The 144,179-nt window shown below is 27.7% G+C and overlaps 6 protein-coding genes across 6 annotated transcripts; 2 read left to right on the top strand and 4 right to left on the bottom strand.

The window, feature by feature from the left end:
• Positions 1-57,674: 57,674 nt before the first annotated feature.
• LOC135924248 (uncharacterized) lies at positions 57,675-60,068 on the bottom strand. Its single transcript, XM_065459300.1, has one exon. The coding sequence runs from the start codon at positions 60,066-60,068 to the stop codon at positions 57,675-57,677; it is 2,394 nt and encodes a 797-aa protein (XP_065315372.1).
• Positions 60,069-75,201: 15,133 nt separating this feature from the next.
• Positions 75,202-76,863, top strand: LOC135924247 (uncharacterized). The gene is made up of 4 exons (XM_065459299.1): positions 75,202-75,277; positions 75,373-75,560; positions 75,594-76,680; positions 76,727-76,863. The coding sequence occupies exons 1-4, from the start codon at positions 75,202-75,204 to the stop codon at positions 76,861-76,863; spliced, it is 1,488 nt and encodes a 495-aa protein (XP_065315371.1).
• A 985-nt stretch (positions 76,864-77,848) lies between these two features.
• LOC135924246 (uncharacterized) lies at positions 77,849-80,642 on the bottom strand. The gene is made up of 4 exons (XM_065459298.1): positions 79,591-80,642; positions 79,152-79,435; positions 78,032-79,078; positions 77,849-77,985 (listed from the first exon to the last, which is right to left on the bottom strand). Exons 1-4 carry the CDS (start codon positions 80,640-80,642, stop codon positions 77,849-77,851), a joined length of 2,520 nt encoding a protein of 839 aa, XP_065315370.1.
• Positions 80,643-80,767: 125 nt separating this feature from the next.
• Positions 80,768-81,313, bottom strand: LOC135924245 (uncharacterized). Its single transcript, XM_065459297.1, has one exon. It carries the CDS (start codon positions 81,311-81,313, stop codon positions 80,768-80,770), a length of 546 nt encoding a protein of 181 aa, XP_065315369.1.
• Positions 81,314-100,080: 18,767 nt separating this feature from the next.
• LOC135923121 (mid1-interacting protein 1-like) lies at positions 100,081-100,860 on the top strand. The gene has a single exon (XM_065457699.1). It carries the CDS (start codon positions 100,197-100,199, stop codon positions 100,833-100,835), a length of 639 nt encoding a protein of 212 aa, XP_065313771.1. The 5' UTR covers positions 100,081-100,196; the 3' UTR covers positions 100,836-100,860.
• On the bottom strand, positions 100,812-143,954 carry LOC135923120 (peptide methionine sulfoxide reductase-like). Its single transcript, XM_065457698.1, has 6 exons — positions 143,781-143,954; positions 121,563-121,735; positions 115,031-115,158; positions 102,459-102,585; positions 101,140-101,255; positions 100,812-101,099 (listed from the first exon to the last, which is right to left on the bottom strand). Exons 1-6 carry the CDS (start codon positions 143,829-143,831, stop codon positions 101,014-101,016), a joined length of 681 nt encoding a protein of 226 aa, XP_065313770.1. The 5' UTR covers positions 143,832-143,954; the 3' UTR covers positions 100,812-101,013.
• Between the last annotated feature and the right edge of the window lie 225 nt (positions 143,955-144,179).

Here is a 144,179-nt window from a genome sequence, read left to right as displayed (position 1 = left end):
ACAGTTGATCATTGTTGCTCATCTTAATTATGCAATCATATGCTCTCAGCAGCTGTAGTAATAATCTTAAATTACATAGCCACACAAATAATAGATGCTGGTTAATTTGCAGTCATAGCCATGACATACACAATGTTAACTCATATCAAAATTTAGTATGTTAGATATATTGATAAAGCAAAAACACCTAAAATCTTGGAAGAAATTATGTTTGGAAGAAATTATGCAAATATATTGAAGCCTTGAGTTATTTACAATTTAAGTGTGCCAAATTAGAAATAAATAATTTGGGAGCTAGAAAATAAGTACCATAGTGATATGATGAAAGCAATTAAGATCTTATATATTATTGTATTGTCAATGTATTCAAATATTTTTAATTAAATTTTTCAGAAAATACTTTCTTCATTATTCAATGAATCTAAATAAGATTAATTTTAAAATGTATTTCTTTTCAGTGTATTTATTTTTGTAAATATAATATATAAAAAGTAATATTCCATATTATAGTGTCCATTTTTCAAAAATATATATAAATAAGCAAACTATTCTAAATTTATTTAGCATTTTTATTAAAATATAGTTTATTATTAAGTTAGGATAAACAAATAAATATATAATTATCAAATTATGAAAGAATGATTGAGTAAACAATTTAGCCAATATTATCTTTATTAATGTAAAAAGAATAATAGTGTATGATTTTTTATACTATGTTTTATTTAGCTAATATTTTGACATCACCTTATGTGATTATAATAGAAAAATTTTAAAAAAATTTTCCATTTCTAGTGTCCTGCTCCTGAAGGGTGAAAATATATTGTAAAGCAATTTTTGCTTAACTTGAAAACTAAAGAAATTAATATTGTTTAATACTCTGGTGAAAAATGACTTAAATAGAAATTCTATAGAAATTAGCAAATTTGGGAGGAAATAGGAAAAACATATAACTTCAATTATGATCAAGTGAAAAAGAAACCTTCCTTTATAATAGATAATTAACTAATAAATTTTTATTTTTTAGAACTTAAATGTCCAAAGTGTTTTGTTATTAATTTGTGAAAATTTTAAGGATTTTTTCAAAACATTTTGGACACAGACTTATATATAAATTTATTTACCTATTTTCTTTCTTTTAACATTTTTGTTTTCAATATTTATATCTTTTAAAACTACAATTAATCGTCTTTCAACTAAATCAAAGTTTGAATTTTAAAAACTGTATAAAATATACTTTGTTCAACACCAGCTTTATTATTGAATCCTCTTCTTTGGTCCTCAAGATTATTGCTACTTTTATCTTTAGTTTTTTTCATAAAGTCTTTAATGCTTAAATTTTTAAATTGCAAAGTCATTTTATTTAAATAGTGATTTTAAACTCGGCTTACAATATTAAATTTGTTTATTTTCAATTAATAAATATTTATATTTATTTAATTAGGGTTATATAATAATTTAATTAATAAAAATCAATTAAACTTCAACTGGTAATGCTAAATTGATATTTAAACATTATGCATGGTATTGATATTTTATTTTTAACAAAGAATTTGATTGCAAGCTGACATAGTGAAAATATAATTTATATGTATTAATCTAATCTAATAAAATTTAGATAGTCTTATTAATTTTTAAATAATAAAATTAAATCTATATATTACTTAATAGATTTATAATAAACAGGGGACAATCAAAAAAAGTTCTTTTTAGTTTAAGGGGATATTAAGGAACCATTTAAAAAAAAATTTTTTTGCTTCAGGGGGCTATTCAAATTTTTCAGGGGGCTTGAGCCCCTGCGCCCCCCCTAGTGACGCCACTGGATAAAATTAGATATACTGTAAATCTACGATATATAATATTCCACTGTTTGTATTGTCCTTTAATTTTTAATTTAATTTATGATTTAATTTTATCAATAGTTTTATAATTATATTTTACTTTTATTAAGATAAATAAATTAAAATTACTCACATATTTATTATATTATTTAGTAATTTTATGGATCTATTATTAATAATTATAATACATTTCACTTTTGTCTTAAGACTTATCTTATATTCCATTAAGGCGCGTAACCAATGGGGGGGAAAGGGGGAAATACCCCCCTTCCATCGCAAATTTGACTATTTTCATAAATATTATTTTAAGCTAATAAAAATTTTACCACCACCCCCCTCCCCCCTCAATCAAAATTTTACAAATATTTGAATATCAATTTTCCAACATATTATTCAAAAATATTAATAAAATGGAAAAATATTTAGTCAAAGAGATTGAAATCAAACGATTTATTTTATTATTATATATATTTATTTTATTAAATTCAAAATTAGTAGTGAGTTAGAATTAATAAGTAATTTTAATAATATTTTAATTATTAATATATATATATAATTTTTTAAATATTTTTTATTTTTACTTCCATTTAGAACAGAAGAAATATAAATACAAAAGTTGAATAAGGCTAAGCATGAAAAAAAGTAGTGTATCGTCAGAAGCTATATCATTATTAAATTTGAATTGATCAATCAGAGTTTATCATTGCTGCTAGTTGCATCAATAAATTATTTTTAGTTCACTACTTTGTAGAAATTTACAAAAACCAAATTTAGATTTGGTTCAGGTTATTGATTTGGCGGAAAATATACATGAACAGGTACAATAAGAATGAATGTAGATAAATATTTTCATAATACGTTGAATCGAAGGCTAAATTTTATGATATAACACTAATTAAACCTCGTCTAGCACCTAGGCCATTATTGAGATGAAAATAAATATTGGCTGAACTGAAGAATATTATAAAATATCCATTTTCATCCCATTCTTTTTTTATGGCAAATAAAAGTATGGTTTTTAGATAAAAAACAAGTCTTTAGCAATCTTCAAGTTTTATTACCCAAAGATCCTTCTTCGTTTTCTAATGCCACTATTGGTAAAATTAAATATTTAGCAAAATTTTATTCCTATGAGATTGATACTGAAATAAATTTAATCAATGAATTCGAATTGTGGTATAAATATTTACTACGTTTAGCTATTTTACCTGAGCATGCTATAGATGCGCTCAATCAGTGTTAAGAAACCTTGGCTCAATTTCGTAATATTTTGAAGTTGTTATATATTCTTGCATGTTTGCCTATTACAACATGCAGCATCTACATGACAGGTTATTCACTGGATGCAAACCCCCCTGAAAAATATATATCTAAAAAATTCTACCACCTTCGGCGGCGATGTTGTTTTATAATTAAATATACTAGTTTTATTAAACGATTGCCACATGTTTATTATAATATACTTGAATCAACATTTATAGAAATAGTAATATTTCGAAAACACGGAATTATAAAGGATAATTATTGGTATAAAATAGATCGAAATTTAAAAAATATATATTATAATTGTTACATAATATTTTTAATATTGTAGATATTTATATGTCATTATAAATAAATGTGCAGCAAAAGGCTACTTATAAATGACTAATAAGGGACTAGTATATCAAAATTTATTAATAGTCTTAATTTTATAAATTTATTCAAATATAAAAAAAAGTAAATTATAATAACTAATAAGGGACTAATAAACAAAATATATTAATAGTCTTAATTTTATAAATTTATTAAAATATAAAAAAAAGTAAATTATAATGACAAATTCCTAAATTTATTTGTTTAATAAAAAAAAATATGGATTAGGCGATTAAAAGATTAGATAGTCTTTTTGAGGTTAGTGCAAAATCTGTTATAAAATCTTCCATTTTAAATGTATCAAGTATATCAATTTCACATGATATTAATAATAAATTTTCTAAAAAAGCATCAGAAATTTTATTTCTTATACGCGTTTTAACAATTTTAACTTTACTCATAGCTCTTTCAGCAGAGCATGAGGTAGTTATAAGATGTTTATATAATGTTTTTAAAGAAGGAAAGGAACTCAATTTTATTAGTAATCGATATGGTAGAATAAATGAATATTTAAGCCATCTTTTTGTAATGGTAGTTTTAGTATCTTTTACGTTTTTATCTATAAATATATTAAAATTAAATTATAATATAATTATTTACTTTCATCATATAAGGCATCATTTTTTCGAATATTCATTAGATCATTACTATAAATAATTGATGAGGAATTTAAGTAAAGTGGTCTGAAATTAGAAAATTCATCAACAATCTTCTCTGCATCAAAACCATATAAAGAAACTATTTCAGATATTTGGGAAATTTCTATAATTTCATTCTCTACTAATCCAGCAGGAGTGAAAATAGAAATCTGATTGAAAAAATTTAATGATTGATAATCAAATCTTTCATTTAAGTGTTTAATGATCATATTAATTACTGGGTAAAAATTTTCATTTTTATATCTAAAAAATTAAATATTATTTTTAAAATATACTTTTTTTAACTTCTCTTTTTGTTGTTCCATAAAATTATCAAACTCTGTTTGATCCAACTTAAATAATGATTTTATATTATAAATATCTGTTATAATAATATTATTGTCCATAAAGGATTTAACATCTTTCTGTAATTTAGAGAAAATATTATCACCATTTGCTTAATTAAAAAATATAATTAAACATATAGATAATAATTTACCCCTTAATCTTTGGAATTTATTTTTGGTATGTTGAATTAATTTATTCACCATGGCTAAATCATTTCCAATAACCTGCATTTCAATACAGGTTTCATCTGTACATTTTAGGTGTCTTTTTTTGTAATGTAAATTAATCTTGTCTTTTCTAATTTTCTTGGAAGTACAACAGCCTGTATGCAAGCATTTTTCTTTATATGATATTTCATTGCTTGGCATCTAACAATGTATATCGAATATAAAAATTGATTTAATTAAAATATAATGTTATAAAAAATGTTGTAAAAAATTTTACGGGAAATTCAAAAATAATGGAGTACAATATATTCGTATCGTGCCGCATGATATACTTTTTTTTGTGTTTTGATGTTTTGTCGCGTGACTTTTGCTAAATTTTGCTTAAGCTTAAAATTTGTATGTTCAATTTAACAAGCTGATTGCTCAATAATATTTTCTCCAGCTCATTTGAGACCATAACCAACCCAGGTAAATTATAGAATATATTACTATTATGCTATCTTGTTAACCTGGAAATTTTCTTCTTAGAATATATTACTAATATCCCATCTTGTTAACCTGGAAATTTTAATCTTAGCATCACTTGATATAATCCATTCAGGAACTCCAACCAACCAAAGAAAATTTAAAATATGCTATCTTGTTAACCTGGAAATTTTAATCTTAGCATCATTTATAATCCATTCAGGAACTCCAACCAATCAAGGTAAATTTAAAATATGTTACTAGTTTTATCTGGAAATTATCTTTTATAGCCATTGAAGATTATTCAATAAATCAATTAATTTTTTTAAAGCAAAATGCCCAATATAAATTTATAAAATCTAAATTTAATAAAAATCTACTATTTTCTAATAATTATTTATATTCTCAAAATAGAGAAAACTATTATATGCATACATAGATATTTATTAATTATTAGGTTTTTACCTAAAAATTCACATCACTCTTTATCAATATTATGATCATGCTGTCAAAATTTTCATTTTTTAATGCTTTTTATACCAAATTTACACCATTTTATATAATATTGATATGCAAAGAGTAATTACCATAATTTAATATATTACTATTGAAATACAAATTGCAATCATTATTTTATATACCACCTATTGATATACAAATTGTAATCATCATTTTATATACAATTAATATTCAATTGCAATATGTAAAAATTTTTATACACCACCATCAATATACAGTCTTAATAAATATAATTTTATAATTGATATGCAAATTGTAATTTTATTTTATATACCTTCATCAATATTTAGTCTCAATAAATATAAATTTATATACTATTGATATATAAATTGCAATCATTATTTATATAGCATTATTATACAATTGCAATCATTATTTATATAGCATTATTATACAATTGCAATCATTATTTATATAGCATTATTATACAATTGCAATCATTTTTATATTTATCAATCACAATAATAATATTTATATATACTATTGATATAATTGCAAAAGTAATAATAAAATTGTTAGGCTTATATTTCATTATTCTTACAACATGCATGCTTATTCATTATATTATATTTTTTATAAGTAATGTTGTTAAACGGCTATCCGAAAAAATATTAGGCAAGCCAGCAGACCTTGCTCAGAGGCAGCGTCTACATGACAGGATTTTCACTGGATGCAAACCCCCTTCAAAAACCTTTGCCTACCCCCCAATTATCGAAAGGATTTATTTTTTAGATAATAAATTCAATTAAATCCTCCATTATTTACAAATAATTTATTATTATAATTTTATGAGCTTGCTGAAATATCTAAACATTTTAAATGTAATTTAAAAGGATAGCAGAAAGTTTTATTTGGAAAACAATATGTATAATTGTTTGCAATATATAGATTTAATCGATGAATTGTATTATAATAGTTCTATAATAAAAGTATTAATTTTTACAGCAATAAATTTTGTGCTATTTCATCTCAAAATTCAATAGATAATCCCCCCAAAAATTTATCCTACCCGCCATTAAAGCCGCCTAACCCTACCCCCCCCTTTAAAAAATAGGATGCAAACTGTTCCTACCCCTCCCGCTCATGTAGACACTGCTCAGAGGTGGCATAAAGGTTTAGCATCTATTAGCTAAATCGAGGCTTAGTCAATATTTTGCTAGCGAAAATTTGAGTTAGCCGTTTTTAAAAACTCGACTCAAATCGAGCCTTTTAACAATATTTTTAAGTAATATCTAAGTAATCAGATATTTATATGAATAAATACGTATGATAAATAGCTCTAACAAAATAAATCTCATATTTATAGGAATAACAAGTATAAATCCCTATGTTAAAAATTTTATTAATGGAGTAGGAAAAGAGATTAACATATTCCCATTAATCATTAGAAATCTAAAAAAAAATTAAAATATGAATAAATCAGATATTTATAGGAATAATAAGTATAAATCTATACGATAAAATTTTATTAATGGAGTTCCTAGTAGAAAAAGAGATTAATATATTCCCATTAATCATTAGAAATCTAAAAGTTAAAATATAAGTAAAAGTGATATTTACAGGAATAATAAGTATAAATCTCTACGATAAAAATTTTATTAATGGAGTTCCTAGTAGGAAAAGAGATTAACATATTCCCATTAATCAATAGAAATCTAAAAAATAATTAAAATATGAGTAAATCTGATATTTATAGGAATAATAAGTATAAATCTCTACGATAAAAATTTTATTAATGGAGTTCCTAGTAGGAAAAGAGATTAACATATTCCCATTAATCAATAGAAATCTAAAAAATAATTAAAATATGAGTAAATCTGATATTTATAGGAATAATAAGTATAAATCTCTACGATAAAAATTTTATTAATGGAGTTCCTAGTAGGAAAAGAGATTAACATATTCCCATTATCAATAGAAATCTAAAAAATAGTTAAAATATGAGTAAATCTGATATTTATAGGAATAATAAGTATAAATCTCTACGATAAAAATTTTATTAATGGAGTTCCTATTAGAAAAAGAGATTAACATATTCCCATTAATCATTAGAAATCTAAAAAAAAATTAAAATATGAGTTAATCTGATATTTATAGGAATAATAAGTATAAATCTCTACTATAAAAATTTTATTAATGGAGTTCCTAGTAATATTAACCATATTGTATTATATATAATATTGAATTATAAATCAATTTTATTAAATAGATAGATAATATTATAAATATATAAAATATGTAAATAATTTTATAAATATATAATATAAATTATACTATTTTAATTATATATTAATTATGTTAATAATATTAATTATTATATTATAATTAAATCATATTAAATATTATAATTATATATTACTAAAATTTATATTAATACAATTTATATATTTTTATTTATATTAAATTAATTTAATTACTTTAAATATTATATTAATAATATATTATGTTAAATGTTACAATTATATACTTATTAAAATTTATATTAATACAATTTATATATTTTTCTTTATATCAAATTAATTTAATTACTTTAAATATTATATAAATAATATATTATGTTAAATATTACAATTATATATTTATTAAAATTTATATTAAATGATTTTAATATTAATTATATAATTATATTAAATATTGATTAAGGTATTTACTAAAATTTATAATGATATTAATTTATATTAAAACTTAAATAGAAAAAACTATCTAATCTGTAAAAGTCAAATTTTTGATATTTTTTAAATCTCTCGCTTCAAACTTATAGGGGCCATTTTGACAGCCATTTTAGCTTATTTGTCTTTTTGATATTTTTAAGAGTATATAAAGCGGACCCGAACCCCAATATATTAAGATTGTATTGGTTGATATTTAGCAGTCTATTAATATTATTATATGTCTATAATTGTATTACAAATTATTATAGCAAATTTTATCCATATATAAATTAAAAATGTAATAGATAATATTCTAGATAATTTTATCCTATTCCCCAACTTATACTTACCCCATACCCCCCTTTTAGATATTAAGATGCAAACTGTTCCTACCCCCCCCCCCCTTCCCCTGCTCATTAAGCTGACAACATGTACGAATGAAAGGACTTTTTCCAACTTAAGAAGGTTGAAAACATATTTACGAAGTACTGAATCTCGGCTAAATGGAGTAGCTCTGTTAAATATCCACATTTTCAATAAAAAAATTATATTCTACATATATTGTATGAGAATTTAAGCTAAGGCAAGCAAATTTTATAAAAAAAAATGACATTACACTTTATTTCAACTTTACATTTAAAAAAACCTTTACATTTAAAAAAACTTTATTAAATATAATATACCTAACTTGAAATAATAAAAAATAGGCTTGTAATATCTATAAGTACGAATTAGTAAATAATAGTTAAAAATAGAAATATAATTATTATTAAATTATGAATAATTTAATAGAATAGCTAAACATAAGACCCGGTAAAAGGGGTTTGGGGGCGAAGCCCCCCAAATTCCCTCCCCCCCCTTTATAAGAAAAAACTGGATACGCCACTGATTCCATTTCTTAAAAAGCATTTTTGGTTCACTTTTTTTTATATATAAATGCTTTTTTCCAAAAATGTATAAATTATGATGAATATTTTTATAAAAAAATATTAACCTTTACATTCTTTCTTTCAAATTATTGTTTAAGTTATATGCATACATTTTTGGGAGTCAGGAAGTAAGGAGAGGACTAAGGGGGGTATTTTTTTATTAGCTTAAAATGATATTCACAAAAGGTGATAAATTTCTGAAGGGGGGATTTCCCCTTTCCCCCCCTCCCTGGCTACGCCTATGTGTTTGGGGAGATTGTAATGCTCTCTATTTTTGATTTACAATGTAAAAAATATATTTATTTTACGCGAATATATAAATAAGATTTTATAAAATATAAAAAAAATATGGAAAATTAAATAGTTATAATGTTAATTATATTTTATTTGAAATTTAAATAATGGAACATAACATTTACCGTCGTTATTGAGATATTTATATCCTGGCATGACATTATAAATTTGTTTAACCATTAGCTCGGCCTCTAATGTTGTTAAAGCAATCCGATTTCTCTCCTTTTTCCAGGCAGTCCTCATCAGGCTAAAAATGCGCTCGGATGAGGCAATAGAATGACGTAAGGAGAAGACATAGTCGCATTTTTTCCCAAGCATGGGGATTTATTGTTATTACGAAAAAATTCTACCCATTTCTCCTCAGCTTTTAGAGCATCTTACTTTAAGTATTCTGGCGAATCATAAAAAATAGAGAGAATTACAATCTCCTCAAACAAGACATCAATGTCTTTCGGTATTTTCAATATATTTATTTAATTACAAAAACCTCGATTGATGGTTTCTGTTCCAAGGTCCTATTTATACATTTGTAAATAGAGTTATTAAAATAAAATTTTGATTGTAAATATTCCAAAATTGTCTTGATAAAAATATTTGCTTCATTTAATAATGTATTAATTAGAGTATTATTTGAACATTTTAATATAATATTTTTAATAATAGCGCCATAAAATTTATTATCAATTTTTATCTGTAGAGATGAACAGAGCTTTAGCATGATTTTGCGAACCTTTATTAATAAAGAATATTCTGATTGCAATAGAATATTAACTGCATGAAGTAGATTTCCTACATGTGAAACTAATCCCAAATATGCTTCTGCCATTTCTTATTCGTTAAAATTTTTCAAAATTTTTGGACAGTTTAAAAATCTTTATTTAAGAATATTTTTTTAAGATTTTGTAAAATTTTAAAATTATATCGATGGCAGATATTAATGATAACCACCTGATAGGTATCGCAACAACTCACACCATTCCAAGTCCGACCACTCCACTAACTCTTTTAGTTGATGAACTAAATAAGTTAAAACATTTCATTACAATTATTTCGACATCCACAGATAGTACATTTATTGCCTTCTTGCAAGAATTATGTAGTATATGGCATATACAGTTTATTGGTATTAATTCATTATTGTGCTACCTCAATTCGGTAACTTTAGTTTTTGCCAAAATTTACAGAGGCATTATCAGCTCAGAAAGCTGACATGCAAATCATTGATAAACCTAAATCAGCTATATTTACCATTATGTGGCTAGCTACATCGTTAGATTTTTCACTATCCGAGGAAAAATTTTTAACAGTTTTATGGAAATGTTCTTATTCTTGTTGAAATAGAGAAGGATCAAGGGAAATGTTTTAATATTTCCCTTATTAGATGCATCTGCTAGAATTGCATATGGATGCCCATCTTTCAAATCATCTAGAATTGAATTCTAGGATTCAGGTATTAAAACACTTGTGATAGCCTTGCTTATTTTTGTTCTACCACAAGTAAGATTTGCACTTATATTGGAGTCTTTAAATATCATGGGCAAGATTCTACCCACATTGTGATGATATAGTTCTGTGAATGTTGAACTACATGATAGTTGTATACGATTTCCGCAACTGTAGTTGCATCTGTATTATTTATTATTTTTGGAGAATATTTTTGTATTGCAATCGATGTTGATATACTCCACTGTACTGACTTTATGAATAAATTGATGTTGATTTATTATTGGATAAAAATAATACAGGATAGAAAATAATTTATAAACTGGACATGTTTTTCAAATAAATATTCAAAATTTATTTTAAAAATATAAAAATAAACAATTACTGTCTCTCAAAATTATTATTTATATTTTAAAAACGTTAAAATACTAAAAAAAAATTGCGGGAGAAATTAAAAAATTGCGGTAGATTTTTGCCGGAGATTTCCAATTGAGATAGTTTTGCGGGAGAGAGATGTCTGCGTGTAAACTAAAAAATTGCGAGAGTCTCCCGCTGATGAGGGGAGACATGGCAAACCTGGTCTTGAGTAGAACCATGAAAATCTTGGACGCCGTTGAAATAAGTGCAATAGCCCTGTAATCCCGGAAATTAGTAGGATTCGAAATCTTTGGAAGTTACAAAGACTGGATAAATTTCAGTCCTTAGGAGTCGAAAATCTTGGACACCGTTGAAGTAAGTGCAATAGCTCTGTAATCCCGGAAATTAAGGATTCGAGATCTTTGGGAAGTTAGAAAGAGTGGATAAATTCCAATCCTTAGGAGTCGTCCCTGAAGACCATATTTTGTTGATGATAATAAGTAGAAAATGTGGTATGGCATCCGATGTTGCTTTTGGTTGTTCTCCGGTGATATTATTCGGACCAGGGGCTTTGTAATTCTTTAGTTTCTTTAAGCAGCGGATATTTCGGTCAAAGTAAATTGGGAGGTAGTATGTTATTTATATGATATTCTCATAGGTTTTCTGGATTCAAGATATTCATATAATAATCTATCCAAAGTGCCATTTGGTCTTCCTGGTCAAAAATAACTATGTTGTTTTCTACGAATGGAAAGTGGCTTCCTGAAAATTTCCTATTTGCAGAAATACTTGAGTTTACTATAAGCATCAAAAAGTCTATTGCTTCTTATGTCTACATTCATAAGCTTTCCTGGCCGTGAAGGTTCTTCTGTCACTTCTTAAAGATCTTTGGATGATTTTCCAGAGTTCCTCATCAAAGTAGTTCCTTGAGTGAAGCTCCTCAATTTTAAGTAAAGTAATCATAGATATCCATTCATTCCTTCCCAGAGAATTATTATTTATCAGAACCTTGCTCGCTTCATGGATGTCTCCCTTAAACAGCATCCAGCATTCTTCAACTGTTTTGGATTGGGATATATATATAAACCTTGCGACCTTTTTAACGTAGTTTATGGTCAAACAAGTCTCTAATTTCAGGTATTAGTAGGTTTCTGATATTTTGTGTTCTGGACATATTTGTTGGTTGATTGGGGGTGTAATTAGAACTAACAGGGGTTTCCCATAGATTTCCTATCAAAATTTTGGCTTTAATTATTCTGTGGTCGGATAGGTTTATATTCATCATAGCCATCACATATTTGAACCAACCATGAACATTCTGATATGATAAAATCTATCTGCGATCTGTAACTTCCTTTTTTAATGAAAGTATTCGCCTCTCTATGAGTGAAAAAGGTATTTTTGATTTTGAGTGCTATCATCTCCATTTAGTTGAGCGAAAGTTGCATTACCAAATATGTATCTACTTTTATAAATTTCCTATAAACCAATCCTGTTGTTTAGGTCGCCCATCAAAATTATATTATATCTCCTGAGTAAAGCATTAATTATATTTTCCAGGTCATCTAAAAAGGGTAATTCTGCTCTCTCCTATTTGGGGTGCGTATATATTTACTAAAATAGTTGGTCTAAAATTTGTGTTAACATAAACCGCATCTTTCAGAATTTGTTACAAATTTAAATATATAGCTGTATATACTTTTGTTAATCAGAAAGCCAACACTAGACCACCTATTTACAGTAGTACCAGAGCAGTATAAGATGAAGTGGTTGAAGGTAGCAATAGTGTTTCCCTGACTATGGGTTTCCTGTAAAGCAATAATGTTCATTTTATCAACTGTTATAAGTTTCAGTAGAATAGCGAGTTTACCCCGTAGACCGTTTATATTCAAGGTAGTTATAAGTAATTGTCCTTTGAGTTTATACATGGCCCTGCTGAATTGTATTGACTTGAGTTCAAGGAGATTCTATATAAAGAGATTTATTTAATTATATTTAGGGATTTAAAAGGTTCTTTGCGTGATTAATAATTTAAGAGGGAGGAAATCATTGAGCCTTGAAGTGTTTTATTAAATAAGTAAAATAGGTAAAGTAAGTAAAAATATATTTAATACACAATATCACGTATATATATATAATGAATTCAATCCTTCAGGTTATGTAATTTACAAACGAAAAGTTAATATTATATTCAATTTAAATTCAATTTACAATTACATTTATTAACAGTTCTCCCCACTATAAATTGAATTCATCGTGATAACGTAATGGGGGTTTCGAAACTCTTTTTTCAAGAGTTGTATTCTCATGTTCTGCCTTTTCCACTTCTTCGGACAACGTAACGGGTATTTCCTTCTCTTGTGTATGTGCATCCCTCAATTGATCTGCATGCTTGTTTTTAACGATCCCCTCTGATTCCACATCGTACAATATTGCGCTTTTTCGTTGTAACACTTTTCCTTCATGCCACCCTGCTGTCCTTTCGTTTGCTATCCAAACTTTTTGCTGCTCTACAAACTCCCGAGGTTCAACACTTCTATCTTTGTAGTACTTTTGTTTCCATAGAGCGTTTTCCGTCCTTTCTCTCGTTGATAATTTCCACTGATCCAATGTCGTCCTAAGCGACCTTTCAAACATTATCTCGGCGGGAGATTTACCAGTAGTTGCATTGGGAGTATTACGGTGAGTAATTAAAACATTTGCTAAATTTAACTGGTCCGGAGTCCCACATCTCCTTCCAGCATAGAAACGCGTCTTTATCGTCCGTATATATCGTTCAGCCAAACCATTCGATTTGGGGCTATAAGGGGCCGATCTAAAATGTTTTATATTGTTTTTAAAAAGAAACGTTTTGAATTCAGATCCAGTAAACTGAGTACCGTTATCTGAGACAATGTAGCGAGGTAACCCAAATCTAGCGAAATAATTACGCAGATTATTTATTACACTCGCCGAATTAATATGTGTTAAAATTGCAACTTCAACCCATTTAGTAAAAGCGTCTACGCAAATTAACCAATATTTTCCAGATACGGGGCCTGTCAAATCAATGTGTAATCGTTCCCAAGGTCGGGTAGGAATGTTCCAATTGTATAATGGCACTTCTTTAGAACCCGGCCTTCCTTCTTGACAACTCTTACAACATTTAACAAAGTCTTCAACATCAGTATCAAGATTTGTCCAAAACACGTAATATCTACACAATGATTTCATCCCCACTATCCCAGGATGTCCTCGATGAATCACATATAAAACCTCCTTTTTTAAAATATCTGGAATAATAATTCTATCATTATAAAATAATAATCCTTCTTCGAACGAAATATTATCTTTAATCGAAATATATTTTTTTACAATCTCCGAATAATTATTTATATTATCAATATACCAATGATTTTTTATTAATTTAATAATCTCTTTTAGGTTTATATCATTGCTCGTTTCACTTACGACTTTACTGCGTGTGAAAGATAAATCCTCTATTAAATTAATTTTTAATCCTCTGATTTCTTCTTCGAATTTTTTTTGTAACTTCATTGGTTTTTGCTTTCTCTACCCCCAAACGGGACAGAGCATCGGCACATTTATTTTGATTACCTGGTCTATATATTATCTCATAATCATAATTTAATAGTTTCGTCGCCCACCGTATTAAACGGTTATTTGTTATTTTGTTAAGATCTCTTTTATCACCTAAAATATATTGTAATGGTTTATGATCAGTAACCAAGATAAAATATCTTCTAAAAATATATTGATGAAACTTCTCAATAGCGAACATGATCGCCGAAGCCTCCTGATTAATTGTGGCATAATTCTTTTCAGCCTCCGAAAGTGTCCTCGATGCGTAAGCAATCGGTTTCTCCTGGCCAGTAAGAAATCGGTGTGCAATAACAGCTCCTAGACCATCTTCGGAAGCGTGACAAGAAATCACGACAGGGATATCGGCTGAATAAGGAATTATTGTATCTTCTTTTGACAATATATTTTTAACTTTAGTAAATATTTCATTTTCTTTAGCTGACCAAAACCAACCAACATTTTTACTCGTTAGTCGGTATAAAGGCGCACAAACAGAATGCAAATTTTTAATAAATGCCTCATGATAATTCACTATTCCAAGAAATGAACTTAGTTCTTTAACATTGGAAGGTGTTTTAAAATTTTTTATAGCGCTAATCTTATCTTCTGTAGGGAGAATTCCGAAACTGTCAATAACATGAACTAAATAAGTGACTGACTTTTCTCCGATTTTAATTTTATCGGTCGTCGTGGTCAGTCCAGCCTTCTCAAATCTTCTTAATACTTCTTCCAAATCAACTATGTGATCGGAATTATTCTCACCTGCAATAATTATGTCGTCTAAAAATACACTAACCATAGGAATTCCCTTTAATAAGTTTTTCATAAAGCGTTGAAATATTATCGGAGCGCTAGTCAAACCAAATGGAATTCTTTGGTATCGGTAATAACCGACATGTGTCGAAATTACTAAAAGGTCCCAACATTCTGGACTAACTCCGAATTGTAAAAATGCATCTCTTAAATCTATTGTTGAAAATATTTTACCACCCGCGATTTTATTTGTTAGGTCGACGAAAGTTGGTAGTAAATCGTTATCGATCGCTAGATATTTGTTGATTGTTAAACGAAAATCTCCGCATATCCGTACGGTACCGGATTTCTTTAAGATATTAACCGTTGGCATAGCCCAAGTGATTGGAGTTATTGTTGGATCCACCTTCTCGATAACGCCTTCGTCTAAAAGTCTGTCCAACTCAGCTTCAATGATTCGACGCAACGGAAAAGGAACTCTTCTTGCTGGTAATGCAATCGGTAACGTGTTCGGTTCTATTCGGATGACTGCCTTTTGCAGTTTGATTTCACCTAATTTTTTTTAAAAACTTGAGGGAATTTTGAAACAATCGTATTTAAAGAGGGAATATTCATATTCATATTTATTTTATTAATACGAACTTCTTCCGGTAGTTTTATATCAAATTCTCCAATGAAAGGCATCCCAAAAATAAGATAATTCTCCCCTTTAACTACCCAAATAAGTAAAAATTTCGAAATATTTTTTACTTTGACTTCTACGGTACATTTACCTAGCACTTCGATTTGGATATGATTATATCCCACTAATTTATAAGCCGGTAATAGTTGTGGTCTGCCAATACCATTCCAGGTGACCTCATCAATCACACTACACGCGGCGCCGGTATCAAACTCCATAGCTAGCTGCAACCCATTTATCTTCGCATCGATGGTTGCTTTATTTGAAAATGACAGGCGAGGTGTCTGTGGCAGAATCATTTGTATGGCATGGGTTCTACAATCCTTCACTATGTGATTTGCCTTACCGTAACGAAAGCATATCACTTTCTTTTGAATAGAGTTAGGTTTGATACTAGGTCTATAATTATTATTAGGAATATAATTGTTACTAAAGTGTTTATTATTATTAAATCTATTGACGTTAGTATAATTATTATTTCTAAAATAATTATTTTTCGAACCCTGTGTTGGCTTATTTTTAATTATTTTATTAACTTCAGTCTGGGTTTCATTTTCCAACGAAGACAGCGCGATCGCTAAACGCACGGTCTCTTCAAAAGTAATATTGCCTTCGGTATACTTTGACCGAGGTTCTTTGTCCAACTCAGGAAAGCCTAATCCTAGGATAAATATATCTCTTAAAAGTTCATCAAAAGGCGGTTTAAAATTACAAAGAGAACAGACAGTTTTAACCCTAATTGAAAAGTCAATAATCGTCTCATTGCATCTTTTTAGCGTAAAAAAATTTTTCCTATTTACGAAAATGCTCGAACTATCCTTGAACACCAAATTTAAGTTTTTTATTAAAGTATCATAATTTATCATCTATAAATTTATTGGAAAGTGAAAGTTCTTAATTTTGATAAGATTGTCTGTTCCGATATAGGCTAAAAGCAGGTCTTTTTTTGTATTTAAATCTATAATATTTCTTACTTTATAAATTAACTCCAAGTTAAATAAGTAGTCCTGAATAATTACTTTTTCTTTGACGAATTCTGGAATATGGAATTTAATAGGAACTACTTCCATTGAGTCTTTATAGGGACTACTTCCATTGAATCTTCAACTTTAATAGGAGCTACTTCCATTGAGTCTTTTACTTTAAATTTAATAAATCAAATAAATCTTCTCTAAAAATCGTCGCCAATGAAGTGTTTTATTAAATAAGTAAAATAGGTAAAGTAAGTAAAAATATATTTAATACACAATATCACGTATATATATATAATGAATTCAATCCTTCAGGTTATGTAATTTACAAACGAAAAGTTAATATTATATTCAATTTACAATTACATTTATATTACAAGCCTGTTCCGGCTAGCCAAGAGGGAGAAAATTTTATTTACCAGTTTCGCCAATTCTCTATTCCAATGTATTCGCTAGGATCCTAGTATATTAGGTAGGCAACGATAGAAAATAATTATTACAATAAAATTTAAGAATTAAAATTTTAGCGGAAAATATGAGAAAAGTATTAAATCGGCTCGTTTATTAAATATGTCAAATATTTTTGTACGTAATTTAAAACACCACAAGAAATATTATATTTCCCAGTGGTAGAGAGAGGGGGGGGAGTTGGGGTTGAAACCCCCCCATAACTTCCGAAAAAAGTTTTTTTTCTTATTGTAAATAATTTTATTTAAAAAATGGTTTCAATTTATAAATAAAATTATATACGATATGAAAATGAAATATATTTAAAAAAACAAATAAGAATTTTTAATTTTAAATGATAACATGGTTTAAAAAATATATATTAAAAATTATATGTAAAATATTAAATAACAATAAAAATATAGTAAATTTTTTCTCGCATAGTAATTAGAGTTTTATAAATTTAATAAAATTTAAATTGTTAAACTATAAAAATTTTAATTAATTTTTTATAATTTTTAAATAAATTCATGGCTCTCCATCAATTGTAAATGGATTTCAAACACAGACATATACTCTCAACTGCATTCAATAATAGGTGAACATAATTATGCTTACAGATATGCACTATCATCCATATATGGTTTTTTTTAGTTATTATGATAATGATTTATAAATCCTAATGTTTATGATACTCTTAAAACAATAAAACCCTAATTACTCTATTATTTCACAGATTCCTATAGCAACTTTTAATATGATTTACCCTGCCCACATCTTACTTATTCTATATATATATATATGTCTACCTTTGCCTTTCCTACAATACACATCCTGCATAGGTTATTCTAAATTTTAAATATATGTCACATTTTATCTATCATTTTGATTACCCTGAATTCTATGTATTAATTAGAGTGTTGGCAAATAAAAATTTAAATGCATGAAATATGCCCCTTATGCAATAAATCTATAAATATAACCAAAGCTAGAAAGTTTCAAATCCATGGTCCCCTATCCTCCAGATGTCGAGGTTCAGGGCTACCAAGTATAACCCACAGATCCTCCTCCATTCAGTCTATTAAATCTAGCCAGCCCTCCCTCTATTGGTACTGATTTGTCTCCCAGTCAACCAATTCCCATACAATCATGGGCCAATGATTTTTTATCTAAACCCAATTTTCCCACCATATCCCGCATACCACGGGGTGCTCGTAATTCTTTTCCCTTCAACAAGTTAATCCTTTTAACAGTAAACAATCCAGGAAACCTTTCCAATTTGAAAAACCTACTAAGTTTTACCAATTGCACCCTTAAAATCCCTGATAATAAAAATATATGATTAACAAAACATATAAAATCATCAATATCCCTATTCAACCCGGATTCCATACAAACCCCTCCACCCCAACCCATCAATCCAATCCATTCCACATTGCCCGTATGGCTAAAATAGTTTCAAACAAAATCAGCCTTAATATAAACTCAGTCCTCCAGGCTATGACCTCTGAAGACTCCTTAGCTCCTAACAATGAGTCCACCTTAGAAACTTTGTTTCTAAAACACCCCATATGTGTTTCAGAATCTGCCTTCCCAAGCCAAATCGATCATATAGCTCTGATCAGCACTGATGAGACAATCAAAGCTGTTAGATCTTCCAAAAGAGACTCTTCTGGAGGTCTTGATGGCATTTGTGCTATCTTCATACAAGACTTAAAACCCAACATTTCGTGTAGAGCCCTTTTACAGAATCTTACCAGGTTACTAAATATAATTCTTACTGGACCCCTTCCGTCACCTATCATTCATATTCTCTTTAATGCCCACCTTATAGCCCTCAAAAAAGGATAGAGGTATTCGCCCAATTGCTGTCGGGTCGTTCTTCCGAAGGACTGTCTCTAAGATCATTGCTTCACGAATAAAGGAATTCCTTTCTTCATTCTTGTCGCCACTTCAACTTGGGTTTGGTGTTCCTGGAGGCTCTGAAATTTTCGCTCACCTTGCTCGTTTAACTATAGCTAACTGTATACCTGATGACGTGGTCCTAAAACTGGATTTCAACAATCCATTTAATACAATAAAACGCCAACACTTCGTTCCTTTATTTACAACCAATATCCCGAATACTCTACTTACATCCTCCACAGCTATTCGGGCCATACTTTTTAAAAATTCAATTCGTATCTCAAGAGGGAATTCAGCAAGGTGATCCCTTCAGCCCTCTTTTGCATCGAGATCCACAAGATAATCCATGAAATTCAATCTAAATCTAATCTTACCTTAAATTCCTGGTATCTTGATGATGGCATCGTCTCGGGCAACATCTCCTCAATCATGTCCATTCCCCTCATCATTGAGAATCTCTCTCATATAACAGAACTATCTCTCAACCTCCCTAAATGTGAGATTTGTTTCCTAAATCCCACTTCTATCCCTTCAGACATGGCATATCACATCATCAACAGAGACAAGATGACACCCCTCGGATCACCAATAGGAGGTGAAAAGGCCATCGAGACATTTTTAAACAAATCCCTTAACAATTTATCCAAATTGAATACATTATTTAATTACCTCCCTGCCCATCAATCTTTTTTTTAAATAAAAAAATTATTTCATCATACCTAAAATCCTTTACGCCCTGAGCAGGGTTGCCAGGTCAAAATTTTCAAATTGCGGGAGAAACTTGGTATTATGCGGGAGAAATATAAAATTGCTAAAAAAAATTTTTTGCGAGTCGGTAACTATTTTTCAAAATAAAATAACATCTTGATTTATAATATATTAATTTATAAATAAAACCAATGATCTTTTTTAATTATAAAAGAATGTAAACAAGATAAAATTTTATAAAAAGAAAACGATTTTAATTTTACAATTAAAAATATATATTATGCGAATGTCCCGTAAAACGACCGCAATTGGAAATCTACCGTGTGTGTGTATAACATTATAGGGATAGGCGCTTAATTATCACGTATCACTTTAAATACATAATACTCCAAAAATAAGAAATAATACAGATGAAACTACAGTTGCGGCAATTGTAATCACTTATCTTGTAGTACATTCACAGAGATACTTATCATCACAATGTTGTTAGAATCTTTTTCTCATAATATTTAACGACTCTAATATAAATGAAAACTATACTTGTAGAATAAAAATGAGCAAGGCTATCATCAATGTTGATCTAATAAATATTAAAATATTTCCCTTGATCCTCCGCTATTTCATCAAAATTAAGGTCGTTTCAAAAAAACTATTAAATTTTTTCCCCTCAAGTGAAAAATCCAAAGACATAGCTAACCATATAATGGTAAATATAGTAGATTCGAGATTAACAATAAATTGCATGTCAGCTTTCTGATCTGATAATGCCTCAGTGAATCTGGTAAAAACAGAGTGTATTTACAGAATTGAGTCAGCACAATGTTGGTTGCGATATGTTTCTAATACCCGCCATCGGAATTTTAAAATTTTATAAACCTTTAAAAAAATATTTCTTAAATAAAGATTATAAAAGCTGTCCTAATATTTAAATAAAATTTCAATAATGAATGGCAGAGGTATATTTAGGAATGATTTCACATGTAGGAAATCTACTACATGCTGTTAATGTGTAGTTGCAATCAGAAGAATCTTAATAAAGATTCACAAAATTATGCTGCAGATGTGTTCATCTTTACAGTTAAAAATTGACAATAAATTTTATGGCGCCATTGCTAAAACTAAATTATATTTTATTTGAGATTTAAATAATAGAACTAAATGTTTACTGTCGTTATTGAGATATTTATAAAATTCCTGGCATGACATATTATATATTTGTTTAACCAGTAGCTCGGCCCTAATGTTGTTAAAGCAATCCGATTTCTCTCCTTTTTCCAGGCAATCCTCATCAGGCTAAAAATGCGCTCGGATGAGGCATTAGAATGAGAGAAGACATACTCGCATATTTTTTCCAAGCATGGGGATTTATCGTTATTACGAAAAATTCTACCCATTTCTCCTCTGCTTTTAGATCATCTAACTTAAAGTATTTTGGCCAATCATAAAAAATAGAGAGAATTACAATCTCCTCAAACAAGAAATCAATGTCTTTCGGTATTTTTAATATATTTATTAATTATAAAAACCATCAATTGATGGTTTCTGTTCTAAGGTCATAATATTTATACATTTGTAAATAGAGTTATTAAAATCAAATTTTGATTGTAAATATTCTAAAATTGTCTTAATAAAAATATTTGCTTAATTTAAAAATGTATTAATTAGAGTATTATTTGTACATTTTAATATAATATTTTTAGCAATAGCGCCATAAAATTTATTATCAATTTTTAACTGTAGAGATGAACAGAGCTGTAGCATGATTTTGTGAATCTTTTTTATAAAGAATATTCTGATTGCAACTGACTATTAACTGCATGAAGTAGATTTCCTACATGTGAAACGAATCCCAAATATGCTTCTGCCATTTCATACTCGAAAAAATATTTTAAAATTTTAGGACAGCTTTTAAAATCTTTATTTAAGAAAAGTATTTTTTTAAGGGTTTGTAAAATTTTAAAATTCTATCGATGGCAGGTATTAATGACAATCACCTGATAGGTATATATCGCAACAACTCATACTATTCAAAATCAAACCACTTCACCAACTCTTTTAATTCATTAACACTTTTAGTTGATGACTAAATTCGTTAAAACATTTTATCACAATTATTTAGACATCCACAGATAGTACATTTATTGCCTTCTTGCAAGAATTATGTAGTATATGGCATATACAGCTTATTGGTATTAATTCATTATTGTGCTACCTCAATTCGGTAACTTTAGTTTTTGCCAAAATTTTCAGAGGCATTATCAGTTCAGAAAGCTGACATGCAAATCATTGATAAACCTAAATCAGCTATATTTACCATTATGTGGCTAGCTACATCATTGGATTTCTCACTATCCGAGGGAAAAATTTTAACAGTTTTATGGAAATGTTCTTATTTTTGTTGAAATAGCGAAGGATCAAGGGAAATGTTTTAATATTTCACTTATTAGATGCATCTGTTAGAATTGAATATGGATGCCCATCTCAAATCGTCTAGAATTGACCTCTAGGATTCAGGTACTAAAACACTTGTGATAGCCTTGCTTATTTTTGTTCTGCCACAAGTAAGGTTTGCACTTATATTGGAGTCGTTAAATATCATGAGAAAAAGATATGATCCACATTGTGATGATATAGCTCTGTGAATGTTGAACTATATGATAGATGTATACTATTTCCGCAAATGTAGTTGCATCTGTATTATTTATTATTTGAGAATATTTTTGTATTGCAATCGATGTTGGTATACTACCCTGTACTCACTTATATGAATGAAATGATGTTGATTTATTATTGGATAAAAATAAAACAAGATAGAAAGAAATTTACAAACTAGACATGATTTTCGAATAAATATTTAAAATTATTTTAAAAATATAAAAATCATCAATTAATGTCTCTCAAAATTAGTATTTATATATTAAAGTTAAAATACTAAAAAAAATAATTGCGGGAGAAATTAAAAAATTGCGGTAGGTTTTTGCGGGAGATTTCCAATTGCGGTAGTTTTGAGGAAGAGAGATGTCTGCGTGTAAACTAAAAAATTGCAGGAGTCTCCCGCTGATGGGGGAGACATGGCAACCCTGGCCCTGAGATCCTCTCCGATCTTTAAATGCCACGACTTGCTTGTTTCTCATGAGACCCAAATTAAGGGTCTTCTTAAACATATTAAACCTTAAATTTTCCAATTCATCTTGGCTTCAGGTCACCCTTTCCAACAAGTCTGGTGGTATTGGTATCCGATCCCCGATACAACTCTCCCTCTCAGCCTTTATCTCATCTCGTCTTGCTGCACAATCTAACATCGACAATGGATCCACTCCTTCAGATACTGACCTCTTGCAGGCCTTCATCTTTTGGGACAGCAACTACTCACCCACCCTCTGTCGTCGGTTTCCAGCACTCAGAAAGATTGGGATGCTCCTCTGATCCCCCGTTCCGTTGAATACCTTATTTCGAACAGGCCCTTTGAGACAATCCCAATAATTTAGTATTATGCAAGCTCATGTTACGAATGGCTGGAAGCCATCCCCAGTTCTAATCTTGGCCTCCTTTTGACTGGCGAACAGCTACGCATTTCCAAAGAGCTCCACCTTGGCTGTAATGCCGTGGTTCCCTCAATTTGCATCGTGGCCATCCCATCAAATCGAAAGCTTATCATCCCTTGTGCAAGTTCTCCCATGGACGACAACCGCGTCATAAATCTATTAACAACATCCTCCTAGCTGCTCTTAAAAAGTTAATATTACATCGACCCTCGAACCAGTGGGCCTCTCAAACGAAAACGCCATACGCCCTGATGGCATATCTCCCATTCCCTGGATCAATAGTCTTCCACTAGCTTGGGACTATACCTGTGTCGATTTTGCCGCCAAGTCCAACCTCTCATTTCCTGCCATCGAAACCGAAACCCTAAAAAAACAAATATGCTTGCCTCACCAACACCGTGTTTATCCCAATCGTTACCAATACCCTAGGCATGTTCGGAAGTTATGCTCTCAATTTCATCAAAACTATAGGAAAAAAAATGAGGCAGATCTCAGGGAACCCCAATGAAAGATTTTACCTTAGCAGATTTCCCTGGAAATCTGCCGGTCCAATTTTTTAAGCATTCACTCTTCTCTAGAGTGATTTGTACCCTTTTTTTAATTTTATTTTTTTTATCTCATTTCTCTTTTATACATATATATTTTTTAATTCATTTTTAATATATTATTTGTTTTTTAATATAAGTTTTTAATCATAATTTGTAAATGAAAAATTTGTGAAAATTGTTTTTTTAAATAAAGTATTGTTGTTAAAAAAAAATTTGTAAATATAATGAGAAAGTAAAGGAAATAGCTAATATGTTTAGGATTAAATATTTTAAACCTAGATAGTCCAATCGTTTAAATATTGATGCATCTACGATTGAGGATTTTTATAAAATAAATATTTTTACTCCCCTTATTGATACATTTTTATTTCAATTAAAGGAAAGATTTATTAGTCACAATATTATTTTAAACAGCTTTTATTTTCTTTTGCCGGTTGAGTCTAAATACACTTGAAACGCGAGAGGATATTTAAAAAATCTCAGAGTTTAATTCTGATAAATTATCAGAATCGTATGATAAGTTACTTTGTGATGTCGAATTTTGGTATAAAAATTTTGACAGAATAGAGAGAACAAAATATGCTTAGCAGGCCCTTTCCATGTATAATTATTGCACTTTAGATTCCCCTGTCTAATATAAAAACATTGTTTTTTGCTACCTTATCGATTAGCACCTACACTAATAAAAGATCTTTTTCAACTTTGAAAAGGTTAAAAACCTATATAAGAAATAGAACAGGTGAAAGCCATTTAAATGGATTCGCAATATTAAATATTAATAAGGAGAATATTTTAGATAAAAATTTGATTCTAGATGAATTAGTCAAATCTCAGAGTAAAGTAGACCTCTCTTTATAAATTCAAATCATAAAATTTCTATATTATTATAATATGTTCATAATCATAAAATTTTTATATTCAAAACGTAATTATAAGGAATTCTTAGTCATAATATTTATATATTATACTATTTTTAATAAAAATATTTCATTTGCAATAAGATTTAGTGATCTGCATCGGGCTTAATTTTTAATTTTAAAAAAATTTTGCCGGCCCGAACCCGATATTTTTTGTAAAAAGTTTTGTTGGCCTGGCCCGAATTTATTTAAATATAGAAATTCATTTTTATAATTACTCAAAAAAAAAGTTATTTGTTATATGGCGTCTAGTTTTATAAATAAAATCAAATATTTTTATTTTACATAAAAAATTTAACATAAAATTGATATATATTTTAAAAAACTTACAAGGCCTTATCCAACCCGGCCCGAATTTTTTTAAATATCAGGCCCGACCCAGCCCGATCCCGATTTTCCTACTTTTGCGCATCTCTAATAAGAATTACTTATGTTTTATTAATATATTCATTTGTATTAATTATATTATAATTGTTAAATTAGATTTTTTAAATACCACACATGAATTATTCATATTTTATTGTAATTCTATTTTTTTTTAAATATAGTTATTTAGAATAAATTTTTAATATAATCTGTATAAAATTTATACATTTTGAAAGTTGTTTTATTGTATAAATAATAAATAAAATCTTTAATAAAATTCTCTGCAAAATTTTGTTATATGCAAAAATTAAATTAAATTAATTATTTTTAACATAGAATAAGATATATTGAGTAATCATAAAAAATGGGAGGTTTGGGGGGCGATTTTATTTTTCTATTTACACCGAATGGATTGAATTAATTTACAATTGACTAAACATTTAAAAAATTTTCAGAATAATGCTTTCAGTCGCGTATTAATCATAAATTTGGCCAAAATTTTGTTACTAATATTTTTTCCATTTATGCTTGCTACAGAGTTAAAAAATTTTAAAAATGTATAATTTATTAATATAAAACCCGACTGAAGGTCGGGCAAAAGCGGGCCGAATGCCCGCAAATTGAGGGGTAAGGGGGGCGAAGGCCCCCATAATTTTTTTTTTAGTTGAGCCCCCTGAGATTGTAAAGGCTAGCGACGCCCCTGCTATAGACGTAGGCGCAATCGCTCTATAGTCATCAAAAGTGGATGGATCCGCAATCTTTGGGAAGTTGCAAATAAAAGATAGATTCCATTCCTTTGGAGTAACACCAGAAACCCAAATCTTATTAAAAATCATTAGTAAAAACACAGAAATATAATCTGGAGCGATTTTTTAATGTTCAGCTCTGATGCAATCAAGTCCAGCCGCCTTGTTGTTTTTTTAACTTTAGTATAGCTTTCTTAATCTCAAAAGTAGTAAAATTTGAGTACTCTCCTAGTTAGTATCACATGTTTGAAGTTAAACATTTTAGATAATGGTGGAACCATAATTTCATTTGTTCTTCAGGGTCACGAATATTGTTATCACTAATTTTTAGTCTTGGATACCAATGACATATAATTATGTCTGGGAAGACATTTGAAATTTGAAGATTTCGCGAACATTTTCAATTTTTTGTATGAGTCATATAATCTATTACATCTCGTTTGCCCTGTTGACCACATATTTCTTTCTATCTGACCTTAGAAGTCTCTGTATATTTTTCCTCAGATCCTTATCTTTATGGCTCTTTGTCTTTAATTCCGTTATTTTAGATTTTGTAGCCGGGGAGATCCATTCCTTTGGAGGAGGGCCCCTAACTTTAGTAAATCTTTACAGATGAGTAATAAAATGTGTTTGAAATCACTCCAGCAATTTTTCAGAGTTGAATTCCGACTGGTCTGTAAGAAACTATTTATAACTAGAGAGAGCTTAGTCGAAACTACATCTTTGAACATCGGGCATTTTAAATTATTATAATTTTCTTGAAAGCTTAGTTGGTTAGGAACTCCCCATCTAGATGCACATAGAGTATTTTTATTCCTCCATAATTCACTATTAATCATTAAATGTCCCTTAACCATTTTGTGGTAAGAAATATTGACTGTGGTAATCGCCTTCACATCAAAAACCAGTTGTGAATATTTGACAAAATGAAGTAAATTTGAGATGAATATTTATCTCTATAAAAAAGTGAAAATGTGTTGATGTTGAAAAAGAAGTATTTTCTACTTTAAGGCTCTTACTTTTGCATAGTTCTAATAAGGAAAGGCTGTCAGAACCATTTGGGCATGATAATGTAGCATTACCGATAGTATTGTTTGTTAAATACGATTCTATTCTGCCGATTTTAGTATTGAAATCCCTATGATAATAAGATTGTATCTCTTGGGTAAAAGATAGTATTTTCTAACTCATCAAAAAAAGAATTCTCTCCCTTAGGGATGGGGGCGCATATATGTTTAGGAGAATAGTAGGTTTGAAGGCTGTATTAATGTATAGGGCGGCCATTCTTTCTGACATATGGACAAATTTCCTGATATATTGGTAAATATTATTTTTAATTAGAAATGCAACGCCGGACCATTTATTTATAGTAGTTCCAGAGCTCAGCAATGTAAAATCTTTGAAGACAGCTTTTAAATCGTTGCACATATGAGTTTTTTATGCGATTATGTCCATATTCTGATTAGAGAGTAATTTAGTAAGGATAAAAATTTTATTATAGAGACCATTTATGTTATAAGTAGATATATATAGAGGTCCCTTAATTTCGAACATGAGAGAAATATTATAGCATTTTAGGAAAATCGGCTGGTAATAAAGATCAAGTTATAGAAAATGTTAAACATCAAGATAAGTAATTGTTACAAAAGAAATTAATTAAATAATTATTACCAATATATTTTGATAAAATTTAAATATGGAAGAAAAGTTAAGATATTAATTTAAAGTAATTATTATGACCGGTTATACGAAGAGAACGATGATAGTATATGGTAAAAAAGAATGTGTGATTATGAAAAACAGATTATTTAGAGTTTCATTCAAAAGCATAAGACAAACCAATAAAATTAAAACTACTTGACAATATTGAATAAACAATATCTAATTTTATTTCACTTATTTACTTTTATGCTATACATAAAAATAACTTTTTTTACTTTTTTAACATTAAATTTCCAAAAAAATTATTTTGGAAAGGATGAACTACATCCAAGATGAGCTTTTTCATGAGGTGCTTTTTAGCTCCTAATTATTTTTAAAATGATATATATATTATTGTAGCCACTTTATTGATAAGTGGAAAATAATTATAAAAAATTAGTGTAATCTATTGACAAGTTAAACAAATAAAGAATGGAATAAAATTACAATAGGATCCATACAAAAAAGGCATTTACGTGCGACAAAGACCTATAAACATTTTAGATGCATTTATTAGATAATTGTATTCTTTCACTTTCTTGAATATTTGTCTTGATGTTGACAATTTGTTTCATTAATCTTGATTTATCATCTCATCATTTATTAAATATTTTTTCTTTCTAATTGATTTCATACCATATTCAAATTTCATTAAGCAATAATAAATTTAAATAATAACACTCATAACAACATATGACCTTCTGAAAAGGAACTTAAGACCCTTAATATCTTTAAAATTTATTTTTTTAATAGATTATACATATTTTATGTTCAAATAAAGAATAATTTTATTTAGAATAGGTTTTCATCTTTTATATAAGTTAGTCATTAGATAATTAAAATCTTTAATATTTTTTATTTTTGATAAATGCAGCATTTAAAAGAGTTACTTTTGAGGGTTAAATCATATATTGTAAAATTTTATGTGAACCGATACTAAAATATTATAGTCGCATATGCATAATGTAGTTTTACATATTTGGTAAAAAAAATTAACTATTAAAGTTTATTATTCTAGAAGAAAACCTCAATGCTCACAAGAACCTCGGGCTTATCAGATCCCTGCTCCCCTTACACTTTTTTATTATAATATTATATTAATTTGCAAGAGAGAACCGATAAAAATGATTTTTTGAATTGAAAGAATCCTATATCTCGATTCATCATTTGAAATAGATATACAACCTAAATATCCAATAATGCAAATAAAAATATATTCATTACAATACATATTTACCAATCTTTGCAAATTTGAAAGACTAAACAGGAGACAAAAATGATTTTATTTGAAAAATTAGTCCTTTGTCGAATGCATGCTTCAAATTGATAATCTTTGTTTTATTTATCAAACTAGGCAATAAAATATTAATAAATTAGTTTTTGTTTCTTCACTATACTGCGTTTTATTCTAGATTTTACAGAAAAATGTATAAATAAAATTTTTTATAGCTATTTTTTATTTTCATTTATTCTAATCTATATTATAATTTTCCGATGTCCTCACTACGTCATCGTGACGTCATGTCATCGGCATATATTTATTTTTATTTTTTTATTTGTTGATTTTATTTATTTATTTTATACAAACAGATGATCCTACCAATTTTTAGAGATTATTACTTTTAGCGATTTAGAACTATAAAGAATACTGCTTGGACGATGGTTCAACAAGTTAATCATTTTCCTTGAATTCCTGAAATCGGAGTGCCAGTTATTTAAAAAAATTCTCTAAATAAGGGCACTCTAAAACAGACTTAATCAAAGTTTCCTTTTCACTGATCTCATAAGTTAAATATTAGAAGTAAGATTATTAAATTAAGCTGAATTCTTTTTTAAAAAAAGAAAAGATATATACTCTTTTAACACTTACACTTTTAACTCCATACTCTTCATTATAATATCACAAGACCTTTCAGGCAACTAATCCTTTGCCTTATTCACTTATATCTGTTTGTTTTCTGAAGTTTAAATATTTAAATAAGAATATTAAATTAAGTTAATTATACTAATTATTTTATCTACTTTATAAATTAAGAATAAAAATCTTTAATTAGGTTAAAGCGTTGTGTAAATTTAATCAAGAAAGTGTTAATTAAAAAATATAAAATTTGAATGCAGATTGATCTTATGTGGTTCAAAAACATTATAACCAATGTAAACTGGGTTACTCTTTAACACTTACTTTCACTGTATCACTAAATATCACAAAATTTTAAGAAACTACTTCATATAAATTGCCTTATTCAATCACATTTCCCTGTTTTGAAAATTTTAAATATTATAAGTCTATTAAATTGTGTTAAATTAAACTGAATTTCTCTCCACATATAAGGGCAGATGTTATTTTATCATGATTCTCTAATAAGTGCTTTGTACAAATTATTATTATTTTATATAGAAATTCATAACTGAGTTAATTCAATAAATTTAATATCTCTAGGCTTGGGAAAATTTTTTCAAAATTATTATGGGTTGGATTGGGCTTAAAAAATATTTCACATAATTAAACCTATATTGGGATTTTTTAATGTTAAATGTTAGTCTTATGTTATTATTTTTATAAAGTAATATATTTAACCCGTAGACTAATTGGTAAATCAGAGATTTCCCCTTCAAAATTTAATATCTCTGGGCTTGGTTTCAAAATTATTAGGGATTGAGGTGGGCTTGAGAAAATCTTTTTAAATATTAAGATCTTGGATATTTTTTCCAGATATTGTAGGCTTGAACCTATATTGGGATTTTTTAATGTTAAATGTTAGTCTTATGTTAATATTTTTATAAAGATATATATTTTAACTCAAAGAATAGTTTTCAGTAACATACAAAATGTATACTGATTATGTGATGACGACAACATATGTATCCCTACTAAAGATATCACTAACATTCATTATTTTAACAACAGTCTCAAATAATATAGGAAAAATTAAAATTTAAAAAATACTAAAATTCTCTTTTCCTTGCTTTCCCTTTTAATTTCTTTTATTATCTTCCCCTTTCTCATCATTTCCCTTTCCTATCTTCACTTTTTAATTTTCTTTTTCTTTATCTTTACCTTACTTTCCCTATTTTCTTTCCATTTTCTTTCCATTTAATTTTCTCTTATTTCCCTACCTCAGGCTACACACTCCAGCTGAAAGCTGGGCTTATCAAAAAATAAATATCATTCAATTCCTAATTCAACTCATATTCAAGCAAAAAAATTATAATGGGTCATATGACGTGAAGCCCAATAAAATCTACCAAAAAATAAACTATATATACTAAAATTGCTTATACTTTTCATTTTAGAATACATCTATTTTAGCTTCTGATGGATGATATTCCCACTATTTCTAGAGAGGTTAACCTAATATTGCCTCTTCAGGTTTAATACATTAATATGTTTTTTATTTATTCTTTTCTTTTTATTTTAGATAACAAGCCATGTCCTAACCTCACTTAATGATTGTACAGGTGGTATATTGACTCCTCATCAGGTTCAATGCATTTATTTTTTTTATTTATTCTTTTGTTTTTATTTTAGATAACAAGCCATGTCCTAACCTCACTTAATGATTGTACAGGTGGTATATTGACTCCTCATCAGGTTCAATGCATTTATTTTTTTTATTTATTTCTTTTGTTTTTATTTTAGATAACAAGCCATGTCCTAATCTCAGTTAATGATTGTACAGGTGGTGATTTATCCGTCATTAATAAAAGAAAAAGATGGCAGGTCAATCAAAAAAAGAAACGCACTAGGGATAGCGAGGCCCTACAAAATCTACTAACAACGCAAAATAAAGTTAGCCTTATATATATTTTTTTATACTCTTTTATATTATAGAATACATCTATTTTAGCTTCTGATAATGTTCCCACTATTTCCAGGGAGTTGAACCTAATATTGACTCCTCTTTAGGTTCATTGCATTTATATTTTTTATATTATTCTTTGTTTTTATTTTAGATAACAAGCCTTGTCTTACCCACATTTAATGATTGTAGAGGTGGTATATTGACTCCTCATCAGGTTCAATGCATTTATTTTTTAAAATTATTCTTTTGTTTTTATTTTAGATAACAAGCCCTGTCTTAACCTCACTAAATGATTATACAGGTGGTGATTTATCCGTCATTAATAAAAGAAAAAGATGGAGGTCAATCAAAAAAAGAAACACTATAGGGATCGTGAGACTCTAATTTATATTTTTTATATTATTCTTTGTTTTTATTTAGATAACTCACTTAATGATTGTACAGGTGGTATATTGACTCCTCATCAGGTTCAATGCATTTATATTTTTTAAATTATTATTTGTTTTTATTTTAGATAACAAACCCTGTCTTAACCTCATTTAATGATTGTACAGATGGTGATTTATCCGTCATTAATGAAAGAAAAAGATGGCAGGTCAATCAACAAAAGAATAGCTATAGGGATTGTGAATCCCAGCAAAATATACTAATGATGACACATAATAAAGTTAGTGTATATATATATATACTAAAAAGGCATAAATGTTCTTATATTTTTTTATTTTTTAGAATACATCCATTTTAGCTTCTGATGATATTCCCTCTATTTCTAGGGAGTTGATCCTAATCTTGACTCCTCTGCAAGTTTAACGCATTCATTTTTAAAAAATTTTTTATTTGTTTTTATTTTAGAAAACAAACCCTGCTTTATTTCCTCCTTATAATTGTTTAAATATTGATATATCTACCATTAATAATCAACAAATACAAAATAAATGTTCAGAAAAACATGAGTCTTGATAAGTCTACAACTAGACAAATTTTATTTTTTGATGATAGCCTCCCAACTACTAGAGATATGCATATATTGACCCCTTTACAGGTTCAGTACAGTATTTTAATGTTCGTTTTATTTCAATAATAATGTTTTATATTTTTGCCTGATTTCCTTATTTTTTTAGGTTAACCCAAACTTGATCCCTCACATAGCTACAAAACATGATATTTCTATTAAAGATAAGCAAAGAAAGTTCTAGAGTTACTGGTAGCCAAAATAATAAAAAACTACGATTGAAATTAACTCCTCTGGAGGTTTATTTATTTATTTTTATCTTATATTTTATATATATATAATTTGCATATAAGTTTCATTAGTGTTTAATGGCCCTTTTATTTAAATAGATAGCATTTTTTTTAATTTAAAATAAACAAATAATTTGAGAAATGCAAGACATACATTAAATTTATCCGAAAAGCTACAATAACCCTATATAATAAACAAAATTTATTTTTTATATATAATTATAATTGATCATATTACCAAAAAGTATAAGAATCGGTTATTTTTATTTTATTTGTCATGATTCTCTAATAAGTGGTTTGTCCAGGCCTTCCCAGTTTCACTTAATACGGAATTCACATGATGGAAATTATTATGAATTTTTTATGCATATTAAAGAAATAAAAGTATATAAAAAAACCATAAAGTATCACATTTTTTAGTTTGAGGGAGAATTAGTATTATTGACGTTTCTTTGCGATTTTTTAATTTCAGTAAGTTATTTCTATATTTAGATCTTTGCCAGTTTGGATTGTCTGCGTATTTTGTTAGCGTTTTATGCTTAATTTTGATAGTTATTTTTATTTAGTTTAGTTTTTTTTATTCTATTTCAGTTTTTTTAGAAGTAATTTTTTCAATCTACATTCTCTTTTATTTCTGTAAATTTTATCCAATTAGACATTTGGTTAATATGATGAAGGCCTGGCTACTAAAGAAAGGCTATGTCATTCTTAACGAGGTTTGTGTTAACAAAATTTATAAATATCCTAAATCTTAATTTATATTAAGGGAGATTAGGTATAAACGCATAAAAGAATTATTTTAATCAAATTAATTTTATATTATGTAGGCAAACCCCAACCATTAATACATTAAATTGTGATCTATTTATAATTTTATGTGAAAGTTCATTTTAATAATATGCAGAATAAATATGTAGAATATATTTATTGATAAATAATGGACTTCCGAAGTATTTGATAACCATATTAAATTTATATATTATGAAAATTTTATACAAGTTCTGATCAGCTATTTATTAGACCCGACCATTTACTGCTATTTAATATTATAGTCTTTAGAGATTTCCATTAGCTTATCTTTGATACCCATATCAAATTATTATTTTTAACCCCTCTCTCCTCCAGACCCAACCCATTAAGAGACCAAGGGTGAATACTATTATTTTAGTAGAAAAATATATTAATTAGCTTCTATTTTATAGTCATATCAATATTTTGTGTTGATAAAAAATTTCCTGACCCTCCAAGACCTAAAGCTCATTTAGTGTTTAATTATTTTTACAATAAAAAATATTTAAATTACTTTTTATTTGATACCCACATCAAAAAAATTTTTTTTTGCCCCCCCCCATCCACCTTCCAGACCAAGTCATACATATCAAGACAAAAAATGAATACTTTCAATCAAAAGATATTTAAATTAGCTTTTATTTGATACACTTATCGATATTTTGTGTTGATAAAAATATTCCTGACCCCCCAAGACCTAGACCCGCCCTCTATGAGTGATTATTATTACAATAAAAAAATATTTTAATTACCTTTTATTTGATCCATATCAAAAAAAATTATTTTTTACAACCCCCTCCACCCCCCCCCCCCCTTCCATCTACACCCTAGACCAAGTCATACCCATCAAGACAAAAAATGAATACTTTCAATTTAAAGATATTTAAATTAGATTTTATTTGATACCCATATCGATATTTTCTGTTAATAAAAATATGCCTGATCCCCTAAGACCTAGACTCGCCCTCAATAAGTGATTATTATTATTACAATAAAAATATATTAAAATTGCTATTATTTAATACCCATATCGATATTTTATTTTGATAAAAATATTCCTGACCCCCCAGACCTAGACTCGCCCATTAAGGGAGTGATTGACATCCAGTTGAATAGATCTTTTGATTAGCTATCGATTGATACCCTATATTAGAGATATCTAAACATGTGCGCCGACAGCATTATCGGCGGCGGCAAATCGATTTAGACGCTGCCACAAAAATCGGCGGGGGCGCGACGCGTCATAGAATTATAAATTTCTTGGAAACACTTTTAAAATAAAATTTATGCTTTATTATGTTTATAACTATAATTTAATGATTTTATTAAGTTATAATTATCATATATAAATATTATTTTATTTAGATTTATAGGACATAATAATGATCTTTTCTAGTTCAGAGTGAGCCCAGCTATGGAAAATACACGCTCGCTGGGTGTGCTCATAGCAGGAACGCACAAAACCTTTCTAGCTAATATTGAAAGTTTGGGAAGCTAAGACATCTTTTATCTCTAAATTCTAAGACGAAAATAATAAATAACACTCTTTTTTCTAAACTATTTAAATAGTCTTGTTGTTCCAGATTATTTATTATGAATAGATGAATGTTTCATAGCCAAGGGTAATCGAATTTTGAAACAAGTTCACATTCGGTTAATTCTTCCGTGTAAGGCAATAGAGAGTGTAAGGCAATAGAGAGTGTAAGGCAATAGAGAGTGTAAGGCAATAGAGAGTGTAAGGCAATAGAGAGTGTAAGGCAATAGAGAGTGTAAGGCAATAGAGAGTGTAAGGCAATAGAGAGTGTAAGGCAATAGAGAGTGTAAGGCAATAGAGAGTGTAAGGCAATAGAGAGTGTAAGGCAATAGAGAGTGTAAGGCAATAGAGAGTGTAAGGCAATAGAGAGTGTAAGGCAATAGAGAGTGTAAGGCAATAGAGAGTGTAAGGCAATAGAGAGTGTAAGGCAATAGAGAGTGTAAGGCAATAGAGAGTGTAAGGCAATAGAGAGTGTAAGGCAATAGAGAGTGTAAGGCAATAGAGAGTGTAAGGCAATAGAGTGTAAGGCAATAGAGAGGGGGGGGGGTGTTGACATAAAAATTGCACCGAAGTAATATATTTTTCTTTAAATATTTATTTACTATGTATATAGATTGAAAACGAGGATCCAAAAGTGCTCCTAACACCTAAGTAAAAAAAGAAAATAAAGAGAAATAATATAAAAAAAATAATTTATGTATTTTAAAATACTACCTGAAGAGCGATTATTGGAAATCTATGATCAAATTTAATAAGCATATTTTGTTTAAGGGAGACTATCATATTCTTTTACAATTAAATGATTTTTAATTTTACTACGAAATAATAAGGATAAATTTATAGTAACTCCTTTTTGGACGGATAAAAATTCAACAGTTTTTTTGAATGTTTTAAGAAAATTTAAAAGTTCATGCACCAAATCCCAATCGGAATTAAATAATTTGAGATCCGGTTTCTCCATTCATAAAAATTTTATAGGATTTTTGTTATTGCCAGTCACACTTTCCAGCATTATTAAAATACTATACCAACGTGTAGGCACATTTAATTTTAAGGTTTTATCTTTTTTCTCATATGATTTTTGATTTGCACTATCATCATCAAACCCCGAAAGATCTTCATAAAAAGGATTATTATCATCCAAATCTAAAATATTCGATGTAAATGATATCTCAAAATCCGCTGTTTTGAATCTTAATAATTTCTCTTACTTCTTTATTCTATCGACTAGATTATCAAATTCATTTTCAACTTTTTCTATATCGGAAAGAAGAGTTTCAGCGGTATGTTTTTGAGTGACATGATGTGTCGCCAATATATAAAATACAATATGAAAATTATTATTTATTTCGTGAAATGTAAAGGTAATATAATTTCACCCTCTATATTTGTCGGTCCACATATCAAAAGTTATAGCACAAAATTTAGGACATATATTAGACATATGTATGCTTTCATTGATAAATACACATCATCTAAACCACTCCGGCTAAGTGTTGTTTTATCTGGTAAATCTTTTGTATCTAAAATAATGTCATATTTCTACATAATAAAAAGTTAATAATAAAAACATTATGCCTTAAAAAATTCTAATTGGATGAGATCAGTTTTATTTAAATATTCCATTATAAAGTAATTAGATATTTTAACAGTTAAGATAAAAATTAAGATTGCCCTATAAAAAATTAAAATGATTTTACAAATAACCTTTAGAAAATCTTGCATTCCAGTATTATTTATAGAAGAGAATGACATTAAATCCTTGCAAGTTGCAACACATGAGATCATAATTCCTTACCAAAATCCATTTTTTTATTTTTTATAGGGTCAGTTGTATCTTTTACAATGGGTTTGAAAAATACCTATAAATTTTGTTTAGATTTCTTCTTTATATGTTAAGTCATGTTTGTCAAAATAAATATTATTTTTATTAATAAAAAATATGTATCACACCGCCACGCCGCCAAATTTTTGCATCAACAGGGGCGTGTTGAGCACCGACACTTTTTGGCGGCGGCGTCGGCTTGGTCAAAAATCACTGACAATGGCGTATTTGACCGACTGCACACATGTCTAGACATATCTTATTTCATATGGTCAAAAAAACAAAATTGAAAATTAATAAATAACAATAGAAATAAAACGAAACGTATCGCTTTTTAAAATAAGATTCTTCTTTATCACGATTAAAACGTGATTACCGTATTATCATTCCATAACTTAAAACCCTAATTTTTTAGTTATCTCTTTAAAACCATAGTTCTGATCCCTTTAAAAATTACGACATATACATTAATGATCTGCATCGGGCCTAATTTTTCAAGCCCGGCCCGAACCCGAATTTTTTTTAAAAAAATTTTACCGACCCGGCCCGAATTTATTTAAATAGAGAAATTAATTTTTATAATTACTCAAAATAAAAGACATATGTTATATGTCGTTTAGTTTCAATAAATAAAATCAAATATTTTTATTTTACATAAAAAATTCAATATAAAATTGATAAATTTAGATATATTAAAAAAAAATTTTTAAGGTCCGACCCGCCCCGAATTTATTTAAAAAATATTAGGCCTGGCCCGAACCCGATTATTTTAAATAAAATTAGGCCTGAGGACCCGACTCGGGCGGGGTACGGGCCGCGCCTAACTTTGCAGATCTCTAATATACATCATTAACTGAAAATTTAATGATGATTCCGTTCGAATATCTTAAATTTCTAAATTTTCTTAATAATTAAAAAAAAACTTTATAATTTAAGTTAGATTTGATTTCAGAAATAAATAATGGAGATAAAAATTATATCGAAGCATCATTAAGAAGAAAAAAAATATTCTCTATCGTTTTACGTAAAATTTTTTTTTCAATCTATATTTAAGATTTTATATTTTTTAACGCCAATCTCAAATCGATCCCGTTTTAACAATTAAAATGCCTAAATTGCGATATGGGGAAGGGAGAGCTAATTCACGCTATTATTTAAGTTTAAAATTTGATTTTAGAAATAATGAATGGAAATATAAATTATTTTGAAGCATCGTAAAAAAAAAAAATTACCTATCGTTATAAGGCTAAAAATATTTAAAAAAGATTAATTTTGATTGTATTTCCTTTTTGACGCTTAAACTTTAAAGGTCAATATCTGGAAAATGGATGGTATAAATCAAACTAAAAACGGTAAATATCCGTACAAATAATTCTCTATCGACCCAAATACTTTCTTTTTATAAATTCAAAAATTGGGGGGATGCCGTGAAGTTGGCCACCCCATTTTGTTTTTTATATCTCAAAATCAAAACGGTACAAAAAATGACGAGGTATGAGAATTTTCTCCTTACCTTTATGATAGTTGTTATCTGATATTTGAAAATAATATCCAATTTTTATTCTTTATAACCCCCCCCCCCCCATTCTTTTTCAGGCCAGGTTCAATCCATTAAAACTAAGTTTAAATACTATATTTGAGTCAAAATATATTTAAAGTTTTTACTTAATAATATCAACATCATTTGTTAAATATTACTGATCACCTATGCCTGATATTTAATATTAAAAAAATTCCCAAGCAAGGGACGCCATAATAATTTTGAAAAAATTGTTCCAAGCCCAATGAAAGATCATAATAATTTTGTTAGTTGAGAACTGAAAAAAAATATTTAAAAAATCATAATGAATTTATTAATACATTCAAAATCAGATTTTCATGAATCTTTGTTTTTTAATCAGACCGAGCCCAGGCCTGTAAAAAAAATTTGTTTTAGGCAACTCTCTGACCCATAGTTAATAATAAAAAAATTCCCAATCGTCTAAGCTAATAATAATTTTGAATAATTTTCCCCAAGTCTAGCCCAAAATAATTTATAAAAATATTTTCCAAGTCCAGCCCAACTCATAGTAATTTTCAAAATTTGTTCCCAGAATGGAGATAAGTAAATCTCTAAAAATAATCTCTATTTTTTATTTTTAACCCCCCCCCCCCCTCACCCCTATTTTAGACCAAGGTTAACCCATGAAGACTAAGAGTGAATACTATTTTTTTGAGCATGAGCCTTGGTTTTTTGATCAGGCCTGGCCATGTCTTCAAAAAAAAATAGGCCATCTCTAATCCATATTTAAAATTAAAAAATTTTTAAGCATAGAACCATTATAATTCTGATAATTTTTTCCTAAGCCAGGTCCAAGCCCATATTAATTGTGGAAAATATTTCCCAAACCCAGCAAAACCAATAATAATTTATTTTTTCCTTGGATCCAGAAAAAGGGGTTTATAAGAATTAAATATGTCTTATATGTACATTTCTTTGCCATTCTATATTATTGAGAAAATTTTCCAAAAAATTTATTATCAAATGCAGGGGAAATATTTGATTTACCACCCATCATTCTTGGTTAACTCCTGGCATTTTTATGAAATCATGAATACATATTAAAGTGCATGCCTTTTATAAATTAGTGAAAAATCTTCATCCTAATTTAAATTTTAAACAGACAACCACCCCTCCATATAAAATGTGATTTATTACTTAGGTACATAATATAAAATTAAATTTAAGACCTTGTTATTAAATTACAATAGAAAAAATAAAAAGATATTTTAAGTTAACAAATAATAGGAGGTTAATTCAATCATAGTCAAATTATATATAAGTAAAACAAAAAGGTTATACATTTATTCAAAAATGTTATAATGATTTATATGAATAACATACATTCAACAATTATGAAGTGATGATAAAATATACAAAACTATGGAATGCATGTAAAAAGGCATCTACAGAAAAGATAAGAGAGGTATTCAGTTGAATGCATGAATAACATGGAATAGCCTATACGAAGCCAATAATGGCAACATTTTTAAAAATATCAGCTATGCTAATGGCAATTGAGTCGTATTAAATAAAAAAACCAAAATCTGCTTCCATAATAAAAATTCCATTGATTTACCAAGTTGCAAAATTACAGACATAAGATATTTCATAAAAGTGATAATTCATAAACATGGCTTTTAATTTAATTCATCCATCATCAAATTAAGGAGAAAATTCTAATTTTTTGTCAAACCTGATGATCTATCAGTTAGTAATCATATAAATGCAAATATTTGCTTATGCATAAAAATTACCTAATTAAAAGATATATAATTGTATAAAATTCAAATATATCCATTCTTCAATAAAATCTTTATTGTAAGAAATATTTGATAATTTAAACATTGATACTGTGAAAATCTAAATATTAACCCTCTGATGAAATAGTTAGGCTATATTTTTTGTCATGTGAGGTATCTTGGGTATAATCATCATTAAAAATATCATATATAATCAGATGCCATTATAACCCATTAATTTACCAAATTGCAAAATTACAAACCTATGATTATAGATATAAAGGATATTATAATTGACTCACGGAGTCAAGTCCGGCTTCCTTATATCATTTCCCCAAGGATGGAACCACCAAATTGGATCTAAAAAAATGATCTTTGCTGGGATTCGAACCCAAATCCAACAGATTTGTAAGTGACGTTCTTGCCGATTAGGCCATAGACGCTTTTCAAAAAATAAATTTGTTCAAATGAAAAAGAAACAAATTACAAATTTGATACTAAGAACTAGTATATATGTAATGGTAGCTTAAATAAATGAATGTTTGTTTGATATGTGATATTATCATTGGACCGAATCATTGCATTGGACAGGCAAGTTAAACAAAATTTTTAAATAAATGAGCAGGCAGGTGCACCAAAAGTTGCCCATTGCAGACTTCTAATTAGGATGACATCGGAAACAGCAGATCATAATAGATTTTACCTCTGCCAAAGAATCCATTTATAAATGATATGCGTCTGCCACTTTAGTTCCATATTTTTTGCTGCCACTCAAGGCAAGGAAGAGACGTTCTCAGCTTGGGTCACACGCGTAGCACGACTCAATAAAGAATGCAAATTCAATGGCATTCAGCGCATTATTTAGAAAGTGAGAGTTGCTTCGAATTCCAAAGATGTCAGGAAAGTGGTCAGGAGCTCTATGATAGAAGACATTTACAATCTAGATCTAGAGGAAGACATTACGGAGCCAAGTGACATCAAGGGCGTGATGAAAGTTGAAGCCATTCATTTGACTGAATCACTTGGAATACAAGAGGTTAATCACATGGGCAGAGTCAAAAATAGTTACGTAATAACAAAACCCATTCAGGACTCTCATGCACATGGTAAATCTCTTATCAAGGAACCCCAGTTCATCAATGACAATCACCACGGACAACATTTTGATGAACATTACGACGTACGCTGCGACAACGGCCGCGATAAACGATTCGATGGACGTTACAGCAACTTTCACGACAATCGTTTTGATCAAAGCTACGATAATTGTCACTATAACCGCAACCGTTTTGACAATCGCAACGATAACTACTACGACGATCGATACAACAATAGCGGGTACAACGTCCATGGTAATCGCCACGACTATCATTGTGACCATCATCAAAGAATATTAATAATCAAATTAAATTTATTATTAATTATTGGTCTCGCGACTTTTGTATGATATTTCTCAGATTATATAGTTAAAATTTATGACAATTCCAACTCTAACCTAAAACACTTACGTTTTACATCAACACTAACTACCATTTTTACACTCCCCTGATGTACTAGGTACGTTAATATTGCGAATGTCTGAAGAATCGATTCTCTAACCAGGCCAGACAAAAATTTGCTTCCTTGACGAAAGAATTTCGTGTAATTTGGCCTCTATAACCACAACTGTTATAGATAATATAGTCAAATTTATTCTTAGAGTTAACCTCCCTTATAAATTGTTTCACATATTATGAAACTTGTATTTTTATCAGAGACCTGCAGAGGCACCATTTGCACGGCCCGGTCCGGATATTTTTTAAAAAAAATTTTTACGGCCCGGCCCGGATTTAAAAATTTCAGGCCCGGCTCGGAATTTTTTAAAATCATATTCGACCTGGTATATACAAAAATTTACCTATGAGGTATTTTACCATATTTTTCAGCGAGTATTATCGCTTATTATTTAAAAATACATGTAAAAAGCTAATATTTTGAGAATATTATATTGAATTTATAAAAATTATAAAACTGTTATTTATAAAAATGGATATTTTGAGCATATTATATTTTATATTGCATTTATAAAAATAAAACTAATATTCATAAAAATGGTAATAATATTTTGAGCATATACTATATTTTATATTGCATTTAAAAAAAATATTACTAATATTTAATTTATAAAAATGGAAAATATTTTGAGAATATAATATATTGTATTTAATTTACTATTTAATTTATAAAATAAAAATAAATCACTATATAAAAAAATGCATGTATAATAAATAGTATTTTGAAAATATAATCTAATTGCACAATATTAATATAATTTATTTTATAATATAAATTTTTAACAAAAGAAGATAATTGTATTATATAATATTGTAAAAAAAATAATGAAAAATGTTGGATTAAAAACTTTCATGACTCAAGGTAAAATATAATAAATGCAATAAATATTTGACAGTCTGCAAAGTAAAAAACCAGCATGATTGACGAAACCCTATACTCAAGAAAGATATTAAAAATTCACAAATTATCATGAAGAAAGAGAAGCATATCTACCTTTTCAGGTTGAAGATTACTTCTTCTTTCTTCAAGAATTCTCCCAGTCGTGGAAAAATTCCGCTCACAGCTTGCACTTGAAGCAGGAATTGCCAATACCCGTTTTGCCAATTTTGCTAAAATTGGAAATTCGCTTTGATGAGCCACCCACCACTCTAACAAATTATCCACCTTAAATGTTTCATCTATTTTTTTATTTATGTAATTATAATATTCATCATCGGGTATTGACATATTGCCAGAATTATCATAGCCCCATTTGTCATAAAACGATTCAGTTTGTTTAACAACAGTCGTAATTTGACTGGTCGATGGTATTTCATTTACTTCCTGAGCCTCTTGTAATTTAATATAATCTTTTATATAGTTTTCCGTCATCTTGCGACCTGTCCCTGACAACATACGTAATTGCTTGAATTTGGGACAGAGAAAAGGAGAAATAAAATGATACTTGTGTAAAACAAATTTTTCAATTAAAAAATGCTTTATATTAAGTTAAATCAATTTTATTTCTCCTTTTTCGCTTTGAAAGGTATTACAAACTTCAAGAAGTTCATAATACCAAATTACCACTTTAAAAGAGTACAAGAGTCCGACTGTAACTCAACAATAGCTCTGTTAAAATTCTCAAGAATTTTGACTAGATCCTGAAGGATCGGAAAGTCTATAATATAATACTTTTCCGATCCCCCATGTTCTTGAAGAACTATTATAATTTCTTCATTTTGAGAATAAACAGAATTGAGCATATTGTATTTAGAGTTCCAACGGACTTCTATATCTTGATAAAAGGCTTTCAAATGCTGGCATTTATTACTTTGTTTTAAATGCCCCACTAATATTTTAGTATTATCTATTGTTGATTTTATTAATGGGGCATTACTTTCCAAATATTTGAAGTTAAATGAATTTCTTAAAATTGTATTTAATATATGACAAGAACAATTTAATCGTTCATTTAACTCCAATGCTTTTAAAATATTTTTACCTTGGTCTGTAACAAATATTATATTAATAAAATCGTTAGTTAAAATCAGGGTTGGGCAAATTTTCAGAAAATTGTATTCGGATACAGATATTTTATAAAATTTTGTATTTAAGATACAAGATACTTTAGAAAATTTCAATAAGATATAAGATACAAGATACTTGTATTTATTTTAAAAAAAGTATCTAAGATACAAGATACTTTTTTTAAAAACTTTAAATAGTCAAAATCAAAATGTATAAAGCTTTATTTTCTTATCTATAATAAAAATTTATAAAAAAATATTTAAAATAAATTGTAGAAAATAACAAATTTATTATAAAAGATAATGCGATATTCCATTTAATAATTATATAATTTGTAAATAATAATAAATCAGCATCATATATCAGCATTATTTTTTAATATTATTAATTTTTCAAATGATTTATCGTTCAATCTAAGCTTTGGTCTATTAACCATATTAGCAAAGGTAAATAATCTTTCAACGGGGGCTGAGGAGGGTAATATTGTGTTATATTTAATGTTGCATTATTCAAATATTATTATTTATTACTATATAATTTTTAGTATTTGTTATAATCTAATTTTATTTTATAAACGGCCGTAACCTTACTTTTTTTATATTATTTTACTTTTTTTGTTTTTCGTTTATATTCTAATTTATATTTATAGAAAATGTATATATATACCTTAAGAAAAGAAAAAGAAATTAGTTAATAAAATATATTTTTACTGACTCGAACCTCGCACAAAATCGTCTAGTCCCACATCCTTTGCATGGTGCCCCTTGGGTGGTGGACTAGAAAAAGATGACTACCTAATCTTCTGAGATGACTATCTAACCTATGTAGACTGCTTAACCTATGGAGATGACTACCTATTATTACCTTATTTATTGTGACTGCCTAATATATTGATATGACCAATGTCTAATCTATGGAGATGACCAAGAATCAAACCTTGGCACGTTCTTTCATGCAAAAAGCTTCTTTCTTCATGGTGTCCCGGCTCTGGATGTTGGACTGGAATATGATAACCAGCACCTAACCTAATGTGACAACCTAGGAAGAACTGATATGGAAGTTGAACGATAGGTTATGAATTCTATTTTGTGAGACCAATGATGATTACTTATTATTCTAATCCACGTAAGAAGAAAAGTTATTAAAAATTAAAATTTTATGCCAGGATAAAGGCATGTTATAAATTTTTAAAATCACTAAAATGTAAAATCATAATGGATATATTTGAACACACAAAAAGCCTTTAAAAAATTATTTATAATTTCTTAGTGAAATATTGATACTAAAATGTAAAATCATAATGGATATAGACCACACAAAAAGCCTTTAAAAAAATTATTTACTTAAACTCTTATTGATATTTTTTGATTTCTTGAATGATGACCAATTGTTGTAAATTAACAACTAATCCTAAAAATGAATTCTTAGATATAATTAAATATAAACCATTATAAATCCTAAACAAGAAGATAAAACTTTAATTTTAAATATATTAAAGTGTAATTAAAACATATGAATTAAAAGGGATTGATTTAAATAACCCTTATAAGTAATACTTAATATGATAAAAATGTTTTTGAAATAAAGCTTTTGAAGACAATGTAAAAATTAAACATCATTATTTTAAAAAAATATTGTGTGAAATTTAAATTTTTTTTAAGAGAGGGAAATGTGCATAATATTTGCATATTTTAACCTCGGAGATTAAAAATAAATAAAAATAAATTAAATATTAAAACGCTACTAATTAAATATTGAAACGCGAAAAAATGTAAAACGCAAAAAATGTAAAACGCTAAAAGTATAAAACGCTATGATTAACTTAACACCTAAAAAATAATATAATAATCATTTATCATTCCTTATTTTGGATTTTATTCCTTATTCCTTAAATTATCATTCCTTATTACATATTTTATTGTTCCGAAATTCAAAATTTTATTCGTGCATTCATACATTTGATTTGATCAACTATTCCAAATTATATATTCCGATTTATTCCAAATTCCAATATTCGACTGGATTAATTATAAAAAATGATAATAACAATTGAGCACTATCAAACAAGCTATGATTAATGGAGATAATTTACGATATGGATATCAAGATTGTGATTAAACAAACCAAAGTGCAAAATCGAATTAATCAAACCAACGATTGGGACAAGCCAAAATGATAAACCACTTGGACAACAAACTCTCATGACTTCTCCGATGAAATTATCAGAAGAGGGAGAATGTTGCATTATTCAAATATTATTATTTATTACTATATAATTTTTAGTATTTGTTATAATCTAATTTTATTTTATAAACGGCGTAACCTTACTTTTTTTATATTATTTTACTTTTTTTGTTTTTCGTTTATATTCTAATTTATATTTATAGAAAATGTATATATACCTTAGAAAAGAAAAAGAAATTAGTTAATAAAATATATTTTTACTGACTCAAACCTCGCACAAAATCGTCTAGTCCCACATCCTTTGCATTTAATAAATATTTTTTTTATATATTTATAACTATTTAACATATTTATACTCCGCCTGTCATCTTTCATATAATTTAGGACCTCTATTTCAATATCATTCATTGAATTATTAGAATTGGATGTGGTACTTTTAAGGCAAAAGTAATCATCTTCATCAATTGAAGATTTTGTTGAAGTATTAGTTTCAATATTATTTTTAAAAACAATTAAAACTTCATGTAATAACAAATCCTGAAGGTATTTTTTTTCTTTTTCACCATCAATCCAACGATTTTTAAAATAGGGATGAGAAATAGTTGCCAAATGTGCACTTTTAAAATTATTATCAAAATCATATATATTTTTAAATCTTTTATTTAAATAATTTTCTATGGCAATAGCTAATGGTTTGCAAAATTGTAGATTGGTTTGAATTAAATTTGTAATTTTTTTAACGACATTTAAAATTGGAGCCGATTCTCCATAATAGCAGTTGATTTCACTCTGTATTTTGTCAATCGCTATAGCCAATGGGGACATTATATTGCAATATTCTTCTAAATATTGAATTTCAATATCTCTTAATTTAGGAAATTCTAATTTTTGACATAATTTAGGAAGTTCGCCTTTAAATTTTAATAAACTATGAAGACTATCATACAAACTATTCCATCTAGTGCAAAAAGGTGTAACTAATTGTTTTCCTAAAACTGCTTTGATAAATTCTGCAGTTTTAGGCCTATTATTTGCATTCCATAGCTTAGTACATTTAGCTATTGCAGGATGATGAATTTTAATGTTAGGAGAATCCTTAATAGCTCTCTCGACATCTGTTGTAGCAATTAGACTTATTGTATGGCACAAACAACGAATGTGTTGAGGCAATGTTATTGAGGCTTCTTTAGACCCTTAAATAAACAAATAAATAATTTTATTTGAATAAATTTTTTTACTAAATTTACAATATCATAATAAATTTTAAAGAAGTATTAAATAATACTTTCAATGATTTCGAATTCTATGCATTCATCATCATTGATGTCAAAGTCATTCTCCCATAGAATATCCAAACTCCTTGAAAGCTTTCTTAAAGTTAGAGCCGTTATCTGTAACAGTTGCTATAACTTTTTCGTCAATACCAAAGTCACGATGAATTTCTTTATTATGATCATCTTGAAGTACTTCAAAAAATTTACCATTAAGTATGGTTAGTTATTGTTATAATTTTCGGTTGAAGAATCCTGAAGACGAAGATACACATATTATTCTATTTTTTTCTTCCATAATTTTAAAATAGACAGATATAAAACGATTCAAATATGGTAATTCTAATTGTTAGCAAATTGCTATATGACGACCAACGTCATATATCAAAAATTATCTTAAAATATCTAAATTTTGATTAAATTTTTCATAACTTAAAACAATATCATTTTAAATTTTAATACTATTTAAATTAACCAATATAAATTTTTTTTAAAGTATCTGTATCTTTTTGAATACAAAGTTGGTTAAGATACAAATACTTTTAAATAATATGTATCTTAGATACTGGATACAAGATACTTTCCAAAATTTTAAAAAAGATACAAGATACATATCTTAGATACAAATATCCGCGATACTGCCCAACCCTGGTTAAAATTAAAATTATGAAATTTTTTTAATAGTTCATCCTTAACTACTTTGCTAGTCTTTGACACTTCTTTAAATTTAGCGGTAAATATGTTTCTCTTCACTAACTTCCAGTCATCTGATATATAGTGCATGTTAACTGTTATAAACGAGTTCTTTTTATGGTCATCGCACCATATATCAGTGGAAGCAGCCATAAATCTCTTGATTACTGGGGCAATAGTATCAACCAAATTTCTTATTTTATTACATTTTTCTTTAAGGTGGCGTGATAGAGGGGTGGGATGTGAAATCAATGAGTTGATATCTATTTAACCATACTTTTCCCCAACATCGACTAGAGCCTGGCTGAATTCAAGAAACCCATTCCCAGTTATCATTTCGAAAGGTCTAATATCTTTTGCGCAAAGTGTTAACGAATGATCTATAAATTTTTCTTTTAAATATTTTATATTACATTTATAGGTTGGTTTTTCAGTTGTAAAAAATTTTATTAATTTTCATGGATTTACCATCACATTTATGTCTTTTTAAATGTGATGTACCATGTTTATAATTATAAGATAATATACTTGAACAATTCTTACATTGTACGTAGCCAATGTTTTATTTTTATTTTCATCTATGATGATGTTAAATTTAGCCAATATTTCAGATTTTAAATTATTATTTGTATTTCTAAAAGAATAAATATTATTTTTAATTTTATTAATTATATCATTATTTTGTGCCATGATATTCCTTTATTTGATTGTTTTGGTAAATATTCTAAAAATTTAGGTATGAATTATAAAAAAATATATTAATACTTTGAATAAATTTGCAGGAAATTAATAATTAGATCGATCTGTGGGTGTTAGGTAGTGTTAACCATCACCCAATATTATATTAATCATAACTATAATATAATAAAATCTTTAAACCATTAAATCAAAATGTAAAAATTTTTATAAAAAATATTAAGGCCCGGCCCGGGTTTAACAATATTAGGCCCGGCCCGGATATATTTAAAAAAATTTTTTTAGGCCCGGCCCGGCCCGGCCCGGGTATATTTAAAAAATTTAAGTACGGCCGGGCCGGGCTTAGGGCCGGGCCTGCATGTCTCTGATTTTTATCTTCAAAGACTGCACACTTTTGGATTTCGTCTTAAATCCCTCCTAAATTAATCTCCCAATCCTTGCCTATATATGTAGTCTTATTTGTCGTCACAGACCATTTTCTAACATATCTTTATCTCCTCACTATTTATCAGTAATTTTTCAATATTTTTCTAAATTTTTTAATTCTCCAAGAATTAAATCTATCTCACTCCTTATATTCAAAATTTATGGATAGTCTACGGTGCAACAATATTTCATTCGTCCTAATGAGACTATCTTCTACCTTACCATCTTTCTGATCTTTAATTTCATTTAAAATCAGGTTTATTTAATTTCTATTTCTTTTGAAAAATCTAAGGATCTCTCCTCATGTAAATTATTTCTTGTTGGTCGGTCTAACTGGACTTATACTACTATTTTTCTCACTCTAATTAAACGTTCTTCTTTTATTCCTTTGAATTAAACACTTAATAAGATTAATGCAAGATATTATGAAAAAAATATAAAATTACCATAAAATCACCATTTAAATTAAGTTAAGCAACCTTATTAAAAACCAGAAATTTAGATGCTCCCCCAAAAAAAAGAATATTCCACAAAAATCCTGGTCACGGTCAACAATAAAAAAAATTAACACACATAAAAAAGAATTAGTCGAATCATATTTTATTTTCTTTTTCTTTAATATATAACTCACAATATATTACCGCTTGCAAAATCAATTATCCATGTCATAATGTTATTTAAATTCATCGCTCATCAATACATAAAATCATATATCGTCACATTTAAATAAACACAATAATCAAAATTTATAAATAAAAACGTTCCCTCACGACTAGTGTTGTTAAACGGCTCGATTTGAGCCGATCTTTAAAAATGGATAATTCAATATTTTATCCAGAAAATTATTATGCAAGCCTTAAAATTTTGATCATAGATGGTACAAAGGTTTGGAAATCTATTAGCCAAATTTCGAGACCTGGCTAAAATATTGAGCTAGCCATTTTTAAAAATCGGCAAATCGAGCCATTTAACAACACTAGTTATGTCATATTAAAAATATAGATTATCATTGTAGTATTATTAGATTGAAGAATAAATGATATTAATACATAAAGTATTCCTTGCCTTATATTAATCTTTAAAGGTGGCAGTCTCTTTTGCCACTTCCTACCAAAATTTATATTGCAAAATCATTTATGATATACATTTTTTATTTTTATATCAGATTTTATAAAATTAATAAAGAACAATTTTATTATCTATTTATATGTTTATATATTTTATATTATAAAGCAAAAATACATTGTTTAGAATATTACTTTATCTAATTATAATCAAGTTTCCATTACAAGTATAAAGTTGCACAGGATATTTTACCGTCAATGTTGTTTTTTATAAGGAAGATCGATGAAAAGATTATTACGATAGGGAATCAGATATGGATAAAATTACTATAAACTACAAGGGTATTCTCATACGGGTAAAAGATAGTTCGTCATTTACGAGGAGATATATCAATAAATAAATTTTTTAATTATAATTATAACAGTTTCTGAATATATATAATTAGAGTAGAAACTAAACAGCTAAATTACTGATGCCGGAAAAAGTTTGTACCTTTGAAACAGCTTACCAGACGATGAATATACGAAGCTACAAGTTATATGCACCAGCGCCGAGTTCACAAAACCATCAATACTAATAAAGAAATTTAAATTATTAAATGCGGACGAACCTAGAAATTCTACTAAATGAGCTGAAGTTTAAAATAAGGGCGAAAAATACAGAATAGTGCCTCGTCTTAGTAAGCCTAATGGTGATTGTAAATTTACAGGTAATGACAGAATAACAGAAGAAGTTAAATTATCCACCATTAATAAAGAAATAAGATATATTTTTGATATTTATATAAGATACTAGCATCTGTATCAAAGATTCAATTTTTCATAAAGAATCTGTATCTAGATTCTTTTTCAGAAGGACCTACCTAACTCTGCTAAGGTTTTACGCTGATCAAAGACACGGTTTCTGCTTTGTAATATTTTAAATATCCGTTATCAAACTTGAACGATTTAATTTGTAAATTTTCAAAGGAATAGAAATTCGCCAAAATATCTTTAAAAGTGCTTTCTTAACACAAAGAAATTTACAAGATTACCATTTGGAACTGCATCAGCTATATTTCAACATGTGGATCAACTTTTTGGGGCCAGAAAAGATGTCATATTTTACGACTTGCTTATAATTGGAGCTGACGAAGAGGCACATTTTTGGATAACATAAAAAAGGTCTTAGAAAGAATTACTAAATATAATCTTATACCCAACTTTGTTAATTAATAATAAAATTCGTTTCCTGAAACACAACATAAACGTAAATTTATGATTTAATATATAATTTGGTGAGGAACTACCGAACACCCATATCCTCTTTCATAATGTGAAATCTGAATTAATATATATTTTTATATATAATCGCATCGCCGTAGTCAAGAAATGAACGTTTTCGTATAACCTTAATGTTAATTTTTAATTTTGGTATTCCTATCATCTTAATGTTAATTTTTATTTTTCGTATCAATTTTCCTATCATCTTAATGTTAAATCGAAGAGACTATATATCTCTGATGTTAAATTATTTTTTTTTTTAAAAAAGAAAACTTTATTTAAATTTTTTTATACATCAACGAGATTCGCACTGAGTTAACGTTCGATAAATAAACGTTCTTTCCAGTCACCCCCCTTCTATATTAAATTTTGTAATACAATTCTTCTTATATATGTAACTATATTATGATAAAGTAATTTAAATATATCAATATTTATCCTTTTTATTGGAAGCTCCAGGCTTGGGAAAACAATTTCAAAATTATTTTCGGTTGGCCAGGTTTGAGAATTTTTTTTAAATAATTAAAATGGGTCGGGCTGGGCTTGGAAAATATTTTTATAAATTATATTGGGCTAAGCTTGGGGAAAATTTTTCAAATTATTATCAGCTTGGACCCTTGGAAATTTTTTTATCATTAATTATGATCAGACATTGACCTAAAACAAATAAACCAAGGCCCATAAAATCTGATTTTAATTGTATTTTTAAATTCATTATGATATTTTAAAATATTTTATTCGAGTCTCAACTACCAAAATTATTATGATCTTTGGTTGGTGTTGGGGAAATTTTTTAAAAATTATTATGGCCTTGGATCTTCTTGGGAATATTTTCAATGTTGAATAATAGGCATAGATGATAAGTAATATTTTAACAAATAACATTGATATGGGTATCAAGTAAAAGCTTTAAATATATTTTGACTCAAAACATAGCATTTTAACTTCGTTTTAATGGATTGGATCTGACCTGTAGGTGGGAGGGGGTTATAAAGAATAAAAATTGTATATTATTTTCAAATAACAGGTAACAACTATCATAAGATTAAGGAGAAAATTCTCATTCCCCGTCATTTTTGAAGAACTCAGCAATGCTGACTAACGGGAGCTCTGGTACTCTTAGTTATATATTTTTCAATTTGCCCTTCAAGAAAGACGGGTTATTATACTTTTCTCCCTTATTCGATGATAGATGAATCAGAAATTAGGAATATCTTATGAGGTGCGACAAATTTACCACTTTTCACCTAAATTCTAATATTTTTATAAAATATATTAATAAAGTATATTTAGCACCATATACACAAACTAGCCCTCAACCCCGTCATTCTTGACGAGTTATTAACTAGTATTTCTATATTCTGCTATTTATTTGTATTATGGTTGAATAAGTATTGTCAGACGCGTACGCAGGAATTTGGTCTGGGGGGGGATAATAAAATTTTTTAAGAAATATTATTGTTAATTAAAAATACTAAGCATAAATTTATTAGGATTAATAACTTTTCTAATACACAATTTTAAACTAATGTGAATTAAAAAAATTATATATATAAACCGGCATTGAAAAACTATAAAATAGATGTCAATTATAAAATATAAAGTGAATTTAACTCACGATATGAATCACTTAAATGACCCAAAATTGAAATTTGAATTTTTTGAGCTTTTAAAATATATAAAGTATAAAAATTTAAATGTTGGAAATATAAATTAATACACAAAAAGTTTCTTAGGAATAATTGTATTTTGTATGTTTTGAGCTAATTTTTCAATTATCTATCCTTGCTTGGCGTTAAATGCCTATGAATATTCAAAAGATCCAAATCATTCAATTTCAGATGTTGTATTTCATAGGCATGTTTTCCACAGACTTGCAGGCCCGGCCCCCAAGCCGGACCGTATTTCAATTTTTTTAAATTAATCCGGGCCGGGCCCGTAATTTATTTTAAAAAAAACACCCGGGCTGGGCCTGAAAATTTTTTTAGAAAAAATATCCGGCTGTATATTTTAAAACCAAATATTTTGAATCGCCATTATTAGCTATAAAAATCAAAAATAAATATAATTTATTTTAAAATTCGGGCCGGGCGTGAAAATTTTAATAAAAAAACCCGAGCTGGAAAAATTTTTTAAAAAAAAATCTTGGCCGTGTCCTGCAAATGGTACCTCTGCAAGGCTCTGTTATTCTTCTTAAAAAAGAGAGTGTTCTCTCATTAGTTTACTAAAGAGCTGCTAATATATATATAACCATTTTAATACATTGGGAGTATAATCTAAAATGTGTTTGAAATAAAAAGCATTCATAGCATTTTTTGGGACTGTATCAACCATAGTTAATCTTTTAATCATAGTTATTCAGCTAATAAGGCATCATAAGATATTTTAACATCTTCATGATAAAAATATAACAAATATTTATATTTTTTTTCTATCACCATATGAAAAAGGTTGGCATAGGGGACATTTGTTTTGTAATACTCTTCTACTGATCCTATATTAATGTTTTGACGATGAGCTTGCTTGCTGCAAGTCGAGGGGGGGCAGATATTAAGCACGTATAGCTCTGCTTTTGACTCAACAATAACATATAAAATAGGAAATTCTTCAACAACATTAGCCCTAATTTCCTTGAGTTCTAATAAAATGCTCTCCGCTATTCTCATCTTCTTAATCAAGTCCATGTTATGTTTTTGAAAAGTATTACATAAAATAGTTGTATAATTAAATAATACATTGAGAAAAAAAATTTGGAATAAGTATTGAATCCAATAATTTTCTTGCTTCTGAGGAAATATTTCTTTCAAGCCATTGTGATATTTCAGTAATAGCATTAATAATCGGCTCTTCTAACTCCATAATAGCTGTTACTGCTTGTGGCGGAGACTCGCTCTCGTTGGACAACCTTGCAATTTCTTTCTCCCTGTTGGACAAGTTTCAGAGATAATTATTATTTGACTAGAAATTTAGATAAATATTACGCCACTAAAATTTGAAAATAATAGGAAAATTACGCCAAGGAAAACTTGAAATCGAAGTTGATTGATAAAATAACTTAGTAGATGAATGTGATAAATAAATGTAATTAAATATGGAATAAATATTAACAAATATAAATTAATATTAAAAATAATATTTTCGAAAAATATAATCCGGCATCTGCATTTTTTGGCTCCCCCCCCCCCAATGAGTATTGTGTTTACAATTATTATCTTATATTATATTATCAAGTTTTTTACCTTTATTAATTTTACCATATAAAAAAATTTATTATTTGCTATAAACTTTTGATAACATATTATATCAGCAACTATTGAAATAAAGAGAGAATTTACCCGTATTATAATTTATATTTTCTACTTTAAAATATCATTTATAAAATCAAGAATATACACAATAAAAATAAATATTCAAATTTTTGTTTATTAAATATTATCTACTAGTTGATAACCCGTCAAAAATGACGGGGATGAGAATTTTATTCGTTCTTTTACGATAATTCTTTTTACCCCTCCCCCTCCTCCTTCAGGCCAATTCCAACCCATTAAGACTAAGAGAGAGGAATTGTCTTTTTTATTCAATGATTGATGAATAATATATTTTACCTTTATTTGATGATGGATGAATCAGACATTTTCCTTTTTATGAGATGTGATTTCGAAATTTATATTTTAAATTACAAAAATGAAACAATATCTCTTATTAGCACCCTAAATACTAACATTATTTACCAGAGCTCCTGTTAGTCAGAATTACTGTTCACTCCCCACCGCGTGAAGGTAGGAGATGGATTTTAGGGGAGCAAAGAAATGAAAAAAAGAATGAAAATAAGAAGGAAGAAATAGAAAAAAAGAGACAAAGATATGAATTATAAGAAAATATAATAAATATTTATACTTCAAGAGTTGATGATTATCGGGTTACAACACATATGCATTTGTAGCCATATAAAAAATATAATATAATAAATTTTATAATATAGAAAATTTTACCTAAAAAAGGAGATTTCAATCTCTTTTCTTTGCTCAAGGTGGTTTCGTTTTTGAAGATGATGTTGTGATTTCCTTGCTCGTAGTTTGTCGTAAATAACCTGAAATAAAACGTGTAAATTGAAATTAAATAGAATATACTGTTGTTGGTGAGGAAGATGGTTTAGCGATGGTGAAGAAGTTCTTTTTTCTTTGCTCAAGGTGGCTTCGTTTTTGAAGATGATGTTGTGATTTCCTTGTTCGTAGTTTGCCGTAAATAACCTGAAATAAAACGTGTAAATTGAAATTATAAAATAGAATATACTGTTGTTGGTGAGGAAGATGGTTTAGCGATGGTGAAGAAGTTCTTTTTTCTTTGCTCAAGGTGGCTTCGTTTTTGAAGATGATGTTGTGATTTCCTTGTTCGTAGTTTGCCGTAAATAACCTGAAATAAAACGTGTAAATTGAAATTATAAAATAGAATATACTGTTGTTGGTGAGGAAGATGGTTTAGCGATGGTGAAGAAGTTCTCTTTTTTTTGCTCAATGTAGTTTCGTTTTTGAAGATGATGTTGTGATTTTCTTGCTCGTAGTTTGCTGTAAATAACCTGAAATAAAACGTGTAAATTGAAATTATAAAATAGAATATACTGTTTTTGGTGAGTAGATGGTTTAGCGATGGTGAAGAAGTTCTCTTTTCTTTGCTCAAGGTGGTTTAGTTTTTGAAGATGATGTAAAGTTGGTGATTTGATGGTGAATAACAAAGTTGGTGACTTTTTTAAATTTCTTACAAATTATGAATTTAAGATTTCATTATATACGATATTTTGTGTGAATGTTTTATCATTTTTTAAAATTTTTCCTTGTAATTCTGATGGCAAAATCATAATTTTCATATTATTTTGAGATTTACATCTAGTAAGAGCCACATATAGTTGTCCATGGGCAAAGACGGGCTCAGGGAGGAATAAGCCTACATGATCAAAAGTTTGTCCTTGACTTTTATTTATTGTAATCACAAAAGCGGGAATTATAGGAAACTGTCGTCTTTTTAAAATAAATGGTAACTGAGAGTCACTTGGAGCTAGATCTATTCGTGGGAGAAAAACTCGATAACCCTTATTAGTGCCTGTCAATACCTCAGCGTCGATAAAATTAATATGTAAATGTCGTATGATTAAACGGGTACCATTACAAAGTCCTTTCTTTGGGCTCAAGTTGCGTAATAGCATAACAATTGTACCAACCTTAAGTGTTAGCTTGTGAGGTGGCATACCGGATGGAGTTTGTGAATGCAAAAATTCTAGTGGAAAATTCATTATATCATCCTTATTATCGCTTTCAATGGAATCTGCACTATAATAATGTTTGATAGGGCCTGAAATTATATTAATGATATCGTTGTTGAGGGTAAGTGCAATTTTATTTTTGGTGGTTAATATTATTTTAGTAGAAAGACTAACTATATCAGCAATTTCTATAGAATTACCATACACATTTTATTAATGAATCATTTTCAAGCAAATAAGGTGGGATTTCAACACTATTTGTAGGAGATCAGAATTGCTGCGTGATAGCCCATCTCCAATTTTAAGTAACCAAGCATTGTAATCAACTTGATCTGATGAAATACGCATATTATCAATCAAATGTATTATTTTAAAATGACTCCATAAATATGAACTTTTTATACAGGACTCTATAATATCGACTTTGGAGCCTTTAGGCACTACTGGTAAAGTCTGTCTAAAATCACCACCTAATAAAATTACTTTTCTTCCAAATGGGTGGGAATTTTTCATAATGTCTTTAAGTAATCGGTCAATGCATCGCAAAGCGTGTTTAGTCATCATTGTGGCCTCATCAATAATAATCAATTTGCTATTTTTAATATCTAGAGCTAGCGAACTATGTAAATTCATATGGGATGTAGAAGTTTCAAAGATAGGCACAGGTAATTTAAATCCGCTATGGATGGTTCTTCCCCCTTTAAAAGAATAGAGGATATGCCGGTGGTTGCAAAAGGCAATACAATTTGATTTTTTGCTCTTATACAACACATTAAGGTATTGTAAAGATACGTTTTACCTAAACCTCCAGGGCCATCCACGAAGAAATATCTTCCTGGAATATTTTCTAATTCAATCGCTTGTATAATTAAATCAAAAGCATATTTTTGTAATCGGTTTAATTTAGATATACGCTCGATTGAATCGGCAGCTTCAACATGGGCATCATAATGTTGTTTTGGGGGGATTTTTGTAGGTGAAGGAAGATCAAAACTTTGACAGCATAAACCATGATCAAGAAAAACGTTTTCAATGTCCATTAAAGCCATGTTTATTGCAATTACTTCTGAATATTGACGCAAATAATCTTCAATCATCATAAATCTGAACCTATTCCATAGATATGCAGGATTTTCAGGCTGACAAAAAATGCAGATAAAGGCAAAAGTACTCCGAAGTTGTGACGGCATTTGATATATTGATCCCTCTTCTAAGCATGATTCCCACTCTTTATCATCTGATAACAAATTTCTTTTAATAGCTGCCTCTTTAAAAGTACTCATTAAAATTCCATTAATAGTTTTTAAATAATCAAAACTTGTAGCCCCGCAAACATGAAGTAATAATAATCGAAGGAAGAATCGTTCACCAGAATTAGGATGAACGGAATACATTCTCGAAATTACATTTAATCGTTTTTTTCTTAGTTTCCAATGGTAATTTGTAAACACATAATGATAAGGTATTTCCCCATAAAGATATTGTCTATCATTTAGATCTGTCTTATTTAACTCAAACCATGCCGTTAAAGTAGTATGTTTATTTTCTGATCTCAATAAAGCATCTCTTTCATGTCCAGCAGTGAAATATACTGGCTGTTGTAAAGGTAAATGAATTCCTAAGCTAATAACAGCGTGCGAGCGGTCATGCATATTATTTTCTAATAATCTCCACATTGATTCACATGCACTCACATATCGCGCATTTAAATGAGATTTAATTTTGGCATGAATATTTATATTTGAAGCAACATTAATGTCAACATTAGTACAGTCATAGCCCTTATAAATATACTTAAAGATATATTTTACCGATTTAATAGATGTACAAATTTCCACGTTAATATGAGCATTGAATTTTAACATTAGATATCGATTATATGGAATAACATAACGATTATCCATAGGTTTACCGGAAAGAATTGTAATACCATTATCTCGCCTTTTATAATATGGATACCCATCAATATTTGGTCTTGTTTCCATTTGAAAATCCTTCGGAAATTTTTTGGTACATATGCCATTTTCCATGCAAGGCGATTTGGGGTTAAATATCCCGCAAGGACCATGTATCATAAAATGGGTAATAATCTGAAAAAGTTTAGGATCGAGAATTTTATCTGGCATTTCGGCACAAACAAATTTATCTATAGCTTGAGATGTTTCAATTTTGCTATCATCGTTTAAAATAATAAGTATATGGGCATGAGGCAAACCTCTTTTTTGGAACTCGATTGTATATATAAAAGCCATAGATTTACCAAATAAATTTTTTTTATTTATATCGAACAATAATTCATTTAATTTCAATTTAAAAACACGGGCTATTAAATCTGATCTATCTGTAGGACTTTGCCCGGGAAATAGATTTTCCTTAATTTCACGCCAATTAGGATTGCATGTAAAAGTAATAAACAAATCAGGTTTGCCAAATTTGAGCACAATGGCCATTGTTGCATCGTGATAGCGTTCTCGCATATTTCTTTGAGAACCTTGAAAAGATGATGGTAATATAACTGCTTTGCCGGGAATTATATTGTTTGACTTTGTTTCCAAGTAGTCCATTAATCCAGAATATTCATCTACTCGTAATTTTGGCTGATTTTGTCTAATAAAATTTAAATTATTAGCCTCGACCTGTAAATAGGAATCAACAATATATTGTTGTGATAATTTCCCAGCAAAAAGGATTGGGTTGAATTCATTTTCACGAATTGCTAATCTAAATATTTTAAACTGTAGTAGTGAGATATTTGCCCTTGTACGCCCTGTATCTTCACCCTTTAAATCTGGTTTCCATCCAGGGTCACCAAAAGGAAATAATAGAGGATATACCATTGGACCAAGATTAGGGCTTAATATATTTATATTTATCAGATCACTACCATCAACTCGAGGATAGACCTTGATATCCCGTTTAAATGGGGGTTCACCATCATCATTTGTAAAAATCATAGCTACTTCATCTATATTAGAAATGTTATATCTTCGCTTGTCACTTGAGCGATCTGCACGAAAAATCATATTGATTTTTTGAACTGGACGATTTTCTTGAATAGCCCTATTTTTTTCTTCTTTCTCAATTTCTCCCAAGGTTTTAAAACTAATAGAATATGGGTTATTCTGTCTTAATAAAATATCTAATCTTTTTAAGAGATCCTAATTGCAACCAGAATTTTCTTTCATGTGTAACCTGCCATTAACAGCCTGGGTGGTCTCAAGGACATATAGTTGTGCAAATTTAGGAGGCATCCCAGTGGAAGGATATAAATGAGATGTTTGGTGATAAATTTGCCCATGAACTCTAAAACAATATGGGCCTGGGTTTAAACTATTAGAAATCTGTGCTCCCATGGATGCGAACGCAAGTGAACTATTATAAAATCTTATATATTTCATAAAGTTTGAATGAAATTCATTGTTAGGATTAGATAAAAGGTCTTGTAAAAAAGGAATATATCGGATTGATGATATCTTAACTTTACCCTTATGACAGCAATTCTTAAATTTGCCATCTGTGGGTTTTTCCAATAAAAAATTTAGAGAATCGCAATAATCGCACTTAGTGTTGAGTAATCTACAATAATGTTCTTGTACTAATGATTGTTGTGCAGAAATATTTATCTAAAATAAATAAAATAAATTTGAGGCCTGCTAAAAATTATACATATAATTTAATATTTTTGTGATTATTCAGAGACCTGCAGACCCGGTGTAATTGTAACATCAATACCATCAAAAATCAATACGTTATTGATTTTTATAAATCTTTGATTCGACATTTATATATGAATCACAAAATTTTATAAACTCAATCAATAAGGTCCATTTAATTTATTTGAATTCATAATATCATTTATAAAACTTTGAATCAACAATTATATAGCACTTCACAAATTACAAATAATGAGTAAACAAATATAAAATATATAGGATATCAAGAATTGTAAAATAAATAAATTCCCTGATAAATTATATAAAAGAATAGAAAATCATATTTATCATTTTAATATATTTATAACTATTAAATCTATTTTAAATAAAATTTTTACAAATCGAAAATGGCCGCCAATATTTATAAAGCGATGAAAAAATATATAATAAATAAATATTTTATAATTTTAATGGTCGCCAATATATTTGAAGCGATGCAAACATCTTAAAAATCTATAAGGTATTGATTCTACAATAGCAATATATCACTACGGTATTGAATCTATGATATCAATACGGTATTGAAGTTACAATGGGTATTGATTTCACAATCAATACACCGGCTCTGATGTAAACATATGCCAGGCTTATAATAATTTTTTCTGGGTAATTACGATTATGTAGCACATACTTATTTTATCTTATATTTTGCCCGTCAAGATGATAGTGAAATAAGAATTTTCTTTTTTATTAGTTGATGAAATATATTTTTTATTGTGGACATAAATTAAAATTAATAACCATATACTTCATAAATAAATAATAAATTTTGAATAACCCCTGATGATGGATAAATCAAAAATTTTCTTATCTATCTTATGAGATGTGATTCAGAAATTTATATTTATTAAAATATTTGTTATACATAAATTAAAATTTTTAACTTGGTTTGTTTTTATTGATTTGGGTAGATTAAGATTTTGGTGAATAGTAGATTTTGGTAGTGTCTAATTTAAAAAAATTTAATTGTTAACATAAATTAAAATTTTTAACTTCGTTTGTTTCTATTGATTTGGGTAGATTAAGATTCTGTTGAATTGTACATTTCGGTAATATGATTCGTAGAATCTAATTTAAATAAATTTATTTGTTAACATAAATTAAAATTTTTAACTTTGTTTGTTTTTATTGATTTGGGTAGATTAAGATTCTGTTGAATGGCACATTTCGGCAATATGATCCGTGGAATCTAATTTAAATAAATTTATTTTTTAACATAAATTAAAATTTTTAACTTCGTTTGTTTTTATTGATTTGGGTAGATTAAGATTCTGTTGAATGAATGGTACATTTTGGTAATATGATTCGTGGAATTTAATTTAAAAAAATTAATTTATTAAGATAAATTAAAATTTTTAACTTGGTTTATTTTGAATGATTTTGGTAGATTAAGATTCTGCTGAATGGTACATTTCGGTAATATATATCGTGGAATCTAATTTTAAAAAAATCTATTTGATAACATAAATTAAAATTTTTAACTTCGTTTGTTTTTATTGATTTGGGTAGATTAAGAGTCCGTTGAATGGCACATTTCGGCAATATGATCCGTGGAATCTAATTTAAATAAATTTATTTATTGTCATAAATTAAAATTTTTAACTTGATTTGTTTTTATTGATATAGGATCACTGAAAAAATTATACTTAGATATTGCACCAAAGGTATCTTATGTAGGAATCTAAAAAAAATAATAAAATAGATTTTAATGGCCCACAGTAATGTTCAACTTGTTCTTGATTTTCAGTATCTTCAAGTTGATTGGATGTTGAAGCAAATTGTTTATTTCCAGTATCTTCAAGATGGTTGGATGTTGTAGGAATAAGACTTTGCTCGTTCCTTTTCTTGATACGACAAAGTGCCTGTCTCTTTCTAGCTTTCTCCTTATGTTGATTTATTATTAAAATTTAAAAATATAAGAATTACTCAATTTTATAAAAATAAGTTTAGTTTAAAATATTTATTATTGTGGACATAAAATAAAATTACTAAATATATACTTCATAAACATATTTATAAAAATAATGGAAAATATTAGAATAGCCCCTCACCTAATAAATATATATTTCGGAATCACATCTTATAAGATAGGAAAAATCTGATTCCTCGTCATTCTTGACGGGCTATCAGCTAACATACAATACAAATTAAAAAAAAATATAAAATTTACTCTTGTTGAAGCAATAATGCCTTCTTTAGATTTTGGTAGTATGAAACGTTCCATTGTTTGGTTTTGTTGAATGGTATCTTGTGTAGGAATCTAAAAAAAATAATAAAATAGATTTTAATGGCCCACAGTAATGTTCAACTTGTTCTTGATTTTCAGTATCTTCAAGATGATTGGATGTTGAAGCAAATTGTTTATTTCCAGTATCTTCAAGATGGTTGGATGTTGTAGGAATAAGACTTTGTTCGTTCCTTTTCTTGATACGACAAAGTGCCTGTCTCTTTCTAGCTTTCTCCTTATGTTGATTTATTATTAAAATTTAAAAATATAAGAATTACTCAATTTTATAAAAATAAGTTTAGTTTAAAATATTTATTATTGTGGACATAAAATAAAATTACTAAATATATACTTCATAAACATATTTATAAAAAATAATGGAAAATATTAGAATAGCCCCTCACCTAATAAATATATATTTCGGAATCACATCTTAAAAATATAAAATTTACTCTTGTTGAAGCAATAATGCCTTCTTTAGATTTTGGTAGTATGAAACGTTCCATTGTTTGGGTTTGTTGAATGGTATCTTGTGTAGGAATCTAAAAAAAAATAATAAAATAGATTTTAATGGCCCACAGTAATGTTCAAATTGTTCTTGATTTTCAGTATCTTCAAGATTAAGATGTGTAAATTGAAAGTATATGGTTTTGCTCGATGTGTAATTATTTACTGATGATTGAAGGTTTTGCTCGATGTTGTGTCTGTTAAAAAAAATATCAATTATTGTAATTATTATATGTTTTGTAATTGTTTTTTGTATTGAAATTCTTTTTTTGAAAATGGCGGTTCGATTTGGTTTATGAATGCGTGTTTGATATGTTTAAGCTATGATGATTTTTATTGAATATATATATTATAGATTTGAATTCCTTAGCTCTTGTAGGATTATCTGCAAACATTTTTTTCATACTAATGTTCCTTCCTGCCTATTGCCTCAAAATACTTCTGAAATGCTTTCCATGATTTATAGGAGATTAAATCCATTTTGCTAATATGATCTAAATTGGCTTAAAATTGCTATGATAGATAGATAGATAAATTATAGATATATAGAAAGAACAATATATTTGACATCAATTAAGACAAAATATTTATATTTCAACTTAGAAATATAATGCTATTTTAAAATATAATATTATAGATGGCGCTAAATATTATGGAGATTAAAACTACAATTTAACATAACTTAAATACTTCCGAATTTGTTAATATTAATTAAATATTATTAAGAATCACTCCCTATTTAAGTAGGACAAACGTCCAATAATTAATAAAGAAGTTGAATATTACATAATATATTAACAAAATTATAATAGACTATTATCAGGTAAAATAATTGACTATATAATGTCACAGTTGTAACTGTGACTGCTATAATCATTTTGATTGGACAAATAATATTTAAAAGAAAACTATTGGCTAAATTTGATTGACATTTTTTGAGGATTATATATATAGATGTTAAAAATACATATTTTTGCCCATTAGCGTTAAAAAAATCTAATATGTTTAAAAATACCAATTATGGTAATTACCATATTTCCAAGAAACATCTTCATTGAATTTATAATTTAACATTTTTTCAATATAAATGATATTTTTCCCTTTTGATTCAATAAATTTCAAAAATCTTAAGAAATAAAGAATATGATAATTAGTGATCTGCATCGGGCCTAATTTTTCAAGCTCGGCCTAGCCCGAAATTTTTTTAAAAAAAGTTTTGCCGGCCCGGCCCGAACCCAAATTTTTTTAAAAAGTTTTGCCGGCCCGAACCCGAAATTTATTTTTAAAAAATTTACCAGCCCGGCCAGGCCCGAATTTATTTAAATATAGAAATTAATTTTTATAATTACTTAAAATAAAAGACATATGTATAGCGTTTAGTTTCAATAAATTAAATCAAAAAATTTTATTTTACATAAAAAATTTAATATAAAATTGATAAATTTAGATATATTTAATAAAATTTCCAAGGTCCGACCTGACCCAACCCGAATTTTTTTAAAAATATTAGGCCCGGCCCGAACCCGATTATTTTAAATAGAATTAGACCCGAGCCCGGCCCGAGATCTCTAATGACAATTGTCACATTAAATTATTTTCCTTAAAAAGATCATATAAAATAACATATATAAGTTGAATATAAATATTTAAAAAAAATTATTTAGAAAACCCACCTCTTTTAATATACTTAAGAAATATATAATTTTACAAAAATGATAAAAAAAACTATAAAAGATTTCACCTAAAAATTGTATATTTATTTATAATAAATTTCACAAAAGAATTCCTCAAAAAAGATATATTTACAAAGGAGATTTAAAATTTTTATTGAACTTCGAAATATATTTTACATAAAATCTTGGGCGTGAAAATCACTAATAAATTGTAACAAAAATAATATTACAATATTAGCATATCATTTTTTATTAAAAAACATCAAATAATAAATAATATGTTGTTTTCTTTTAAATAAATGCATTCGCAATATATTTAATTTATTGTTCGCGTAAAATGTTTCGCTAAAATGTATTCGCTCTAATAAATTCGCGGTTAAGGTTTCGCGGAAATAAATTCGCGACAATGGCTTCGCGATTGTTTTCGCTATATATGTTTCGCGGAGATAAATTCGCAGAATTGGTTTTGCGATTTTACCTTCGCTATAAAAACTTTTCGCGATAAACGACATTCGCGATAAAAGTTTCGCTGAATTGACCTGATACGCCCTTCCTCAACTATATTTAAAGATATAATCTGATAATCGAATATTATATATATCTCAGAGACCTGCAGATGTCCCGTACCATTTGCACATTCCGGCCCGGATTTTTATTTTTATAGCTAATAATGGCGATTTCAAATGTTTCGTTTTAAAATAAACGGCCCGGCCCAGGTATTTTTTTAAAAAAATTTTTCAGACAGCCCGGGTATTTAAAAAAGTTCCAGGCCTGATTCGGGTATAAATTAATATACGGCCTGGCCCTTGTACCTGGGCCAGGCACGGGTCTGCAGGTCTCTGATATATCTCTCTATTAATATCATAAATTTGAACCTGTTGTCTAGTAATTTTCTTAATCTAAGTATATTTGTTCACTGTTGATGATTTATAAAAAAGAGAATTTAAATTTTATTTTAAACACACTTTCACAAACTGATAATAATTTTATATCATTAATGTTCAAGGAGGAATTGGTCTAAATCTCCTAAAATTCTTCGCTCTTCAATATGTGCTTGTATAGATTTTATAATCAAAATCATCATAGCGAATATCAATATAAATGAAGAAAAAGCTCCTATGAAGAAAGGGAGTACAAAATTTAATCCGGTATAAAAGGCACAAAAAAAAGCTCCCAAAATGATAGCATACGCAAACACATTTCTAATTATCAATAATAAGCATAAAATGGGATTTCGTAGAATATCTCTCTTCCTGGAATTATGGCAACCCATTTTTTTTGAGAATTCAATGTCGTTTTTAATTAATTTAAACATAATTTAAATAATATAACCTCTTTAATACATAACAAAAAACACATGATGTAATATATCGTAACACAAATAATTTTTTTTCAATTTTAAAGAATTAAAATTAATACGTGATACGTGATATATAGCGCATTGCTATCGTTGAATACACAACAGAGCTACGCTAGGTTTTCCACATTTCCATCTAATTGGAAATGATTAATTTGGGGGAAAAGAAAAATATGAGGAGCCCCCCACACGTTTGTGGGCAAGCACATACTTGTACGCACCATTCCTAAGAAATGTCTTAAAACGTCTATAGGCTTTAAGGAAAAAAGCGGGACCAAAAAAGAGCCTATACCCAAAAACTGCATTTAAATTTAATTACTTTAAAGGTGGGAGGTGGATAATTTGTTTTAAAAAGTTTTACTGTATTAATGCTAGTTTATTTATTTTTTGAGGGAAATTAAAGAAGAATACTTTCAAAAAGGAATAAATCCACATAAGAATCAAAATAGATAAGTAAGGAAAAGATGTGTGAACGAGAGATCTCCAGGAACGTTTTCATCTGAAATATCTATCTTTGATGCGAAAGAGTTTTCTGATTGACCTTTTGCAATTATTAAGCTTTATAAATTGTTTCATGTTTACATTCAGCTCCATCATGTCTTTTATAGCTTTATAATACCATAACGATTTATATTTAGTATACTGTTTCCCTTTGTGTGTATAGCCAGACAATAGCATCCTGTGCGAGGTTGTGATCGGAATTCCTTATTATATGGGCTAGGAACTGTATCCGACGTTTTTTTAATGCAATATTTATCGGAGTGTGGCTAGATTTCCTCCAGAGGTTAGAGTTAGAGATGACTTTGGGGTAAAAAATACCATTAATCGTTCTCAGGCAATTGTTTATAAAAGATTGGATATGTCTTAAGTCAGTCTTGTTAGCTTCCCATATGTCCTTCCGTATAATAAAATGGGGATGATCGTTGAGTTGAATAGCCTCAATCTCGTAAAAACCGATATTTCCTTAGACTTCCAAATTTTCATGTACATATAGAACGCCCTTTTCGCTTTTTGCGTTCTAATCTTCATTTCCTCCTTGCATTCACCTTTGTTGTTGAGCGTCAAACCCAGGTATTTGATTTTGTCTACTTTTTTGATTACGTTTTCACCTACCAAAAGATTTTGGAGGGGTGGTGTATTAGGCGAGAGAAGGATAACAGTTTTATTGAAATTTATCTTTAGACCAACTCCAAGGCTTAGGGTTTTAATAAGTAAACAATATTAATTTTGACATATGTTCAATTTTTTATAGCGTTTATTTGTCCATTTATTCTAATAATTTTTTTGTTTGGATCTTTTTTTGTAAATGTTAATATATTTGGACTGATTTTATTATTTTTTTTTATTTTACATTATATTAACTTAATTTTTACCATATGGACTGATTGTATTATTTCTTTCACTTTATATAATATTAATTTAATAGTTTCTTGATTGTTATTACTAAATTGAATTTTGTAAAGTATATATAGACATAAAATTTATTGGATTTAGTTAGTTGTATTTTTAAAATAATAAAATCAAAATAAATTTCGTCTTGTTTTTTGATTTTTTAACTCTCTACAACTTTAGCAGTGAATTTTGTCAAGAATTATTTGTGAAAATTAATATATTTTAGTTTTATAATAATAAAAGATTATTAATTTAAAATATTTTATTTTTAGATAATATAAATTTATATTTATGTAATTATTATAAAAAGCAAGAAAAAGTGAATAAAATAGAATTTTTTTATCTTAAATCTTTATTTAGATTATTTATCTTGTTTAGATATACTAAATTTAGTGAAAATAAAAACAAACAATATATATCTGACTAACAAAATAATAAATATAAATAGTAGAAAAACGATCCCTAAAATATAAAGGATAAACTGTACATAATATAAAGGTTAGTACAAATATAAAGGTTAGTACAAATATAAAAGCTAGTACAAATAGAGTTAATTAGTACAAATATAAAAGTGGTGGTCAAGACAGTTAAGCTGTTCTGTTCGGAATTTTATTAGAGAGCAATTAAGTCAGGTGTTTGAACTTTTCAAAAAGCAGTTAATCAGTGTGTTCGGACTTTTTATTAATGAGTAATTAAGCCGTATGCATAGTCTTTTTAATAAAGTGCAGTTATGGCGTGTGTTTGGAAAATTAGAATTAAGAAAACCATTGTGTACGGGACTTAGTAAAAACCGCGAGGTAAATATGTGTATTTTTGGATTATTCACAATGTTAATTATATCCTATCTTTTAACATTACAGATAGTTAAGATTTTTTCGAAGGTAATTGCCAATTTGCTAGGTACTGAGGGATACAATATAATATCTTTGGTCTTTTTTCATACTATTAATGTTTAGTTTAAGGAGAATGAGAAGGAGTCGCAGTGTAAGAATAAAAATGATAGATATGAACGAGAGGAACAATGTGGAGGAAGATGTGATGGGAAAAGTAACGTGGTTATCAGTTCTGGGGTTAATTAAGGGATAGACAGATAGTGTGGTGTATAAATCCATAGTCCTGAGAGATATGATTTTGATGATAATCGAGCGTTGAGGCTGTACAGAGAACCGAAAGAAAATTCTAGAGTAAGGGGAATGGAGATGAGACCGAGTTTTGATCCTAGAAAGAGGAGGGTTGATAAATTGTTTTAATTGTGGTAGATAAAGCTATTAAGGTCCGGGATGTTGGGAGGCGAAATGTGTTAAATGTGAAAAACATATGAGTGGGAGAATTGCAACCATGTTATTTGACATAGGTGTGCATTTCAGTAATACTATAAATATCGAAGTATTTAGCCCGGTGAAATTAGAAAATGAGGAAATAGGAATACGAAAATGAGACAAAGTCATGGGAAAAGTGGAAATGGAAGCGATAATGGATGAAAGATTGGAGATTAAATTTATGGATTATTAATCGATGAGTAGAAGATTTGTTAGAGTGGGACCTAACCCGTAGATTTGTGATATAGTTTTTGGGTAGAATTTTTATAGTGAGGTATGTTTGTAGCGAAGAGAACTATGCAGTTATAATATCTGAGAGTGAAGAAGTATTGCAAGAAAGTGAGACTATCTTAAATCGGGGAAGAGAAAGGAGAGAGAGTATCGTGGAGCTAAGAAGAAATTGCAGGTGATAGGGGGAGAGAAGTGTATCTTAAGAGAGGAGAAAATTGGTGAAATTTATTTTAGGGGATAAATCGGGGGAAATAATTACATAGAAGAAATCAAGGGGAATAATTCTAGGGGAGAAATCTGGGTAAATAATTGTAGGAGGAAACTTGGAGGGAAAAATTTAGGGGAGAAATTGAAGGAATAATTATAAGGGAGAAATGGGGAAAAATTGCATGAGAAAAATCTGAATTTTTAAGGGTTATCATGATATTAAGAGAGGTTAATAAAAAAGAAAAATTGAGGAAAGGAACTTATTTCAGGATCAAGAAGATCGACAGCTAATAGATGAAACGCAGAGCGATAAAACGAGTTGAAACTTAATCAAAGAGCTAGAGTGGAAGTATAAAAGAAAGAAGCTAATGAACGTGAAGAAAAGAAATTGAAAGATGATTGAGAAGAATTCAGATAAATCAAAGTGCAAGATGGAGTGGGAAAATTAGTGAATAATGATCAAGAAATTTTTGATGAAGATTTGGGGTGTCTCAGAGATTAAGAAGGGGATATTAAATTAAAGAAGTCTCCGTGCTGAGAATTTGTCCGTTACGACGAGTACCGTTTGAGTGGCGAAAAGAAGTTGAGTTGGATCAATAGGCACAGAAGGGCATTGTGTACTGGGAGACTCCGTTGGTTCCAGTGGGGAGCCAACAGAAGATTCCGATTTTATGCAGATTTTTGGCACGTTAAAACCCGTGGATTGTGGAGGTGAAATATCCGCTGCTAAGGGTGAGATATTAGCGAACTTAAAGGGAGGTGTCTATTTTTCAAAATTGGATTTTTTTCGTATGCGTATCCGTAGCTGAGCGTGAGGCCGTAAGCGAGGAAATTATTAACTATCATTACAAGACTGTTTGCATTTCGTAGATTGCCATTTGGACCTAGTGTGTCAGCCCCTAATTTTTTAGTGAACAATGGTAGCAGTTTTCAGGGAATGAAAAGAGTGTTCTACTCTATGGATGATGTGTTGTTGACGGGATGAACTCCCGAACAATATGAATATAGATTAAGGGAGGTATTTCGTAGAATTAAAAAAAATGGATTGCGGGCAAATGCTGAATAATTTTGGGAGTAATGGAGGTGGCATATATCGGGTACAGAATTATTGTGAGAGAGGTTAGATCATTGGATAAAAATATGACAGGAATTACCAGCATGTTGAAACCAAATAATAAAGCGGAGATGCATACCCTTTGGGGAATGGTCAACTATTACCATCGGGTGGAGGAATTTGCCCAAATAGCAGTACCTTTATCAATTGTTAAAAAGAAGAGGAAAATATTTGAATGGAAAAAGGAACTTGAGAAATGATTAGGAGGTAATGTTGGCTGTGGATGCATCAAATAAAGCAGGAGAAACATTGCATTTTATAGAATTAAAGAGACAGGTGTTATTTTTTTAAAGGATATTTAGGACGGCAGAGATCAGATATACAGTCCATTGAGCAATAAGCTCTAGCCGTCATTAGTGGATAATATCTAATTAGAAGCAGGTTTATTATATATAAGGACGTGAGCAAGTATTGATTAGGATGATGACCTAGATATGGCTGATAACGTGGGAAGAATTTAAATATCACCTTAAAAGATTGCGAAAATAACTAAAGAGATTGAAAATATTATCAGGAGTTGCATGATGTGCAATTATTGGGCCCGCATGTTCCTTGAAGACAAGGAACGTGATTGGCCAAAAGCAACTCAGCCGTGAAAACGCATGTAGATTTCGAGAATAAGTACTTCTGGTGGATGCTTATTTAAAATGGGTGGAGTATGAAGAGGTAAGTGGCTTGACGACTCAGGTGGTAATAAAAACATTAAAAAATATATAGCCCGGTTTTGGGTGGCCAGAATAATTGTATCGGAAGAGGGACCAGCCATCATCAATAAATATTTCAAGACATTTTAAGCAGAAACAGAGGCGAGGCCCATTTTAGTACCGCCGTATCATCCGAGCAAATGGTGAGCGGAGAGAATGGTGGTGTTTATCAAAAATTGTTGAGAAAATCAAAGTATGGAGGTGGAGAAATTTGGGTGTCAAGGCATAATAATCAAAAGGGGGAGGAGGAATCGCTGGTGGAGTTTTTAGGGCGATGAACTCGGATTTTATTTGATTTATTGAAATAACAGCCAAATAAAGAGGGGCAGGCGGAGGTAAAGGAAACATCTGTATTCGTGGTAAGACAAACTGTATGAGCCAGAGTATTTGGAAGTATAAAATTTGGAAATCTGGGGTGATTATGGAATACATTGGACATATATTGAGTCGCGTGGAGTTTTCCATCGGAAGAGAAGGAGTACGGCACCTGGACCATTATTGAGAAAAAGAATGGAACCCGGTAAGTTACGATCGGAGATATGAATTTTATTTGGGTTAATATGGATATCAAATAAAAGGTAATTAAAATATTTTTTTATTGTAATAATAATAATCACTCATAGAGGGCGAGTCTAGGTTTTTGGGGGTCAGGAATATTTTTATCAACACATATTATCGATATGGGTATCAAATAAAAGCTAATTCAATTATCTTTAGATTGAAAGACTTGATCTGGAGGGTGGATGCTGGGGGGATAAAAATAATTTTTTTTGATATGGGTATCAATTAAAAGGTAATTAAAATATTATTTTATTGTAATAATAATAATTGCACTATAAGTAGGCGGGAGATCTTAGGTGATCAGAATATTTATATAAACACAAAATATTGATATAGGAATCATATAAAAGGTATTTTAAATATCTTTTGACTGAAAGTATTTATTATCTTAAAGGGTTGGACTCCATCTGGGAAGAAGGGGTGGAATGGTAAAAATAAAAATTTATATGGGTATCAAATAAATAGTAATTAAAAAATCTTTTGATCATATTAATTTTATCTGTTTAAGCTGGCATCTTAAGATGTAATGAATATTTTTATCAGGGGCGTCGCTAGCCTTTGCAATCTCAGGAGGCTCAACTAAAATAATTTTATGGGGGGCTTGCCCCTCATGCCCTCCAATTTGCCGGCCTTCGGCCATATTTTATACTTTTTTTAAATTTGTTAACTCTGAACAATTATTCTGAATTTTAATTTTCTCATTTATTATATTATGCATACAAAATAAACTGGCATATAAATAATTTTAACAATACAAGACATTTCTAAATATAAAATTAATTAAAACAATATCTATTTATTACAGTATAAAATATTTTCGATTGCTGATATAAAAAAAATTTGCGTCTAAAGAATTACAAGTGATAAAAAAGATTAATTAATTCATACATATGTCTCAATTGATAATAGTTTTTAAAAACCACATAATCCAATAATATAATTCTTAGCAACTTACATTGACAAAAGGTTATCAAACTAATATAACTCTCTTTAGTATTTTACACATTTTTAGAATAACTCTCTGTTACTATTTTACACATTTTTAGAATAACTCTCTGTTACTATTTTACACATTTTTAGAATGGACTAATAAGGAAAAATTTATAGGCCTAAACCAAATCAACAATTCTTGAAGAAGAGAGTATAAACGACCAATCCAAATCATAAAACTATTAAGTGGTTAGAGCTTCCTTTTAGATGACATAATGGTAGCTAGATAGGTAATCGAGAAAATTATTGTGAGATATATCATCCATCATAAATGATATATAATATATAAACGACTACATAGTTGACCATTATTGTTTATCTAAAATATGCAATCATATGCTCTCAGCCGTTGTAGTAATAATCTTAAATTACATAGCAACACAAATAATAGATGCTGGTTAATTTGCAGTAATAGCCATGACACTTACGATGTAAACTAGCATCAGAATTTATTATGTTGGATAAATTGATAAAATAAAAATACTAAAAATCTTTGGAAGAAATAATTGTGCAAATATATTGAAGTCTTGAATTATTTACAGGGCAAGGATGCCATGAAATGAAACATTTTGGAACTATAAAATAAGTACCAGAATGATATAATGAAACAATTAAGATTTTATATATTGTCGCACCACCTCTAGTTGGTATATTATATCTTAAAATACGTAGTTTGTAAAAATATCAAAAATATACTTGTATTAAAAATTTAACTCAAAACAGTTTTTTGAAAAAGAAAAAAAATAGCTTTCCTAACATAAAAAAGAAAAGAAAAGGTATCAAATTTATTACATCTATTGTAGATGAATAATAAAATTTAATTTTTAAAATTATTTATACCTAAATAGATGGCATTAAATACTTGAAAGCAAATTGTTACGATATTTATTATCAAAAAAATTTATTACTAAAATTCATTATAATATTGGCTGTAATATATTATAACTGTCAAGTACGTCTATAAAAGTGGCATTTTATCTAATATTTCTAAACAACTGTATATAATAGAGGATTATAAACTATATGTCTACTTACTTACTTTTTATTATACTTATTTGGACCTTGAAAATATATTTAGGAATAGGTATGATAATAAAATTTAAAAATAAATAAAGTGTTGATTAGTCATTTTAAACTCTGCTAATTACAATATTTTTTTTAGTTTTCAATTAATGGGATGGGTTATAAAATAATTTAAAAAATAATAGTCAAGTAAGCTTCAACTGTTAATGCTAAATTAATACTTAGTGAGTGATATTGATATTCTATTTTTAACACAAAATTTGACTGGTAGCTGACATAGTGAAAATATAATTTATATGTATTAATTTAATCTAATATTTAATTAATTTAATAAATATTTAGATAGTCTTATTAATTTTTAAATAATAAAATTAAATCTATATTTTACTTAATAGAATTATAAAAGAAATCTTTCAGGGGACAATCAAAAATATTAATTTTAAGTTCAAGGGGTTAAGATTCCATTAAAAAAATTTTTTTGCTTCAGGGGGCTATTCAAATTTTACGGGGGGCTCGAGCCCAGCGCTCCCCTCTAGGCACGCCACTGATTTTTATTAACGCAAAACATAAACATGGCGTTCTTAATCCTCAATTATCTTGCATGGATAATGGTAAATGTACAAAAAACTTTCCTAAAGAATTTATAAATAATACAATAACAAATATTAATGGGTATCCTCTTTATAAAAGAAGGGATGTAGGTTCTATATTAATATCTGGTAAACCTGTTGATAATCATTTTATTATTCCATACAATACCTACTTACTTTTGAAATACAATGCCCATATCAATGTTGAAATATGCACTTCTGTTAAATAAGTTAAATATATATTTAAATATGTGTATAAAGGTTATGATTGTGCAAATATCGATTTAAATTTAGAATCTCTCCCACCTAAATATGATGAAATTAAAACTCATTTAAACACCCGGTATGTTAGCTTATATGAAGCGATGTGGCGGTTATTAAAGAATCCCATGCAGTAAACAATCTGTCTATTTTCAACTGGGCGATGAGAGGGAGGCTTTCAAAAGAGCCAATTTGAAATAAACTACAGATACTGCTTGGTTTATCTTAAATCAATTCAATCCTTGCGCCAGACAATATCTATACATTGATATTCCTTATCTATCACTATGTTTTTGTTAATTATACCTGGCGTGAGAGAAAACGTGGCCATCAATCTATTATCTCTATTAAATGTGGAGAACGGTTTTATCCACGCCTACTTCTTCTTCATGTTCCTGGAGCAACAAGCTTCGATTTTTTGAAAACTGTTGATAACATTTTGTTAAATACCTTTAAAGAGACTGCTATCAAAAGACATTTATTTTCTGATGATAAAGAGTGGGAGCATTGTCTTGAAGAGACATCCTTATTTCAAATGCCTTTTCAATTTAGACTCACTTTTGCTTTTATATGTGTTTTCGGTCAACCTCAAAACCCTGAATATCTATGGGATAAATTCAAACCTTACCTAATTGAAGATTTTTGCGTACTAATTCTTAGTCAATTGTTATTAATTTAGCTGCATGATATTTCTAATATTCTTAATGCTCACGGGTTAGATTGCAACAATTTTAATCTTCCTATCCCTGAGCCTATTCTTCAACCAAAATTATATGATTCAGTAACGGAGACAGCTAAGGCTTTAGTAATGTTATACAGTTTAAATTCTTTACAAAAATACACTTTTGATCTAATTATTCACGCAATAGAAGATATTTCATGTACCACTAGATATTTTTATCTTGATGGTCCAGGGGGATCAGGAAAAACTTACCTTTACAATACTTTAATATATTATCTTAGAGGGCAAAATAAAATTGTTTTGCCATTTGCTACAACAGGAATTTCATCCATACTACTAAATGGTGGAAAAACAATTCATAGTGGCTTTAAACTTCCTATACCTATTTTAAACACATCGGTTTCGCATATGAGACCTCTATCTACACAAGCTAAGGAAATTAAACTTGCCCACTTAATAATTATAGATGAATCAAGCATGATGACAAAACATGCTATACGTTGTATAGATGTCTTGCTTAGGGAAATTATGCAAATAATTACTCCCTTCGGAGGCAAAGTTATTTTATTAGGAGGTGATTTTAGACAAACTTTACCTGTTATACCTAGGGCTTCTAAAACATGTATCATCGAATCATGTATTAAATCTATGAATTTATGGCATATTTTCCACCAAATTCAATTAACCCATAAAATGCGCACTTATTCTGAAGAGGAAAGTTATATTAAATGGCTTCTACAAATAGGTGAAGGGAATACACCACTATTACCTTCCCCCCTTCCTTCTCACTATGTAGAAATTCCCTTATCTATGCTTGAGAATTCTCTAATTTCATCCATATATGGTGATTCTCTTTTACTTAATAATATTGATTATTTATCTACCAGCATAATTCTAACAACAAAAAACGATATTACACTAACGTTAAATAACACTATTATATCAAAACTTCCATGCCCTTTAAGACAATATTATAGCTCTGATTCATTCCTTTCCGATCACACAGATGATTCTCTCAACTATCCACTTGAATTTCTAAATTCTCACACCTTCTGGAATGCCACCGCACATACTATCATTAAAAGTTAGCACAATTATTCTACTTCTCCGCAATATGAATCCTATAAAAGGATTATTGAATGGCCCCCGATTAATAATCAAAAGTATGCACAATTATTTTTTGGATGCCGAAATAATTACAGGCACCAATAAAGGTTACAGGGTCTTTATTCCTCGCATTGATTTAACTCCAAGTGAATCACAATAACCCTTTATTTTAAAACGTCGTCAATTTCCAATTCTTCCTGCATTTGTTATCACTATAAATAAAAGCCAGGGACAAACCTTCGGTAGGGTTATATCTTCATGAACTGTATTTACACACGGACAACTTTACGTTGCCTTAAGTCGTTGCACTTCTAAAATAAATACAAAAATTATTATTGTCCCCACGTTGCAAGGACATATGTTTTCTAATGAAAAAATGTATACTAAAAATATTGTGTATACCTCTCTTTTATAATATCATCCATATTATTTGCCTTTAGGTTTAAATAATACTGTATTATATTTATTTCAAATAAGGATTTACCTACTTTTTTATAAAATTATTAATATTATAAATCCCATAGATGCAAAGGCAATAGAACTATTGTTTCTTTTTTTTATTAACTATCAGATCTTAATTTTTTAGAATTTTTTTTTCACATCTATATCTCTTTCTTCTATATTTCTACCTTCTTTTATTCATTCTTTTTTTCACCTCTTTGCTTCCCTAAAATCCATCTCCCACCTTTACGCGGTGGGGAGCGAACAGCAATGCTGACTAATAGGAGCTCTGGTGCTATTATTTATTATATTTTTAATTTTTCCCATTGAGAAAGGCGGGTCAAAATACTTTTCTCCCATATTTGAATCAGAAATTAAGAATATCTTATGAGGTATGATTCACAAATTTACCTCTTTTTCTACTAAATTTTATAAATTATCATTACACTATATAGTCTTCTTAAATTTTAAATAGATTAAGGAGATACGAAAAAGATCGTGTTTTGCCTATGGAGATTATATATATTAATAAACTATATTTAGTACCATATAAACAAACCAACTAATTACCCCTCAACTCCGTCATTCTTGACGGGTTATTAGCTAGTTTTATTATATTCTCTATAGGTTTGTCCCTGGGTTTTATTTATAGTGATAACAAATGCAGGAAGAATTGGAAATTGACGACGTTTTAAAATAAAGGGTTATTGTGATTCACTTGGAGTTAGATCAATGCGAGGAATAAAGACCCTGTAACCTTTATTGGTGCCTGTAATTATTTCGGCATCCAAAAAATAATTGTGCATACTTTTGATTATTAATCGGGGGCCATTACATAATCCTTTTATAGGATTCATATTGCGGAGAAGTAGAATAATTGTGCTAACTTTTAATGATAGTGTGTGCGGTGGAATTCCAGAAGGTGTGAGAATTTAGAAATTCAAGTGGATAGTTGAGAGAATCATCTGTGTGATCGGAAAGGAATGAATCAGAGCTATAATATTGTCTTAAAGGGCATGGAAGTTTTGATATAATAGTGTTATTTAACGTTAGTGTAATATCGTTTTTTGTTGTTAGAATTATGCTGGTAGATAAATAATCAATATTATTAAGTAAAAGAGAATCACCATATATGGATGAAATTAGAGAATTCTCAAGCATAGATAAGGGAATTTCTACATAGTAAGAAGGAAGGGGGGAAGGTAATAGTGGTGTATTCCCTTCACCTATTTGTAGAAGCCATTTAATATAACTTTCCTCTTCAGAATAAGTGCGCATTTTATGGGTTAATTGAATTTGGTGGAAAATATGCCATAAATTCATAGATTTAATACATGATTCGATGATACATGTTTTAGAAGCCCTAGGTATAACAGGTAAAGTTTGTCTAAAATCACCTCCTAATAAAATAACTTTGCCTCCGAAGGGAGTAATTATTTGCATAATTTCCCTAAGCAAGACATCTATACAACGTATAGCATGTTTTGTCATCATGCTTGATTCATCTATAATTATTAAGTGGGCAAGTTTAATTTCCTTAGCTTGTGTAGATAGAGGTCTCATATGCGAAACCGATGTGTTTAAAATAGGTATAGGAAGTTTAAAGCCACTATGAATTGTTTTTCCACCATTTAGTAGTATGGATGAAATTCCTGTTGTAGCAAATGGCAAAACAATTTTATTTTGCCCTCTAAGATAATATATTAAAGTATTGTAAAGGTAAGTTTTTCCTGATCCCCCTGGACCATCAAGATAAAAATATCTAGTGGTACATGAAATATCTTCTATTGCGTGAATAATTAGATCAAAAGTGTATTTTTGTAAAGAATTTAAACTGGATAACATTACTAAAGCCTTAGCTGTCTCCGTTACTGAATCATATAATTTTGGTTGAAGAATAGGCTCAGGGATAGGAAGATTAAAATTGTTGCAATCTAACCCGTGAGCATTAAGAATATTAAAAATATCATACAGCTAAATTAATAACAATTGACTAAGAATTAGTACGCCAAAAATCTTCAATTAGGTAAGGTTTGAATTTATCCCATAGATATTCAGGGTTTTGAGGTTGACCGAAAATACATATAAAAGCAAAAGTGAGTCTAAATTGAAAAGGCATTTGAAATAAGGATGTCTCTTCAAGACAATGCTCCCACTCTTTATCATCAGAAAATAAATGTCTTTTGATAGCAGTCTCTTTAAAGGTATCTAACAAAATGTCATCAACAGTTCTCAAAAAATCGAAGCTTGTTGCTCCAGGAACATGAAGAAGAAGTAGGCGTAGGTAAAACCTCCACATTTAATATCGGTAGAAAATATTCTAGAGATGATAGATTGATGGCCACGTTTTCTTTCTTGCCAGATATAATTGACAAAAACATAGTGATAAGGAATATCAATGTATAGATATTGTCTGGCGCAAGGATTAAATTGATTTAAGAGAAACCAAGCAGTAAGTGTAGTTTTATGTAAATTAGCTCTTTTGAAAGCCTCCCTTTCATCGCCCTGTTGAAAATAGACAGATTGTTTAAAAGGCATATGGAGAGCTAATCGAATAATGGCATGTGAACGATCATGCATGGGATACTCTAATAACCGCCACATCGCTTCACATGAGCTAACATACCGAGTGTTTAAATGACTTTTAATTTCATCATATTTAGGGGGGAGAGATTCTAAATTTAAATCGATATTTGCACAATCATAATCTTTATATACGTATTTAAAAATATATTTTACTGATTTAAGAGAAGTGCATATTTCAACATTGATATGAGCATTGTATTTTAAAAGTAAGTAGGTATTGTATGGAATAACAAAACGATTATAAACAGGTTTACCGGATATTAATATAGAACCTACATCCCTTCTTTTATATAGAGGATACCCATTAGTATTTGTTATTATATCATTTATAAAATCTTTAGGAAAATTTTTAGTACATACGCCATTATCCATGCAAGGTGATCGAGGATTAAGAATGCCACAGGGGCCATGAATCATAAAACGCGTAACAATGTTAAATAATTGTGAATTGTTAGTCCTATCTGGTATCTCGGCACATACAAATTTATCTATAGCCTCAGCGGTATCAATTTTATGCTCTGAACTTATAATGAACAACAAATGGGCATGAGGTAATCCTCTTTTTTGAAATTCAATTGTATAAACATATGCCAATGTTTTCCCGAACATGTTATTTTTAGTGATATCAGATAAAAAAGCAGCTAATTTAATTTTAAAAACTCTAGAAACTATATCAGGTCTATCGGCAAGCGTTTGACCGTTAAAAAGATTTTCGGATATTTCGGGCCATGTTGGGTTGCAAGTAAAAGTTATAAAAAGATCGGGTTTGTCATATTTTAAGACGATAGACATTGCGTCGTGATAACGCTCTTGCATGTTTCTAGAAGAACCTTGAAAAGAAGATGGTAGAATAACTGCCCGTCCTATAGGTATATTAATATTATTGGAAAAATCGGAGGCTAAATAATCCATTAGTCCTGAATATTCCTCAACGCGTAACTTAGACTGATTAAACTTTATGAAATTAAGATTATTAGCTTCAACCTGTAGATAGGAATCTACAATATATTGCTGAATTAGTCTCCAAAAGATTTTGTCTAACCGCTAAAGGCAATTTTAAATTGTAGCATAGATATTTTTGAACGCCCAGAATTTTCAAAGCCTTCAGCAATCATTTTAGGCTCCCAACCAGGATCTCCATGAGGAAATAGTATAATGTATACCATTGGGTCTAAATTAGGGCTTAACACATTAAGAATTACTAAATCATTCCCATTGGATCTAGGATACACTTTTATATCTATCTTAAAAGGAGGTTCCTCATCATCATTTGTAAATATCATTGCTACGTCATCAACTATTGGTAAATTATACCGTCTACGATCGCTAGAACTATCTCCGCGAAATATCATATTAATCTTGGGCAATAATATATTTGAATGTTTAGCAAGAGATAACTCAGCTTTCTCAACTTCACCTAACGTTTTAAAACTTAAAGCATATGGATTAATTTGGCGTACAACATATCTAAATGCAGAGTTGTTAAAAGATCGAATCAAAAGATCTACGATCCTGGATTCGATTGCATATTTGTCAATTTTACGAGATTTATGATTCTTACTTAAATTGAGGATCGAGATCATTTTGTTTAAAATTCGATCCCGATCTTTTTAAAAATTAATTTTTTACTTAAAAAGCAATAAATAAAATAAAAATTTTGAAAATTAAATTAAAATATTATTTTAAAAAAAATATCTATCTTCATATTTTATCAACTTCCATTATCAACTTCCATTCCACCATTTATTTTATAGATATATTTATTCATTTTCTAAATTTTACGAGATTTAGAGCTCTTACAAGTTATTTAATATAAATTTATAATAATATATTAATATTTATTTTAATAGGTAAATGTAAATGTCCATTATAGATTTAGAAGATTCTATTGCTTCTACTATTGATGTAACAGCAGATATAAGTGAGAATGAGAATCTTTTACCATTTTTGAAATTACGTAACTATTTTACTTTATGTGAAATGGATGAAAGCAACTCTTATAATATGATCAGCACCAAATACCGTCTGTAAGAAGATAATATCATCTTCCAAAATATCATCCTCGAACTTAAAGAGACATTTACAAGTATTTCTTTTAAATTTTTAATATCAACATGTTTAAATTTAATTTATTACATTCCTGAGTTGAGCAGGTCCTACAGAAATAGAATCTAGATACAGATTCTTTATAAAAAAAATGAATTATTAGATACAGTATAATTAATAAAATATTTGATGAAGAGTTAATCTTGGTTTTGTTATTTATATATAATAATTAGGCATTTATTTTTTAATTATTATATTAGTTTAATTTTCAAAAGAAGAGTATTTATGATAAATGGAAGTGTAATAACTAATAATTAAGCCTTTATAAATGTATTTTGACTTTCTTTAATATAAATGAAACATCCAGTTCAATGTTATTTGTATTAAACTTAGCAATGTTTCACCAAAAGAAAAATAAATATCTATTCTATTATTTCTTTATTATAATATGTTAAATCTAATCAATAGTATTATAGTTTCAGTTTACGCTTGATTATATAATCCTCTTGACAACATTTTTAGGGCTTTTTTTAATAATATATTTTGAATTGAAAGTATTTTTTGTATCATTTGACTATATCCATAAGTTCTTAAATGCCAAAAAGCCTCATTATATTCATAATAGGAAAATACTTTATCAAAATCTTTGGCCCATATCATCTTGGGCAACTTTTAATAATGATAGACAATATTGTAAACTTAAATTTTTAAAATAACCTACCCCCTTTTAACCACTAATAAAACATACTTTAATATGTTTAACAAAATTTGTTGAACCCTTAATCCATAGTTCTTAAATGCCAAAAAGGCTAATTATATTCATATATAGGAAAATATTTTATCAAAATCTTTAGCCCATATTCTTGAGCAACTTTTAATAATGATAGACAAAGACAATTTTATAAACTTAAAATAACCTATATGAACCTTTTTTAACCATATATAAATTAAATAATATACTTTAATATGTTTAACAAAATTTGTGTTGAACCCTTTATCATTTTTTGTTTATATAGGTTTTACATTAAGCCTGTACATTGTTTTTTTTAACTTTAAATTTCCATATAAAGTTTTAAAAATGAAATTTGATTCAGGAGAAGTTATTTTCTTCCAACTTTGATACATACTATTTTTTTCTTTTATAAAGAAAAAGCACAGTGAATTTAAAAATGAGATTGCCAAACACCTCAACGAATTCTCTACACAAAAAAATATATCACTGCAAAACCAAAGTGGTTCTGGTTGCAAATCCAGACAATCTAAATTAAATTTTAACAATCTAAACATTCCAGCTGTATCGCAAAAAACAGCAGACAAGGTTATCATGGATTTTATTATTGACACCTTCCAACCACTGTCTCTGGTTGATGATCCTTCATTTGAAAAAATGATTAAAACTTTTTCTCCTACGACAAAAATTATTTGTCGCCAAACACTGGGCAACAGGATATCTACTTCCTTCTCTTATATGACGACAAATCTTATAAGAGATTTGTCTGAAGTTTCTTAGGTATGCACCACTGCTGATTGTTGGAGTGGTCATCGAAGGTATATTATATTTATATGAATTTTATAATGTTTATTTTATTAGGGCTTTTATTGGACTTACTGCACATTAACTGGATCCGTTAACCCTCAAGAGAAGGTCAGCCGTTTTGGCACTGAGGAGGATAATTGGGAGGCAAACATATGATGTTTTGGCCAACGAAATCATGGGTATCCACAAGTTCTATAAAATTCATAATAAGGTGGTGAAGATGGTGACTGACAATGGAACCAACTTTGTCAAGGCATTTAAGTAATATTTATATTTAGCAAAAAATATTTAAATAAATTTATTTTTTCCAGAGTTTTTGGAGAAAATGAAGAAGATAGTAGTGAGGATATGGAATTGATAAATTTGGATGACATATTATCCGTTGATGACCCAATTATTCCTACTATCAGCCTACCAAATCATCAACGTTGTTGTTGCCATAATTTTAACCTTATTGCAACAACAGATGCGGAGATGGCAGATAGTGATCTCAATTATAAACGAATATCTAGATCCACTTTTGCAAAATGTTTTGCTTTAGTTATTAAACAAAATATGTCGTCAAAAATGGCGGATATTTTATTGGAGTAATTGGGAAGATATTTAATAGCTCAGATGGAATTCTTATTACCAATCCATGAAATTAATAGATAAGATGCTTTCTGAAAAGTTTTCAGAAGTAGAACAAGTATGTGATCAAATTGGATTTGCAATGTTTTGGCAAGTGGAATGTTTTTTTGTTAAAGAGTATGCAACAGTAATACAATGATATTCTCTAAATAAATTTAAACTTTATAGGTTATGGAACCTTTGGCGATCTCGTTAAAAATCTTGGAACGGGAGGATAATATGGAGCAGGGATATCTAACTCCCGTTCTATCGATATTGAGAGATAAATTAACGAAATTTAGCTGCCTGCGGTATTGTCAGCCCCTTGTAGATAATGTTCTTAGAGGTATTGATAAAAGTAATATTTCTTTATGCAATTATTTTATATTATCAGATATCTGCAAAATATATTAAAAAAAGTGCAAAGATCTGGCAAATTTAGTTAAATATTTTTAACAGGCCAGTTCTACTAAACCTCTGATATCTAGTAAAATATTAATAGGCCTTTGAAGACATTAAAAATTTATTAGATTATTTGAATTTTAAGCTAATATTTTGATTAATATTCTTTGTAAATAAATTACAATGTTAATTTCTTTGTATATTAAGTATTAAGTTTACATTTAATCAATATTTATGATATAGCCCAAATATAAATAAATACCATACAGATGATGTGCCAGACTTGACTGTAAAATTTAAAAGGGTTAAGTTTTGCAGATACTTGATTTGATTTATATGAATAAAATGAACACTTATTTAATAATAAATTAATTATCATCTCATAATATAGATTTCCTTCACTGTATGAAGACAGTAACATTTTGGCAGCCATGATTCACCCTAAATTTAAACTTAATTGGCCTTATATTAATCGGCCACAAAATATGATGGTAAAAGAAAGATTAGTTGCCCATTTGGAAAATATGCAGGAACAACCATATGCGGATACTTCAAATGAATGTATGGATGACATTGATGCTTTTTTTGGGAAAAATACCGTATAAAATACTAGTTCCGTTAAAATTTTTTTTTATTCAAATGATGATTCCATGAATATTTTTAATACTTATATTAATTTTAAAAAAATATTTATTGAATATAATAAAACTTTGCCATCAAGCGCTCCTGTGGAGCGCTTGTTTAGTAAAGCTAAACATGTTCTAAATGAAAGACGCGGATGTTTAAATGATAATAATTTAGAAAAAAATTTATTATTTAAAGCTAATTTTAATTATAAATAAATATATTATAATTGTTATATTTATTATTAAATTACAATAAATTTCTACCATATTTAATTTATTTTTATATTAGTTAATTTTGCATTGGTTATATTATATTATTATTCAATTACAATAAATTTATAACATATATTAGTTAATTTTGCATCGGTCAGAAATTTCCTTCAGAAATTTAAATAGAAAAAAGGTCGATCCTGGATTTCGATCCTCTTTTTTTGAAAAGATCGTGATCGGAATTCGATCTTTTTAAAAAGATCGGTTAACAAGCCTGTTTAAATGTTTCATTATATTTATATCACAATCAGAATTGGCAGGGTGCTGAAGACGCCCTGCAATGGCCTGCGAAATATCCAGTATATAAATAACTGAGCAAATTTAGGTAGGGTATCAGTCTGGGGATATAAATGAGATGTGCGATGATAAATTTGCCCATGAACTTTAAAACAATAAGGTCCATTACCTAATAATTTTAAAATCTGTGCTCCCATAGATGCAAAGGCAATAAAACTATTGTAAGAACGAATATGACGCATGAAATCTTATGCAAGGGATCTAAGGGATTAGATAAGAGATTTTTTAAATAATCAGGATACGGCCATTGTGGAAACTTGACTTTACCTTTATGACAACAATGAGAAAATTTACCATCTGAAGGTCTTTCAGCTAAAAAATTTAAAGATTAACTAAATTGGCATATTATATTCATAGGACCCAGCGTCTACATGAGCGGGAGGGGTAGGAACAGTTTGCATCCTATTTTTTTGAGGGGCTAGGGGTAGGCGGCTTTAATGGGGGTAGGATAAATTTTTGGGGGGATTATCTATTGAATTTTGAGAAGAAATAGGACAAAATTTATTGCTGTAAAAATTAATACTTTTATTATAGAACTTTTATAATACAAATCATCGATTAAATCTATATATTGCAAACAATTATACATTTTGTTTACCAAATAACTGCTATCCTTTTAAATTACATTTAAAAGGTTTAATTATTTCAGCAAGCTCATAAAGTTATAATAATAAATTCATTGTAAATAATGGAAGATTTAATTGAATTTATTATCTAAAAAAAAATCCTTTAGAAAATTTTTTAGGGGGGTAAGCAAAGGTTTTTGAAGGGGGTTTGCATCCAGTGAAAATCCTGTCATGTAGACGCCGACCATTAAGTGTTTAAATTTATTGTTATAATTTTCGGTTGAAGAATCATCTGAAGACGAAGATAAACTTATTATTCTATTTTCTTCTTCCATAATTTTAAAATAGACAGATATAAAACGATTCAAATATGGTAGTTCTAATTGTTAGCAAATTGCTATATGACGACCAACGTCATATATCAAAAATTATCTCAAAATATCTAAATTTTGATTAAATTTTTCATTTAAATCTTAAAACAATATCATTTTAAATTTTAATACTATTTAAATTAACCAATATAATTTTTTTTAAAGTATCTGTATCTTTTTGAATACAAAGTTGGTTAAGATACGAATACTTTTAAATAATATGTATCTTAGATACTGGATACAAGATACTTTCCAAAATTTTAAGTATCTTGTATCTTAGATACAAATATCCGCGATACTGCCCAACCCTGTCAAGGAGATATTAATTAAACGAAATTTAAATATAAATGACCTTATTTTGTCTTAAAAAACAAATATAATAAATTAATATAGTATTTCCTTTACCATATATCTCTCCTATACTAGTGACTAATCACACTTAGTGGGACCTTTTTATATTTATAAGCTTATTACGCGCGATATTTGCTTAATAAATACGACAGACCCAGCGTCTACATGAGCGGGAGGGGTAGGAACAGTTTGCATCCTATTTTTTTTAGGGGGTAGGGAGTAAGCTGCTTTAATGGGGTTAGGATCAATTTTTTGGGGGGTTATCTATTAAATTTTGAGATGAAATAGGACAAAATTTATTGTTGTAAAAATTAATACTTTTATTATAGAATTATTATAATACATCGATCAAATCTATATATTGCAAACAATCATACACATTGTTTTCCAAATAAAACTTTCTGCTATCTAAATGATAAATCAGCAAGCTCATAATGCCATAATAATTAATTCATTGTAAATAATGGTGGTTTTGATTGAATTTATTATCTAAAAAATAAATTCTTTATAATCACAAAATTAGTTGGTAGAGATAGATTAATTTAAGTTATCTTTATAAATTCTCTAAAAGGAGTATCAATATAAATATAAAGGTCAAAATAAAAATAAAAATAAAAAGGCACCGCCGCCGAAGGTGGCGGGGATTTTTTTAGGGGGGTAGGCAAAAGTTTTTGAAGGGGTTTGCATCCAATGAAAATCCTGTCATGTAGACGCTGATAGGACCACAGTTATGTTCTTCAGCTAATGGATTAATTTTAGGGAATATCCTAGGTAAGATCTTTTAAAATTTTTTTCTAAATCTTGTAGCGCAAGCATGCATCCTATCATATTTATCCTAATTATAAAATAGATATTAACTGTTTTTTTAATTTAAATAATTAATCTAAAAATAATTAAATAAAATACCTTTTCTGAAATGAGAATAGTTGGAGGTAAATGAGTAATTAAATTATTTTGTTTGGATATAATTATAGATGTATTTGTATTATTTAATTTGATCCTTTTGCGGTGAGATTTAATTGAAATTGACTTATTCTAGATTAAATGTATATTAAAAAATACAGAAAATAATGTTACATCTATTTTTGAAAACATAGTATTCCTTCAATAATTTAATTCAAGATGGAAAAATCTTGATAATAAATGTCAAATCTAAATTCAATTAAATAATAAAATATGTAGTTATGCTACTTTAATCATGTATCATAGTTTATTGGCCATCCATCTATTGTATACCTTTAAACTTTAGAGAGTACATCATCTATTGATTTTCTTTCAATCTCACTTGCATTTAAAGGTGTTAATTCTCCCACCTGTATTTGATTTAATATTTCTTCTTTTGATATGTGGTCCCTGTATTGGTAATTGAGATATCATATCAACATTGGCTAGTGTTGTTTACTTTTGAATAATTCTATTTCATATTTGTAACCTTGTAATAATAAAGCCCATCTTTGTATTCTGGCAGTAGATGTAGTTGGTATTTCTTTTCTTGGATAAAATAAAATCATTAATGGCTTTGTAATGTGAACTTTTTTCCATATATAAATTCTTTGAATTTTGTAACTCCAAATATCATGGCAAGAGCTTCTCTTTTTATTTGGCTATAATTTTTCTCGGCTGCATTTAGTGTTTTTGAGGTGAATGCGATTGGTCTCTCCTTACCACCTTCTATTTGTATCATTACTGCCCCAATTCCCATGACTGACGCATCTATTGCTATTATAATGGGTAATTTTAAATTATAATGTTGTAATTTTGGAGTACTACTTCCTGCTTTATTATTTTATATGTGTCTTTACATTCATCCAAACAACTGCCTTTCCTAATAATTTGTATAATGGTTTGGCTGCAAAATTATTATTATTTATTAATTTACTATAAATATATAATGTCTTAAAAGAGATTAATTTCTATAATTCTTTAAACTAGATACTTAGAAAAATAATTTTAAAATAAACTTATTATATTTTATTTATTTAATATTCATAACCCTAACGCTTACATTAACCTTAACACCCAATGATTTAACCCTTAATATCCCTTGAATTTTTTTATATTTTACCTACTAAAAGGTATTTATTATCTTATAATGGTTTAACGCTTAAAATCTCTTGAAAGTGTTTTATTTTCGCGTGATAGGAATTTTTACGTATGTTACATATATATATATAATAAACACTTTAATATTTACTTTATGAACTTATTATTTATTAATTTACTATAAACATATAATGTCTTAAAAGAGATTAATTCCTATAGTTCTTTGAACTAGATTAATAATTTTTAAATAATCTTATTATATTCTATATATTTAATACTATTACTAACCCTAACACTAACCTTAACCCTAACCCAATGACTTATTCCTTAAAATCCCTTGAATTTTTTTATATTTTACCTACTAGAAGGTATTTATTGGCTTATAATGGTTTAACACTTATAATCCCTTGAAAGTGTTTTATTATATTTTCGCGTGATAAGTTTTTTTTACGTATGTTTCACGTATATATAAAAAACACTTTAATATTTACTTCATGAACTTATTATTATTTGTTAATTTACTATAAATATATAATGTCTTAAAAGAGATTAATTCCTATAGTTCTTTAAACTAGATATTTAGAAAAATAATTTTAAAATAAATTAATTATATTCCATTTATTTAATATTCCTAACAATAACCTTACATTAACTTTAACCCTAACCCAATGATTTAACCCTTAATATCCCTTGAATTTTTTTATATTTTACCTACTAGAAGGTATATATTGGTTTATAATAGTTTAACGCTTAAAATCCCTTGAAAGTGTTTTATAATATTTTCGCGTGATAAGCATTTTTACGTATGTTTCACGTATATATAAAAAACACTTTAATATTTACTATATGAACTTATTATTATTTATTAATTTACTATAAATATATAATGTCTTAAAAGAAATTAATTCCTATAATTCTTTAAACTAGATACTTAGAAAAATAATTTTAAATTAAACTTATTATATTCTTTTTATTTAATATTCCTAACCCTCTAACCTTAACCCAATGATTTAACCCTTAATATCCTTTGAATTTTTTTATATTTTACCTACTAGAAGGTATATATTGGCTTATAATGGTTTAACGCTTAAAATCTCTTGAAAGTGTTTTATTTTATTTTCACGTGATAAGCATTTTTAAGTATGTTACACGTATAAAATAATACACTTTAATATTTACTATGACTTATTATTATTTATTAATTTACTATAAATATATAATGTCTAAAAAGAGATTAATTAGTATAGTTCTTTAAATAAGATACTAACTAACACTAACCCTAACTTTAATTCCTATATTTCTTTAAACAAGATACTTACTAACCTTAACCCTAACATTTAAATTTCAGTGAAGATGTACCATAAGAAAGTGACAATTGTCATAATCGTCATTTTTGAACTTTTTTCAATTTTTTTAAGGCAAATGGGTAAAAATAATAAGATTTTTACTATTTGATTAAATAGTTTAAAAATAATTATGACTTTTCTAAGGCTTTTATTGAAATTTTAATTAACTAGTTTATAATTTATATTTAAACCATTTTCTTCAAAATATTCCAAATAAATTATCAACATGGCTATTTAAATTTTTTCAAGGTTTTTCATCACTGAAAAATTGATTTAACATGTTTACAAAATTTTTACCCATTTGCCCTAAAAAAATTGAAAAAAGTTCAAAAATGACGATTACAATTGTCATTATCCTATGGTACATCTTCAATGAAATTTTAATTTAACATGTTTACAAAATATATTTTTACCCATTTGCCTTAAAAAAATTGGAAAAAGTTCAAAAATGACGATTATGACAATTGTCACTTTCCTATGGTACATCTTCACTGAAATTTAAATTTAACATGTTTACAAAATATATTTTTACCCATTTGTCTAAAAAAATTCAAAAAAGTTCAAAAATGACGATTATGACAATTGTCACTTTCAAGGTACATCTTCAATGAAATTTTAATTTAACATGTTTACAAAATATATTTTTATCCATTTGTCTTAAAAAAATTGAAAAAAGTTCAAAAATGACGATTATGACAATTGTCACTTTCAAGGTACATCTTCAATAAAATTTTAATTTAACATGTTTACAAAATATATTTTTACCTATTTGGTTTAAAAAAATTGAAAAAATTTCAAAAATGACGATTATGACAATTGTCACTTTCCTATGGTACACTGAAATTTAAATTTAACATGTTTACAAAAAATATTTTTAACCATTTGTCTAAAAAAATTCAAAAATGACGATTATGACAATTGTCACTTTCCTATGGTACATCTTCGCTGAAATTTTAATTTAATATGTTTGCAAAATATATTTTTACATATTTGCCTTAAAAAATAAACTTCAAATCTGAGTTGAAAAAAACGACCAAACTTCAAGTCTGAGTCGTAAAAAAGACCCAAACTTCAAGTCTGAGTCGAAAAAACTTCCCATATTTTGGGTCAACGTCGTTTTTTCGTCTTGGACTCGGGTCGAGGTCGAAAAAAACGACCCATATTTTGGGTCGAGGTCGTTTTTTCGGCTTGGACTCCTCGAGGTCGAAAAAACGACCCATATTTTGGGTCGAGGTCGTTTTTTTCGGCTTGAACTCGGGTCGAGGTCGAATAAAACGACCCGAACTTTGGGTCGGGGTCTCGACTCGCGGCCTTTTAACACCACTAATTGTAGGTTGACTATATATACTATAAAAAATTTAACCTTATGAAGATGGTAAAATGCGTTATTTGAATGAATGTTTAGTTTGTTACATGATTACTAATGAACCAATTACGCTTTAATCATGTTTATTGGACAAATATTTTTTAAAAGAACACGATTGGGTAAATTTGATTGATGTTTTTTGAGGATTATTATAATAGATAATAAGACTTATTATAAAAAAGTATTTATAATCATTACTAAATTTTAATAAAAATTTATTTTCAGATACCTACAAATACCAATGCATTATTATGGAAATAAAATAAATTAAAATTAGATATTAGGCAAAAACTAACTAAACACTATTTTTAAAGGGCAATAAACCAAGTAATATAAAAAAATATTATATAACTTAAAATAGGTGAAGGAAAAATTATGATGAAAATTTTAGGGAAAAACTATGCACTTACCATTAACTTTATTGATTATAATAATACATTTATTTTATGATGTAAATATAACATATATATTCATTATTGATTTTTGTACTTTTGTGAATAAATTTAAATAAAGAAATATATTCAGAAATGGATAGTTTATAACATAGGCGTAGCCAGGGGTGGGGCAAGGAAAAATTCGACCTCCCTCCCCCCCTTCAAAAATTTATCACTTTTTGTGAATATTATTTTAAGCTAATAAAAAAAATATCCCACTTAGTCCTCTCCCCACTCCCTGACCCCCAAAAATGTATGCATATATCTTAAACAATAATTTGAAAGAAAGAATGTAAAAGTTGATATTTTTTTTAAACTAAAACTATTCATCATAATTTAGAATGGAAAAAGAATTTATATATCGGCATGACTAAATACTGTATTGCTTAAGTGCTTTGCTAAAATGTATTGCTAAAAAGCAATTAATCATAATCAATCAAAATTAGATTATATAATATTTTTTTTAAAATATTTTTAGAAACATTTTTTTTAATGTATATAAATCAATTTTATATTAAGTAAAAAATTGAGATTAAATATCAAATAATTTATACTTCTATTTTTACTTAATATTAATGGGAAAAAAATATATTTACTAGCTTATTACAATTTAAATTTTATTTTTCAATTACAATATTTAACAAATATATATAAATAAAAGGGCGTTAAATGCATAAATATGAAAATATATTCTTAGGAAACTAGAATTATTATTGCATAGCGCTTTTTTTAAACTTGGGTGTAAATACATGTGAAAAACCTAAAAAAATTTTAAAAAATATAGGTTTCTTTGACATTTAATTAATGAGTAGGTTTAGAATCGAAAAAAAGTAGAAGATTTGTATGGCACATATTGCTGGCGTTATTGATCAAAATCTCTTCATTTTTGGTTTATACGTGCATATTTGGTGTTAAACATTATCCTAAAAAATATTTTGAAAATATTATGTTTGACCGAATGCCGAGCTCAATACCGACCACTTACTAAATATTCGATCGACCAAATTTGGTAGTAATATTATTTGGAAAATGTTCATTTTTGGATTATTTATCTATAAATACGTGTAAATAATTATCCGATAAAATATTTTAAAAATATCGTGATATGACAGATAACCGACTTGAAACCAGGCCAATGACTAAATACTGCATTGCTGGCGTTATCCATGAAAGATTCTTCATTTTTGGTTTATACGTGAACAATAACGTGTTAAACATTATCCTAAAAAATATTTTGAAAATATTATGATTTGACCGAATGCCGAGCTCAAAACCGATCACTTACTAAATATTCGATCGACCAAATTTGGTAGTAATATTATTTGGAAAATGATCATTTTTGATTTATTTATCTATAAATACGTGTAAAACACTATCTTGAAAAATATTTTGAAAATATTATGATTTGACAGAATGCCGAGCTCAAACCCCACCACTTAATAAATAATCTTAATTAGAATAAATTTATTTTCCAAAAAAAATAATTTCAATATTACAAAAAATTATTCCTCCCTCCACGTCCGTCGAAATTACCTGAATGTTTGGTATTTTTCAATTTCATAAAAATTTAAAATTCTAAAAATTTTTAAAAAATTATATTTTGGCATTTTCCTAAAGCTAAAATAAATGAAAAGTGAAAGTACGTAAAAAAATAATAAACAAATAAATAATAATTTCAAATATTAGCCGTTAAAATTTAAAATTATTATATAATTATAAATCATATTGTTTTTAAAATGTCTGATTTCCTGCCATATTTAATTTGGTAAGCTGAGGCCGTGCAGGCCCTTCTAATTCTTTATTTAAACTATATATCTACAATTTTAAAGTAAAGACGATTGATATAAACAATTATCAATATAATACAATTTGGTAAACCAAATATAGCGGAGTTTACATTGCATATAAAACATGGCTTATTACAAAATGGTCGGAAATTTTTAAGGGTATCCCTGGTGAGTTAAAAAGGTTATTAATTCAAGTTTGATAAAAAGTAATTTTATAACCTTGTGTTAGCTTTTATAAGCATAGGACTTTATTTCTGCTAACCCGAGGAGGGTACCCTTAATAAGTTTCCGACCCTAAGACAAGGGAAGTCTATCGACTTCAATGCTTAGCAAATAGATCTATATACCATATATAGGGGCTTATCGGCGCTTATAAAATTAATTTGAGTTTGGCGGACTATTACCCCTTTTTTATTTACAAAAATATGTGAAATATATCAATTTATGATTACAATATAATGTATTAGTGCCAAAGGCTATCAAGTATTAAAGAGTATGTTATTGCGGGGGAGGTAAGACACGTTCCTCCGGGTCAGAGTAGCGTTCCTCATTGTCCAAGAGTTCGTCCGATCCAACCGTATTATTGTCTTCGGTTAGGTTTAACGTTTGGTCGAACTAAACAAAAATGAACTTTTCAATTAATATTACTATCAAATTTGATAGAATATTTTGTAAGTGGTCGGTTTTGAGAATGGTATTAGGTCAATCATGATATTTTCAAAGTATTTTTTAGGATAATGCTTAATACCTTAAACCAAAAATAAAGAATTATTTTAGGATAACGCCAGTAATGCTGTATTTAGTCATTGGCCCGGTTTCAATTCGGTTATCGGTCAAATAACGATATTTTTAAAATATTTTTTGGGATAATGTTTTACATGTATTTAAAGATGTATAAACCAAAAATGAACATCTTCCAATTAATGTTACTACCAAATTTGGTCGATCGAATATTTATTTAGTGGTCGGTTTTGAGCTCGGCATTCGGTCAAATCACAATTTTTCAAATTATATTTTAGGATAATGTTTAACACCTAAATATACACGTAAAACCAAAAATGAAGAATTTTCCATGGATAACGCCAGCAATACAGTATTTCGGTTTCAAATGGGTTATTGGTGAAATCACGATATTTTTAAAATATTTTTTGGGATAATGTTTTACACGTATTTATAGATAATAAACAAAAAATGAACATTTTCCATATAATATTACTACCAAATTTGGTCAATCGAATATTTAACAAGTGGTCGGTTTGGAGCTCGGCATTCGGTCAAATCATAATATTTTCAAAATACTTTTTAGGATAATGCTTAACATGTTATTGCACGCGTGTAAACCAAAAATAAAAAATTTTCCATGGATAACGCCAGCAATGAAGTATTTAGTCATTGGCCCGGTTTCAAATCGGTTATCTGTCAAATCACGATATTTTAAAAATATTTTTTGGGATAATGATTTACACGTATTTATAGATATATAAACCAAAATTGAACTTTTTCCAATTAATATTACTACCAAATTTAGTCAATCGAATATTTAGTAAGTGGTCGGTTTTGAGCTCGGTATTCGGTCAAATCATAATATTTTTTAGGATAATGCTTAACACCTAAATGTATACATATAAAACAAAAATGAAGAATTTTCCCTCGATAACGCCAGCAATGCAGTATTTCAGTTTCAAATCAGTTATCGGTCAAATCACGATATTTTAAAAATATTTTTTGGGATGATGTTTTACACGTATTTATAGATAAATAATCCAAAAATGAACATTTTCCAAAAAATATTACTACCAAATTTGGTCGATCAAATATTTAGTAAGTGGTCGGCTCGCCATTCGGTCAAATCATAATATTTAAAAAAAATTATTTAGGATAATGCTTAACACGTTATTGTAATAAACCAAAAATAAAAAATTTTCCATGGATAATGCCTGCAATGCAGTATTTAGTCATTGGCCCGGTTTCAAATCGGGTCAAATCACAATTATTTTAAAATATTATTTGGGATAATGATTTACACGTATTTATAGATAAATAAACAAAAAATGATCATTTTTCAACTAATATTAATACAAAATTTGGTCGATCGAATATTTAGTAAATGGTTGGTTTTGAGCTCGGCATTCGATTTTTTAGGATAATGTTTAACACTTAAATATTCACGTATAAACCAAAAATGAAGAGATTTTGATCAATAACGTCAGCAATATGTGCCTTACAAATTTTCTACTATTTTTCGATTCTAAACCTACTCATTAGTTAAATGTCAAAGAAACCTATATTTTTTAAATATTTTTAGGTTTTTCACATGTATTTACACCCAAATATAAAAAAAGCGCTATCCAATAATTATTCTGATTTCCTAAGAATATATTTTCATATTTATGCATTAAACGCCCTCTTATGGATATTTGTTAAATGTTGCAATTAAAAAATAAAATTTAAGTTATAATAAGCTAGTAAATATATTTTTTTTTCCAATAATATTACGTAAAAATAGAATTATAAATTATTTAATATTTAATCTCAATTTTTTACTTAATAAAAAAATGATTTATGTACATTAAAAAAAATGTTTATGAAAATTATTTAAAAAAAATATTATATAATCAAATTTTGATTGATTATGATTAATTGCTTTTTAGCAATGCAGTATTTAGTCATACCCTTTATATATAAAAAAAGTGAACAAAATGTTTTTTAAGAAAAGGAATATAAGCCACAGATAAGTCTTAATACCAAAGTGAAATATAATATAATTATTAATAATAAACGCATAAAATTACTAAATAATATAATATATCAAATATAATTTTTTATAAAGTGAGTAATTTTTATTTTAATAAAAGTAAAATATAATTATAAAACTATTGATAAAATTAAATCATAAATTAAATAGAAAAAATAAAGCACAATACAAACAGTGGAATATTATATGTCGTAGATTTACAGTATATCTAATTTTATCAATTATCATATGAAAATCAAATAATTTTTACCAATATAGCGAATTATATATTACAGAAAACTATATAATATTGATAAGGACATCAGAAAATATCTTTTAAAGACATTGTGTGGTATGAATAATATGAAGATTATTTTCTTAATATCATTTTTTATTTAAAATAAATAGATGGCGTTACTAAATTGAGTGCAAATTGTTGCTATATTTATTATCAAGAGCATTGATTAGTAAATTTTGCTAAAATATAAACTATAATATATTGTCTAACTGTAAAATATGTCTGTAAAAGTGGAATTTTACCTAGTATTTTGTAACCAATTCTATATTGTCAACTTATTTTTATAAATAAATTTCTTATGCTTGTTCGGAATAAATTATTACCATGCTTTTATATTAATGTATATACAAGTAATTTTTTATATTTTATATAAACTAATAAAAATATATAATATTTGTTCCAGGCTTATTTTTATATTAAAATTAACCTCATATCTTGTAAAAATATTTTATGACTATATATATAGACTTAGGTAACCCGGCCGAAGGCCCGCCCAAAATGGGGTCTAAGGGCGAAGCCTCTAGAAATTTTTTTATCCCCCCCCCCTTAGGAAAATCCTGGCAACGCCTATGGTTTATAATTATTAAAAAATCACATAATTCAAAGCAAAAACAAAATATAATAAAATTTAGAAATTATAAATAAAGGAATTATAATATATAACCTCATTTTTTATTTTAACAGAATTACAAAAGAAATTATATCAATATTTTTTTTTAAATAATTCAAAATATTGATCAATAAAATCATGTACATTCCATTTTTTAATTTCTATTATTGAATATATAAATAAATAAATATTAAACTTAATTCTTAGTAAAAATATTAATTCTAACTTGATTAGTCTATAAATTTGAAAAATCTCAAAGATATTTATTAAGATATAAAGAAAATAATAAATCTTTACATCTCTGGAAATTTTAATAAAGGGCACAAAATATTAAACTATATTCTTACTATATAGTTTCTATTTTATATTGATTATGATTAGTCAAAAAAAATCTTAAAAATATTCATTAAGTAATAAACTGCAAATGTTAATAAAGAGCAGAAATGTTTAAATTATTCCTATCACTATAAAAAGTATTAATTCTAACTAGATTACTCTAAATATACCTTAAAGATATTAATCAAGCAATAATCAAAACAGTATAAGCATAATTTACTTACTCGAAAATGATTTTTTATTCATTTAGTAAAACATTTAAGTAAATAATAATTTGTATAATATAAATGTATCTATATATTAAAAATTCTAGCATGTTTGTCATAGACATGCCCAAAGTGAGATAACTGAATTATGTGAAGGCCTACCCTTCATATATAAAATGGCTACCAGTCGCTTCTTTGCCACTTCAAATTTTTTTTACATAGGCATAGCCAAAATTTTCCTAAGGGGGGGGGGGATTAAAATATTTTTGGGGTCCGCCCCCATTTTGGGCGGGCCTTCGGTCGGGTTACCTTGGTCTATATATAGTCATAACATAGATAGGTATTTTAATAAAACAAATAAGCTTGTAACAAATATGAAATATAGTTTTATTAATTTACATAAAATATAATAAATTACTTTATTAATATAAAATTATGATAATAATTTATTCCAAACAGGTATAAGAAATTTATTTATAAAAAATAATATAGTTGATATTCCTCTATTATATAGAATTGGTTATAAAATACTAAGTAAAATTATACTTTTACAGACATATTTGACAATATATTACAGTTAATATTTTAACAAATTTTACTAATCAATGCTCTTGATAATAAATATAGGAACAATTGCATTCAATTATTCAACGCCATCTATTTATTTCAAATAAAAAATTAATCTTCATATTATTCATCCCAAAATGTCTTTAAAAGATATTTTCTGATGTCCTTATAAATATAATTTGATTGTCTTATGATAATTGATAAAATTAGATATATTGTAAATCTCGATATATAATATTTCACTTGCATTGTGCTTTAATTTTTTTATTGAATTTAAGATTTAATTTTATCAATAGTTTTATAATTATATTTTACTTTTATTAAGATAAATAAATTAATATTAATCACTTTATAAAAAAATATAATTTTACAGATCTATTATTAATAATTATAATACATTTCACTTTTGTCTTAGGACTTATCTTTAGCTTATATTCTATTTCTTAAAAAACATTTTTGGTTCATTTTTTTTTATATAAAAATGCTTTTTTTCCAAAAATGTATAAATTATGATAAATAGTTTAATTTAAAAAAATATCAAATTTTAAATTCTTTCTTTCAAATTATTGTTTAAGATATATTTTGGGGGGTCAGGAAGTGGGTGGAGGACGGGAACCTTTTATTAGCTTAAATTGATATTCAGAAAAGTGATAAATTTCGAAAGGGGGGATTTCCCCTTGCCCCCCCCCCTCCGGTTATGCCTATGGATTTTAGCATTACGATCGGCAGTTTATAGTATTAATATCATTGGTTTTAACGATAATGAATACAACTCTGTCCTCTCTTTTATCACTCCTTTTCTATTGTTTAACATAATGTAAATCATGATTTGGACTTGTCTCTTATTTTCCTTTTCAATCTCATGCTCTACATTTGGTCTTATTCAATCTAAGCTAGTTTCCAATTGTCTTATAAAGATAATCTGCATAAGAGATTTCTTGTAGAGCTATGCTCCTCGATAGGTTGTTAATACTTGTTTCTTTTACTTTGCATTTAACTTAAAGGATCCATGTTATTTTACAATCCTCATTGAAATATAAATTTTATCACTTTTTATTCAACAATAAAAAAGTTTCTTTACTATAACATCCACATCAATTTTTTACTTAAACTATATATTCGGTAAAATAAAATATGTGTGTGTGGAACATTTATTTAATTTAATAGACAGTGAACAATGTCTTAGAAATAATTATAAATATTCCTATTAAATTTAACTCCTTGAAAATAATTATATATATTTATATTCTTAAATTAAGTAAATCTTAACTAAATATTATAAAGGTTTTAAAAAAAATTTATTGCACGTATCCTAGAGAAAAAAGAATTTCTGAATATATAATCAGAAACAGGTTATTTAATAAATCCATTATAATAAACAAAAATATTTAAGTACCTTTTAGAAAAAAAATCAAGATCATTTTACTTATTATATTTTATAATAAATGACGTTGAAATCCTGTTAAGGTTTAAGGTATACAACATATTACCATTAAATTTGCAAGAATCGTATCACAAATTAAATTTCCATGATAAAAATATTAAAAGCAGTTGGATAGTAGCAAGAACACGTGTTTTATCCAATAAAATAAAAATCATACGATTTTTCAATTTTTATTGACCTTTTATTTGGTTTTTTATTTCACTATTTTTATTTAATTAAGATGCCTAGCATACTGCCACATGATAATGAAATGATTTACACAAATCTATCTAGCTCTAATATTCAAAACGATTTAGATTCTAATATTCTATATAAAAATTCCAACCACAATATACAACGAACTAATAATTCCTTAATTGAATCTACATCGAAATTTATTGATGCAATAAATTATATGAAGGATACTATAATGCTTCCTAGTCGTTTAAAAGATATTCCTAATAATATAACTCCATCTTTAATCATTTCTGAAAATATGAATGGCAATCCAACCTCAGAATCAAAAGAAAGCTTTAGAAAAAATAATGTAAAAGAAATGAATAAAGATCCTTCACTTACCTTGTATAGTAACTTTTTATTGTTAAATGAAATTAGTAAGGAACTAAAGTTGCTTCCAGGTTCAGATGAATCAAATGCTTTGCAAGACTTTTCAAATGGATTTTTGAGTGAACAAGATTTATATGCTTACCAAGCCTCATTAATTTTTCGTAAACAACTTAAAACGATATTAGAATCTCTAGAAAAACTAACTGATTCTGCATATTATCTTGCTCAAAAATATCAAGAAAATATAGGAGATCAAAGTGAATGTATGCTGCCAACTTCCAGACGTAAATGCAGCTTAAAATCATTATTTTAATATTCTTTATAATTAAAAATAGACAATAAATTATATATTCATTAGTTAAATTATAATTAATAAAAATTTTGCATTGTCAAGAGAGACTACCATCTCATTTTAATTTTTTATATAATAGTAAATTTAATATGGAATAAATGGTAATATCATTAGTTAAAATAATAGTTAATTTTTGATTTTAAAGACAGGCTTCTAAATATCTCAGCTGTTCATCAGATAAACCTATATCAAGGATACGCACCTTTTCTGTTTCACTAATATGCCCTATTAAAATCTATAATATTTTTAAAATTTAAATAGTAACCTCCTAGGTAACCATTCAAAACGCATGCAGCATATGTGTTTTTAATCTCATCATCATTCAAGCAAAGAGATTCCAAAAATATTTTATACTTGCGTAGAATATATTTCTGATGATAACTAAATAAATTTTTATGTATAGAAGTTAGATGAAATATAAACAATGAGCAGGCAAGTATACAATATTTTAAAGTAAATAATGAGCTTATGGATTTTTAATATTTTATGATAGGCAAATTTATATTAAAAATTATTTCTTTATTTTAAAATGTTAAGTAAAAATATCAGAGTTGTTAAAAGATACTTTTTATGGATCTAGATAGATACATTGTCTTAAAAATATCTAGATTCAGATACAATTTTATAAAAAATATAGATGTCATTTTTATCAGACTTAATAGAGTTAGTGTTCTTAGAAACTCTTATCATGAGAGTACAAAATTGTTCTTTTAATTCAAACACCATATAAAAAATATCCATACCCTTATTTTTATCTTTCTTTTGAACTAATTCTTATTTAAAAATGAGCATTTTTTAAAAAATATTTACATTAAATTTATATTTCACATTTATCAAAAGTTAGCTGAATATCTAAATTATTTAACAAATTCTAGATAAATTTCTTTGCTAAAATAATTTTGTGCATCAATGCTATTATTTTTTAATAATTAATGGGCATAATGGTGATTTATATATTCCTTTACATGATAAAAATATCCTTCACAATCTTGAATTGTTATGTATAGATTTAGGCCGCATTCAGAGTGGATCCAATCTGACACGATTTAACATCTGATCAATTTTTAAAATCTGTTTATGAGATCAATTTTTTTGTAATAATATTAATTTTGTCTTTAATTTTATACATGATAATAACCTAAGAAATATTGGTTTTAATAAAGAAAAATTGATTCTCATAAACCGATCAGCTGTTAAATCGTGTCGGATCGGATCTACTATGAATGTGGCCTTAAATGGGAAAAATATTTATTGAATTATATATTTTTTATTATAATATTAGTCTCAATATTTTTTAATATATATTTATTTAAATTATATGCTCATATGAGATAAAATGAATTTTGTATTCAAATATTTGTTTTTAAGATAAAAAAGTATCTAAAAATAGTTACTACTAAAATAGGATCTAGATACCGATACTCTTTATAAAAGGGTATTTAGATACAGATACAACATTTTTGTATCTAGATACAGTGACAACTCTGAAAAATATACAACTGGGGAGGTGGGTAAAAAAATTTAAACAAAGGACTTGCTTGTGAACATCCATTGCACACAATTTATGTAAATTAATATTTTAACTTTTCGGCATCATAAAAAGTTTTATATGGCATTAGTAAGGTTTGAATTGAATTTGATTTAGTTTCCTCCATTTTTTTCATGGAATCTCTTGCTTGTTGTTCTTGTTCCTTATCATGGAAATGGATTGCTAGTTTTTTTTAAAAAATAAAAATGAACAATAAGCAGAACTAATTAGAGATCCGCAGGCCCACCCCTAAGCCTAGGTAAATAGGCCAGGCCATATTATTATTCAAGGTTGGTCTAAAAAAATTTCTAAATATGGCCTGAAAAAATATATTTGGGCTAGGTTGTATATTTTAAAACCAAATATTTTATGCATTATTTATAAAAATTAAAAATAAATATAATATATTTTTAAAAAATCTTGGTCAGGCTTAAAAATTTATAAAAAAATCCTGCAAGGCCATGCAAATGGTACTTCTAAAGGTCTCTGATTTATTTGGAAACCAAATGGTACCAGCTGATTTGTATATACACATGAATGAATCACTAGTCTAGGTAGTATTATGTCATTGCAATAACCCCTTATATTAATTAATAAATAGGCATACTAGAACATTTGATATGTGTGAAAAAATAATATTGATTGCTCTTATAGAAAAAGTTAGGAGGATTGAGAGTAACATGATCAGGATTGCCATGTCTCCCCCCATCAGCAGGAGACTTCCGCAATTTGTTAGTACTTCGCCTATATATAGGCTTACACAATGGAAAAATATCTTTTGAAATTTTTATAATAATTATTTTCCATCGTGTAAGAGGACTGACCAATGCAAAATTTTTCCCTGGGAACCTTATTGAGTGACCGATATCACGTCGCCCATATAAGAACGGATCATCGATTAAGACAAACCTTGCCAAAAGGGGTCTCACTAGAAACAACTCATTGAACCCCCCCCCCCCTGAGGCAAATACCTCAAAGTAAACATTGTCTGAAGATTAGTCCATCACAGACTTTAATTAACTTTATACCCGATAATTATACATTTACCTCCATCTTGGTTGGAAAAATTGTAAAAATTAAAATTGTTATTATTGTTTACTTTGCCGTACATGTATATACTTAATATAGATATATAATGTATCACTTATATTATATTGATATAATACTAATAAATTCAAAGATGACCCGGCGTGGTCACGGGGCCTCCTAGCGCTTTCGCCTATATATAGGCTTACACAATGGAAAAATAATATCTTTTGAAATTTTTATAATAATTATTTTCCCATCGTGTAAAAGTACTGACCAACGCAAAATTTTTCCCTGGGAACCTTATTGAGTGGCCGATATCACGTCGCCCATAAGACACGGATCATCGATTAAGACAAACCTTGCCAAAAGGGGTCTCACTGGAAAGAACTCATTGTACCCCCCTGAGGCAAATACCTCAAAGTAAACATTGTCTGAAGATTAGTCCATCACAGACTTTAATTAACTTTATACCCGATAATTATACATTTACCTCCATCTTGGATGGAAAAATTGTAAATATTATAATTGTTATTATTGTTTACTTTGCCGTACATGTATATACATAATATAGATATATAATGTATCACTTATATTGTATTGATATATTACTAATAAATTCAAAGATGACCCGGCGTGGTATTTATATACCGCAATTGGAAATCTCCCGCAATTTTTTAATTTCCCCGCAAATTTTTTTAGCATTTAAACGTTTTTAATATACAAATAATATTTTGTTTTAAGAGACAGTAATTGATTATTTTTATATTTTTAATTAAATATTTATTAGAAAAACATGTCTAGTTTGTAAATTTCTTTCTATCATTTTTATTTTTATCCATTAATAAATCAAGGAGAGTATAAATTCATTGATAATCCCCAATCTGCTATATTTACCATTATAAGGTTAGTTATGTCTTTGGATTATTCACTATTTGAGGGAAAATTTTTTAATAGTTTTATTAAAAAGACCTTAATTTTGTTGAAATAGCGGAAGATCAAGGGAAATGTTTTAATATTTCCCTTATATGCATCTGTTAGAATTTCATATGTATGCCGGTCTTTCAAATCGTCAAGAATTAACCTGGATTCAGGTTCTAAAACATTGATGATTGCCTTGCTCATTTTTGTTCTACAAGTAAAGTTTTTATTTATCTCGGAGGCTTAATATTATGGGGAAAAGAATCTACCCATATTGTGATGATAAGTAGCTCTGTGAATGTTGTACTACATGATAAGTGTATACCATTGCCTCAACTGTAGTTGCATCTGTATTATTTCGAATATTTTTGTTTTGCATTAGATGTAGTTACACTACCCTGCAATGATTATAATAATATAATTGAACTATAATTATCATTGAAATATGTACAATATTACCTTATTATGTATTTAAAAGTGATTCGTGTTAATTAAGCGCCTATCCCTATAATGTTATTATAAACATTTTGCGGAACTTTCGCATAAAATATATTTATTACAAGGGCGTACGTAAGAATTTGGTCTGGGGGGGGGGGGGATAATAAAATTTTTTAAGAAATATTATTGTTTTTTTAAAATATCAAGCATAAATTTATTAGGACTAATAACTATTTCTAATACACAATTTTAAATTAATGTGAATTATAAAAAAATATGTAAAGAATTACTTAAATGACCCCAAATAGAAATTTGAATTTTTTGAGCCTTTACACAAAAAGTTTCTTAAGAATAATTGCATTTTGTATGTTATATATTTACAATGTAAAATCCAATCTTCGCTTGCTTGTCGTCAAATGCCTATGAATATTCAAAAGATCCAAACCTTTCAATCTACTTTCCTATGTTGTACTTCTTGGTATATTTTTCAGAGACCTGCAAGCCCGACAGTATTTTAATTTTTTTAAATATACCCGGGCCGGGCCCGAAATTTTTTTAAAAAATCACCCAAGCCGGGCCTGAATTATTTAAAAAAAACACCCAATTCGGGCTGTATTTTTTAAAACAGCCTATATTTGAATCGTTATTATTAGCTATAAAAATCAAAAATAAATATAATTCATTTTAAAAAATCCGGGCCAGGCTTGAAAATTTTATTTAAAAAAAAGCCGGGCCGAGCCTGAAAATTTAAAAAAAAATCCAAAATTTTTTTAAAAAAACCCAGGCCGGGCCGTAAAAAATCCGGGGCGTGCCCTGAAAATGGTACTTCTGCAGGCCTCTGTTATTCTTTTTAAAAAAGAGAATGTTCTCTCATTAGTTTACTAATGGGAAGAGTTTATAAACCCTTTTAATACACTGGGAATTTAATCAAAAATGTGTTTGAAATAATGCAGAGCATCCATAGCATTTTTTGGGACTATGTCAACCATAGTTAATCTTATAAACATAGTTATTCAGCTAGTAAGGATCCTAAGATACGTTAACATCTTCATAATAAAAATCTAACAAATATTTTTTTTTCTATCACCATCTGAAAAAGGATGGAAAGGCTTTCGTGGAAGTAATATTTGCAGATTAGTAAGTGCTGCATGATGAATTAAAAATTCATTTATTTGGGTTTTCTCATCTTCTTAATCAAGTCAATGTCATGTTTTTGAAAAGTAATACTTAAAATAGTTGTATAATTAAATAATACATTCTAATGATAAATAAAATTTGGAATAAGCATTGAATCCAATAATTTTCTTGCTTCTGAGGAGATATTTCATTGTGATATTTCAGTAATGGCAAATAATTCGCTCTTCTAACTCCTTAAAAGCTGTTATTGCTTGATGGCAAAGACTCTATTTCGTTTGACAAGGTTGCAATTTCTTTTTCCCTGTTGGACAAGAAGTTTCAGAAATAATTATTTGACTAGAAATTTGAAAATGGTAGATAAATATTACGCCACTAAAAATTTGAAAATAATAAGTAAATATTACGCCGAAAAACTTGAAATCGAAATTAATTGATAAAATAAGTTAGTAGATAAATATAATTAAATATATATTTAATATGAGATATGAATAAAAACAAATATAAATTAATATAAACAATATTTTTGAAAAATATATCCGGCATCTGCATTTTTTGGCTTGGGTGAGGGGGGGATTTGCTCTCTGCCCCCCCCCCGCTGCGTAAAATTAAAATCTTTTGTTTTTTTTATAAATAAATCAAGATGTTATTTTAATAATAAAGATAGTATTTAAAAAATTTTGTATCGTACTTAAACTATTTTATTTTGAAAAATAGTTAATGACTTTGTATTCTAAACTAATTATTAAAAATAATAGGCGGATAACTAAGTCAATTCAAAATCCCGACTGAAGGCCGGCCCGAATTTTTTTTAGCAATTTTTATATTTCTACCGCAATTTTCATATTTTTCCCGCAAAATACCAAATTTCTCCCGCAATTTGAAAATTTTGACCTGGCAACCTGAACATGATGCAGGTTAGGGTTAATAATATATTGTTGGTTCAGAATTGAGTGATCCACTTGCAGAATTGTTGTAACTGGGAAAAACGATTTCAAATATTACATTCCAATAATGACTAATTTAAGTTAAAAAAAATTGTAAGCTAAATCATATTACTGCTTCCTACTGAATTTCTCAAAATCAAAATGAAAGAAGAGTTGGACAGGTCCTCCGGAAAAAGAATCTAGATAAAAATTCTTAATATTGATAAAGAAACTTGTATCTTTTACAAAATATAAAAAAATAAGATAATTGTATCTTTTGCTAAATTAGAGTATCTTCAATACAAGATACTTTTAAATCATTGCCAATTAAATTAGAATAGTTTATAAAATACAGTTTTTATATTTATTTGTGAAGAACATAACAATATTTACAATAATTAATAAAATATTTAATGAGTTAATTATAATAATCAGGCATTTTAATATTAATATTAGCCCATTCTTAGCATAGAGGGGAAGGGAGACTAGTGTTTTTAATGGGAGTTAAATATTAATTTGCAAAAGAGTATTTAAAATAGATTCATTTTATAAGATAATGTAATTTCAAATAATTTAGCATTAGAGCTTTGCCGTTTTGGTGCACTTAACATTTTGGCATAACCCTTTGATTGGCGTTGATTAAGTTATTGCAGTATTATATTTTTAAAAAATTTCGTTAATGAGGATAATATATAATGTATTCGACTTTCTTTAATATTAAAATCTCCAGTTAAATGTTATTTCTATTATTGAACTCAGCAACATTTGTTTTATAAAAAATAAATCATCATTTTATTATTTGTATGGTGTTATTTAGCTTGATATACTCTGGTATACATTTAGGGCTTATTTAAAAGATTTTTTTTATCATCCAATTCAATCCATAAGTTTTTAATCTATGGACGTGATATTTATGCCAAATAACCTCATTATATTCGTATCATTGGAAAATAATTTCTTAAAATCTTTTTCTCATCTCATCTTGGGCAGCTTTTAATAAAGGTAGACAATATTGTAAACTTGAATTTTAAGATAACCTATGTCGCTTTTAACCTTATAAATAATATACTTTAATATAACAAAATCTGTGTTGAACCCTTTATCATTTTTTTGTACATTCAGGCTGTACATTGTCCTCAAATTTTTATTTAAAAAATATTTCCATCTAAAATTTTAAGATTGGGATTTGATTCAGGGAAACTTATTTCCATAATTTAAATTTCATTACTATTGTTAATCCTCCTACAAATTAAAAAATATTAAATAAAATTGGTAATGATATTCAATGGAGTTACATTTATATATAATCTTAACTTATTTTGTTGTAGTGTTGTTATTTTTTATATATCTATCTTAATGAGTTGTATATATTCCAGCTAAATTTGTGGTAAATATATTTAAAATATGGTGAAAATTAATATAAGATCCCCGAAGAAAATAAATGTACTGTGATATGTAAAATTTGACACATGTATATTAAAAAGAATATGTATCTTTTGACAATAAAATGAAAAAGATACATGATTGATACATGATTCTTTCCAGAATAAAGGATCCTAGATACAGATACTAGTATCTTATTAAAAATGTCAAAAAGATACTGAGTACAAAATCTTGTATCTTAGATACATGTATTTGCAGTACTGCCCAACTCTGAATACAAATAACTAGAAGAGATCTAAGCCCAACTGCATTCTTGAAAAATTTTAAAAATTAATTTTTCGGGTCAGGCTGGACAGTTTATATATAAAAAATTAGGCAGGACCTAGACCTAGGCACTGAAGCCTCAATTGAAGCTGATGGTTTAAAAAATTTTATTCACCTTCATTGACATGCTGATTTCACCGCCATCTAATGAATTAATGATGCACAATTTATTTAAAATTTTTTATATTACAGGGTTTCCCATTCAAAAAAGGAAAAACCCCAATCAAAAAAGGAAAAGTTTCAATCATAAAAGGAAAAGGTCCAATCAAAAAAGCAAAAGGGTCAATCATAAAAGGAAAAGGTTCAATCATAAAAGGATAGTCCCAAAGGATTAGGATAAAGTCTGAACAAAAAAGGAAAAGGTTCAATCAAAAAAGGAAAATTCCCATTTCAAAAAAGGAAAATCATAATTTTTTTTAAAAAAATATAAATTATTTTTCTTTCTTGTCAATTTTTCTTAAATTTTTATTTATTTTTGTTATTCCTTCTTATTTTATTTCTAACTTTTTCCGATTTCTTTATTTTATTCTTACTATATCTTTTCTCAATTTATTTTTCTCATTTTTGATAATTTTGTCTATAAAATGATAAATTTGCAATTATTTTTCTTCACCTCCTCTGTTCCATTTTTTTAAACAATTCTTTACATATTTTTCATCATACATACAATATTCTTTTTATGATTTTTTCTCTTATATTCTAATCTTTTACTACATTTCTAACCTTTTCAATCTCTTTAAGTCATTTTTAATCTTTATTTTTTTGACTTTTTCTTAATATTCTTGCTTCTCATTTTTATAATTCTTTGTAGGAATTTTTTTTACTTTATTTGAATATTTACTAATATATTTAATTTTCACTAAATTTTTGGCAGACAATTTTTTACATAACAAATTATTTAATTTGCTAAATTAAATTATTCGTTATAATGTATCTCTTTTATATTAAATAAGTTTGAAATGTATTACCAAACGATTTTAAAATATCGGTTATCGGCCAAATTACAAAATTTCCCGATCCGATATAAAATGGCATCTTTAACAAAAATAAAATGTTATAAAATTTTTAAAAAAGATTATATCTAAAATCATTTATTTTTATAAATAATATCGAAATCCATTTTTATGTACATTTTTTTAATAATAATTAATTAATAAACATTCTGCCATATTGTTATTTTTTTGCACATTCTATTTATAAAAGTGGGCGATAATTTCTTCAGAATCTGTTTTTAGTGAAGTTGGTGATTTTGACAGTTATCATCGCCGTAGGCTGACCTCTGATAAATTGGAAATTTTGGTATTTCTAAAAAAAAATCTTCGATATATTAATATAAAATATTATTAAATATTTATTTCAAATTTCATAATATATTTGTTTATTACTTATTATGTACTTATTATATAAAAGTGATTTAACATAAAAATATTTTATATAGTTTTAGAATTGCAATTGAATTTAATATAAACTATAACTGATCATTATAATATATTTAAATGACATAAGTTATGGTATAGTTAAATTATAGATGTTATACTAATAAAAGTATATTAAAAATTAAAACCATTGGTATCTTTGATATAGGATCGATAATTGGCCGATATCAATTTAATATAGGAAATATCGGATCGGATCGCCTCCAAAAAGTGGTGTCGGTACACCCCTATAAAATATAATCATTTTTAAATTCTTATTTTTAAAATTTTAATATTTATGCAAGACGCATTTTTACTTTTGAGCAAGTAAGTAATATTTTTATAGATATTTAAGACTATTCTTTAATTTATAAATAATTAAACGTAAAAATGAGGTAAATGTTATAGAATTTCAGTCTTTTTTGTCATTCATTCTATTTAACGAGTAAATATTTCAAAAAGAAAATTTTTTTGTTATAAAAAATAAAATTATGAAGATATGGGAAAAACAAGAGAAAAAAATATTAACAGTGAAACAAAAGCTCTAATAATTGACGCGTTAAAAATGGATAGTATCAAAAATATAGCATCATGTTTTAAAGTAAGCTATAAGACAGTGATAAATATTAAATACTCTCATGATCCCAAATATGGTTCACGTGCACGGAAGAAATTAAATCAAGAACAGGAAGAATATATATTAAATTGTATAAATTTGGATTGGACTTTATCCTTAAAAAGGTAATGAGAAATGATTAAAGAAAGATATGATGTGAATATCAAAAAATACAATATCAAGGTTACTCTCAGGATTTAGGTACAGCTTTAAAAGAGTATCACTAGAGAAAATACCGAATCAAATATAGAGATTCACAAAGAATACGCGAATTGGTTTGTAGATGTAGCCTATAAGAAAGAAATATTTATCGATGAGAGCGGATTTTCAATATCAATGAGGCGGTTATATGGATATTCACAAATAAATAAAAAGGCTATTAAAAATGTTCAAGAGATAGAAAATGATTATACTATCATTGCTGCTCTCACAATTGCAGGAATATTCAGATTCGAAGTTTTTGATGGCCACTGCAACGCTATATACTTTAGAAACCTTTTAAATGAAATATTAAATCATTTTGAAGAAGGAAACATGATGAATATGATTTTTGTGATGGACAATGTTCCACATCATTATCATACAATTAGGGAATCTATAGAAAGAAGAGGGCATACATTGAAATATTTACCACCTTACAGTCCTTATCATAATTCCATTGAAAATGTGTTTTTAATGGAAGGATTTTGTCAGAAATAAAAATTAATAACGAGGAAGAATGAATTTGTTTCATAGAGCATGAAGAAAGAGGGATATCTGAGGAAAATGCCAAAAATTATTTTAGAAATATGGAGACCTATATTTCAAAATGTAGAAGGGGAGAAATTATTAATGATTAGTATAAATTTTTGTTTCTTACTATTAAATATATATCGTAATTTTTTTTTTCTCTTTAGCTTTCACCTTTTCTGATGGTAAGCTCCCTTAACATCTCTCTCCACTTTATGTTATTCATACAATCTCTTTTATCTAATTTATACTTCTTTATATTGGCTCTAACTTTATGGCCCCATTGAAGTTTTGTGCCCATCACTTCCAAACTCTCAACCTTATTTCCTATGTAGTTCATAGGCCTTCTCATTGTGTGCCCATACCACCTAAGTCTGTTTACCATTAACTTAGTCTTAATGGGCACTACCTTTAAACTACTTAGTATTCTTGTACTGCGCACTTTATCCTTTCTTGTTACCCTCGCAATCATCCTCAGCATTCTCATCTCCATAGTCTGTAGACTTCTCTCGTCTGATTCTTTGGTTGGCCATGTTTCTGAACTATATAGAGTTGGTTGTACTATGGAACTGTAAATTTTCCTTTTAATTTGTGTGGGATTCTTTTGTCAAAGAGCACTCCAGATAAAGATTTCCACTTTAACCACCCTTGATTAATTTTACTCTTTATCTCTTTCTCTATTGTGCCGTTTGTTTGTATAGTGGAGCCCAAATATTTGCAGCTTTTAATTGCCGATATCTGTCATTCATTTATATCAATACTCTCTGTTTCATCTCCTATCACCATATAATCCATCTTTTCTCTATTTACTTTTAGTCCGTGCTTTTCTAGGATATTTATCCAACTCACTAAACTTTCTTTCATTTCATCCTTGGATTCGGCACACAATATCATCTGCAAATATCATATTCCACGGGACTATTTGAGGTATAGACTGTGCTAATACATCTATTACTTTAATAAAGAGAAGTGGGCTGAGAGCCGACCCTTGATGAACTCCTTCGGCTATTGTGAAGCCTGCTGAAGTACCTGTTGTGTTACGGACCATTGTTGTATGGCCCATATACATATCCTGTATTATTCTTATATATTTTTCGGGAAGTTTTTGTGGCGTAGCGCCCACTAGATAAGTTTTCTTGGGATTCTATCGAAGACCTTTTCTAGATCGAGAAAGATCATGTGTAGCTTTTTGTTCTTTTCCCTTAATTTTTCACTCATTTGCTTAATTGCGTGGATAGCATCATTTGTTGAACTTCCAGGCATAAAGCCAAACTGAGTCTCTCCTATTTCGATTATGTCTCTTAAGCTTTTTTCGTATAGATTTAGACAGTGTGACATAAGTTTTATATTTCTGTAATTTTGACAATTGTGTGGATTCCCTTTATTTTTAAAGATAGGAACTAGATATCTATGCCTCTATTTTTGGGGAACCTCTTCATTTCCAAGTATTTTATTGTATAGATTTGTGAGGAAATGTATTCCATCATCTCCTAATGCTTTAAGGCTTTCTATTGGAATATCATCTGGACCCCTAGCTTTGTTGTTTTTCATATGCTTGAGGCATATGATTATCTCTTGTTCTGTTATTGGTTGTACAAGGTTTTGACATGGGGAGTGTTCATCTAAATGTAGTATGTGGGGATTAAAGTTGAGAAGCTCCTAAAAATATTCTTTCCATCTATTCATTATTTCTTTTTCCTTTATTATCAATTTCCCATCTTTATTTTTGGTTATTTTCGGAGCTCCGTTTATATCCCTAGAGTTCTTTTCTCGCTGTTTGGCTAATCTGTATATTTTATTTTGCCCTTCTTTGGTATGTAGTTCTTCATACATGTCATCGTATGCCATAGCTTTGGCCCTAGCCACCGCCTTTGTAGCTATTCTATTGGATTTTTTGTAATTTGTCTTTTCATCTGGATTTTTGGATTTGTACCATATTTTATATAGGGCTTTTTTCTCCTTTATAGTGGTTTGTACCTCTTCATTCCACCATTATAGTTCTTTGTATGATTTGTTGTCTCCCCTTGTCAAGCCTAGTGTCGATTTGGCAGTGTCTATTAATCTGGATGAAAGGTCTGTCCAAGGAATCTATTGTTTCAATGTTTGCATTGAATGCAAAGGCATCTGTCATTGTTTTTAATTTACCCCATTTGATGCATAGTTCCAGTTTTATCTTTTTTTGAGTGGATTTATTTATGTGTAAATCCATGACCAGTAGCTTGTGTTGTGCGGCTATATCTTCTCCTGGGATGACTTTGCGGTCTATTACATCTTTTAATCTTCTGCGAGAGATTAGCATGTAATCTATCTGTGTTTTCCTTGTACCACATTCATATATTATTAAATGACTGTCTTTTTTCCTGTAGTAGGTGTTGGTTAAGAGGCATACGCAAATTTCAGTACATGCTCTCTTTCATCATTTCTTTCTCCGTATCCAAAACCACCATGATGCCTTTTGTAGATATCTCTTGCCTTTTCCACATGCGCATTTAAGTCACCACCTATTATGACTAAGTCATCCTTAGGAATTTCCATTACATCTTCATCAAGGACAAGGATAGCTCTAAAGTCATCTTTCTTCTCTTCTTTGCAACCAGTTTGAGGAGCATATACCGAAAGGATGTGTAGTATTGATTGACCAATGCAGAGTTTTATCTTTATTAGTCTATCAGAGATCCTGTTGACTTCTACTACAGGAGGTTAGATCTTGACTGAGGATGATGCCGACACCATTCCTATTACTAATAATTCCATTATAGTACAATTTATATCCATCTCCAATCATTAGTCTTCTGACCTTTCCATTTCGTCTCTTGTATGCAAGCCATATTTCCATTTGTTTCCTTCATTTTGTTTATTAGACAAGTATCCTTAGCACCCGGCTGTCCAGGCCTGTAGGTGACCGGGGTGTCATCTCTAAGCTCCAAAATTCATCTTACCATATGTCTTTACACATCAGTCATCGAAAAAAAACTTGAAAGTTTTTATGCTCCTTACCAGGATTGAACCAGCGTCCTCTTCGTCCTTCTGTTTCCAAGCATACATCTAACCCATTAGGTCATAGAATTTTTTTTATTTTACATATCAAATTATTTAGTTACAATTAAGATTCTAATAAAAAAATATTGTCTGCCAAAAATTTAGTGAAAATTAAATATAATTCCTAAAAAGAATTATCAAAAATGAGAAGAAAGAATATTAAGAAAAGGTCAAAAAAATAAAGATTAAAAATGACTTAAAGAAATTGGAAAGGTTAGAAATGTATGTATAAAAGATTACAATATAAAGAGAAAAAATGAGAAAAAGAATATTGTATGTATGATGAAAAATATGTAAAGAATTGTTTAAAAAAATGGAGCAGAGAGGTGAAGAAAAATATAAAAACAAAAAGAATAATTTTCAGCTGGCTACTTTTGAAAAACTTTATAATGAATAAAAAATGGCAAATAATAGAATGAATAAATAGTACATGTAAAAATTATATAAAAAAAATGTTTATAGTATTTAATAATTTAAAAATAAGGGAATTTAAATAAAGAAAACGGTACAAACGATGCACTCCTGTAAAATAAAGGGTTATCGCCATTCTTTGTGGGTTAAAATATGCAAAGTTGGCTTTACTTTTTAACATTAGGGTATTTATTTGGACTCTTTGTAGCATTATTAAATAAAAATGTATCTGGGATAAAAAATTTAACCGAATAGTTGATGTTTACCTGAAATATATTGACGATATGAAGACTTATCAGTTGAGTCATGATTGTTCCAAAATACTTGCAACAGATCAAGATAAGTTATTTTGCTAGGATCATAGTACAATTCGATACTTTCTATATAGTCCCCGCTAAATATATTTTTTAGAAGTAATGAAATTAAAAAATAATAATCATATGATTTTAGGCCACTTATGATATTGCCTATCCTTTTAATTTTTGCCGATATCATGGACCGATATCAAATTATTTAACCTATAAGGTCAGTTGAGTCTTTCTATGCAATTTTGCACAAAAAAATTCTATAACTTTTCATAAAAATTGTTAGTTAGCAATTACCTTTTGATATATGATATATCGGTTCGGTTAAGGTTCCAGGAAGAAAAAATGATAAAGGTTTAAGTTTGGTTCAGGATTATAATTTTATAAAGGTTCAAGTTTTAAAACGTTTAATAATGTTAACAAAGTTTCAATAATTATTTTAAATATATTTTATTTATTTTTTATATATAATAATGGCGATTTACAATATTCGAGCCTTCATATATTTTATCTTAAAATTTTCTTCTTTTCTTCATTTTAAAAAGTTTGTAGTAAACTTTAATATTTTTCATTTCCTTCCATAATTTAATCATTATAAATTGAGAATTCCTAATTAAAAGGTAAATATTAATAATCTTATTTCTGTATATCATTTATGATATTATAGTTTACTTTTATTTTTAAGAATGCCTTTAAATTATGTTATAAGTAAACGTGGATCAAAACAACTTGTTCATGATTGATCATATTCAGGAAAGAGAGAATCATAAATCAAAAAATAATGTGTAAAGTCTTATAAATTTTTGGAAGGTAGACCTACCCGTTGTAAAGGGTAGTGCCATACATTAAATCAAGAAATAATTCTTCATATAGATAATCATAATCATGTGTTAGATGGTACTGAAGTCTTAAAAACCGAATGCTAAATATTATTAAAATACGTGCCATTGAGGTGACCATAAAAACATTTAAATATTACTTTATCGTGTTGCAACAGGAAATCCTCTATATACACCTCAAAAAATTATAAGCATTGACATAGCAGAGTGTTCCCTATCCCATCATGCTGCCGAACCATTCAGCGGGCTAGATCGCTTATAAGTTCTACATTACCTATCCCGACAAACAGTTATGATCTAAATTTACTACCCGATAGCTATAGAATAACATGTTCGGAGGCCATTCCTTCAATATGATAGCAATCATTTGCAACCAGCTGTCAAGAATTTTAATATTCGCCATCGCCCAAAGCCTTACATTGATGGCGGAAAGCAGTCACTTATGCAGATGGTACGTTTATTTTTCACTAACTTTGGACCTTCAATGTCCTATATTATAAAACGGTTGTACCCACAATATTTGCGCTATTACCGAATAAATTTAATATTCGCCACCGCCCAAAGCCTTACATTGATGGCGGAAAGCAGTCACTGGTAATCTGTAGAACATGCATGAATAGGGTTCATGATAATGATAAGGTAAATATTGGTAATGGAGCTACTCTGGAAAAAGTGGGAAAGGTCTATTATTTGGGTGACATACTTTTAAACGCAGATGTATGTTTTGATTCAGTTGCTGTTGCATTAGTAAGATATGCATGGAAAATGTTTTGAGAGATGTATTCTACAGATAAGAAAATATCTCTGAAGCTGAAAGGAAAAGTTTATGTAAGCAGTGTGAGAAGCTGTATAGTTTACGGTGGCGAAATATGAGTAATAAAAGTGGTGCATGAATAGAAGCTGGAAAGAAAGGAGAAGAGAATAGTCGGATGGATGTGTGAGGTGTCAGAGAGAGAAAAACAAGCAACGAATTGAGGTAAAGAATTGGCATAGAAGCGATTGGAGTTATAATGAGAAGAAGTAAACTGAGATAGGGTACGTTGAACTAAAAACGAAGGATGATTGAGTTAAGAGATATTCTTCGTTGGAAGTAATAAGATAGGCCTCGAGGAAGACCAACGAAGATGCGGATGAAAAGTAATCGAATGATATGAAAACAATTTGTTTTACAATTAACAACGCCCATGATAGTAAAAAGTTGAGAAAAGGGATCAGAGGGGAAACTGGCTTACCCTGGTAAACCTACCTGGAAAACCGCCAATAAACGATAAAGAATATGTAGCCACTTTATCTTTGCAAAAGTAGTAATCATTGATTATTTTTTACTAAAAATATAAAATTGGATAATAAAATATATAAAGATCACTTTTTCAGAGACTTGACTCTCTATATTTTTTCCCCCCGTTCCATTACAGTTTCTTCAAAACAAAAAGGAACCTTAAATTAGACAAGCATCAAGAATAATATTTGTACGATTTTAATTTAAGTAAAGAATTAGAGTTCCTAGCGGTCTCACCTGAGGAATTCAAATATATATTATTATAACATTTTAAAACTGGTTTATTATATATTGCATAGATAGAAACAAAAACATATCGAAAATAATTAATAAATTTTTATGTAAAATTTAATTTTAGGCGATTGAATCCGATTGTCCATGATTAGACTACAAAAATGTTAATATATTATTTAAAAAATTAGAAAAGTCCCATAGGTCTTCAGATATAGAGTAGTCAATTTGGAATGCGAAATTGAGCTAAAGTAATGTAAAGGTATGCTAAAACCAGATTTGAATAAAAAAAAACAAATTTATCGGCCCCAATAACGTTTAACACTTTTTATATTTAAAAAAGTCACATATATATTGATAATTCACCAATAAACCTGATTGTAGAATATTTTTTTATCTATTAATTTCAAGAAATATTAATGAAAAAAGAGAAATTATGGTCATTGGCAATAATTTTTATTAAAGATGCAGTTTCAAAAGTTATAAAAATTAAATTTAAACTAGATCATATTTTTCAAAACTTATTTGAAAATGAAATATAGTGAATAGTTATATTAAGAAAAAATGTTTCTCTCCCATCCTACTTTTATCTCATGCGACCGAATCTCTTAAAAAAATATAATTACTCAGGAAGCAAAATTCCGTGAGTTCAGAACAAAAATGTTACTTATTATTCTCTCTTCTATCTTTTCGGTAGATAATGTTCCAGACTTTGGGAAAAAGAGAATAGAACTTCGTAGACTTCCAGTTCTAACCATAAAAAATTGCATGGTCCCTGTTACAGGTTTAGCTCGGCTTACTTTTCTCACTCACTCCCTTCATATTTAAACAAGATATTATTTATACATAATTATTATAATATAATAAAATTATTAAATTTATGATATATAAATTTTATTTGGCAAAAGTTATTTCGAATAAATTGTTAATTTTAATATTCATACATACAAAAGATTAAATTTAAAAATCGAAAATAATTTTTTAAGGTAAAAAATTTCGTAATCCACGGTATATATAAACAACAGCGTGAAAATAGGCGCGTCGTCGATAGTTAAAGTAAGATGCCGCCACCAATTTTTGATCGGTTCATATAAAAAAATTAATTAATAAAATTTTAATTATTTGCATTTATAATAATAATAAAATTATTTTTAGTTAAAAATAATAATTTTTTATAATGGCAGAAATCTCCCAATATGGACCTTAATTCTCGTTTAAGATCCACTAAATTTTCCAAAATGATAATTGAATCCGGGATCGTAATTTTTTAACTGCTCTAGTCCGGTTCTGGCCAATCTATAGAGCCTTACCAAAGAAATAAACATTAGTATACACGAATTGAAATCCTATTACTTATTTTTTTTTTAAATATGCTAATGAAAAAATTGGGGGCGGCGCCTTACTTTAAAACTATAGACAATCATCTGTACGCCAATTTTTTGCAGAGAAAATAAAGTAAAAAATAAAATATTTACGAATAATTCAAAATATGTTTTTTAAAATACATATTCGAAGTACTATTCGTAAAATACGAATCGAATAATTCGTTTTAAAGCCTAACTAAAATTAATAATTTACTTTAAACAAATTTTGCCAAAAATCCATATATTATAAATTTAAATTATATTAAAATTATAATTATACATGCATACAAATTATTTTGTTAAAATATGAAGGGCACTTTGAGTGAGGAAGGTAAGCCTAACCCGGGACGCATGTAATTTTTTAAAGCTAGAACTGAAGGCCTGCAAAGTTCTAATGTCTTTTTCCAAAAGTCTAAAGTTGTACCTGAAAGAGATAGTGGAGAAAATAATAAATCACATTCTTGTTCTAATCTCTTTCAGAATATCTTTTTTGCATGAGTATTGGATGAAAGTTTATCCACTTATAAATTTGCTTCAGAATAACATTTTTTTTAAATTTTAATACGTATTCTATATCTTTATAAGGCAAAATTCGGTCGAATAATGTTATAAAAATGGAATGGGAGTGAATATTTATTTGAGATGACTATCCATATTTATTTTTTGCAAATGAGGGTTTAATAACAAAACTAATCACAAATAAATTTCGGCTCAAAAGTCGGCTTGAGCTAATTCCTGAGTCGGTTTGAACCAACGGCTTGAGCCAACTCCTGAACCGGCTTATTAATTTCATGTTATCAAAATTTCCACCAAATTAAGTCTAAAATCCCTGAAGCCGAATTCAGGTCCAGAACTATTCTTAGTTTCGACATTAATATTCTTATTATAATTTTTGTTCACATTAATCAGTAACCCAAAATTTAGCAATTTACCAGACATTTGTGTTAGCCGTTTATAAAAGACTCAAATGGAGTCGTTTTACATAATACATGTAAAAAACAAATATCATATTTACTTATAAATAAAAAAATTGAGCCGACCGAGTCGGCACATGCGGCCCCTTGATCGGCTTGAGTCGGAGCCGTTTTTTATGACTACAACTCGAATTGCAAGTAGTAATTGTCCTAGTTTTGTATAAAATTACAATTTTTTAATTATAGACCTTAATCAACAATAATGCTTATTGTTGATTGGTAGGATTTTAAACAAAGTATAATAATAAATAATAATATTTATATTTTATTTGGCTTATATTTTTTTGAAAATTTTAATTTTCATGGATTTTAATTGTATTCGAAAAAATGGTAAAAATAAAATATTGAAATTAGAAAAAAGATTTTAATTTTATATTTTATTTATTTTGGATTAATTGTTATAAGAAAATTGAGTTTAAGTTGAATCTTAGATATTTAAGTTTTCTTATTTTATTTTAATTATAGTATTAAAGTGTTGAGTGATAAATTGAGACTTAGAAAGTAAGAACTTTTAAAAACTATTTCGATGCAACTAGCTTTGTTTCCTCGGATCTCAATGATGTTTTATTAAACTTATTTTCGTCTTTTTTATAATTGTTTACTTAATTTATTTATTCTTCTTTAAATGTCATTTTAATTTTTTTAATGTTATTTTAATATCGATATATAAAATTTTGAAATCGATAAGGCGAACGATGGATCGAATCTTTTGGGGTGATATGAAAATATCCTATGTGATCAATATATATTCTCACTGCTACGAAATTATCTAAAAATATTATTGGGAATAAATAAAATTTAACAGAGAATTTCAAGATTTTCCTGATATCCGTATTAAAATTATTCGAAGGAAAATAGTATTTGATATACAAATATATAAATTATTATCTCAAATTCTGAATAAAAAAAAAGGGGATAACGGGAAAATAAAATAAATAATACTCCAAAATTTGGAAACTATATTACCAAGGTAAAATAATATAAATTAATTTTAAAAATAATTTGATACAAAATGTTGGAAATATAAAATGCCAGCTCTCTTCACTTTCGTAGATTTTAGTAGAGCATTTGATAGCGTAAATCATGATGCCCTGTGGAGAACACTTTTGGAATGCGGGATTGAATCTAATGTTATCTACATTCTAAAGAATCACTATTCTAATTTAATCTAATATATTATCCTAATAATCTTCGGCTCTATGTGAGCGGTTATTTCTAGTAGGGACAGATATGATAATGAAGAATGAAATGTTTTTGAAGAAAGAAGCAATTAGAAAACTTCATGGTTGAAACTGACTGTTGTCGGAGTCGGACTTAGCATGAACATTCAACAAATCAAATCGAATATCTACAAATAGGAATATCAAATTATTCTATTCATATTTTTATAGATCTAGAGACTGGAGTTGGTGAGTTACCGCACTTTTCAAAAGCATTTTTATATCATAATAGTATAATATTTTTAAGATTGTGATTAATTTTTCAAAAAAAGATAATTAATGGGCTGAGATCAAATTCTAACCTACAATCTTATATTAATTAATTATTTTTTATAGAATATTTTGAAATTTTTGATTACCATGGATTAAAACTATATTTATAATAAAAACATTAAAAAAATTATGTAGTTTGGAAATATTTTTAGATCAAAATATTCACTACACTATGAATATTTTAAAAATTCGCCCCTCTGTGGAAAATATCCTGCGGACGTCTCTGCCAATAGACAAAAAAATTAATAAAATTGGAAAAAATTAGTCTAAATATTTTTAAAATTTAATGTTGATGTAAAAAATAAATTGTTACATGCTTTTGTACGTCGGTAGATCAGGTTCGGATCCACCAGTATAACCAACCTTAGTACGCATGATTCCTTTGATAGATCCAAATAACGAATCAGGTCCCCAAAAGCATCCCATCGAAAGAGTGGCCACTTTAGTCTTACATCTGGGGTCAGGTATTGGTTTGAACTTAGACAGCTTTAAAAAAGTTTAAATCTATAGTTTATAGTAAAAAAAATTTGGATAAAATGAATATAGAAAAATTTAATTTAATCAAAAAATCATTATAAGCATAATAAAACTACATAATAAATAGATAAATTTTAGCCAGAGTTTCCAACCGAACCTATATAATTTGATATTTTTAATGAATCTGAACCAAACCTTTTTGAAAAATTTAGAGATAACCAAATCATTATAAGTATAATAAAACTACTAGACAAATAGATAGGTTTTAGCCAGTTTCCATCCGAACCGATATAATTTGATATTTTTAATGAATCTGAACCAAACCTACTTGAAAAAATTTAGAGATAACCTAACCTTTGAACTTTATAAACCGGTTTAAACAAATATAGGTATTTATTTTATAAATATAAATTTATGTAATTTAAATCTATAATATATATAAAAGCCGTGTCACAGTCACAGTGTCTCAATTTATAATATATATTTAAAAAATGGTGAATTTTGAAAATGGCCTAATCGGCAAGATCGTAGCTTATAAATCTGATGGCTTTGGGTTAGAATCCCAGCAAAAAAAATTTTTTTCATAAAAATACATTTTCTAAAAATTTTGCATTGTAATCTTTATTTTAAAAAATTATTATTATTTTTCTTTCAAATTATTGTTATATTTATTTGAAGAAGAAGGTGGGGGAAGGGGATGTAGGGGAAATTTTTTGGCTTAGGCAAGGGCCCTGCCCTTAATCGCCACTTTTACGCCCTAAAAAGCTAATGCCATCACTTATCTATACCTAGCTTTGGTGGAAGGGTAGCTTGCATACTGAAGAGTGAAGAGAATTTGATATTTATATAGATTCGAGAATATTTTTATAAAGAACCACAAGGTCTAATAATATTTCAAGGGACTTAAAAATTGTTGATAAAGGTATGTAAAATTTTAGGAATCAATAAAAAATATTTAAATAAATAAAAAGCCTGATAAGCTAAATGTATCAAAATATTTTTCATTCTATTGAATTTGACAGAAATTCATCTCTGAAATGAAATATAGCACTTTCACCTCCAATGGGTAAACCTAGGTGGGTAAAGCTAGAAGGGTGTGATAAATTAATTTTAAAATAATTTTTCTTTTAAAATTTATTAAATTAAAATTTTGTTTAAGGATAGGCAAAAATAATATAATTTCCCGTCCAAATAGATTTTCTTTTCTTAAATTGTTATATTGCTGGGTTTCATAATTTTGTAACCAAATTCAATTAATAAACCTATTTTTTATATTATATTTCTTTACCTTTAGCACAATATATTCCATATTTTTTGCCCTCAAGTTGCTGGTAATATTTATGAAATTTCATACAAATGTATTTTTTTTTTAAATTTTACTAAATTAAATCATAGAATTTAGTAAAAACGTCAAAGACTTAGATTATTTTAGAATTAAATAATTTTTGAATAAACTACTAAATTAATAATCATTAAATAAATAAGAAAAATTTTCAGGTCCGACCCGGATTTTTTAAAAATATATTATAATTATTTTTGATTTTTATAGCTAATAATAGCGATTTCAAATATTTGGTAATAAAATATACGGCTTGGCCCTGATATTTTTTTAAAAAAAATTTCAGGCCCGGCCTGAGTATATTTTGTCCCGGCCTGTGTACCCGGAATATATTCTATTTTTCGATATTTTTTTAGGTTTAATTATTTTTTTATATAAATAAATTGTATATTTTTTAAACTAAGTGATTATAATTATTACTAGTAGATAGCCCGTCAAAAATGACGGGGAATGAAAATTTTCTTCTTACTTTTATGCATGTTACCTTTATTTGAAAATATCCAATTTTTATTCTTCTTACCCCCAATCCCTTCAGGCCAGGTTTAATCCATTAAAACTAAGTGATATGGTTTGAGCATAAATAAATTTAAAGCATTTACTTGATAATACCAATATTATTTGTTAAATATTACTGATTACTTATACCTAATATTTAATATAAAAAATATTCACAGGCAAAGTCCAAAGCCATATTAATTATGAAAAATTCTTCCGAGCCCAATGAAAGATCATAATAATTTTGGTAGTGTTAAGAACTGAAATAAAATATTTTAATAATCATAATGAATTTAAAAATACAATCAAAATTCAGACTTTCATGGGTTTTGGTTTTTTGATGGTCAAGTCCAGGCCTGCAAAAAAATTTGTTTTGGGTCAATGTCTGACCTATAATTAATAATAAAAAAATTCTCAAGCGTCCAAGCTAATTTTGAAAAATTTTTCCCAAGCCGAGCCCAATATAATTTAGAAAAATATTTTCCAAGCCCAGCCCAACCCTTAATAATTTTATTAAAAAATTTTCTCAAACCTGGCCAACCGATAGTAATTTAAAAATTTTTCCCAAGCCTGGAGATAGGTAAATTGCTAAAAACCATATCTATTTTTTTAGTCTATTTTAACCCAGCTCACCCCAACCTAGGCCAACCCATTAAGACTAAGAGTGAATACTATTTTTTTGAATAAAAATATATTTAAATTAGTTTTACCTGAGGGCCATATAAATATTCTGTGTTAAATATTACACCTATGCCTAATATTAAAAAAATTCCTAAGCCAGGTCCTCGCACTTGGTTTTCTCAAACCCGCAAAAGACCATAATAATTTTGATAGTTGAGGACTGTAATAAAATATATAAAAAGTCACAATGCATTTAAAAATACAATAAGAATATGATTGCATGGGCCTTGGTTGATCAGGCTTTGCCATGTCTTCAAAAAAAAATTTCAGGCCAATTTCTAGCCCATATTTAAAATTAAAAAATTTACAGGAATCTTAGACTATAATAATTATGAAAAATGTTTCTCAAGCTATGTCCAAGTCCATATTAATGGTGAAAAATATTTCCCAAGCCCAAGAAAACCCAAATAATTTATTTTGCCAGAAAAATAGGTCTGATGTAAGGGGTTTATAAGAATTAAATCCGTCTAATTTCAAAATTATCATCAAGAAGGGTGAATATCTGATTTACCTATGATTCGTGAAATTCATGAATACATGTTAAAGTACCATTCTGAATATGTTCATCCTAATTTAAATTTTAAACAAACCAAATGATTTATTACTTATTTACAAAATATAAAATTAAATTTAAGAAATTGTTATTAAATTACAATAGAAAAAATAAAAAGATATGTATAAGTTAACAAATAATAGGAAGTAAACTTCATCATTGTCAAATTTTTACCCTTCAACCCATGGCTTTTTGATCAGGCCTGGCTATGATTGCAAAAAAAATTTCAGACAAATCTATAACCCATAATTAATATTCAAAAATCTTAAAGCACCTCTATTTTAAATTTTATTCAATATGATTTCCATCACATATTTAAATTTTGATATTTCTAATACATACTCACAGTATACATTCCACCAGTTTTACCTCTTTTACTCTTAAATTTTAATATTTATATAAAATTTATTAATAAAGTATATTTAATACTATACACACAAACTAAATAATTACCCTTCAACATCTATATAATTATTATTTTAAATTTAATTATATTCAAGGTCCATGCGTGAAACTTTAAATATATATATAATTAATATTTTAAATTTATTTATATTCAAATTGGTGCATACGGTAAAGCAGAGGCTCGGGTTCGATTCTCGTAGAGAGCAAAAAATTAACATTACAATATATAGTCTCCTTAAATTTAAAATACATTAGTACGAAAACGATCGTGTTATGATTATGGAGATTATTGCACATATTGGAATTATCTAATATAGGAATATTAGATAATTCCAATATGTGCAAAATTTTACCTACAGGTCTCTGTATTAATTGGCTTTACCAACTAAGTTTGTAAATATATTACAATAAAATAATTTAACAGCAAAATGTTTATCACAATTTGAATATTTTCTTATAATTCCAATATGTGCAAAATTTTACCTACAGGTCTCTGTAATAAATGTCTTTGCTTTACAAACTATAGTAAGTAGATTACAATAAAATAATTGGACAGTAAATTATTACTTACCATAATTTGGAAATTTTCTTATCAAATAATAAATGAAAATTAACGGCAAAATTTAAAAAATAAAAAATGATTGTTAATTTAAATTAAATATATATGATATCGTAATAAAAAGTTGAGGGGGGGGGCTGCATTGAAAGAACGTTTGCCTTCCAATCGTGAAGTCGCAAATTCGAATCCCGGGGATGGCAAAAAAATTTTAAAAGAAAAATTAACATTACACTATATAGTCTCCTTAAATTTTAAATACATTACGGAGATACGAAAACGATCAGCATGTGATTATGGAGATTATATATATTAGATATCATAATTTTTTTATATAAATATTTTCAAATAATTGTTACAATTATTAAATACTTATAAAAAAATATATATTGGCAATAAATTAGCTCCGTGATGTTGGCCGAACATTTGGAAGCACTAACGATGAATCATATGTCATTTTTAGTGCTTATTTGTGCTTCAATCCTTATAGTAGCCGAATTTAAGGAAAAAAAGTTATAAGCAAAAATAAAAATTTGTGCCAACTTCACGCTTAATTGACTGGAAGCACTAACGATGAAACTTATATCATTCTTTAGTGCCTCGTTAGTAGAGGTTAGTGCTTAAATCACATTTGTAACCGAATTTAAGAATAAAAAGTTATTGAAAAAAAACAAAAATAAACAAATATTGGCGACGTGCCAAAACAAAAACTAGAGTAGTATTAAACATCCGGTTTACGCCATTATTTAGTGCTTAATTAATGTATTCAAATTCAGTTATTAATTTGGTTAACCGCCTATGGAAAAAAGTTATAAGCTAAATAAAAATTATGACGTCACGATCTAAGCGTGAGGTTGGCCGAACTTTTGGAAGCACTAACGATGAAACTTATATCATTCTTTAGTGCTTAGTTAGTAGAGGTTAGTGCTTCAATCACTTTTGTAGCTGAATTTAAAAATAAAAAGTTATTGGCGAAAAAATAAATAAATAAACAAATATTGGCGACGTGCCAAAACAAAAACTAGAGTAGTACTAAACATCCTTTTTCGCCATTAATTAGTGCTTAATTAATGTATTTAAATTCCTTTATTAATTTGGTTAACCGCCATATGGAAAAAAAGTTATAAATAAAAATTATGATGTCACGATTTAAGCGTGAAGTTGGCAGAACTTTTGGAAGCACTAACGATGAAACTTATATCATTCTTTAGTGCTTCGTTAGTAGAGGTTAGTGCTTCAATCACATTTGTAGCCGAATTTAAGAATAAAAAGTTATTTGCGAAAAAATCAAATAATGGCGACGTGCCAAAACAAAAACTATAGTAGTAGTTAACATCCGGTTTTCGCAATTATTTAGAGCTCAATTAGTAAATTTGAATTCCGTAATTAATTTGGATATCCGTCGTATGAAAAAAATCGTAATACGCTAAATAAATATTTAGAGGTCAAATTTTGGCCAGAAAATTATGAAAGCACTAACGATGAAATTTATATCCTTCTTTAGGGCTTCCTTAGTAGAGGTTAGTGCTTCAATTACTTTTGTAGCCGAATTTAAGAATAAAAAGTTATTTGCGAAAAAAACAAATAATGGCGACGTGCCAAAACAAAAACTATAGTAGTACTAAACATCCGGTTTTCGCCATTATTTAGTGCTTAATTAGCAAATTTGAATTCCGTAATTAATTTGGTTAACCGTCTTTATAAAAAATTGTAATACGCTAAAGAAATGTTTAGAGGTCAAATTATGGCCAGAAAATAATGAAAGCACTAACGATGAAATTTATATCCTTCTTTAGGGCTTCCTTAGTAGAGGTTAGTGCTTAAATCACTTTTGTAGCCGAATTTAAGAATAAAAAGTTATTTGCCAAAAAAACCAAAATAAACAAATAATGGCGACGTGCCAAAATAAAAACTATAGTAGTAATAAACATCCGGTTTTGCCATTATATAGTGCTCAATTAGTAAATTTGATTTCCATAATTAATTTAGTTAACCGTCTTTATAAAAAATTGTAATACTTTAAAGAAATTTTTAGAGGTCAAATTTTGGCCAGAAAATTATGAAAGCACTAACAATTAAATTTATATAATTCTTTAGAGCTTCCTTAGTAGAGGTTAGTGCTTCAATCAGTTTAATAGCCTAATTTAAAATAAAAAAGTTATTAACAAAATAAAGAAAAAAATCTAACAGCGACAAACATTTTATTTTCACCATTATTTAGTACTTATTTTGTAAAATTGAAACCCCAAATAATTAAAAAATGCATATTGTCTTTTTGCACTTAACCTATCAATTGTTTCCGTAGATCATCTGCCATATTTGAGTAATATAATGTTTTAGAAGCTTATATATATATTAAGGTTCCCAAAATACATGAATAGCTATAACCAAGTCACAAAATATTATTTCCACTACTGCCTAAATGGGTCCATTGAACCTCATTCTTGTGTAATAATTATATAATTTTTATTATTTTATTGTAACAACTATATTTTTTCTCCAGTATCTATTATTCTGAGGTGTCATTGAATGATATAGTTAAAAACATTCTCAGAATATTCTTAATTCAAATTGTTCTTTTTACATAGTTTTATTTTATTCGAAAAAATTACGCATATATTTATTTCTATCATAAATTTTAGTTATATTAAGATAACAATATTATGAAGTACCCGTCGAACCGTGCTCAGGCCTAATTTTTTTTAATAAATCGGGTTCGGGCCTAATATTTTTAAAAAAAGGGCCTGGTAGGGTTGGGCCTAGAAATTTTTTTTAATATATCTAAATTTATCAATTATATATTGAATTTTTAATGTAAAATAAAAATATTTGATTTTATTTATAGAAAGTAGACAACATATAACATATGTCTTTTATTTTGAGTAATTTTAAAAATTATTTTCTATATTTAAATAAATTCGCGCATGATTGGGCCGGCCTACTTGAAAAATTAGGCCCGCATATCACTAATACTTATGCAGGAATTCTGAGAGTTACCCTGGATTCGATAAATTACTGCCATATTAATCCTTCAAATTTTCTGACACCTTTCTAGAAGCCTAAGAAAATTTTAGACCAAAACATTAAAAAAATTTTTTCGATTCATAAATTTGATGTTCGTCTTTATTAAAGTTTTATTATTAAAAATTTTTTTTTTTAAAATTATATCAAAATCAAAATGTATTTTACAATAATTATGGAAAGTTATTTAACTATATAAGAATGTTTCACATTATGGAAATGTGTTACATACTATAAAAATTTACAAGTAATCAAAATTTTTTTGAGTAATATGAAAAATTAACCACAGAATTTCCCACATGTGATTAATAAATGAACACTCAGCTGTAAAACATATAATGAATAGAAGCCTAACAGCTGCACACATTCCAAACAATCTTGAACCATCAAATTTATCTCAAGTAGATGGTTTAAGACCTGATGGTATGACAACCATACCTTGGGCCCTCGGCAAATCACTCATTAGGACTACACGTGTGTCTCATCATTCCTTTCAAACATAAATTTCAATTTAATAGCATAAAAATAGACAAATATAAAATTTTTAAAAACTTCATATTCACTCCAGTAGTGACTTCTACTAAAGGGCATTTTTCGCCCAACATTTATGTTTTAAAAAAATCTGGTTAATAAAATACAACTTTTCACAAATAAACCCAGAGAATTTCTTTTTATTCGACAAAAAATTCAAATAGAAATTTTTAGAAATAATTATGATTCCTTTTTAGGGACTCAGTTATAGAATTTTATTTTTAATTATATAATTATAAATTATAATTTTTTTAATTAGGTCTTATTACATATTATATATATTTTCATAATCCTTGTATTAAAATTTTTTATAAAGACGGTTAACCAAATTAGTTACGGAATTCAAATTTACTAATTGAGCACTAAATATTGGGGAAAAACGGATGTTTGGTATTACTATATTTTTGTTTTGGCACGTCGCCATTATTTGTTTTTTTTCGCAAATAACTTTTTATATTTAAATTCGGCTACAAAAGTAATAAAAGCACTAACCTCTACTAAGGAAGCCCTAAAGAAGGATATAAATTTCATCGTTAGTGCTTTCATAATTTTCTGGCAATAATTTGACCTCTAAACATTTCTTTAGCGTATTAAAATTTTTTATAAAGACGGTTAACCAAATTAATTACGGAAATCAAATTTGCTAATTAAGCACTAAATAATGGCGAAAACCGGATGCTTAATACTACTATAGTTTTTGTTTTGGCACGTCGCCATTATTTGTTTTTTTTGCAAATAACTTTTTATTCTTTAATTCGGCTACAAAAGTAATTCAAGCACTAATCTCTACTAAGGAAGCCCTAAAGAAGGTTATAAATTTCATCGTTAGTGCTTTCATAATTTTCTGGCCAAAATTTGACCTCTAAATATTTCTTTAGCGTATTATGATTTTTTCATACGACGGTTATCCAAATTAATTACGGAATTCAAATTTACTAATTGAGCTCTAAATAATGGCGAAAACCGGATGTTAACTACTACTATAGTTTTTGTTTTGGCACGTCGCCATTATTTGTTTATTTTTTCGCAAATAACTTTTTATTCTTAAATTCGGCTACAAATGTGATTGAAGCACTAACCTCTACTAACGAAGCACTAAAAAATGATATAAGTTTCATCGTTAGTGCTTCCAAAAGTTTGGCCAATTTCATGCATCGTGACGTTATAATTTTTATTTAGCTTATAACTTTTTTTCCATATGGCGGTTAACCAAATTAATAACGGAATGTAAATACATTAATTAAGCACTAAATAAGGGCGAAAAAAGGAACTCTAGTTTTTATTTTGGCACGTGGCCAATCTTCGTTTATTATTGTTTTTATGGCCAATAACTTTTTATTCTTAAATTCGGCTACAAAAAGTGATTAAAGCACTAACCTCTACTAACTAAGCACTAAAGAATGATATAAGTTTCATCGTTTGTGCTTCCAAAAGTTCGGCCAACTTCACGCTTAAATCGTGACGTCATAATTTTTATTTAGCTTATAACTTTTTTCCTATATGGCGGTTAACCAAATTAATAACAAGCACTAAATAATGGCGTAAACCGGATGTTTAGTACTAATTCTTAAATTCGGCTACAAAAGTGATTGAAGCACTAACCTCTACTAACTAAGCACTAAAGAATGATATAAGTTTCATCGTTAGTGCTTTCAGTCAACTTTTAAGCGTGAAGTTGGCACAAATTTTTATTTTTGCTTATAACTTTTTTTCCTTAAATTCGGCTACTATACGGATTGAAACACTAACGAAGCACTAAAAAATGACATATGATTCATCGTTAGTGCTTCCATATGTTCGGCCAACTTCACGCTCAATAAATTCATAATAAAAACAAATCATGATAGCCATTTTTAGAATTAATGGACCATTTTAAAATTAATATAAGAACCAGGTCTAACAAAAGTATGAGCACATTGCTCAAATTTTTAAAAAGGATTGCTTTTACAGAGTTTGAAATTAGAAACCTTGAAAAAATATCAGATTTAAGAACGAAGAACAACTTTTTCAAATTTTTAAGAACCAAAACTTTTTTGTCAAGGAGACCTGCAAATTCAATTTTTTCAGTCTCACCTTGAATTCCAAAGATTTAGTCCAACCTGTAATTTATTTTTTGGCCCAGCCTAAATTTTTATTTATAATTAAATTTTATATAAATTAGACCTATTTTAGAACTGAATGTTTCACCTGTTAATAGATTCTATTCTTAATCTAAATAAGTGTTATTTTTTAATTCCTAGATAGAAACAGAATACAATATGAATTCTGAGTCTGATTCAGCATGCCAAAGACTCATTATCTTTATTTGACGATTTCCCAAATTTAAAATACTCTTTATTAAATATAATGTGGTCCTTATATCAAGTGCTCCCGTAGAGCGTTTATTCAGTCTAGGGAAGCTCATTTTTGGAGAGAAAATAGCGCGTCTCCTAGATAAAAATTTTTAAATCAATTTGTTATTAAAAGCAAATAAATATTTATTAAACTCTAATTTTTATGAAAAATAAATGTTTTATTTTTCAATGCAAATATATAAGATATTTTTATTCGATGTAAATATAAATATTCTATTTTCCGATATTTTTTTCGGATTAATTATTTTTTTATATAAATAGATTGTATATTTCTTTAAATAAATGATTATAATTTATATATCCTAATTTTTTTATATTAATGCGTTTGTATAAAGTAACTTATAATGTAAATAGTTACTTTTGAAAAATAACTGTAACTAATAACTAATTACATTTGTAAAAATGTAACTAGTAACTAGTTATATTTTTGTCAATGTAACTAGTAACTCTAACTAGTTATGTTTCAAAAGTAACTTATACAACACTAGTTCCGATTATATATTTATATTGAAGGTAATAAATATATCAGAGACTTGTGTAGGTACCATTTGCACAGCCTGCCCTGGATTTTTTAAAAATATATTTTATTTATTTTCAATTTTTATAGATAATTATGGAAATACATACCGACCTTGATATCTTTAAAATTTTTAGGCCCAGCCTGGGTATATTTAAAATAATTAAAATATGGCCTAAAACCCCTGTACCTGTATCAAAATATATTTTCTCATAATTATGATCATCTTGAAGAATGGATCCATATCATGAGAAGATGTAAACTTATTCAAAACTTTGTGGATAACAATTTACCAAGGAGTGCTTTGTGGCTTCCTGTAAATATAAAACCCTTAAGGAAGGATCCATTCCTACAATCTAATAAATATTTGCATTTTATATGATTACTAGCTGATGTCCCACAAGAATGACAAGGAATTAGTATTCTCCTTGATTTGATGATGGATAAATCAGAAATAAGCCTAAATGAGGTGTGAATCAGAAATTTTCCTTATTTTGATGAGAGTTAATTCCATAATTTTCATTATTCTAATAATACGTTAATGAAGTATATATACTTACTAGTTAATAACCCGTCAAGAATGACGGGGTTGAGGGGTAATTGTTTGTGTATATGGTACTAAATATACTTTATTAATATATTTTATAAAAATATTAAAATTTAGGCGAAAAAGAGGTAAATTTGTGAATCACACCTCTAAGATATTCTTAATTTCTGATTTATCTATCATCAAATAAGGGAGAAAAGTATGATGACCTGTTTATCTTGAAGGGTACAATAAAATATAAAACTAAGAGTACCAGAGTTCAGTCAGCATTGCTGAGTCCGTCAAAATTGACGGGGAATGAGAATTTTCTCCTTACTCTTATGATAGTTGTTACCTGTTGTTTGAAAATAATATCCAATTAACCCCCTCTCACCTTCAGGTCAGGACCAATCCATTAAAACTAAGTTTAAATGCTATGTTTTGAGTCAAAATATATTTAAAGCTTTTAATTAATACCAATATCAATATTATTTGTTAAAATATTACTGATCATGTATGCCTATTATTTAATATTGAAAAAATTCCCAAGCAAGGTCCCCAACCTCAACCAAAGATCATAATAATTTTGGTAGTTGAGAACTGGAATAAAATATTTAAAAAAATCATAATGAATTTAAAAATACAATTAAAATCAGATTTTATGGGCCTTGGTTTATTTGTTTTAGGTCAATGTCTGATCCATAGTTAATAATAAAAAAATTCCCAAGCGTCCAAGCTGCTAATAATTTAAAAAATTTTCCCCAAGAGTAGCCCAACATAATTTATAAAAATATTTTCCAAGCCCAGCCCAACCTATTATAATTTTAAAAAAATTTTCTTAAACCTGGCCAACCGATATTAATTTTGAAATTTTTTTCAGCTTCCAATAAAAAAATATTTTCCAAGCCTAGCCCGACCCATTATAATTTTAAAAATAAAAATATTTTCTCAAACCTGACCAACCGATAATAATTTTGAAATTGTTTTCCCAAGCATGGAACTTCCAATAAAAAAGATAAATATTGATATATTTAAATACTTTATCATAATATAGTTTCATATATAAGAAGAATTGTATTATAAAATTTAATATAGAGGCTGGAAAGAACGTTTGTCTATCAAACGTTAAGTCAGTGGTTCGAATCTCGGTAATGTATAAAAAAAAAATTTAAATAAAGTTTTCTTTTTTAAATAAAATAATTTAACATTAGAGGTATATTTGGCTCCTTCGATTTATTTTGATAGGAAAGTTGATACCAAAAATTAACATTAAGGTTATACGAAAATGTTCATTTCTTCATTAGGCTGTGTCCTATATATCAAAAATTGCATAAAAATCTGGCGCAATTTGAGCGAATCTAACGAAAAAAATAATATAAGCTATTTTTAATAGTAAATTAAAATGTTGGCCTAAATGATTTTTTCAATTTGCGCAAATCATGTGATTCTTAAAAATTATACGATTCGTAAAACTTTAATCATTTTTTCCTTTAACTTTTGCGAATTAATAGAATAAAAATGACGAACGAATATCAATTGATGGAAACTATTAAACCTTATAGATATTTGTGGTGTATTAGTGACCTTAAATACAGAGACACTGCTGGTAGCAAGATCAAATTGGAGGAGATTGGAAGGAGATATGATCTTACGAAGAAATAAAAAGAAAATTTTCTGGAATAAAGGCAAAATTTAATAAAATTTTTGCTATATCCAGAAAATCAGGTATAATTATAAATATTATTTTATATTTTAGGTTCAGGTGCTAATATTTTGAATAGCAAGCAACTCAAATTTATTGAGGATTATTATTGGCTAAAAGAAAATGTTGAAGATATTTGTAAGCATTCTGAAGCTAGTTTCAGTTTGAAACTATCTAAGGATTCTATTAATGAAAAAATATCTCCACATGTGTTATAACAAAAAATTAGAACTATATTTTAATCTCTATTTTAGGAATATGAGCCAATCATCCAAGATGTGTTGAATGTTCAAACATCATCACATTCACAGGTATTATAACATGAAATTAGATCTATATAATAAACTATGTTTTAGAATGATGAACCTAGTGCACAATATATCTTGAATGATATAGTTAATACATTTAGTCCTATAGACATGAATATGTCTGAGAATGAAATATTAGAAGTTAAATATTTATTATATATTTTATTAATTTAATAATAGTTAGACAATTCTAATATTGAAAATATTTATCCTTGTTCCTCTAAAAGGAAAAATTTTGAAAAATCTAAATCTAAAAGAATTAATAAAATTAAAAAATATGATACTGAGAAGATGGATATATTTAAAGGCAAATATTTATTATATTTAATAATTATTTATTTTTGAAATAGATTTTGCAAAAAAAATATCATATGATGATGATATTCATCAGGCATTTTTTAAATCATTCCAAACAACCTTTAATCGAATGACTGAAAAAGAAATATACCAAATGAAATTGAAATTTTTAGATAATATATCCTTATATATGTAATCTTATATCTTTATTTTTTATACCATATTTATAATATGTTTAACATATTTTGTATATTTTTATAATAAAAATTATTATATTTAATGATTTATTAAAAAATGTAAATTTAGTCATTTAAGCAGTCTTCCTCATTAAATTAATTAAATAACTTTATTCAATATAATCAAAACAACACTTTTTATTGAACTTTTTATTGAATATTTATAAATAAATTATATAACTTTGACAAATGAAAACATTCATAAGAGATATAAGGTTATGAGAATTAAAAAATAAATGCTATACATAAATTTTATATCAAATTATTTACAAATAAGTTAAATTTTTCTCTGATATTATTAGAGCTTTAAGTCCATCGCTGGAAATGAGATTGTGTAAAATTTGAAATTGGATATTCTTCATGTACTGGTGTACAATCATTTCCCTCAAGATCAATAATAATATTATGCAAAAGGCAGTCAGCCTTAACTATTTGTATAGTGTTTGTAATATTTGTTTCTGAAGGTTTGTAAAGATGTCTGAATTTAGCACTCAATATGCCAAAGCATCTTTCTATTGATACTCTGGCTTTTGATAATTTGTTATTGAAATTATTTTTATTGTCATTTAAATTTGTTTTATATGGTTTCATAATAAAATCCAATAGGGGATGAGCATCATCACCTACAAATATGTAAGGTGATAATATATCTGTAGAAGGTAAGAAATTTGGATTGGGAATTTTTATAATTTTTCTGATCATCCCTTCATATAATAGGTTTTTGTAAATAAGCTTCTATCTGATATAGAACCAGGAAACCCAACCTCAATCAACATGAATCTAGAAAAGAATTAAAATTTAAAAAATATATAATTACCTAGCTTTATCATCTGCAACACCTTGAATCACAATGGAATTGATTTTTTTATAATTATAAAATGTGGATCCACTTTTTTAGGTTGTTTTATTTTCACATGTTTTCCATCAATAGCACCTATTATATGAGGAAAACCTGATTTCCTGAAGTAACCTGCTGATATTTCAAGCATCTGTTGAACTGTTGGTAAACAGAGATGCTTGGGTTGAAGACCTACCCATAATAACCTACATGTTGCTGTGACAATTGTGCATACTGATGTTTTTCCAATCTTTGCATATAATGCTATTTTTCTAAAGCTCATACCAGTTGTCAAATATCTATAAATATATACAGATTATAAAAAAATAAAATCATCATACATGAGTGTTATATAGAGACGATGCTTCATACTAATAAGTTTTTATGTTTAACTATAGTGGTGTCTATAGACTCCAAATTTATAAGAATGTAGTTGAATGTTTCCACATGCATGTGGAACATCTGACGAAATTTGTCAGGATAAGATGGAATACTATCAAATATTTTAAAAAGATCATATATACCGGCCTTCTAAAAATCTATGCCTTCTTCTACGCTCAGTCGTATCAACAAATATATAAAAAATAGAAATAGTAAATCATTCATATCAAACATTTTAAAATTGAAAATAAATGTATGAATCGGGGCATGTTTCGTATCTCTCAAATCTCCCGTAATTTTTGCGATTCGCAAAAATTTTAAGAAATTTTTTTTTTGATTTAGGACACAGCCTTAAATATTATTGTCAGATGACACAATAACAGAACTAGAAAACATTTTATACATATTTGACATATAATTTAGACAGGTTGTGATGGTGATAAATAATTCACTTCCCATTTGTTCAAGTCAAAATAATTATCCCAACCACGAAGATGATTTTCTATCTTAATTACAAATGAAAGAAAATAACAATTAAAATATGTACACCAATGGCGCCCCAGCTAAAAAGTGCAGCAGAAATATTTTTCATGAATATTATTGTGGGCCCCAGAGCAAAAAAATGCAGCTGGAAATATTTTTAAATATATTATTGTCTTATTAATATTTTCCTTTATCTTATTAAATAAATATTTAATTACATTTATTTATCACATTTCTACTAATTAACTATATGCAGTAATTTCTATTCCAAATTTTCCTTAGCGTAATGTTTATCCACCATTCTCAAATTTCCCGTCAAATAATTTCATTTTTTTTCACTTTTAAATTATGGATATAAGGGAATTTTACACATTGATGATGACATTCGGGATCCTAGTCATCTTTCAAAAAGCAAAAATGTATAGAAGATAACTTTAAAATATTTTATTTTATTTACTTTTAGTGATTAAAATCTTTAACATACAAATAGTGTTGTTAAACGGCTCGATTTGAGCCGAATTTTAAAAACGGCTAACTTAATATTTTAGAAGAAAATCCCTAATAGATGTCCAGAGCAAAATTATTAGGCTTGCATAATATTCTTCAGGATAAAACATTGAGTTAGCCGCTTTTAAAATTCAGCTCAAATCGAGCCATTCACTACATACAAATAATGGAATTGCAAATGGAATAATTCTTGATATAAATGAAAGTCAGTATATAAGATCAATAAAATGTTAGCTATACAATAAATTGTAATTTATTTTATGGGTAAGCCTAATTATGAGGTGTTATATTATACAAAATATTTTTTTCACAATTTAACAAAAGTAGAGCACAATGATCATCCATATGATACAGCCAAATAAAGATAATATTAGCCTAGAAGAAAGGCATATACTTCTTAAAAGGGTATTAAAGACGGTAAGCGGAAAATAATTCTCGGAAAAAAACAGGAAAAAAATCCCCAAAAATAATTTCCCGGAAAAAAATTCCCCGGAAAAAAAATCTCCTGGAAAATAATTCCCCAGAAAAAAATCCCAGAAAAAGATATCCCCTGGAAAATAATTCCCCGGAAAAAAAATCCTAGGAAAATAATTACCCGGAAATAATTTCCTAAGGAAATAATTTTTTTAAAAAAATTATCAAATATAACCCTGCCGCTAAAACAAAGAAAATATTTCTAAAATTTCAGTATTTTCTGAAAGTTGAATATTTATTCTCGACATTTGAGGATGTTTTTAGCATTATTTCTATTTTAATTCTAAGCGATATAGGGCAATCATAAAATATGAGAATTGATAAATCGGTTGGTAGCTTTAATACTTATAATTTAGTAGATAGCTAAAAAGTATAAATTTGTGACATCTTGGAAAGAAAACATGATGGATTTTTATAGAAATAGATGAAAATTATGGTTGTAATTTAAAATTGAAAAAAGAAGTGAAAACAAATTTTTTCCTAGAAAAAAAGGAGATAATTTCCATAATCTACTTTTCATCTTATGAAAACAGATCATTTAACCTTATTATATTTACCATAAAGGGGGAGGGAGGATATTTCCAACCCACACGCTACTAAAGTTAAAAAAATATATATAACATTAAATATGAATAATAGAACACTATTCTGTTCCGTACGTTTATATCTCCCAGACAAAAATTACAAAATGGATATTTTTTATTTTAATATTGATTTTAAAAATTGTATCTGATTACAAATTTTCAAAAAAGTACTTATCCAAATCAATGATAACAAGGGCTTATTTTAAAGATGGTTGAAGACCTTAATCCAAGAACTAATTTTAAATAATTAAACGCTACCAAAAAATATACTATTTATTCTAAAAAATAATCATCTTTATTTTTATAAATATTATAATTTTAAATATATAATTCATTTAAGAAATCACACCAGGGACTTATAATAAAATAGAAACTTATTTTATTTGATAATCCTAATTTGTTCCTTAATATTATTATTATTTATAACGTTGAAAGTAAAGTTATGTTCAAATAAATTTATATATTGGGGTAATATATTGTTTGTTCGAATCAAACGATTTTCATTTTGTTATATTATTACTTTTTATAAAATTTACTTTTACCATTTTAAATATTTTTGACAATTTTAATAAATTAATTTTTTTATGTTTATTCTTCCGTTAAATAAGCACGGTAAAATTTATCATGAAGGCTATTCCTACAATTATCATAAAATTATAATAAGTTTTAAAAGACACAAATTTACATTATATAATGCTGAAAAATGTCGCTATTTTGAAATATTACAGTGAAAATCATTATTCATTGGATAATATGCCTCATATTCATCCTATAAACCCACATGAATATAAAACTGAACATAAACACTAAGAAAAGAAAAGTCTCTGAAACAAAAATACTTGCCAAATATACGCAGAAGAAATGTCTAAATTGTCTCCCGAATCGAGACAAACCCTTCTGAATGAGGAGTAACAAGCGTACACTTATAAATCACAAAATAAAGAGGTTTCCTCCTATTCCGACCCATTGGAAGAATTAAGCATTTCAGGTTAAATCATATTTAAGTAGTGCTGTAAAGTAACGTCAAAAAAGTAACGTCGTTACCTTTTTTGAAGAAAAGGAAAGCCATTCGTTACCTTCTTCTAGAGGTAACGATTATCGGTAACGCGTTTCTTTTTTGTGAATAACGGTAACGCAAAACGTTACTTGAATTTTTTCTTAAAAAATATTTAAAAAAGAAAAATATATTTTCAATAAAATTACCTTTATTTATTTTTTAATATTAATTTAAGCCGAGTTTTTAATTCATATCAACCACCCTTCCTTCATTTTTATTTTAAATTCTCGTTGTTAAATATTCAGTCGAATGTTAATCTAATTAATATTCAATCAAAATTCAAAGCAAATGGTAATAAATATTATTGTTCTATTTTATAATTTATTTTAAGAATATTATGTCCATAGTACTTATTAACTCTTCTTTGGTCCCAATTTGAAACATATTTTACACCAATAAAGAAAATTAAGGATATAAAGTCTACACTTTGTAAATGTAAATTATGTTCCAACACAAAATATTTCATCCTCAATGTCAGCAGTTCAAACTTTAAAAAGCTTATGAAGGTAAAAAGATGAATTAATATATTATAATTTTAAACATTACTTTAATAATAGAATATTATTATAAAATATCCATTAAAAGAAGTATTCTTTCATAATATTTTGAAAAGCTTAATCATGAAATTAAAATATAATCAATTAAATTGTACAATAGTATAGGGCTGGGAACCAAGTTTTAAAACCCAGATTAAGAAAATATTGGTAATGGTTCAAAATATTATATTGGGTTTAAACAATATCTTCTATTTCTTGTTTTAGTATTACTATGGTTTAACTTCAATTGCTAATAAATTTTAAGAATAAAATAGTGATTTTAAAAAACTTTGTTTAGATAAATATATATGGAATAATTAAAGAGATTAATGAACATGTGAATAGTAATAAAAAAAATTGAAGCCAATCAACTCACACTCATTGAGATGCAGAATCCACCTACATCAAAGATAAATAGCACAATAAGCTGTTAATGAATCAGTTTTCAATTTTGTAATTGAAGAATTACAACCATTTTCAATTGTAGAAAGCACTGCATTTATTAATATTACAAATAATTGCAGCCAACTAAAAATGTGATGTTTAGGCTAAAGAAATTAGGGAATTTATTTTGTATAAAAATTGTCTGTACAACTGTAGATTCTTGGTCAGCTTATCATCGGCATATTAAATCCAAGAGGGGAGGTTGGGTCGCAACTTCCGCCAGGCTTTCCACAAAATATATAATTTATAGATAAATAATATTATCCTTTAAAAATTCTTCTAGACACTCTTGAGAGGGTTTCAGCTTGCTTAGTTTGTAAAAGGCTAAACCAAAAACACAGATTTGATTATCTAGCAAAAATAATCTTTAAAATGTTTACCACACATAAGATAAGTGACCAAATGCATTACCGACAATGATAGAAATTATACAATAGCTTTCAAGTAAAAAAATTATAATATATTTATTAAAAATTTATTAGAGTATATGAACAAGGAGAGGAATCAAGTGGGCGATGAAATAGTTCCTCTGCCATTAATAGATCTATTTAAAAATCAAAAACTAATGATAGTATTGTGTACTTACCTAAGCATCATTCCTGTTCAGCACACACTTTAAATCTCATTGTAAATGTTGACATTGGGCAGGTAACGATGTCCATTTTAAAACCATTTCAAAAATTACATTTTCTAAGTGTTGGCCATTGTAAAAAAAATATGAGCAATCTTCAAACTGTGCATCCATTTTTAAGGAAAACACGGGAAGATATCTGATTAAACCTAACAAGATGGAACTCTTTTTATAACTGTGAAATAAATAGCTAGTCTTATTATGGAGACTTGCCAAAAATTTGACGAATCTTGTAATAAATCTGAATTACAGATCAGATAATGACAAGTATGTAAGCCACTTATTAATTCAATCCTGAAAGGCATAAATAAAAGGTATACAGTTCAAAAATTACTTACAACATGCTATATTTTGATTATCTTTTATTTTCAATAGATTCAAACACATTTATAAAGATGAATATAAATATCAGCAATAATTCATTTGCTATTTAAATTGGATTGATCCTGGATAAAATTAAAGGTCAACAAAGATAGAATTTGAGATAAGATCTTGATAAAGAAATAACAGATTTAATTCCTTTATCCAACACACATATTAGAATATTTTTTTATAAAAATAAAAAAAATTTTGATGAGGAAATGAGTGAAGATTTTTGTGAAGATGATCATTAAGCTTTTTTCAAAATGATACATTAAATATTTTTAATAAATTTCCTGAATTAAAATTTTTATTTATTAAATGTAATACAACTCTCCCATTCTCTGCACCAATTGAACTTGTGTTTAGCATGGCGAAAGGTGTTTTGAGCATTAAGCATATTGTTTGCTAGGTCATAATTTTAAAAAATCAATTGTTACAAAAAGATATATCTTGTATATAATAAATTATTTTTGATAATTATCAGAGACCTGTGCGGTACCATTTGTAAGGCCCAGCCCGGATTAAAAAATTTCCAGCCAAGCCCTGCCCTGATTTTTTTTTAAAATTTTTTACAGCCCAGTTTGGGTTTAAAAATTTTAGGCCCGGCCATTTAAAAAAAAAATTTTTTTGAGGCCCAGCTTGGATTTTTAAAAAAAAATTTTTTTAGGCCCAGTTCAGAATTTTTTAAAATTATATTCGACCTGGTATATACAAAAAAATCATTATTTCTTTATCATATTTTTCGGCGAGTATTATTATTTAATAAGCAAGTATATTTAATGTTGTTAAACGGCTCATTTTGAGCAAATTTTTAAAAACGGCTGACTCAATATTTTCGCCAGAAAAATATTGACTGAGCCTCAAAATTTCGACACAAAATATTGACTGAGCCTCAAAATTTTGATAATATATGTCTAGACCTTTGCTTCTTCTATGAGAAAAATTTTCAGGCTTGCATATTATTTTTCTGGATAAAAAACTGAGTTAGCCGTTTTTAAAAATCAGCTCAAAGCGAGCCGTTTAACAACACTAAAAATATTTTATTTTTTTAAATTCTAGACAGATATTTAGTATATTACAAATTGATACTATAAAAAATTTGTGTAAATAATATTTTGAGAATATACTATGTATTTATAAAAAAAATTTAATAAATAATAATGTATTTAATCCTTTGCATATTTATTCCATGGCAGGAAAACAATAATTTTATTATGTAATAGATACTATGAGTGTTAGCTTGTGTTAACTTTTACCAAACATTATAATAATCATAACTATACATAATCATTATAAACATATCTAAATGACGAATATAATAATTCATGTTGTATAAATTTTTTAAAAAAATACAGCCGAGCCCGGTCTGGGTATTTTTTAAAAAAAAATTTTCACCAGCCCAGCCCAGTCCGGGTATATTTTAAAAATTTATAATATGGCCCTGCTCTGGTACCCGGGCAGGCTTAGGGCCTGGCCTGCAGGTCTCTGATATATATATATGAAAATTTTTTATAAAAAAATCTTATCTTATTATATATCCTTTTTTGTATAGGTTTTAAATATTATTTGCAGGAATAAAATATTTTTTGTATATTATATTTAATTTTTAAGGTAACCAGTACCTGTTACTTTTTGAAATCAGTAATGTACGTTCCTTTTTTAAAAAGGTAATGAGTAACAGTAACACATTCCTTTTTTCATACATAACGAGTAACGGTAACATATTTCTTTTTTGTAGTAACAGCACTAGTTGTATATTATTATAACATTCAAGAAAAATTAGGTCCCCTAATCTTGTCATGAATGTCATATTGGTATGCATCTTTACAATTTGACAAGTTGGGTTTTCTATTATAACAAGCCATATTTTCTACTTTAGCAAACCTAAATATTTAGTATTGGTATGTCTAATTTTTTGGGTATTGGTATCAATTAAAAATAATAATATAATATACCAATGCCACAGTGACTCAATTCCATGTTATCTAATGAAGAGAAACAAAGGCAACAAAATAAATCAAAATGCTTAAGATTAATTAACAATCATAAATTAAAAAAATATATTTTATACTATATCAAGTAATATATAAATATTTAAATTGATAAAACCAAAAATTTTTTAAAGATAAATATATTTCTCCCTTGTTTCCCTGATATTAATAAAAATTTAATCATTTTATTATAATCTTTAATAGTTTTAATAAGGTTTAGTGAAATATATGTAGATTAAATTACTTTCAAAAATTGTGAAGTAGGAATGTGCATCATCGTTGAACATGAGAACATTGTTAAATTAAAAAAATTAATAAAAGTAAATTATTAGTTTCAACTTTAAACTATTGGTTTTTAATAATTTTGGTGTAATCTATTTATTAAAAATTTGGGTAATCTTATCTTATCTTATTCTAGAACGTTGGTCAAAAACCTGTCTAAAGTGAACGACATATTTACGTGATACGTGATATATAGCGCTTTTGTCCTCTAACGTTGAAGATTCAACAGAGCTATGCTAGGTTTTCCTCATTTGCATCTAATTGGAACAATTTAATTTGGGTATAAAAATAAAAATATGAGGAGCCCTCCACACGTTTGTGGGCAAGCCGCACGTACTTGTAGGCACAACATTTCGAAAAA

This window comes from Gordionus sp. m RMFG-2023, chromosome 2, assembly GCF_954871325.1.
Source record: "Gordionus sp. m RMFG-2023 chromosome 2, tfGorSpeb1-WG-v2, whole genome shotgun sequence".
Taxonomy (NCBI): Eukaryota; Metazoa; Nematomorpha; class Gordioida; order Chordodea; family Parachordodidae; genus Gordionus; species Gordionus sp. m RMFG-2023.
This window is presented reverse-complemented; position numbering and strand designations above follow the sequence as displayed.

Coding starts and splice junctions, on each gene's coding strand:
- LOC135924246 (XM_065459298.1), bottom strand. CDS start 80,642: ATGGATTATTTAGCCTCCGATTTTTCCAATAATATTAATATACCTATA. Junction 79,436..79,590: donor AAAACTACACTTACTGCTTG/GTTTCTCTTAAA, acceptor TTAAATGTGGAG/GTTTTACCTACGCCTACTTC. Junction 77,986..78,031: donor CGCACACACTATCATTAAAA/GTTAGCACAATT, acceptor ATCCTATAAAAG/GATTATGTAATGGCCCCCGA.
- LOC135923120 (XM_065457698.1), bottom strand. CDS start 143,831: ATGTTCTCATGTTCAACGATGATGCACATTCCTACTTCACAATTTTTG. Junction 115,159..121,562: donor CTACCGACGTACAAAAGCAT/GTAACAATTTAT, acceptor AAATATATTTAG/CGGGGACTATATAGAAAGTA. Junction 101,100..101,139: donor TTTGAATGGTTACCTAGGAG/GTTACTATTTAA, acceptor AGATTTTAATAG/GGCATATTAGTGAAACAGAA.
- LOC135924245 (XM_065459297.1), bottom strand. CDS start 81,313: ATGATCTCGATCCTCAATTTAAGTAAGAATCATAAATCTCGTAAAATT.
- LOC135924248 (XM_065459300.1), bottom strand. CDS start 60,068: ATGATTTTTCGTGCAGATCGCTCAAGTGACAAGCGAAGATATAACATT.
- LOC135923121 (XM_065457699.1), top strand. CDS start 100,197: ATGCCTAGCATACTGCCACATGATAATGAAATGATTTACACAAATCTA.
- LOC135924247 (XM_065459299.1), top strand. CDS start 75,202: ATGTTTTTGTTAATTATACCTGGCGTGAGAGAAAACGTGGCCATCAAT. Junction 75,561..75,593: donor ACCTAATTGAAGATTTTTGC/GTACTAATTCTT, acceptor TTATTAATTTAG/CTGCATGATATTTCTAATAT. Junction 76,681..76,726: donor CGCACATACTATCATTAAAA/GTTAGCACAATT, acceptor ATCCTATAAAAG/GATTATTGAATGGCCCCCGA.